This window comes from Argiope bruennichi, chromosome 8, assembly GCF_947563725.1.
Source record: "Argiope bruennichi chromosome 8, qqArgBrue1.1, whole genome shotgun sequence".
NCBI classification, from domain to species: Eukaryota; Metazoa; Arthropoda; class Arachnida; order Araneae; family Araneidae; genus Argiope; species Argiope bruennichi.
This window is the reverse complement of record NC_079158.1, coordinates 53,154,776-53,276,671: the sequence shown is the minus strand read 5'-3', so window position 1 is coordinate 53,276,671 and position 121,896 is coordinate 53,154,776. Positions and strand designations below refer to the sequence as shown.

At 27.9% G+C, this 121,896-nt stretch overlaps 5 protein-coding genes across 6 annotated transcripts in view; 1 reads left to right on the top strand and 4 right to left on the bottom strand.

The window, feature by feature from the left end:
* Window positions 1-201: 201 nt before the first annotated feature.
* On the bottom strand, window positions 202-14,589 carry LOC129981564 (zinc metalloproteinase nas-4-like). The gene is made up of 6 exons (XM_056092458.1): window positions 14,434-14,589; window positions 11,613-11,668; window positions 11,042-11,117; window positions 5,986-6,103; window positions 2,829-3,007; window positions 202-520 (listed from the first exon to the last, which is right to left on the bottom strand). Exons 1-6 carry the CDS (start codon window positions 14,525-14,527, stop codon window positions 285-287), a joined length of 759 nt encoding a protein of 252 aa, XP_055948433.1. The 5' UTR covers window positions 14,528-14,589; the 3' UTR covers window positions 202-284.
* Window positions 14,590-19,842: 5,253 nt separating this feature from the next.
* On the bottom strand, window positions 19,843-31,947 carry LOC129981771 (uncharacterized). 2 transcript variants are annotated; one of them, XM_056092770.1, is made up of 4 exons: window positions 31,844-31,947; window positions 29,490-29,615; window positions 25,073-25,173; window positions 19,843-20,029 (listed from the first exon to the last, which is right to left on the bottom strand). In XM_056092770.1, exons 1-4 carry the CDS (start codon window positions 31,899-31,901, stop codon window positions 19,898-19,900), a joined length of 417 nt encoding a protein of 138 aa, XP_055948745.1. In that variant the 5' UTR covers window positions 31,902-31,947; the 3' UTR covers window positions 19,843-19,897. The 2 variants fall into 2 exon arrangements, with proteins under 2 accessions (XP_055948745.1, XP_055948744.1); XM_056092769.1 differs by having other exon boundaries at window positions 31,829-31,934.
* A 7,577-nt stretch (window positions 31,948-39,524) lies between these two features.
* On the top strand, window positions 39,525-40,736 carry LOC129980634 (testis-specific gene 10 protein-like). The gene has a single exon (XM_056091014.1). It carries the CDS (start codon window positions 39,525-39,527, stop codon window positions 40,734-40,736), a length of 1,212 nt encoding a protein of 403 aa, XP_055946989.1.
* Window positions 40,737-42,167: 1,431 nt separating this feature from the next.
* Window positions 42,168-77,398, bottom strand: LOC129981528 (uncharacterized). Its single transcript, XM_056092390.1, has 4 exons — window positions 76,678-77,398; window positions 54,298-54,371; window positions 47,584-47,935; window positions 42,168-43,836 (listed from the first exon to the last, which is right to left on the bottom strand). Exons 1-4 carry the CDS (start codon window positions 76,871-76,873, stop codon window positions 42,902-42,904), a joined length of 1,557 nt encoding a protein of 518 aa, XP_055948365.1. The 5' UTR covers window positions 76,874-77,398; the 3' UTR covers window positions 42,168-42,901.
* Window positions 77,399-118,569: 41,171 nt separating this feature from the next.
* LOC129981615 (uncharacterized) overlaps window positions 118,570-121,896 on the bottom strand; it is a 3,374-nt gene continuing 47 nt past the window's right edge. Inside the window, exons 1-3 of the mRNA XM_056092527.1 lie at window positions 121,803-121,896; window positions 120,755-120,843; window positions 118,570-120,344 (exon numbers count right to left, since the gene is read on the bottom strand). The exon at window positions 121,803-121,896 is cut by the window's right edge and continues 47 nt beyond it. Of these exons, the coding sequence (XP_055948502.1) occupies window positions 119,529-120,344; window positions 120,755-120,843; window positions 121,803-121,845 (948 nt within the window). The 5' untranslated portion in view covers window positions 121,846-121,896 and the 3' untranslated portion in view covers window positions 118,570-119,528. The remainder of the gene's footprint in view (window positions 120,345-120,754; window positions 120,844-121,802) is intronic.

Sequence of the window (121,896 nt, the reverse complement as noted above, 5' to 3'; positions counted from 1 at the left end):
TACGATAGAAACAATGCAAATAAGAGGAAAAAGATTCCTATCTAAATCTTTTTTAACCATAATCTACTCTGTTCCATGATAAATAATTGAATTTACGAATAAGAACATTGTAATTGAGAATTTGTACATGTCCTCTTTAATCATAAAATTGATACCAAATAATACCATTAACATCAAATATTGCAAATCACAACTCGATCATCCAGAATAATGACTTTTAATTGTACATTTCATTATTTACAACTTTAATGGAAATAAAAAAAAATATTTCGGTCTGTGTCACATTAGCATTCATAGAAGGTTTTTATTTTCTCTATATCCAGATCTGTGAAAACTCCCTCGGCTTGTCCGTGGCCGAGTTGATTCAGAGGCACCTGATGATCCGAAGGCTTCAGTGTCGGATGGTTTCTGTCTGCAGCATACATGTAAGGTTCGTAGTGCATCACGGATCGGTAGTCGTAATCGAGACCCATCGTATCAATCTCTGACGGACGGTATTTTTCGAAGTTCGACTGTCTGCCTTGGGTAAGAAGGAGAAAAAAGATTGACTTTATTATAATATGTAATATTTTTAAGCTTTTACTTTTATTCATATACTAGCCGTCTTTGGTGACCAACTATTCCGTTGGAAAATTGGTTACGTTTAATTTCAATTAAATGTCTTAGGTATAATTTAGATATTCATTATTTCCTACAAAATATTTTTAGGCATCAAATTGTGATATAAATAAGAGTTATGTCATTTTAATAGTTTTACATTTGTTCTATTTATCGTGTAAATGAGCCGTCCCAATGGTGATAAGTTTTATGACGCCAAAATGCCATTAAAAATATAACAGGACATCATATTGACCTTTAAAGAGACACATTTAAAGGTTAAGCGCCTTGAAAAAGCCATATTTAATAAAATTGGCCCTCTTAAAGTTAATATGGCACTCTAACAATGAAAGGTGTATGTTTCTGGTTGCGATAACTTTTAATTCATCTTTTTGGCCTTCGAGTGCTTTATTTCCAAGTAGAGATTTTAGAAATATTTAAAAAAGAAATCTAAGCTAAACCCAAATAAAGCTTTCAGTGCATATTTTTATGTAATCCGTAAGGTCAATGCCTATCCTTCTATTTAAAACAAGCGACAGATAGTGAAATTTTTTAAAGTAAAATTGCGTTAAATTCTTGATCATTTTTCCAAGGATAAAATTAATTAACATTTCATCTACATTATTTCCTAATACTATTTCATTTACAATTCAGTTATCGCTGGGAACAAAATTATTCTCTGCTGCTGGTCTATACAAAAAATAAATAAATAATAATCAATGATACGATAAATTGAATTTATCACAAATTTTGATTAATTTTAACAGCATGATTTAGCTTAAACTCATTTTTTTAAATAATCCTTGATCGCAATGGATGGGATTTTAAGTTTTGGGAGCAAAAAAGGTTCCTTTGAAAAAAATGCACCAGTGGCCTACAAAGTGCAGGTATGGTATGGTTGAGAAAATGGGATCGGAGGGAGAAAGTTAAGGGTTCTATTCTATTTTCACCATTATTCAAAAATTGGTAGATCAATGCGTCCCTTTACAAAACATTGCTGGCTGTTGAGAGACTACCTACATAAATTCGTCGAAATCAGCATTGAGGTAGACTTACAGCCTAAATTACGTCTACTACGGCATGAACTAAATTCAAAATAGATGAATATATGATTAAAATAAGCATACGCATTGATAGGAATTTTTGTGGCATTAGAATCATAAAAAAATTAAAACTTACTTCTGCTCATCAAAAGCCTCAAAAGATCTCATTATTTCACATTAAAAATATCAAAAGAGAATTTTTTTTTTCATTATTATAAATGATTAAAACTTACTTTTTTATTTTATTTTATAACCCACACTGACTCAACCTACCTAAATAAGAGTACAAGGCCTAACATGGAATGATGAAGCGCAATTACAGTTATTGTCCCCAAAAAATAGTAATTAAAATGCAAACAAATCGAAAGACTACATCTGCTCGACTCAAACGAGTGGGGAGTAAAGGTAGTTACACAGATCAATCCACCTAGCATAGGGAGTGTTTATTTAATACTGTTCCACAATAAACTACAGTAAAAGCTATATACAGCAACAATAAAATAATGTAAATTTTTCACAAAAATAGCAATTCAGTAATAAAAACATTAAAATATATAAAACTGATCGTTCTCACGAATAATTGAGACTAAGATTACAACATAAAAAACTCAGGTAATAAAAATAATGCAAATGCATTAAAATCTTTTAAAGCAAAGCTCTCTTTTAGCAGGTCAAGACATTGTAGATAGTTCTACTGATTTTAAAAGCTGTCATTATTTCCTTGATTGTCATTAAATTTTTATTAAATTCCAGAACCACGCTTGCTTTTTATTAATAGCTATTTTTTTAATGTTAAATCATAGTGCACATGCAATCGAATAAATAATGGACCAGTCTTTTACTTTACTTTAATTCACTTTAGCCCTTTCATATTGTCACTGATGTTAGCCGACCAATGCCGAAAATCAAAATGGCTGTCAAGCAAACAATGCAGCCAAGTAGCCAACAAAGAGTTATTAGAAAACTTACTCTACATGATTGTTTGGACTGTCGTATTGGCGATAAACTGAAGGAGTACATCAAATTAAATTTCAACCTTCCAATTTATTGCTAGAATCATATTCTTAATCAGAATAAATTAAAAGTAAATTTGCAAGGTATATTTCAAGACTAAATTATAGAAAATATTATTGCTCAATCGCACATGCTAGCACTTTGATAGAAATAAAATATAAGAGAATTATTCACCATCTACTATATTATCCCAAACAACATCCACGTAATCGTCTCTATCGGCACGAGAATGCTCGTGCAAGAATCCTAAAGCATGCATCAGTTCGTGCATGATTGTGCCTTTTCTCATGCAGATGGGAGACTCCAAAGACAATGATCGTCTGCCGCTAGTTCTTCCAATATCTGAATAGCACCTGGAAGTAAAGTACTTAAATTAAGTTTAACTTTGATTATGTTAATTGTCCTTCAAGAAATGTTATGCAAATAATTTACTCGTGCTACCAAGAAATAACATATATTAAAGATTAATAAAAATTGCATTGAATTCCTCATGCAATTCACAGCTTTTACACTTTTATCTGTGCAACAATATGTTGCTTGCAGAAGTTAAGATTCATGTCAGCTGTTTTGAAATCAATGAGTGTACAGAAATAGATTATCATTCGAAAGATCCATCTGGCAACTATTAAAAAATTCAATGGAGATTCGAATCATTAGTGCCATACATTGTATCATGACAATGATTTGATACATCTGTTCTTCTTTTTCTTTTAATTTACTCTTTATGATAAAAGCGAAAGCGTGCAGACGAAAAAATATTTTTGATGCCACAGTAATTATTATTATAAACATATTTATTAAAATAATAAAAAGTATTTTAAACACAATTATTTAAAAAATAAAGATTTTTTTTTAAAATTTATTCAAATTAGAGAAAAAAATCGTTATGAAGTAAAACTGGTATTAAAATGAAACACAACTCTTTTGAACTTTAGAGAGGTATAAATATGGTTTTAAGCAATATGTTTCGAAACTATAGAGGTAAAATGCTAAAATTTTAATATTTTTAATTAAAAATCTAAAATTTTTGAATCCTCTTTTCTTAATGAATAACTACTATCCAAAAAGTAATTATGGGTTTATCAGTTTGGAACTCTTATGTTTATCGGTTTGCCTTGCACAGCGTTTTAAATAATTTTTTACATCATGTATAGTAAATTATAGATATTAATTACAAATAGTAATATATTAATCGAAAGTTCATAAGTAATAACCTAATAGCAAAAACTATCTTATACTATAATTATGATAACATCGAGATATTGCAGAACATAGGATATCTTTGAAATATCGAGAACAGATTGGTATATCGTACATTATCTTGTGCCAATAGAATATCTTTAGTTCGGAGATGTAAGAAAAAGAACATTTTAACTTCTCCTGGTCTATTTCTTCGTCTTATTTCATAAAAACTGAGGCCGTGAGGATGAAAAAAGGTGAATGAAAAAATGCAAATGCTGAAAATTTTAAAAATGATGTAAAAGATTTCCAACAGAGTGATAAAACATAGATTAAAGAACAATCGAACTCCATGGTAGAAAATCAGTTTTCTCTCTCTCAATTCTACGTATTGCAACTTTCAACCCACTCTCAGCATAAAAGTTGTTTTGAGGGCAATAGTTGGTAGAATTTAAATTATTTTTTAATCTTCTACGAGAGTTATAGAAAGATTAATTTGCCATTTTCTCGCCAATTTCTCCCACTTTGAACTGGATTGTCATACTACGAATTCGGACGATGCTCTCCATCTCTGCACTACATACTCCTCGCCATTTCAAATACAATCACAGTTATTTTGAAACAAAGACAACATTTGAATAACCATTAACAATGGTGGTTGAAAAGAGCAAAATTGTGAAGCCTCCAGTAAGTAATACAGATTATAAAATTATTTCCCATAAGCAATGAATAAGGAACACAAACTAAACATTTTTCAAAAAGTGTAACTTCATAATCCACAATAAATGTCATTCCCTAATCTTTTTGACTTTATAATAAAAAAAATATATATATAACCAAGGTAGTGAGTCATATCATCGATATTCTAATGTGTTTAAATACAATATTAATGTTTAAACAGAAATTTCAAGAACCAGTAATTGCTATTATAAGTAGCAAAAATACAAGTGTGTTCAAAACTAAAGTTATTTAATGTTAAAGAATTCTTTTTATTGCTGAAAGGTTTATAAAAGCCTGTGTATTTTCGCTTAAACGTAGAAAGAGACAATAAAAAGAATGAGATTTAATAAATTATACAAAACAAATAAAATTAGCACACAAAATAATAATTATTATTTAAATTTCCAAAAACAAAGGGAATGCAATAAAATACATTATTATTCGAGTTTAATTTAGTTATATTAAACTCCCGTTTTAATGCAACATCATATTTTTTTGGTACAGACCTCGTACTTTTAAATTGCGGTCAGATGACGAGAATGACACCTGGGCCGGCACCCCCTTTCCAAGTTTGCATATCACACCAGCGAGAGGACATTTGGCTCCGACGGATCTAGAATGCACCAGATACGCTTACACGAAGGTTCTTCGATAGAAGAGGGTTTCGAAGACGATACCTTACCACCAGACCACAGTGCCCCCCTATTATTATTCGAAAACTCGTTATTAATATTAGCCGAAATAAAAAGTGCTATGATAAACGCTCCATATTAAAAATCTTAATTTCTATGAAGAGTAAGTATTTTTTTAGGATGATTGATATACAATATGTCCTTGTATAAATTGCAGTTAAATAGATATATATGACATATTGTTCACGCATATGCCAATACGTCGCCTCTCATGTTGCGTAATATAAATGGGAAATGCAGTCTAGAGATGTATAGTGAAAGACAGAAATCACTTGGAATGGGAAAGATAAATGAGTTTAAAGATAAATGAGCAGATGCTTCTTTCGTCTATGATTCAAGACATCACAGTTTTGGAACTCGCGACCACACAAATGTGAATTTTATGCATTCGATTTTTAAAAATAAGGAAAGCAAGATGTTTTTTGGTGTTAAATTGATAATACTCTGTGACTTTAAGTTTTATAATTGATGTTATCTTGTGCCGTTTTCAAGATAGGAACGTTAACTCCGAATTTTACCGATAGATGGCACTTTACGTGTTTCATTATCAAAACGCGATTTTTAAGACTATATCTGTCACCTTTATAAAGTAATGGAAGATTGAAGTATAGGATTTTAGAGAACACAATGTGTAATGAGAATTTGTAATGATCATTCAAAAATCAATAAATATCAAGAATAATTCATTTATCATAAAATGTATTAAGAAAAAAAGATTAAATAATAAAATAAATAGATACCCCACATCATTGAATATTTCTACGTATGAATCTTCATCGGTTCGTTCGACCCATTTGATGCAAGTTTGTTTTTCGAATTCATCCATTGCGGATCGAATCAATTCTTTCTCGCTGTCAGCTGCAATAAAGTAATTATATCATACAGCTTGTAAAATCTGTAAAAGTGTCAAATAGGATAGTTAGGAATAAGGAATAATCGGGAACTGTAGTTACACATCGATGAAGTCGTCCCTATTAGCAGAAGATATTGTATATTTCTATCTTGTTGAATGTTCTGAATACCGGCCAATATCGGGAAGATATCGTAACAATGTTGTTCGGCATTTTGTGCTAATCGGGTTAGAAAGCTGGGAAATGTGTACTTTAAGATACTCTCAAGAAAGGTAAAAAAAAAAAACTTTCCAGTGTTTTTTTATCTGCGTTATTTTCAAATGTCTACTTACTTTAGTCACAACCGTGAAATCAAAAATTCCTAAGTGTAATTATTCCTTCTCCTACATCGATTATTTGCAATGCAAGATGCAGAGTTATGTACGTTTTGGATCTGCGAAATGTGATGAATACGAGTAAGATTCAGACTTTCCTTTTTGTGCTTTCTCTTGAGAAATAGAATAGCGTTCTCAATTGTATCTGACAATTTTCAACATATGGGCATTAGGAACAGGCTTTTATAGTCATAAAAACTTGTATCTTCTGTGCATTTGAAATAATTTAAATGGTAGGGAGTGATATTAATTCTAGGACTGTGGCCTAGCGATTCGTTCCAACAAAAATATTAAATGTTTTATGTCAAATTAACAATTTTCATTTTTAAAGAATCTACCATGTGATCTATATACAGAATGACAGTATGTTATTTATAACAATCTGATGTTGCTTAACGTTAAATATAGAAAACTAACTTGAGGGCGGTGTAATATGGTAGCGTGGATTATTCCAAAGAAGCAGGCCGATTTTTAAACCGAATTGGTTTATTTCTTTTTTGAAACATAGAGACGATCACTACATTACACAACTTTACAAAGACTAACATTTAAACATGAAACATTTTAAATTGTAATAAGCTATTCCTCCCGGTGTTTCTTTTTCACGCACACCACATCATTCCGCTCCACGCTTCTTTCTCCACGTTGCCACTCAGCACCGACTAAATTTAGTTTCTGTCGCCATCTCACCAAAGTGTCTAGTCCTTCAGTACTTTACAGCGGAATCTGAAGACGAAAATTTTGACTCTTTTCAATAAGAAATGGAAGTTCTGAATATAAAGGAGATAATCTAGGATCATCAATGATTGATTTTTTTTCCTACAAATATGTATATTTTGATCGATTATGTCAAAGGATCAAAATAAATACCCTTTATTCGAACATCCGTGAGACTGATGTCAACTTAATGTGGCAGTTTCAAGAGACCAGTTTGATTAAATTAAAATTTTTGAAAATTAATAATAGTTTTCACATTCTTAGTTAGATAAAGGTCATGCAACCAGATCGCATCATTGTAGTAGATTCTTCTCAGGCAGCGTAAATATCAAAGAAATAGTGAATCGAATCGATCGAACGTTCTATTTACAGTGCAATCCCTATTTTGTACTACTAAATTAAATTACTACCCTATTAGCACAAAATGTCGGACAATGTTGTTATGATATCTTTCTGACATTGGCCGGCATTCAGAACATCCAACAACATCGTGAGGATATTGTGGCGAATTTGCGATGAGCGAGGATAGAACCTGGGACCTTGTGGTTCGCAGCCCAGTAACATTACCATGATACAAAAGCAATTGCTCGTGTAGCGTAGCTGTCAACAAGCTTTCACCACAGACTCTCCCTCCAGTAAGTCGGAGGTGAGACGAACGATATGGCCGTTGAGTGGTGATATAATAGCTGTTGAGTCTAATGTGCCTGAGTAACCCATTTGAGTAGCGGAGAGCGTGTGTGGGTGAGTGGTTGCTGATGCTTTTGCTGCGTCAAGTGAGTTCTGACGACTTTGGGTTGCTGTGGCCTTTTTGTGTTGCTGCGTCAAGTGAGTCTGACGACTTTGGTTTTGCTGTGGATAGATGGCGCCACAATAACTGTACGAAGGTTGAAGGATCATCGTAATATCGTACAATATCTTGTGCTAATAGGGTCATTTTTATTCAATTTAAAGTGCGTTCCGATGTATTAGATATTTCTTTTTCGTGCCTAATAATATTCAGTCATTTCTATTTTTATAAAGATTCATTTTCCCGACAAAATATTAAGTAGAATGATTATAAATTACTCCAGATTGGTTATATTAATTAGTTATTATAGTTTATACGCGATATTCCATAAAACGGTATACATTTTTATCGAAAAGAAGTTTTAAAAAATCATTTAGGGATCATTGAGAACTGGCGATAAAATATATCTTGAGGCAATAAGCAGTTTCTTATCATTTCAAACATAATTCTCTTCAAACCAGTTCATTATTGCAATCAGAATTCAAAACTTATGTTACCATGTGGTGAATAGCATATAAGCCTGTTAACAACTCTTCTACCCGAACGATCGTTTTGGTAAAATGGTTTAGTTACTGGACTGCGAACCACAAGGTCCCAGGTTCTATCCTAGCACATCCCTTATCGCTTCAACCAAATTAATCCATGATCTCTTAGATAATTGGAAACATCTTTATTAGCACTAAATGCCCAGCAATAGTGTACCGATATCCACACGATGTTGGCAGGCATTCAGAATATCGGATAACATCATGGGGATATCGTACAATATCTTGTGCTAATAGGGATGCCTTGGTAAGTTATAAATGCAAAAGCGTAAGAACATGGTCGATTTATAATATAATTTTTCACCCCCATCAACATCAGCGGTTTAATAAAAACAGATGGCATTTTTCGGCAACTTTAAGATCTTATTAGCACAAAATGCCCAACAACCTTGTAACGATATTTTCATGAATATTGACTAGTATTCATTATATCGAATAATATCGCGGTGATATCATACAATATATCGTGCTCATAGGAGACATTTCATTTAAAAAAATGATATGAACGCAGCAATGTTCATTTCAGGTCATCAATAACGTTTTGTCCCTCCCTCGATCTCTACGTCACTGCATAAATATATTTATAACTGAGAATTGGCAATAAATATATTAATTTAGGAAAAAAATATTGTTTAATGATTCATTCGACTCAAATAAATTATAAGTCTAATTTCCATCGCACACAATCATTTTAAATAGAAAGAAAAAAATGTCTGAAAAATGTTTTTCCAATTACCTTAAACAGACCCTATAATAATAGATTCAATTTTAATTTTTTTTAATAAATTCCTTTCTTTGCATAATAAATTCAGATAATTATATAATTACTTATTTAAAAAAATGCATATTCAAAAGTGGCATAAATATTGTATCACAAAAGCCAAATTTTCTCAATGTTTTACTGTCTCAATTACTTCTAAACATGGCATTATTAAGATCACCTAAACAATTTAGGAAAAAAAAATTAATTATTCATGTTCTTTATATCTTTACTTTTAAAATGAGTTTTAAAAGACTTCAGTTTCTCATAACAATTACAATTGCAACATTGATGCAACAATTGCTCACCAGAGGGAGCTACGTCCTAAGACATTTGTGTCAAGTGTTTGCTTTTATCAATAAATACCAAATGTCAAATAAGCACTCAAGGATTCTTTACATTCCGTTTACAAAACAAAAGTCCTGATAATATTGTTTTGTAAATACGCAACTAAAGTGCTGATAACACTTTCCATATCTAATTCTGACAATATATTGAACTTTGAGTGTAAATGTCAGCAATACAACCTCTGCATCATTTAAGATGACTCTGTTGATTAACTATGATATTTTCGAGGATATCAGTTGCAGAAATTAATTCTGAAGTATAATTTAGAAGTTATAAGATTTATAATCTTTTACCAAATAACTCTGAAATGGGAAACAACAGCACCTTTATACAAAAAGAAAGAAAAATGGTTAGAAGCATATGTAGAAAACGATAGCATCGCAAAAAAGTTCTACCACATACTATTAAACATACCAAATAATTTACAAGAAATTCAAATTAGAAATTACCAAATTAACCTAATCATATAATGAATCTCGCATATTTTCCATTTTTCTAAATTATCGAATTTCTTCTATTAATAAAGAAAAATTAGTAAATTAGTTAGTATTCTACAGGACAGACCGTTTGACTTAAAATTACCGACATACATATATATTGGAGAGTAAGAATTTGCACCTTGGAGAGATTTTCTTTGAAATTTAATTAAAATTTAGCAATATATATTTTTTTAAAATTAAAAATATTTCTTAATAATAAATTATAATTAGGTGATATTTTGGCGCTTTTCGGCGATAACTTTCAAAAATTTTATAACACAAAAATTATTTTTACATCATTTTAAAATTCAAAAAATTAAGTTTTCTGTGATACTGATTTTTTGTACTTTTAATTAATTAAAAAAATTATTTCAAGTATAGTTTTTGAGAATATATTTCGTTGTTGAAATGAAACTCAAATCATTTTCATTGTTGCTACTAATATTTCATCCAGGCTTTTTCTTTTTTTTTTTTATTATTCATAATCAAAGATATGAAAATTCAGCTTATTTTTCCATACTGAGTTGGTTTCAGTATAAAACATTCTTTTAATAATTTTTTTTTGTATTTACATTTACAATTTAATTTCGAGAATCAATGAATAATGAAAAAATTTAAAGTGCATCCGTTTTCAAATACTAATTATCTTTCTCTGATATATTTGTACATATAAAGATATAAACAAAAAATTAGGGAAATGTAAAACACAATGAAAGGAACTGTGTAAAATGGTCATCAATTATATGTCTATCAAGATTTGAAATTTAAAGATATTTCTCTGACGAACACATTAAGAGTTACATAAAATATTCAATAAAAACTTTATTAGCGATTTATCATGGAAAACCACCTGGTCATTAAAAGCAGCTAATATATCACAAATAATTTTCGATACTTGATTTTAATACAGAAAAAAGGAAGAAAGCAAAACTTACAATATATATCATCTAGAATATAAGGCACTGTTCCATCCGGCCATCTTAATGCTTTATGCGGGACGGCGAACCTATCCTAAGAAAAACAAATTAAGTCTCTGTAATGAAAACAAAATATATGATTTCCAATAATGATTTAAATTCAAATAAAGACTTTTATTTTGGTTTTCATGTAGCAAAATATTTTAAATAAAAAAATCAGATAAGAAAAATAAAGAAAATTAATATTATATTTATTATCAGGCGAATTGTATATACTTTAGATCTTTTAGTTGTATTATTTCTATTCTTTATATTTGAACCGAGAATGTGAACGTTTATTCTTGTTTTGTCTGCCTATTATCTATCTTTTAAAATAAAACAACTTATATTTTTAAATTATAGTTTTTTCGTACCAATATAAAGACCATGGATCATAAAAAAATATGAACTGAAAAAAAATGCAAAACTGAAGATGTTTGAAAGTAGAGACATGTTCTAATAAAAAATTCATGTGCATTATTAAAACATTCTATAAAGAAACATTTAACATATATTAAAATGAATATAACCTTTTTTCTTGTTTTCTCACCATATCAAAAGTTCCATTTCCGAGCAGAATATCACCTTGGAAAAGATTTAGTTTATCTAAAAAAGAAAAGAAAAGAAATCAAGAGTTTAAAATTAGTAAACAACGTGCAAAAGCTTCAAAATATATAATTTTTACAGTATACAAACTGAATTTTATATCAATTTTATTTTTTTGAGTATTCTTTTCAAATATTTTTTTCTCGAAATGCGCATTACACTTAATTATATTTTAACTACTTAGTAATGAATGCAGAAACCTTATATAATTTTGAACAAAAATAAAAATATTATGGACGCCATGGAACCAGTTCTGTTTAAATGAAAAAATTGGTTTCCGAGATTTTTCAGCTATTTTTCAACTTTTACTGATAAATAAAAATCATCAGATATTTATGAAAAAATTAGACTCTTGCAACATTAATGCAATTACGTGATAAACTCCAGATCAAGAGTTTCCAAATTATGGAACTTGATTGATTGGTAAATCGTAAGTCGATTTTTAATTGGTCACGATATTGAGTTTCTATGAACCTTTCAATAATTTGGAAAAATATGATGAGATCTTAAAATTTTCATTAAGGCACAATATAGCAAGACGACACAAAAAAATAAATAAATAAAAAAGATAAATAAATAAATTTAAAAAAACACAATAAACAAACAAGTGACACCTTGAATTCCACCCATTAATCAGCATTTTTTTTTTTTTTGTTATAAACATTCAATATAATTTGCGCGCACAAAAAAATTTTAAGCAGTTCCTATCAGCTAGGTAAACATTTATTATATTTAACAATAAATGAGTTTTCTCCCATCTTTATGAGAAACCGAAGGCGAGATGTATTGCTATAGATTCGATTTTAAAAAAGTAGATTGCAATGTTTAAACATTTGGGAATTACACTTCTAAATTATTAAAAAGAGGCACTAAGTAAGTCATTTCTTAACAAATATTTGTTGTGTTGGCTTCAGTTATATCCCGCAGATCGCTCCACTGCCAACTGAAAGAATCTTAGAGTCACAACACTTTGCTATGATTGTATTAGATTTTACCGGCCAATTTTTTACTAAAGAAAATAACGACAAGTGTTAAATTATTTTTATTAATCTCTGCTATGATTTTTGTGTTAATTTGGATCTGAACAAATTAATTAAATTAAAAAATCAGTTGAATTCAATTTTCTTTAATTAAAAAAATTATATTAATTACAATTCAATTGCTGAAATTAATCAATTGTAAAACGAATAATTTATGTTAAATACTTTTCCTATTTCTCATACAAACTATCTTGTACAAAGAAACAATCAAATTTTACTTTGACGAGTATTATGTAACTAATTTATTATATTTTTTTTCAGGATATGTGATAAAATAGATATGTCTTGTATTATAATAGATCTGCTGCTATCAAAATTTTATTTGATCTTTCTCTGGATCATTCTAATTCTGAAAATGAGAATTCGCCGTGATCGAAGCGGTGGTCTTCAAGTTGTTTCTTACATGAAATAGTAATAATATCAACAGGGAAAAAAGTACTCAAGTCTTTACTAACAAATCATATGTATATGAGATAACACTTTCTATTATGGTGATAAGATTTACGATCTTAAAGTTATGATGAAATTATTGCTTTATCTTTCGTTTCGAGTTATAAGATAATGGAATAGTAGTAATATAGTTTAAAACACAAATGAAATATTACTGTCTAAACGTCAAATAGTAATTATTATACCCTTTTCTTTAAAATGACTGACTTTTAATGACTGACTGCACACATAAAAAAATATATATTTCATAATTTTATTATTCAACCAAGCCTCCTTTAGCGACCAGCTTGTTTGCCCATAGCACTGATGACATTGGGTGATATCAAAAATAATCTTTTACATTATAATAAAGAGCTAAAAGATGGGTCATTTATGTCGAAATTTTATTGATTTTTTTCTCTACATATTTTCTTTAATTCAAGAAAATGATTTTATTACTTTTTTTTTGCCCCCTGCTGATACTGCTTACCTAAAGGATATAAAGATTGACGATCAGCATTTTATGATTTATGCTATGTTTTTCCGAGTATATAAGGAAATGATAATTTAAAAGAGTAACAAAATTAGATGAATAAGATTTAATATGCGATCCTTGCAGTAAAAATCTAGCTATTCATTGAATTTTGAATTTCATCTGCCAGCGGTAAATATTTTATCCTAAAGCACAAACAATTTTGTCACTATTCTATGAAGCTATACAAATGTTGTCATTCGCTTTGACTAAATTATGTACATTTTTGGGTTTATTGGTATTCGCCCCCTCCCCCCTTTTTTTACTTGTCCACTGCAGATCACAAAAACTGAACGCGCATTTTTAGTAATTGCAATTTGTTTATTTACTTGGATATCGCTATTCCGTTTACTGAAAATAAATAATGTATCTTACAGTAAGCAGGCTATTTTAGGAAGAATAATATATATATTTTTCTACAAATTAATTAAGAAATGAAATAATAATAATAATAATACTCAAAGCGGGAAAAATCAAACTGGCATTTTTTGAAAAGATAATATTTTGAACTGAAAGTAGTTGAATATATTTCACTTCAGATTTAAAAAAATACAATTGACGCTTAAAAATATTAAAACTAAACGAAAAAGTAGAAAACTCGCTTTTTCTAACAAAACCTGCACTTAACATTAAACCAGAATTAGAAATGAAACGTCCCATATCTATTTTCACTAGCATGATGTAATAACGCACAATATATTTGCATTAGATTATTGAACTAAAATATAAATATAATTTTTATGAATATAAAATTTAAAACTTACAGTTTTCAATGGGATAATATTGTTGAGGTTTAACCGAGTCCAAACTACAAGATTGAATAAGTAGAATAGCCACAAACAGACCGAGATGAATCATCTTTCCAAAACAAGGATTTCGCTCCTAAAAAGGTTCAGGATGCAACAACCCTCATTCATCTGCAGATTTTATCTCTTCATACGATAATTCTGTGAGACAGAAAGCATCTGTACCTATCACTATTTACTAATAGCATCGCATAGTAATTCAGAAATTTGATGAACGTAATGCCATTTTTTTTTTAAAAATACGTTTTTGAAATATTTTTATGAAATAGCTAATTTAATGTATTTTCATAAAATTAGAACTTTTTATTAATAAATTAATCAAATATTTTTAAATAACTATAGAGAATTTAATTTAGTTATTATATTAATGCCTCTATCTGGAGCAACACTAGGACTCTTTTGGAATGTAACTCATAATTTTGACCAGTGATTAGACGATGAGAGAGACATCTGAACTGGTATTCCCTTCTTTGAATTTCCACACCACGACAACAGAAGGATGTTTAACCAATCACGTCATATTTAACTTGCACTAGACTCACTATGTGAAGAATTTTTAGTGATATTAAATTTTGAATTCCTCCGACTTCGAAACTATGAGCTTACACTAAGATACCACAATATCTATAGTTATGTAAAAAGATATAAAACTATCCTATCATCCAGGGTTAGGGAATTTTTCATTGACACTTAATTTTCTTAAATAATAAAAATGTAGCAAAAAAAAAAAATTAAAAAAAAATAGACATTTTTTTTTTAAGTAAACAAATTATGAAATTTTTTTTCCAAAATTTTTTATAACTTTAAAAGAAAAGATTTTAATAATTCAAATCCTTTTTATAGAAATTAGATAAGACTAAAACATTAGATTTAGATGCACTTTTCCATTAGCATGGCGACCACTGCTAATACACTAAAGTCTGATATTAATATTCAGCTACTATTTATATTACGTTGTCACCAGTATAGCGTATTACATTTGGCATCAATATTTTAGTTTGAAACTAAACTAACATGCCAAAGTCTGACGCCAATATTTAGCAACTATTTATATTACGATTTTCTATATATTGGCGATTGCGCTTTTCTTTAACGACGGCTGGTGCTATGTTAATGGAAGTATAACGCAGAGGACGCTTTAATGAAACCAATAATTTAAACAGAAATGAATATTCAATACAAGAAGATTTTTAAAATGGAATCATTTACTTCATATGACAAACGTAAATGCTCATGCCATCTATCTACAAACTGTGTTGCGCTTTTACTTTTAATTCAATAACAAGCACAATGGTTAAAAAAAATCAAGTGAAATATGTATTTGCTTGTTTCTAACAAGTACAATTTGAATCCTTTGAAGTGAAAAATATCAAATATATATATATATATATATATATATATATATATATATATATATATATATATATATATATATATATATATATATATATATATATATATATATATATATATATATATATATATATATATATATATATATATATATAGGTGGAGACAGGGTCGAACCTCCAGTCTAAAAATATTCTAGTATGATGATTTTTTTAAAATCATGAAATCAACACTTGCAAAAGCATTCGAATTAAAGATTTAATCAAAGAATAAAACTGGTTTGATTTTCATTACAGCAATAAAAATTTTCAAAATGAGTTTGAAATTAAATTTGTGAACTAATCTAAATTTATTAAAATTAAAGAAAAAAATTACACTAAAATAAAATTAAAATAATTGTAATTTTTTAAAATTCAAAGTGATATAAAAATGGTTTTTGTGTGACAATATATTTTGAAATTTTTGAAAGAAAATGATTAAGGTTCAATTCCTTCGTATTTAAAATTTTGGAGAGGGAAGGGGGGGGGGTCTTAATAAGCACCTACTACTTAAGAAAGGTTTATTTTAATAATTTTAGAATCAATGTTCGAATCGCTACGTTCTGTATGATTCTATGCATCTTACTATTTATATAAAACATAAAAAAATCAAGTCTTAAGTTCTTACATGAATTTATTTTATTATATGTTATCAAACATATTTTACTGCTAAAAATAAGAGCACAAATATCTTATTATTTTGGGTAATATCAATAGAATATACTGGATGAACATCCTGGAAAATTTGGTTCTAACACATAATAAATCTTCGAGTTGTCGCCCATTTAACTTTCAGAAATTAAATTCATTCTTTTTTTTTTCCTTCCTAATCCTGGATTTTTTATCAATAAAGGGACAAATGATACTATGTTTGAAAATAAAATTGGAACTTATATCGCAGTCAAACTGAAATTAATCATCCCTTTTCAAATAAGAAGAGAAAAGTTAATTTCTTCTTTTATTAGAGTGGGAGATTCAGGGTACCTTGGTAATAAACACAGAGAAAAAAGTCGTTTTCACCATAAGTATAACATTTTAATTTATGAATGATATCCAATCATGATTTTCTAAACATAGACCTGCACTGAAGAATGCTGCATAAGTATAACAAGAAATTAACAAATTGAAATAAATCTTTGAATTGAGGGGTAAATTAAATAATGAATATAATTATTCCCTTAAAAGATTCAGTTGACCAAAAGACTTTGTTGGTAGTTGCTTATTCTCTGGCAACTATCAACAAATTAATTAGATTTACACTAAAAAAAAAACTGAAATAAGTGAAAAAAAACTTCATTATATGCATTTTTAAAAATCAATTAAAAATGTTTTTTTAATAGATAAGCCTGAAAATTCATTTCTGAGGCTTTAGCAATAATTTTAATTCATATTAGCAGCATTACAATAATTCATATTAGCAACATTAAAATAATTTATATTAGTAATAATAAGTTACAATTTGGTCTAGTAAGTCTTATACTTTCCAAAAATAAAAACCCTCCAGAAATTGTAATCCCTATGAAAGGTTGCATTTGTTTGGAATGGAGAGTGGCTATTACTGTCATTAAGCAATATCACATCTAGGGATTGCAATACCGGTATACCGGGATACCGAATACCGGTATTTTGAGCCATTTGTACAATTTTGTAATACCGGTATTCACAAGTTTAAATGCCGGTTTTTCGGTATTTACTAGAAATTTTTAAAATTGTCTCCACTATATGTTCAGGTATCGCGGACATAATAAAATAATCTGCGTTTTTGTTTTTATGTCTCCATAACAGGCGAAATTAGCTAATTAACGGCTTAATTAATTGCTTAAATCTAAATTATCAAAACATGGATTATCCCTGAAAGAAAATATTGTATCCTTAACGACTGATGGAGCAACAATTATGAAAAAAGTTGGAAAGTTGACAGGTGCAAATCAGCAGTTGTGCTATGCACATGGAATTCAATTAGGAGTAATAGATGTATTATACCAAAAAAATAAAGAATAGAAGAATCCAAATACTGTGGATATAGAAATTTCAGATTCCAACTTCGAAGAGAGTGAGAGTGATATTGACAATGCAATTCTTGAAGAAGATACTGCTAATGAGGATGAAATATTAACCTATCAAGAATTGCTTCCTATAATTTATAAAGTTCGAAAAATTGTTAAGATATTTAAACGTTCCACTATAAAAAAGATATATTACTAAAATATATACTAACTGAAAATAAAACAGAATATATGTTAATATTAGATTCTAAAACAAGTTGGAACAGTTTACTCATAATGATGGAACGATTTTTGAAACTGAGAAATCCAATCCAAAAAGCAATAATCGACTTAAACCTGTAAATTAATTTTTCAGATAAGGAATTCGACTTAATATCCAGAACTATATCAGCTCTACTTCCAATAAAACTGACTATTAAGGCATTATGTCAGAGAGATTCTAATTTATTAACAGCTAATGCAACAATAAATTTCATGATGCAGTCACTGAAAGAACAGTACACATCATTATCTGAAGAATTATATATTATATTGAAAAATCGCACAGAAGATAGGCATACCGAAATAGAAAATGTCTTATGGTATTTACATAATTATAATGATTTTAAAAATGAAAAAGAAGAAAAGAAAATAACCAATTCAAATCTGATTAAGTTTAGAGAAAATTTTCTTAAAATTTTTTACCTACAAACCTATCCTCATTCAGAAGAATTCGGTACAGTTATCGGAGATTTTGATGGCACTAATGTGAAAGGAATTGTCTCTTGAACAAAAATTAAAATTAGCGATAAAAAAAATCAACAAACCAAAATACAATACAGAAATCAGCTATATCTAAAACCATCCGACGAGAAATCGATTGATTGATTTATTTATCTGAAAATCATTTTACACAAAATTACTTTTCAGGCTTAATGACAGTACAATTGATGCATTGTTTTCTAAGATCACATTTCAAAAAGGTGTAATAGTACCCCAGACTGAATAGTGATATTTACACTTTTTTGTGATTTAAATAAATACTTTTTTGTGATTATATACTGTTATAATTTATAAGTTACAAATTATTTTTTGTGATATTTACACTCTCTAACAAAACTGGCAAATAAAACAAAGAAACACCTGTGTTTTCTTTCTTTTTCTAAAATTTCTAATACCGGTATCCTGGTATTAAGATTTAAAAAATACCGAATACCGGTATTGAACTTTTGGTCCGGTATTGCAATCCCTAATCACATCCCTGTTCCTAAAATATGGGTTGCTCCTCACCAGCTTGAGTATGGAAGTAAATAAGATGATATTCTACAATGGAAAGGATATCACAGAGAGTTGCAACTATAACATGGTATCATAGTATTCTCAACATTTTTTTTTTTTTTTTTTTTTTTGCATGATGAAACTTTGTTAACTGTTGCTTCTGTAAATGTGGGGCCCAATTTGATTCTTAGAATAAAAATGTGATTTTTGACATTAGAACTTTTTAAAAAACCTGGTCAGCCATGACTACACTTTAACTTGTCTTAAAATATGACACTTTGTGTCACATGCACTATGAAGTCCCTGCTTCGAAACTCTAGTTTGTGGTTTTCTGAGGGTAGTTAACTTTGTTCAATAGTGTTGTTGCTCCAATATTACAAATGAATAATGGAGCTAAAGTATTTCTAAATCACACTTTTAAGATATCCAAAATTTCAATTAATAACTATTGTTGCAAACAAATGCAAGTGAAATTTTATTATGTGTATGATATTTAATAAATTAAAAAAATTACTATCTCATATGTACATTTGCTTTCATGAAAATTTTTTTTAATTACTTTGATTACATTAAACTACTGAAATCTTATAATTGCAATTAAAGAAATGTGTTTTTTCTTCTAAACAAAATCACAAAATACAAAACAAGAAGTTCTGTAATTTTGTATTTATGTAAAAGAAAGAATTTGAGAAATGAACATTTTTTTGGAGATATAATAAATGTAAAATAAGTGTTTTATTTACAGATGTTAGACAATAAAAAATTTACATTCTACATTTCTTTCTTTTTCTTCTTTTTTCGTTTTTCATTTTCCTCAGGGAAAAGTATGGATTCAGGTTCTTGAATTTCTACTTCAGGTTCAATAAGCCTTTTCGTTAGTTGCTTCTGATGGAAGTCTAAAATCTGCAAAAAAATTTATTATATAATTACCTCTTTAAAAAAACAAAAACAGAAAATTTTAAAAAATACAAATGCTAAATCATCACGACTATGCCTTATGCATACTAAATATGCCAATAATTTCATGACATTACACAAAGCTTTAAATTTATTAAATATAAAAGTGAGGGAAAATATTTAAACAAAATTTTACGTTTATAAAAGAAACTAAAGATGATATTAGTTTTAACAACTTATTATATAGTTAATATTAAACAACAAAAGAAAAAAATTTAAGAAGAAATTAAAAGAAAAAATTTTAAATGCTATGCAGTGCAATAGGAAATAATGTTCTCCCTTCTTTTTGTCAACACCAGTAATTTTTCATCAAAAATACTTTCTATAAATGTTAAATAAAATATTTGTAGGAAGTTACGTATTTAACATCAAAAGCTTTCATTTTCAAGTAACATACAAATCTGAGTAATTCCCCCATAGTATTCCAATATATCATATCTTTCAGGAAGACAGTTTATCCCTACATTCTGGAGTAATAGTCAAACTTCTATCTGATCCAAGGACATGAGTAGCTATGCTATACCACAAAGAATGGGACATAACACAAGAAGTACTTTCAATAAATGGAATACAAATTATAAGCAAAAGCTTCAAACATGATTGCAAATAAAGAATTATTCTTTTAAAAATTAATGTGCCTTTTTCTTCTTAATAATATAAACTTGGATTATAATAATTTGTATAATACAACTATACTTAACAATAAGTAATCTTTTTCTTTAAAATTATAAGAATTTAATAACTTAGTTTATATTTGCCATCAATTGAATTTTTTAAGAACTCTAACCAGCCTATTTGATTCTACAAAGCATACTAAAAAAAAATAAGTTTTTGGCTTTTAGTTTTAGAAACTGAAGAAGAAAATGCCAAATTTTATATATGTATATTCAAAATAACATGTAAAGGGGAAAATTCAAGTCAAAATATCACAAAAAATGAAAATCACAAATAAACAAACAAGAAAAGTGCCTAAAACATATGAATAAAAAAGGAGAAAACTATATAATACAAACAAAAAAGCTTCATTTCCACTTTTACTATTGATTGATAATAATCAAATATTTAAATTTCTATAATTTTAATATTCTGCTTCTTTTCCACTGGTGCAATAGCCCTGACCTTCCTCAGAATTCTATTCCATGCCATCCTGTAATCATCTTAATAATTTTCATCCCCCCCCCCCAAGAAATTCAATCCATCTAAATTGTGTTCTTTCTTTTGTTTGGATACCAGATCGTTTAGAGAAAAAGATCTCTTTAATGGCTTCAATGACAATCAATCTTATTAAGAGTCCTGCCATTTAATCCTCTGTGTTGCAATAAATAGAGAGTTTTTAAAAAAAAAAATATCTGACTTGATTATTTTTCTCCAATAAATATATTTAATTTTACCAAACATGTTTCTTAACATTCTTCTTCCAAATTTAGCAAGTATCTCTTTACTTCTGAATCATTGCCCATGTTTTAGCAGCATGTTAACAGTTTATTATTAGTATTCTTTGAGTTATCCTTTTTTTTTTTTTTTTGAAAATATATTTTTACTATAACACTATAAAATTGTGAAAATCATACCTATAAACAACAAAAACTGTGATAAAATCTTTAAATTAGATACAAGTTATAAATCTATGTTCTTAAATCTTCAAAGATATGATTTCATTTACATAGTTTCAATATTTAATTGATAATTGAATGTAGATATTTATTAATTCTTTTTAAAATGTAAGTTAATGCTAAGACATCACATGAGACTATTGCATGAGATTATTTTGATAAAATGACAAAAATAAGTTAATTCTAAATGAGTTAAATATGACTCAGCAAACTAAACGTTTATCAAGTAATTGAATTCAGTAACCCTTCTTTTTTAATATTAAATATATCTACAATAAATTTTATTTTCATTCACTCTACAATTTTAGCTCTACACTCCAGTTAGACTGTTCTCATTAACTGCCCAAATCAACCAGAATTCTATTTGAATATAAATAATTAAAATCATAACTTTAAAGCTTTTAGATATTAATGTATGTTTGATTGTAATTTATTGTCATATAAAAAGAAGTAACGGACAGAACCATTAAAAAAAAGAGAAAAGGAAGATTAAAGCATATAAAATTTTAGAATATTACTCCAGAGTTTCATATTTGTGAATAAAATCTTATATATTCAAAGAATATGCATGAGATCTTTCTGAAAAAAATTTATTCAAGATTGTTCAAATAAATTTGAAATGCTCAAATATATGGAGTCTATTACCATATACTAGACATTCTTATAAACAATATAGAGGAGCAAAGAGAGAAAATAATTAGTAGTTTTGTGCATATATCCCAAATGTAAATATGCTAATTTATAAAAACTTTTTAAGGGGAAATAATATAAGAGATTAAGAGAAATGTAATTAGTTATCTGTCTAAAGGTTTCTTTGATTTTATTATTTAACAGTGGGAAGTTGTAATATAGTTGTTAAAAAAGAATGCCAAATAAATGAGGATGACTCTATTAGAAACAGCAAAGAAAAAGGATATGGACCACAAAAAAGGAATACATAAATATATTTATTTTATTTGATGAATTCACCATAGATAAATAGGAGTATAGAAGCAAAAAGTGAAGGTGGGCAAGTAAATAAATATGCTCAATCCAAAAGTTTAATTTGTTTTTCCTCAAGTGTCTACCATACGGAAAGAAAAAAAATATATCGAACATATGGAAAAAAAATCAATCAATTTCGTTAAATTCTATAAATATTACGAAAAAAATAACATAAATATAGGTAACATATAAATTGGTTCGAGGTTTCGATCATTTAGAAAAATTTGTAATCCTTAGATTGAAATTATCTTTTATCCGAATTTCTCGCTTATTTGAATAATGAAATAATAATATTTGATAAATGAATACTTTTTAGGTCTTCGGAAGCTATTGCAGTTAAGTTTAAATTATAGTCATTGTCAAAATCTTGTTGTAATGCAGAGAAAAATCCAAAGCAGAAAGAAGTTGGCAATAGGATCACAGCTTTTATGCTTTCAAAATGGGAAAATCCAACAAAAAATCTTTAGTTCACAAATTTATGAGTACATAAGTATATTTGCTTATATAAAAGTTTTATCTCAGTGAAATTAAAGTGAAAATTATTTTTGGAAGACATAGAAAAAATAAAGATTAATATAACTAATAAGTAAAAATATTCTTTTAATTTTTAAATTAAAATAAAAGTGCATTTATTTTTTTAAATTAAGCTGCTTAAAAAAGAGTGATATCACATATATTTTCAAAAAATGTTACATTTCTTTCTAAAAACTCTTTGAAAGAAGGAAAGGGAAATAAGAAACAAAGTAGAACAAGTAAGAGGGAAAAAAAAAAAAAAAAAAAAGAGCGATAATAAAATAGCAAAGGCAAGCAAATCTGATTTGAGACAAAAAATAATAAACACATTTTCATATTCCATAAAATCATTAAAATCCTTTAAAAAAATATTATGACATTTTTCAAAAGTAGATCTGTGTATGTGTATGTGTAGCTTGAAAGGTTAACAAAATATTTAAAGAACAATTTGGAAATATCTTGAATGTTAATGAGGCCTCATCAAATCAATCTAAGATTTAAAAATATTAAATATAATAATTTTTGGAAAATCAATTATAAGGCATTTTTAATTTTGGATAGAGATAAACAAGAGATTCCATTTTTAAATGAATATATTTTACAGATTATTCAGTATTATTTATTACTTGATAAAGATTGCAAAATGTTTTTATTTTATCATTGGTAATATGCTAAATATAATAAAGCTGTTATTACATTACTTTTTAAGACAATAGCAAAATAAATATATAATATTAGCTAAAACAAATGCAAAACACATTCACATCATGTTATTTTACAAAACATAAATAAATTAGATGTATCATTTAGGCAGTTATTATCATATTACCAATATCTAGGATATGATTGTCACAAATTAACTAACAGAAAATTGTAACAGAGAAGGTCATGCACATTGACAAAGTGATTAAGAAATAAATAAAAAAATTATTATTTGTAGTACACTTTAGATAAAACATATATAGTAACATTAAAAATTTTGTTTCTTGCAGTGAAATCTGCTCTATCCATAATGTTTACAAAAAGAGAAACTAATCACTAAAATCAATTTGATAATAAAATAGTAAAAAAATATTGATAAATCAGTCAATTTAAAAACATTAAAAAAACTATTCCAGTTGCTAGATAGAAATTGGGATCTATCTGATATGATGCAGATCAAAAGGCAGGGATATTTTTTACTCCACCCAGCATTACAAACAGCAGAGGATGATTATATTTACGATTCTATTATTTTTGATAAGTATTACTGATATCCGAAAAACATCATAATCAACTTAAAAATTTTATAATAAAATATTTTGGAAAAAAAAAACTATTTAACTTTAATAATATTAAGTAAAGGAAGTAAATCAACAGAGAGAATTATAAATAATTTTTTTAATGTGCTTATAAGTAGATTAAAAAACTAAGAAGTGATGCATTAATAACATATTCTATTAATAAGACCACATATAATCCAATATCCTTCAACCATTTCATGACAAGATTATTTTCATAAATCTGCAGTATAAATATATTTGTATAAAATAATTACAAACTACAAGCTAAGCATTAAATATTTATTCATATTTGAAACTTACTCAGACAGAACTTATTTATATTACTAAAAATAACAACCATTTCCCGTCTACTTTTACTTTAAAAAACAAATATATAACGACAAAACTTTAAAAAAAAATTGGTAATAAATAAATAAATAAAAATAAAAATACAGAGAGAGAAAGAAAGAAAAAGAAAAAAGAAAGACAAGTTAATGTGGACTTGTTGCTTTAAAATGATGTGATAGAAGAAATCATATATATCAATGGATTATCAATATTTAAACTATATTCAACTTCCAGTTATATACATATACCATTCATCATTTAACTATTACCTTCTGAGCAGTGGAAGGTTTAGGTTTCAAGCTCTTTAACTTCAGAAGTATTTGAAGATTTTCTTCAGTCCTATCTACCATATGTTTCTCCTTATATGTATCTATAATAGAAAAAAATTTTAGCGATACATTTTAAAATCAAATAATTTAATCTTTTCTTAGATTAAAAAAAATCAAAAATTAATATTTAGGGAAGATTTTGAAAGCACTCCATTTCAGAAAAATAATAAATATTTCTTCATTGTGAATTGGAATCAAGAAAAACTTGTTAAATGTGTTATTAAAATACATTTTATTGACAATTAACGTGCAACTTGTACAGCATGCATATAATACATAAAAACTTTCTAATAAAGCAAAACATTATGCATCTACTTGGAATAACATAATTCAGAATAAATTAGAAGGATATAAAAACAAAACAAAAAAAAACCAATATGATAATGCTATATATATATATTTCTAATAAAGATGAATATGTGTGTGTTGATCCTTTACAGGCAAGACCATTTGACCCACAGCTATTAATTTGACGCATGTATACTTCTGAATGTGAAAATGTGCACACTGGAGTATTTTTTGCTTCAAAATTTTAATTAATTTAAAATTAAGCTGGATTTTGGCAAATTTCCACAATAATTTCCAAAAATATTATTACAAAAAATAAAATGCATGCATTTTATAATTTGAAAAATTATCTTTTTCATGGTATCTATTTAATAGTTGCATAAATTTTTGCTGAATTTACTCCAATAGATTATATTGTAACCCTGAAGTTCAAATTGTTTTCACTGTTTCATTAACAATCTAACCTTGTGATTTTTTTATCTTGTTGAAAGGTAAAGAATACGGTTTCTGTTTTATATGTGTGTAGTTTATGAGATGGAAAATAATTAAATAAATTTATAATATTGTAAAATTTAGGACACAAATGAACAAGATATTTACGCTTTTAAAAATGGCATGATGTCATGGTACTGATTTTAATTAGAAAGGTTCATTACACAATAAACAGAGAATATGTAAGAGACGATCAAAATAAAAAGATTTTAATGTCTGATAACTTGGTAGAATCATGGGCATGAAGTTGTATCTATAAGATTTAAAGAAAATTAAATATAACCAATATTCCCAGTGAACCAGCTGGCCAACAAAGACAAATAGTTTTAAATAAAAAAAAAATGCTCACTGTATTGTGACTAAAACTGAATTGAGTTCTGAAAATTTGAGTATTACTTTCTTATAAAATCCATCAATTGTCTCAAAGGAAATACACCAATTAGGACTCAGAGTTGACTGATCTAAGATTATGAAAACTGATTGTTCTAAAACTGTAATATTCAAAACTTCATAATTCAGTTAGATTTGATCACAGAAGATAGAAATCATTTAAAAGTTGGAGTGTCAAGAATATTTTACTGAATATGATTCATAAGACCAAAGGACTGTATAAAATTTAGACTTCATAATTTCTTCATATACATTTATTGATCAAAACAAAATAAAATATAATTTAAATCAGTCAAATCTTTTAGAAAGCAAAATTAAAAATTTGATTTTATGATGAATCAGATAAATTTGTGTTGAATAATTCTCTGAAATCTTGCATAAAGTACAAAAATCATTCTGTAGTGCACATAAGACTTCAATGTCAAACATTTTTATTTACTGTACTCATATTTTTTTTAAATGCTTGGTTTCAATAAAAAGGGGTTTTTTTTTGTATTAATTGTTTAATCATTTCTATTTTGAGAAAAAGTTCAAACTTTACAGGTCCTGACAGAAATTATACAAAATTATTTATACAATGAATAGAACAGCTCAAAGCTTCAATAATAATTATTATTATACAAAATTTGTAGCTCAAAAATATTTTGCTGTAGAATCTATTAAGAAACCAAGTTACATAAAATATTTAATTGAAAATGCTAGTGAGCATTAATTTGCCAAACAGCTAGTTGCCAAAGGTAGCTAGTTATATATATATAATTCATTAATAAAACTATATAGCAATTCTTAATAGAAAGTTAGAAATGGTTTTACAACAGTTACAAATGGAATATCATTAAAACAAAGAAATGAACAAATAAATACGAAAAATCAGTCATCAGTTAAACAATAATATATGTAATGATGTTAATAATCAATCAATATATAATTCCTCATTAGTGTATTTTTAAAAATAGATCAAAGTAAACTGCATATTAATAACAAAACACTTTTAGTTATTGAACAGAAACACAGAATAATTCATGAATTATCTTTCTTAAAAAATATGTGTTAATTAGCTTATTTATATTTCAGAAATATTCTACATTTATATATTAATGCATACATAAAAATAAATAAAATTTCAATATTGCTAAAATAAAATTATAGTATTTCAACTTAATCAAAATAAGTTAAAACTTATCATTTCATAAAAATTTGAATATTATATAGATAAATGTAATTCAGATAAAAGCATCAGCAAAATGATTAACATTTTATTGATCTTCTACTTAAAAAGAAAAAAAAAATCTAGACAGTCATTTACTAGATGCAAAGCTGTCAGTTTAATTTCATATAAAATTATTCAATGAATTCCTTTATGAGAACTATGAAATCTAGCTATTTTAATAAACTTATAAACATCAAGACATTATGCATACTCTTCATTTTTTTTCACTTATCACATAAGTATATGAAAGTTCACAATTTTCTATAATGTATATGTGCTACTTGGAGACAAAAAATGGTAAATTATGTAGAGAAAAAAAGAGAGAGAGAGAGAGAGAAAAGGGGGTGAAACACAATTTTTCACATTAAAGTATCAAATGAGCAATGATTTATAATTAAAAAGTGCCTAGTAGTCTTATAAATAGTTAAAAAGAATATGTAAAAAAATTCATTAGAGTGAACATTTTGGCAGGTAATATGAGTAATTTTTTTATATTTTTCTCTTTTACTATTTATAACATGTATCCCTTTTAGTCATCATTTCTTTATATACCACATTAACTAGAAATATACAGATATATCCAAACCATTCTAATCATAAAACTAATGAACCTCCAGCAATTTTATAAGCATTACATTTTTTTTTTTTTTTTACATATGATCAATATAATTAGTGTAAAATCTATGGATGCAATTCAGTAATCAAAATTAAATATAATTCTAAATTATATTTAGTGTATAATTCTAAGTAAATTTTGCCTGCTAATTTAATATAATTCTAATGCAAATTATCCTTAAAAACATTTTAAAGCAAGCAACAAAAGGTTAAAAGATCTTTCAAGAAATAAAAGAAGAAGAATATTGCAGAATATATATTCTCAGCAATGATTACAGTATAACTTCAAATGTTTGCATAAAATAAAAAAGCTAAGAAAATGTTATTTTTAACAGTTTGTACTGAAACTTTGTCTAATCTCTTGTTAATATTGCAAATAAAATGCAAATTCTGAAATTTATCAAAATGTTACCCAATTATATATCATACATGCAATAGGATAAATACCTTAATTATCAATAAACAAACCAATATTTTGAATAGATGAATTTTTAATCATTTCTATTCTGAGAAGCAGCATGTCTCTTACAGGTCATTCTATTGTGACTAACATGATTTTAACAAGCTAAATTATGACAAAATACTCTCAAATAATTTTGTGGAAAACTTTTATTTTATGTAACATTAATAAGTATAGCATATCTATGCATAAATTATTTTAAAAATAATAATTTAAACAAATAAATTTAAATTTTTAGCTTCATGACTAATGGATTTGTATAAAAATATGTATTTATTAATTTTATTGCAGGTACTTTAAATACAATGTTATGAATTCTTTAAACTGTAAGATTATACAGAAAATTATTAACATCTTATATCTCTCCAGTCTTTTCATTTCAAATCTTTTGAAATATGTTAGCAAAAATAGTTTAAATAATTAAATAAAATGATTTCAACAAAATTTTAATTAAAGATTCTTCAAATTATAATGAATTTGTACATTATTTCCCATTTTTTTCCCTCCGAGAATACAGTCCTAACAAAGATTTTAAGTTCATAATAGGCTCCCAACAAAAATATTTGATGGTTTTAGAAATCCAGTTAACACAGATGCAGTAGTTAAGAATATTGCATACATGAAAGATATAAATAACTTTGTTCTTTATTTTGTTCTATAGCCTTAGCAAAAAGTAGCTACTTTTTTCTTCTATTAGTTTTGGATATTAATTAACCTGAAAGGTAGATTTTTAATTGAATAAGGATTTAGAAAGCAATTATATATACTAATAAAACACATATTAAATATAAAGAAATTAAGGCTAATCAAAGGAAAAATATATAAAAATTAGCAAGGTGCTCATTTGATTAAGCTTTTAAAAAAATACCAGAATGAAGAAAGTAGTATAAAAAATGTTTTACCAATAGGTGATTTCATTTTTTTGAATTTTTTATTCTTTTTTTCTTTAGAGTTCAACATCTTTTGTTTTTTAATACTATTTTCGCTGACAGTACTACTTTTTTTCTTTGACTTGGAATTTGCATTTCCTAAAAACAAGGAGAAGAAAAATTTATATATAATTTTAGAAGTCATAATAAGTCTTTCATGTATAAAATGTACAATTAGTAGCTGACTAATGAAATAAGATGTTTTAATACTATTTTTTAAATTATATATAGTAATTAATGTCTCTTAAGATGAAGATTGAAAAACTAATTTATTAATGGGATATTCATCATCACAAATAAAACAGTAATATTGTAATCATGTATGACCTTCACAACAAGAATTGTTGTGGAAGTTACAGGCACATTATGTTTGCACTACAAACTAATTCTATGAAAAGTAAAACCAGTTTACACAAAAATAAAATAATAATAACTTGCATGCAATTATCATTATGTTATATTCAAAAATTAAAAAAAAAGATTTTAATATTAATTCAAAAGAAATAAAACAATATTTTAAAATACTTGAAATCAAGTAAATTTTCTATTCACAAGTTACATAAATCAGTGTTTTATGTCTTTCAAAATTAAAACTTTACTTTACAGATAGAAAAGTTATAACAAATTATTTTAAAAATGATAATGGCTTTGGGTTAGTCTACTTTTTGCAAATGGAGAGTTGTATTTCTGCAATTACACATAAAAATCAACAGTTTGCAAGACAAACCATTGAATCTACAATTATCCAAATTGGCACGCAATTACTTAGATAGTAAGAGTTCATGAAGAAAAGTTTATTAGATTTGTTATTTAATAACAAAATTAATCATAATTGTAATATTTCTTTCAGTTACTTCCAAGCATATTAAGCATTAAAAATATTTATACAGCAATTGAAAAATTAGAAATTTAGCAATATCAATATTATTTTCTAAATTTTATTAACCTTAATAAATTAATAATAAACAATATTTTTTATAGCTCTTCAATGACATTAAAATTGTTTTTATGCCTTCATTTTATCATTACATCAAATCTTTCAATTGTATTTTTATTAATGTTGAAGTTACGATCGTATTAAAAGATAGCTTTCTTTGGTAGTTAATTTAAAAACAGAATTTTTACTTTTGCTTTTATTGACAAGATGCATTTTTATAGAGTGACTTTCTTTCTGAATTAGGTGAAGTAAAAATCCTAATATATTAAATACAATGGATGATGTAACTATTTGACAATATTATAATACAAAGATGTTTGGATCTCTTTCTTTCCTTCAATATATGATTAACAAAATAACTGTATGAATAAATTGTATAAATTCACAGTAAAAATGAAACTAAAATTTATCTAATGATATCATTGCAAAAATGGTGATTATTGTTACTTAAAAAAGGCAAGAATCAAAGAATCTCAGAAACAATGAAATTTTATTTTCATGTAATTTGAAAAAATAGTCAATCAATTTTCTATTTCATCATCTTACATTGTTTCAATAGAATGCTAGAAATTTTCCTAAATCTATATTCTCATAATTAGGTGCGATTTTAAAATGAAATTTATTTTCATCTATTATTTATTATATATATATAATAATTTTGAAAGTATTGATTGAAATTCGCTTTAATATGCCTCTTCCCATCACTAAGAATGCCAAATACTAGGTGCACAACTTAATAAAGCAAAACATTAATAAACAAATTAACAGTGGAGTTGCTAGAACTACTCCACTTATTTGTTGGATTATTATATTGGGAATGAATTCAAGAGGCATAATAAGACAGATTTCAACCATATTCCCTACACCATCTACCAATTTATAACTTTCCAGTCCTATGAAACTGCTTTCAGACAATATCTGAAATAATTTTTGAATTTTATAAAAACATTATAATGAAATATCTTAAAAGTAAAACATTTTAATCTAACTATTTTGTCCTTACATCAGTTTATTAAAGTATTTTTTTATTTATAACCTTCAACTTCTTTCAAGGAAAATATTTTCAAATTCTTCAATTTGCAAAGAGCATATTTAATGCACTGCCTAGAACATTTGGATTCGCTCTTAATATTATAAGAATATGTACACTATAGGTATTAGATTATACCTGAATAATTTGGAATACTATAAATAACTATATATTTTCTTAAAGACTCAGAGAAACTTTTATGGTAAATCGTTCACTTCAGAAAGGAAATAAAATTTAAAAAGTAGCAAGATACTACAGCAGCACATGAATTAACTTCACAATGACGTAACACAAATTCCATAAAAAGAATAGTTCATAAATAAAAGCATGATAATATTTATTTACTGTTATCATGATTACCAGATTTAATTTCATCTTCTAACAGATCAAAAGCTTTTCGAACGAGTTGCCGAGACATGTTGTTTAATGTTATGTTTATAAATTACGTTATTATGCGGTCTACAGTTATCTGCAATGGTAAAAACTAATTTTGGTTTATGAAGGCTTTGGTTATTGTTTTATTGATGTCTATAAATTTCTACTTAAAAAAAAACATGCTTTTCTTTTTTATATGATCTTTTTAACTACAATAATAATCTCAATAAATCAATGATAATATTACATGAGATTAAATAAACTTTCATAAGCTATGGATACATACCCTCTTTTGCAAAATAATTTTTAACATTTTATTTAATTAAAATAATATTAACAGTCATTCACAAATAACACACACTAAAAAATTAAACAAAATACACCGAAAGTATTTTTTTTTTTAATTACCGTATTATAGTGCATATGGAATGGCATTTCTATAAACAAGGTTTCATAACTGCTCCATAGGAAAGATTCCAAGATAGGGATGACGAATATTTTACGAGCGGTTATTACGTAACCAATATCAAAAAGTCACAAATACAAGTGATCAATACTTTTCAAAGAGGGGTGTGATTCAAATCCTTGATACGATCTTACTGGTGATATTTCGATTATAGGTTTTGGATCACGATAGAAAGTAACAATCGATACGATATCACTGAAATTTACCGGAGCGGTGACTTCGCTGGAAAGTAACAATCGATACGATCTGTCCAATGGAAGCTCTCGAACATAACAGGAAAGGAGAAATCTGTGAACGGATTGAAAAAATCTGTCGACGAACCACCAGCTAATTCGTGTTACAGAATTGATTCACAGTGGCTTTGAGAAGTCCCAAACCACAGGTGCACTTTTTCTGGACGTAGCCAAAGCCTTTGACAAAATTTGGCACGAAGGGCTTCTATTCAAGTGCATGCGACTTGGATTTTCGGCGCAATTTGTCAAAATTTTACGCTCGTACCTACTTTCTCGTAATTTTCGGGTACGAGTTAACGATGTAATTTCTTCCCCCAGACCAATCCGAAGCGGTTGTGCGCAAGGAAGTTTACTCTCTCCAACTCTTTTTAACATTTATGTTAACGATCTACCTAGAGCTAGCAATTGTCACTTAGCAATTTTTGCAGACGATACCGCCATTCTTACACAGCATAGGGACCCAAACATAGTCATATCAAACATTCAACAGTACATGACCATTTTGCAGTGCTGGCTCATCGGCTGGAAAATAAAAGTCAACCCAAGTAAATGCGCGTGCCTCCTGTTTACTAAAAAAGTGAATATGCCTGACCTAGCCCCTATCCAAATTTTTGGCCAACCCGTCGCCTTTGTAAATGAATACAAATACTTAGGGTTAATTTTAGACGCAAAATTAAGCTTTAATAGTCATATTAAAGCAGCCCTCACCAAAGCTACTAGAACGAGTGTTAAACTCAACAGCTTAATTTCTCCTAGGAGTGAGCTATCGATTAGGCCCAAGCTTCTGCTCTACAAAGCTATTTTAAGACCAATACTGATGTACGGCTCCCAAATATGGGGGGCGACATCAGCCACAAACATTAAGAGGTTGCAAGTTTTTCAAAATAGGCACCTGATGAAGATTGTTAACGCCCCCTGGTATACCAGGAGAAAGATCTTACATGACGATCTCAAAATTGAACCTGTTTCGGAATTTATTAGAAGAACATCAATAAATTTCTTCGAAAAACTGCCCCAGATTCGTAACAAGTTACTTAATCTACCTGCTTATGATCCTGCAGTACCCAGCTCTAGGAAAAGACCTAGAGCTGCAATAGACAACGTCTATGTAAATTTCCCCTCAGTTAAAAAACTGAGAATTAATTAACTCTGTTACCAATCTGGTGGATTAAATTTATCAAAATTATTTGTTTTGGCCTCAGATAGCTACGATGAGCTACACGCGTGAAATTCCTTGAAATTTTTCCTTCAGAAAGTTTAGTTCCAAAAAAGCCCCAATAGTTAAGGCACGTGCAACGTAATTCCACTAAAGTTCTATTTTACCCCATAAATAATATAAATATTATTTTTAAATTAATTAATTGTATCAAAAATAATAATAATATGAATTAAATACCAAATTTCATGACGTTAGAGCTTTATTGCGCTCGTCCAAACTAGTTCAATTAAATTTAACTTTTCCCTAAACTAACAAATTAAAGTATCTATTCCAAATTATGATGTGGAGGTGCTCGTGACCACTTTGTCACATCGCGGAACTCCGAAACATCACGACGTTGCCGTTGCCGTGAACGGATTGAAAAGTGAATCGTATATGAAAGTGAATCATCGTATCACTGAATTGCATATCACTGAAATTTATCGGAGCGGTGACTTCACTGGAAAGTGTGAATTCCACAATTTCGTTCTTAAGTGCTTGTGATTTGACTTTGCATATATTCCATTTACTGCTGGCGCCATCTATTGGTAGAATATAGAACTAAAGTAAACAATTTAAAGAAATGACATTTATATTTAATTCCAATTTTTCAGAAAATGGTTTACTCCAATACAAAAATTAAATAAATAGTTTTGAAAAAAATCAAATTTAAGAAGTAAGCTGAAATAGATAAATTAATTCAATCACACGTTACTTAAATTAGTGAATTAAGTATTAATTACAATTAATAAATTTTATATTTAATTTTAAATTAATAATATGATTGAAATAACAGATATTTGGAACAAATATTTAAAAATAACAATAGCAAAATTATTTGTTATTCAAAAAATCGTGGATTATGCATCTCTATTCCAAGAATCATAAAATGGAAACCGAGGATAACACCTACGTCAGTTCGGAGAGTGAATAATAATGATTTACATCCGATTGGCTGAAATATTCACACTGTCACTATCTGAAATATTTGACTTTCTATGATGATGTTAGAAAAAACTGTGATGACTGCCTTAATCATAGAGATGCACAATCTACGATTTTTTGAATAACAAATAATTTTGTTATTGTTATTTTTAAATATTTGCTCCAAATATCTTTTATTTCAATTATATTATTAATTAAAAATTATTACTTAGTATTAAATATATTAATTGTAATTAATACTTAATTTACTAATTTAAGTAACGTGTGATTGAATTAATTTATCTATTTCAGCTTACTTCTTAAATTTGATTTTTTTCAAAATTATATATTTAATTTCTTTATTGGAGTAAACCATTTTCTGAAAAATTTGAATTAAATATATATGTCATTTTTTTTAATGTTTACTTTAGTTCTATATTCTGCCAATAAATGGCGACAGCAGTAAATAGAATATATGCAAAGTCATGTCACAAGCAATTAAAAATTATTTGCATGGAATAATGCATCATCAAATGTGAATATCAGAAAGTCAAGGTCACTCTCATGAAGTGGAACGGCGACTTCTCACTTTCCAGTGCTTTACAAGTGAAGGAAGGCATTGAATGCATTCTCGCTTTTGCACAAAATGCTCTATAATATTCTAACGACATCTTCCCACTGATGTAAGACGTTCAATACATCAGACAACATCGTGGAGATATCAATAAATGATATCTGGTACAACGATTACATGCCCTCTTTTGTTTAATCATATGAACGGCAATTCTTAGGATCAGGTGGATTTCTTCCATGCACCGGAATTAACACAAAATGTTTAACAATATTGTTAAGATATCTTCACGATATGGTATGATATATCGTGATGATATCTTAAGAATATTGAATAGCATCGTGGATATATTATAAAATATCTCTTACTAATAAACCCATTCGGTTAAGCGTTACGGTAGTCAAATTTTTATTTTCTCATACTAGAAGTTATAAATAATTGTAATCATCCAAAAGTTCACAGTCGAGATTTTGACGAATTTTCTCGTTTTAGATCTCTTCGAATTTAAAAAAAAACATATTTTTGGAATTATATCAGATATCTGTCTGTGGTCTTGATAAATTTAGTATATGTATCTCTACCCGAAGTTTCTAGATATCTTCACGATATTGAGAAATTCATCCAAATAAACTTTGTCTGTTTGTCAAAATGCACGCCAATCAAAAAACTTAAAGAACTACACCGGTAAAATTTGCTGCACCGTTTTGACAATCAAAAAGATCCGAAGCAAATTTTGAATTAAACATATAAATAGTTGTCCGTCTGTCAGTTTATACGTTTACATGCATGTAAACATGAGAAATTAAAAACATAATAATGAATAAATTAAATTTGCGATCTTGTGATTAAATTACAACTTTATGTCAAATTTTACTTTCATTCGATCGGAAAAAAATGTGTGCAAAATGCTTAAATTTTCTTCATCATTTTATGAGGCACAAACTTTTACGTGCCAGATTCTGGAAATAAAATTCCGAGCATTCGTAGCATTCATTGTCTTGCTTAAAGCCTTATTAACTTATTCAACACCTTATTTATGTGGGAGAGGAGAAATAACGCGTTTATTAGACAATTTACAAAAAATTTCCAACGAACGCACTCCTTGTAATTTGTTTATACAATTCCATTTTAATTTTCTTTATTAGAAAGGAAATGTGCTTATGCTACTTAGGTTCCAATTATTTTGTTTCTGAAAATCATGTTTTGCTTTAACATTCGACGATCTTTTGCTTTAGCAACATTTGACTTTCGTTTACAATTATTCTTGGCAAAAAAATTTTCCCCATGAAGTTATAATTTTTAATATTAGAGCTGAAAGAGATTTCACAATGATAGCAAGTGTGACTACTTTTATTCTAACTAGACAGGTGCAAACAATTTGCCTTATTTCAAAATCTTTTATTGTTTTTTATTTCTATTCAGCGTTATTACGCATTGCCTTAATACACTTTACATCCCTTAGAAATTTATAAATTTGGTACTGAAACACCTTGCATATACAGAATAAAATAAATTAAACAAAAATATTTCTCCATTTACTCCAAATTACTCCATTTTGAGATAACGCAGTCATGGAGAACAAGAAAAAAACTCAAAATTGGGTCTTAAAATTTTTATGCATAACAGGCGGCGAGCTGCTGCTTCGTTCCAAGATAGCAATATAACACGTTCAAATCAAATTGATAATTGTTTATAAAAGCATTGGAGTTTTTTCCGTGTTGTATTTTACATTTAGATAGATCAGTAAATATTTATCTTATGTAAATGAAAAAAAAAATATTTTTATGTAATTTTAAATTTTTGCTTTAATCAGTTAAATTTTATTTTAATTTATTTTTGCAGTTGCATAATGCACATATATACATATAAATTAGTTTTAAAATAAAGCTTTTTAATATTCGAATAATATTAATAATATTTTCACAAATGCCCAAATTTGGTGTTATTATAAGTCAGTTTTTGAAAATGGCATTGCATATTTGTATAATTTTCATCATTCTCTGAACTACGCAGAACCTCTGTACCCCAGCATTGAAATATTTCTTCTATATGCTTGTCAACATGATTTATACTGGGCCGAAAGGTACTCGTCAATGGAGGTGAGTGAATAGAAAAAAATGCATTAAGTGAAAATAGATTAGATATTTCAGTTTATGACTAATTAAAGACTTAACATATTTTATAATATTGATTGCTTTTTTAAAGTGATTATATTTTAAGCTGTCATTCTTTCTTCAAATTGCTTTTTGTAAAAATTAATGCAACGACTGATCTAAATAAGGCAGACAAAACTAAGACATACAAATTAAGCCTACAATATTTTTGTCGTGTACACGCCTTTGTACACGAAAGAAAATAGTTCACAGTCTTTTCAGCTGCTGTCCACAACGTTTTTTTTCCCCTCAGTCTTTTTTAAAATTCCAATGCCGAGTTGAGTTATCACTGGTTTCTTCAAAGATCGCGGATTCACGTAATAATTATTATTCTACAATGTTTCTGACTATAGTAATATTGACAAACGCTTAGGGTATTTTAATTAAATTTTTGATGCATTTGATTTCCTGTTGACTTTTTTTTGAGATTCATTATTTTCAATTTAGAAATGTTTGTCGGATTTACAAAGAAAAAAAAAAAAAAAAAAAGAATGTTTTAGATTTTAGATTATCGACTAATCGAGATGAATAAGAATTCATTTTTGATTCATATTTTTTTGTATTATATTTGAATATGAGATTATTTTAAAATTACTTTCTCGTGCACGAAGCATTCAAAGCGAAAAAAACATTATAATCACCATTACGAATTGACGACTTTCCACATTTTATATCCCCCTGAACATGATAATCCCTCCCCCCCACATTTTACATCTGAAAAATATATTTTGGGGATTATACCTGTCTGTCTGATACCCTACCTATCTGATTTTGAATACGATAACTCAAAAAAGTTTTGAGCTAGATGCTTAAAATTCTGTATGTAGACTTAACATCACATTGCGTATTTTTATCAAAATTTGAACGAATATCCTTTTGTAAAGATTCACGATAGTTGCAAAACACAGAGACAGGTGAATAAAATTTGGTAGATAAGTATTTAATATTGAATGAAATCCATTAGTGGGTTAATTGTCTATTTTTTGTGCTTATTTTTTCTTTTCGCTTGCACGAAAATGCAATTACTTTAATAAATGAAATTTGATACGTATTTTTATTACTAACCTTATAGTTCTATATCAAATTTTGGTTTTAATTGACTGAACAAAAGTATGCTTGGTTTTTCTTCACTATAAAAAAAGTTTACTAAAGTAAAAAAAAAAAGCATAAAAAGGGACACTGAAAATAATTTTTAATTCCAAATTTTTATAAGGGGGGGGGGAAGAGTTATTAGGAGTATGCAAGAAAGTTTCAGTGAGACCACTCTCGCTGGTTAAATTCATTCATGCATAAAGAGTGAAAAACAGTTCTTTTCTGACATTAGTTTTTGATGCAAATATTATCGTGTTTGAGTTTGTGGTGGTTGTGATGAGCGAGGATAGAACCTGGGACCTTGTGGTTCGCAGACGAAGAACATGACCACAATATAAAAGCAATCGCTCGGGTAGCGTAGCTGTTAACTGGCTTTTAAGCTTTCACCACAAGTTAAACATTTTGCTTGGTTTTTTTTAGTTACTTTTTTCTAAAAACAAAGAACAAAAAGTTATTTTTCTCCTAAAAAAAAGAAAGAAGTTTAATTTTAAATTAATAATTAGATTAAGATTAGATTAGAAAACTAATTTTAGAAGACAGAAACATTGTAAATTATATAAGTAAAATAATAGTGAATTGGATTAGGAGATTTTTATACTGGAAAAAATTTCCTTCCCAAGTGATAAAGCCTGCTCCTGTGAGCTACAATCCTTGCGATTTAATTAAATTAAATTTTTGCAATCACGAGTTTTATTGAAGATGATTTAACTGAGCGCGTTTCGCGCGTTTAGAGCTTATATTCATAATAGAGCTTATTTTCAACTTATATTCATAATTTCACTGCATTTAACTTCAATAAACACTTTTCCTATCAGTTTGAACTTTTCAATAGTTAAAGTGTTTCTGAAATAGCAATGAAAACCTCCCAAACCAATAAAATAACTTTCAAATAATAAACTTATTTAACTCTAAATAATTCTTAAAGATTAATTTAGAGTATAAACCAAGGTTTCATAGCTTTTATTAAACTACCTTTGATATTGATCTTTCTCATTCAATAAGTTTGCATCAAAATACATTGCAGAAACTATGCCCCCGAAGAAAAAACCCGTCAGTGGACCAGTTGGTGTATATGATGTTGAAATAATGAACGAAGACGAACTTAAGCAGTACATAGAAGCCCTAAAAGAAGAATCAGAAAGAATGAAAGCAGCTTTCACCGACCATCAAAGAGATAAAAGAGAGCTTGAAGATTTACTGAGTGATGCACAGGAAGATATTTTAAGCCGATATAGAACACTCATGCAAAAAGAAATAGAGTTACAAGAACTACTTAGCGAATCTCATGACATTCTCAAAGACGAAGACAAGAAGCACCTGATCGAAGAACTCGAAACTAATAAGAAATTGGCTCAAAATACGATAGACAATTTCATAGAAGTGCAAGAAATTGATATGTTTCGGCAAGATGAATTGAAAAAATTACAAAAAAACTTAAATGACAGAAACAGAGAAGTAGAAAATATTAATCTAACTCACAGGCTCATCTCAACCGATCTGAAAGAACAGACTGAAGAAGAATGGGTTAATATGATGGAAAAAAGGAAGCATTCGTTAGAGGAGATTTCTGAAGAATTTAATGAAAAATATCTAGAGGAAAGGCGAAAACTTGTTGAGGAGGAAGAGAACATAATGAACACCATTATAGATAGCTTATTTGGAAAAGATTCAGATAAATATCCATCAACAAACGAGGTTGAGAAGATGTCATGGTACTTCAAAGATCTTTTCTGGAAGAATTTAAAAGCTTCAGCCAACCTCAAAGTAAGAGTGGAAAGCTTGGAAACAGAACTTAATAAGCTGAAGATGTTGTTGAGGGATGCTGAGAATGAGAATAAAGAGCTTTTACAAAGTATTGAGGCCAGCAATTACAGCTCAAAAAATAATAATGATCAAGCAGTACCTGAAAAAGATGATTTTGACGACAAACAACTCGATTACCTCACTTACGAAAACTATACTCTAAATGAAAAACTTCGCCAAGTCACAGAAGAAAGAAATGTTTTAAGGAATAAGTTCATTTCTGCGATGAGGAGCATTTACAAAAAAGCTGACTTTGCAAGTTTTCTTGCAGAGCAGATGATAGCATCCCTGTTGAAAGATGGACAGAATCTTAACGAAAAATCGTTGAATGCCTATTTGCAAGATAAAGACCAAAAAGCAACAACTGAAGCATCTAGAGTCAATCAAGAATACGATATGGCGGAAATACATAATGAGTCCTCATCCAGTATTTGCTAGTATGCCGAGCCTAAACATCATCTCAGATTCCGGGAGAAATTACTCTTAATAACTTCACTTAGAAGATTTGAAATTGATAAGTCATAAAAATAAAATCAATTCATTGAATGAATTAATCAGTAGAGGAAAGGAATTGAATATGAAATGAATTGAATCAAAAATAAAATGTATAGCATCTGTATTAATCTACGAACAAATACTAATGACTTCATTTACAATATTTACTTTGCATTTTCCTTTAAATATTCTTACTGTTTAACACTATTTCAAAAATATTGTATATTTTTCACCTTTAAAGAATAGTTACCAAGAAAATATTTTTTAAAAAAATGTATCATAACAAACTTTTAATAATAAAAGCTCTTTCCTCAATTCACAAACTAAAGATCTTTTTTTTTTTTTAACAATTTTCTTTATTTCTTGTTTGTAACAGTGTTTGAAATCGGAGTCCTGAACACCAGCTTTGCCAAGATGCTTCATTATCAAAATGATTACATTAGCGAACATCTTGTTTCTTGGATTTATTGGCGATGGATCACAAAAGTACAAATTACATTTCTAAAAAAGATGCTAAAAAAGCATCATTATTTTTTTGGTTGACATTTATTTTTAAGTGCCTCTTGAATTTGTCGCCGATATGGTAACAAAAATAATCCAACTTCGTAGTTCCTCTTAACTTTATTCAAAGTATTGTTTACCTTGTCAGTCATCTAGATTTTTAAACTTGGCGACTTGGCATTTTTGACATCTTGGGAGATACAAAGGGTAGCTTTAAAATAGATGCCAATCTCGCGATCTATCTCTTTTTATGCTCAGTTATCTTTATTTGTTGTTTAATGATTAAGTTCCTTTCTTTTTTAATATGGATGTTATACCAACAGGTTTTTATATTTTTTCGTATGGTAGACTGATACATACACTATGATCTTACTGTGTGAAATTTTGGATTCATCACATTGTTAATCTGTTAAGATTTTAATCATATGACAGATAATATCCCTCACTTGTGATGCTGTATCATGCCATGTGTGATGATTAAATTTGGTGTTAATGAGAAAAGACAAGAATTATTAAGTTAAATAGATATTTGAAAAGTACAAAAGTAGTATCGCTATCATTCTTATTTAAAAACTGCACTTTAGATTTCATTTAGCAATAATCTAAATGTTAATGGAATCTCCTATAAAGATTATAATTTTTAGAGATAAGATCGATTGTAATAAAAGACTAAAAGACTTGATTCCAAAATCTACATGATACATTTCAGTGTAAACTGTAATCTTAATGAAAATTAGTATGACAGTTAAATTTATTTATAAGATCAACTAAAATCTGTGGACATATATCAGTTTAATATAAATAAATAAATATTCTTTATTAAATAAATACTTAAACAAAAATACAAAATGATAATTTATTATCTTTCACTGAATATACAAACATAAATTTCCCATACATTAAATACCCAGTAAACAAAATTCACCACTAAATTTAAAGTTGTTACTAAGAAGTAGCTGACATAAGGCAGGGAGAAAAGCAAGCAGACCTTGAAGAGAACACAAAAAACACCAGTAGCATACCAAACTTTGCTAATATGACAAAAACAGAGCATTTTAAACATATTCATAATGTTTAAATTTATGCTTTCTACAAAATACAAATCCAATTTTTACATAAAAGCAAATGCATCAACTAAATGTATTTATTTTGATAGTACTATTTAGAATATTGAAAATATTTATTGTTTAGTGGAAAATATAAAAATATCAAAGCACAGAATAAGAAATTAACCAACTTTTTGTCACAAGGTTGATGTAAATTGCACAAATTCAGAAGTTCCACAAAAAATTTCTGCGTAGCATAGAGGTTTTTTGAAATAAATTGCAATTATTAGGAAACACTCCATTGCAATAAAGTTCCTTAAAAACGCAAAAAATCGTTTTCCTATAAAGAATCAGGCAAAAATTCTATTCCCTTCGATCTTCTTTTGTTTAAGATATATAATGTCCTGACAAAAATGTTAATATTTGTTCACATTTGATAAATAAGCCATTGATTTCAAGTGAATTATTTACTGTATTTTTCCCCTCTCTTGTAAGGAGTGCATCAAAAACACTTAAATAAATCACATCGTACACAATAAATATTTCTAAACCTACAGAAAATTACTTTTTTCCATATCCATGATGATGAGTTTTATCATCGCCAAATTTCACACCGTTTTCCAACATGACACCAAACATGAGTTTGCCATTCAGATTTACTCGAGGTTTCTTTATTACTGGAGATAAAATGGAAGAAATTATACCGAGAGGGCTATAACCACCACCTAACAGTCCCTTAGCCCCATGACCATGGCCGTGACCACCTCCTAGACTAAGACTAATACCAAGAGGCTCATATTGTCCAGATCGATCAACTGCAGTTGGTTGTTGTTGTCCTTGGTAGGCATTCTGAGCTTGATAGTCTGAGACTTGCTGTTGAGGTTGCTGGTAGTTGGATTGCATTTGGTTGTAATTCTGTGTGAACTGGTTGAAGCTGCTCTCAAGAGGGGTTTGGCTGTTATCTGCCTGATTGTAGCTTTGGCGAGGTTGTTGCTGATTATAGCTTTGCTGTGGATAATTATCTGCCTGGTTGTAATTCTGATTTGACTGTTGTGGATAATTACTTTGTGTTGCCTCTGGATAAACTGGCTGAGGACTCTGTGAGTAAGACTGAGGAACTTTTTGGGGTTGGGATTGCCGCTGTATTGGTTGATGACTAAATTCATTCAGGTGTAAGCCAATGTTGGAACCTGCAGATCTTGGCTTCTGAGGTTGCTGGGCATTTTGGAACACGTTTCCAGAGGAATAATTTTTGGTTACAACCTGGAATGATTCTTTGTGGATTTTGTTTTGATATTTGGTATCTTCTGTCGTTGTTCCGAGTCTAGAACTATCTTTCTGATTGACATCATCTTTGGAGTTTAGGAGTTCCTCGTATTTTCGAAGTTCTTCTTCATAATCATAATCCAATTCAGCGTTGGCTGTTGGAGGTCTAGACAAGAAATTCAATCCTGACGCTCCTAATCCAGTCAAGTCATTTCCATCTCCTTTATTTTCTGTTAAGAAAAGAAATGATATAAATGGAATGTAAAACATATAAGTTTTTAAAAGTTTTATGTTAAAATTCATTTTTTTCTAAGTGAAAGAAGCTCATTGAAAATACATAGAAAATCATATTGAATTGTATTTTTAACTGATATGCTTTAATAAAATAAATGAAAAAGTTTTCATTACAGAGTAAGATGAATTGCCTTATCAATTTAAAATGCATTGCTATTCATATACGACAAAATTTTAAATTCTGATTCTATTTACTACAATAACAAGTCAGCTCTATTTAGTATTATAAATGAAGAAAATTTTAAATGAAATAAGACATTTGGAAATAATGAATAATAGATTGTAAACAAAGACTATGTTTTTTTAGATCTTTTCCTCCTAAATTCGAATTTTAATTAAAGCCTTGTAAACGTTTAGAAAATATACTATGATCCACGGTTGCCATACTCATATTCTTCTGCTTGAAAATCGACGAGGCGATACCTTTTAATTGGTATTGTGACCGTAAAAAATTGTACAACGTGAATTTTTCATATTTCAAACGTCACTGTCAATAAATCTGTAAACGAAATCAACCATAGGAAGTGGACTACGACATTTTATTGCATACTCTTTAGTAAACGTACTTGTGTATTATTAAAAGCATGCCACTGGCGAACAACAATTATGAGAGTGTCTATTAAGCGAATATCGCTTTAGGAGATATTTGGCGATTTCCTTGGCTAATATTCGTTGAGATGCGATTAATACATACGCCCTAGAAAACTGAAAGTGTCATTCGGGCATTTTTCCCCAATCTATAGAAATATAAAATTTGACAGAGAATTAAAATTGCAATCACAAAATCAAACTTCATATATTTAAGTCATTGCATTTTTGAGTTATCGCGTTTGCATGCTAGTGAAAGCACAAATCGATAGACGATCAACCCCTTGTTGGATTTTATTCCAAATTTGACGCATATCTATACTTTAGATATTATCTCTGTATCAAATTGCATTCATCTTGCTCTCTTTCTTTTGTAGTTACCGTGTAAACTTATATTCGGACAATCAGACAGATAGATGTCTTCGGAATGTATTTGGTTTAAAATATAATAGAAATGTGTAAATTTCGTCTTAAGTCCACGACCAAAATTTCAATTATTTAGCTAAATTTAAAGCAACTTTGAATTATGTTCACAGGTAGAGTGATATAAAACCAAAAAAGTGTTTTTGGGATGATGACGTCGTGTCCGCGTTACCACAGAAAGGGGGGTACAGTAGATTCTGAGGGTAAAGACCCCTGAGCACCCGAGAACAGAGGTCTGACTTCTAGCTCATATGAAGATGACACTCACACATACGCTTGCAAAACCCCTTTTTCCAGGAAGGCACATTCACAGATAGAACACAGACGAAGAACAACTACGCCCGAACCGGGACTCGAACCCGGGACGCCCAGAATACGGGAAGAGGCGCTATCCCTATGCAAGGGCGCCGGCGTTAGGTTTTTCGGATTAAAGGTGGTTTGAAACACGGAGATTTGTCAAAATCTCGAGTCGATTTTTTTGACGATTATAATATATTTTTTGTATAAGTAAAAATTAAACGAATTAAAGGTAAAAAAAAATTATACTTTGAGGCATTAACCCTAAAATTGCAGATTTATATCAAATTTTGGACGAAATTCTTCATTGGTGATTCATATCCATGTGAACAACATAACGTAAAAAGGAGGAAATTTAGCATGCGCAAAAAATGCAGAACATACAAATTTTAGTAGATCTTGAGGTGCGATAGAACAACATCAGTCTTCTTTAAAGCTAAAGAACACTAAGAACGTTTTCCAGAGAGCCTGAAAATGTTATTTTTGTTTTTAGTAGAATTAATTTTTTAAATTTTGTGTTATAGTCTTGTTTAGAATTTAACATTTTTTTTTCTCTTTTAAAATTCTTAATTAACAGTAATACATTGTGAGGTTATTATTAAGTACAGCTGTACTGTGGGTTGCTTTTATTCGCCATTGGGAATTTTTTTTTCGTACCATCCTGGTTTTGCTAGGGTTAACAATGTTTTTATAGCCGGGATTTTTACTTTCTCATATTTGCAGTATAGAGAAAATGTAGTAATCGTCAAAAAATTCGAACTCGAGATTTTGACGAATCTCCCCATTTTAGACCCCCTTGAGTTTGAAAAACACATTTTTGGAAAAGGTCCGTCTGTCCATCTGTGACAAAGATAAATCTAAAACGCTTTGAGCTAGAATTGAAATTTGGCATACGGTCTTTACACTAAATTTGCAGATTTCTATAAAATTTTGAGTCTGTTCTGGGAAATCTGTTCTGGGGAAATACGCCTATTAGGCTGTTAGAATATAAGTTAACACGATACTTATAAAACGAAGAGAAAAAAAATAAATAAAATTCGGCACACTGATTTTACATCTATAGTGCAGACACTGTCACATTTTGAGCCAAATCCAAACACTGGTTGACTGTCTGCAGGTCTGTACTTTCAGAAACTTAATTAAATGTATCAAATTTGGCGCGGGATTTTATGACTACAAGTGCAGTTTTATGTCAAATGTTTGTTTCAATCGGTTGAGAAAGATTGTCTAAAAACAAATTCGATTTGTGGATATTATTAACCGCATTCCAGGGATTAATCTCCAAATAAATCGCCACGGATGGCACTATAGGTTATAAAAAATGCTAAATTTACGCCAAAAGTTTCGCAAATGTTGCACGCCAATGCCATGTAAAGCGTTCTTTGGCATGATAAATTTATGAGAGAGTATGCGAGAAAGTTTGGTGGGGACCACTTCCACTGGTTAAGGAACAGTAATGTACAGGTTTTTTTTAATCGTCAACTAAGTTATGAACGTATTAGCTTATGAATGTATTAGTATTATAGTGTATTAATATGAATGTATTAGTGTAGATTTTTTTTTGTATTTGCTGATTCGCTGAGTTTTTTACTAGCAATTACTACTGTTTTTAATTAACAGTAACGCATTGTGAAATATTTTGTACTAGCTGTACTGAGGGATTCTTTTTATGTGTGCAATGTGGTTGTTTTTGGACAAGCTGATTTGCAGGAATTTAGTAAAATTAATAAATTATAATGTTTAATTTCTTACAAGGATTTTTGTTTTTTAATCTTGTATCAGATCGTAAGTTAAATAAAGTTCGACTCATATACAGTATTATTAAAACTAAAATCAAGCTTAAGAGAAAATGTATATACTTATGGAAAAAAAAAACACCCTCCGAAATTTGTAGTTTTATCATCGGAAGTTTGTATTACGAAAATTCCATTCAATCCAGACTTCAGTGATCTAGGCAGCGTCTGGATTTATCCAGTCTAGATTAGCAGGCTTTGTATATGAACGTATTTAACTCGAAAACGTAACCATTTAGATAAATAAAATTTGGCATGCAATATTGACATCTGGAACACAAACAAAATTTGACATGCAATATTAACACTTGTTACACAAATACAATTTGGCATGCAATATTGACATTTGGCACGCAAATAAAATTTGGCATGTAATACTGGCATTTGGTATGCAATATTAACATTTGGTACACAATTACAAATCAGCATCAAATTTTAATCCCAATCGATGGAAAGGAAGACGTCCCAAATCCCTACTCTGTTTTTTTTTTTTTTTTTTAAAAATTTCTGGCATCTAAAATACGCCAGGTTGTGTCAAAACACAAAAAGTCGAGAAGAGAACATTTTGATTTATTTTCTCACCTTCTTCTCCGGGGACGGGGGCGAAGACGACAAACTGGGGGGTTCCAGGCTTCGCACCTTTGCTCGCTGAGAGTATCTTCTGTAGAACTTCACTCGATACCGTGGAAGCAGTATCAGGTCCTGGAGTGCTAACTTCTACTTTGGGTTTCGGTGAGGGAACGAAATGCACTATATACAGAGGATCCTTCTCTGGATTGTCATCGAAATTATTCTGATGAACGTTCTGTCTGCGATCCGCCCTGGCAAAGTCCCGGTCATCTTCCGTGTAGGACCCCGGATGGCGTGTGTAGGACAAGTCATGTCGGTCTTCCAATATTTGAAAAATGTCTTCTTCGTGTGGTTCTACATTGACCTGCAATGGGAAAATTTTATAATCACATTATATGAAAAGAAGTATTGATAATATTTATTTGATGCTAATTTAGCATTTGATATTTTGCATTGTAAGAAGTTGTGTATTGTGCAGTTGTGGCATTTAGTATTGTCAAGAATGCGACATTTTGCATTGGTAAAAAATTTAATTTAGCACTCTTGTTGGTAAAAAAGATTTATCTGAAAGTCGTTCGCATATTTAAGAATCAACCAGATTTTATGGTGTAATTCTGATGTCAGAGAAATTGAAGCAGAATAAATTTAAGCATTTGATTTTGGCGTCGGTAGATGGCAGCAGGAGTCACTATGATGCACTGCTCCGTTAAGTTTTACCAGTTTCATTGATGTAAAGCTGCGAAAACATTCGATTATTTATGTTGTACTAATTAACTAATGATAGCAGTGAGATGTTAAAGCTTTGTTACAATTTGGACAAGGCTTCAATCATTTCAATGGCTGAAGTTTCAATAATTTATTTTTTTCTCCCCAGCTATTCTTTACGGAACAGGATTTTCGAGACTATGTCTAAAAAAGGCGGTTGTGCTACAAAACAAGAAATTAAAAATGAGTCAATGACAAACAAAAAATGATTTTGATAAAATGATGTAAAGTAAGATAATTTTCTATCAGTTTTTGTCTATAAATATTAAAGAATATAAAGAGAAGATGGTCTCTTAAAAGTATTCGTTGCCCAGCCTGAGATCGAGACCTAAGATTCAAAAATCTTATTCCAATTTATATGCTGTTTTTCCCCCTTGTAAAACTCATATATTATAGTTGACATTTAAGTTTTGCAACATATGATAAGTGAACAGTATAGGAAGCAAATTCTTCATAAATTGTTTTGCGAACTCTATTCTGCACAAAAATTCAGAAAATGATTAAAATGTTTCAAAATTATCAATGGATTTTTTAAAAAAAATTATGTTAAAAAGGTAATGCGAACAAAAGTCTTTAATCAACAATAATATTTTGTTAGTTTAAAAATGTATCTTAAAATTCTCGAATTTAGTCTTAGAAGATTTCTTTTTGCTAAAAATAAGAATGGTTTTTTTTAAAATTATTTTAATAACTGTTACAGGCAACAAATAAAAAAAAATGTTACAAATTGATACATTTTAGAATTGGATCATAATTTATTTAAGGTATCCGACTAGTTTTGCAAACGAATATTTAAAAAATAACGCATAAAAATTCTTGTTAGAGCCTCATAAATGAAATATACTTCAAAATGCGCAATTAAAAAAATTATATATATTATCATTAGGTTTTGAAAAAAAATCTGATTAATTAATAACATTTTAGCAAAATTTTCAGAGTCATGAAAAATAGCATAGGTTTAAAAAAATGGAAATGTTTAGTTTTTATTTCACATAAATAATTCTATTTCACTCTAGTTACTTAAAATAATAGACTTCAAGATAAAAATTATTTTAATAAATATTTCATGAGCATTTAAAATTGTTGTTAATGAATTTGTTGAATTTTCTCTTTGTTTTGAACTTAAAATGTCTGTTAAAAACAAACTAAATAAAAGAAGTCTTAAAATCCGCTGTCTATTATACCCTCGTAAGTGTCTGACACATGCATATAAAAAAACTTTATTTAATTATTTTTGGGGGTAAATATTTACAATTGGGTGCCCCTTGATTTTTTGGCAATTTTTTTAGACGCCAAGATCGGCACTAAAAATTTTCGGTAGATAACCCAACAGTAACGTCAATGAAAACAAAACATTATGGAAACCAGAAGAAGTGCTTCATCACTGAAATTTGTCGCCAATCGAAGGGGCACCCACATCTACATTAGAATCTTTTTGAGATATTAAGTTTTCCGAGAAAGTTTTCCGCAAGAAACTAATGTCGTTTTTCAGACTTTTTTAAACAGAATTTCTTGAAATGAACAAACTGCGGCTGGATAGGTAGATAGTTAATATAAACATATTATTTTTGGAGACTTTTATGGGAAAAATAAGAAGAAAAAAAAAAAACTTCCGGTTGAAAATATCACTATTTTTGGTTTAATTTTTACTTATTTTGTAATACTGAAACAGCTGTATTTGCATTTCCATCTAACTTACATTAAAAACAAAGATTGTTTTAGAATTTACAGTTCCGACTTTATTTTTAAATCATTAAAATTATATCATTTTTCAGAAAAAAAGCACTTTTACAACCTATTAGGATAGCTTAAATAAATGAATCAGATTTCTGATTCACCAAATTCAAATTGTAAATCGTTTAAAAAAATCTTGTAACAGAATCAGGGGAAAATTTTAGAATATTCTTTCAAAGTAAAATTTCATTAATAAAACTGAAACAAAATGCACAATTTCTATTACACACTTTTTTCTTATGATAAAATATACAATAGTATTAAAAAAAATTATAATTTTGAAAAAAAATATCACTTTTACTTATATTTAAAAGTAAAATATTGAAGATATTTCCCATGAAACATATTTCCGGAACTTTTACTAAATTATAGGTTTTATTGCGTCACGCTTAGTTTATAGAATATTTTATGTTGAATATAATATCTAATTGATTATATCAAAGAAAACAATACATTTTTTTTCATTCTTTATTCTTTTAACTTTAAGGAAGTAAGCAGTACCAAGTTTATAACCTTTTTACGTAATCAGGTGCACACTAGAAAGTTTTTTTAAATTTCAGGAATTAATTGAATTTTTGCACGGCAACTTAGTTCCAGAAATTAGTCTAATACGTGCACTTATTTCTACTTGGTTTAAATGACACGGAAGAAACCGCTACAAAATAGCCTTTTTCAAATACAATTTTTTTTCCTTTTACTTATTAAAATGAAAATGATATTTTTTTTTACTGTCCCATTATTCTAAAACGGAGTTTTTAGCATCAGTTTACGAGAGTTCATTGTTTTCCTGTTGACGTTTAAGAAAGAATTAGAAAGCGAAATTTCGAAAATAAGTTTGTAGCATGTTTATCTGTTATTTTTTTTTATTTTTTATCGATTTCGTTCTCAGCATGAAACCGAACGTATCTTCTCGAGGTCATTATGACAGTTACTAGAGCGGCAAATACAACTGCGACAGAGCAGAGTAGGTGATTCCAACATGGCGTTTTCGGTTGATGGATTTGCCAGCTCCAGGGCATATTTACATTTAAAGAATATTAAAACCGTTATTTTACTTTTCGAATAAAATAATCCAGGGAAGAAAGCGTGTTCGACAACTGCTCTCGCATTTTCACTGCATCGTTTTGGTAAATAGACGAAGAATATGAAATTGCCATTCATTCAGATTTAAACTACGAAATTATGCGTAGTTTGAAGAAGAATTTGAAAGGGAAAATGTTACAGTCTTCAAGGGCAATAACTATTCAAGGTGACCTATATTTTGCTCTGTGCTTATCCAAAAGCTATAGTTATATTTCCGCGTTACAGGTCATGATTTATTCTGAGACCTTTTAGAGGGCAAACGACCCTCTCGTTTAATTTTATTTTTTATATCAAGAGTTTGATTCCAAATGGTCTCGAAAGTGAAAGTGGGACTATTTTAGGTCACAAAGACGCCGGGGGGTTTAGATTGTAGTAAAATGTGTAATGATATGATTATATCAAGAATTCTGAAATTGAGGAACACTCTTGTCTCAATAAAGAAGTGCATTGAAAAGAGAATTAGAAAACATATATTCTTTCTATCCAAAAATATAGCATTTTATGGCTGTTATATATATATATATATATATATATATATATATATATATATATATATATATATATATATATATATATATATATATATATATATATATATATATATATATATATATATATATATATATATATATATATATATATATATATATATATATATATATATACAGGGTGTCCCAAAAAATGTATACACACTTTAAATAATTGTAAATTTGGGGTTTATTATAATTCAATTAATTTTCAACATGTAAAATATTCTACAAATATCATTCTATTGTCTTGCTATCGCATGTTCTCAAACTGATGTCCGTTCTGCTCCAGACACTGCTGACAACGCGAAGCGATGGAATAGCACACATGATGGAACAATTCCCTTGGGATATTCGTACATTCATGTTCAATGGTGCCCTCAATTGAGCAACTGTTGCAGGTTTATGGACGTCTTGAACAGTTCCATCAGCTTCAAACTTATCTCTAATTCGAGTGATGGTAACTCGTGTAGGTGGTTCTTTGTTAAACTCCCTCTTAAATTGTCTTTGCACTTCTACTGCATTTTCATACTTCCAGTAGCATTTTAGAATAAATTTCCTTTCTTCAAATTCAAGTCTGTCTGCCATCACTCGGTTCAATGGGTTCAGTCCGTAAAGAAAGAAGAAATAACTTAGTTATCAGCTGCTAAAATGTGTATACATTTTTTTGGGACACCCTGTATATATATACACACATAAAGATGAAATGAAGAACAGAAATGAATACAAATATACAAATCTCAAATTTATATCACTGAGAATTTCAGAACTAAAATAAATAATTCATTTAGGGTTTAAAAGCCTTGATCTAGACTTACAAATGCAGGTGAAGCATGAAAAGATGCATAGATTCCCCAAGTATCTGGTACAATAAATGCAATTGTTCGATGTGTGCTTCGCTTGTTGCACCCTCCACATCCGAATGATATTGTAATTCATTCCATAGGTTCAAAAGCATCGTTTATCGATGTTCTCTATATATCAGCAATTATATACCCCTTCAATTCTATTGAGTAGTGTCACCAAAACTTGATGACGGCTTGAATTTCTTTATTTGTGTCTATGCATACTTTTAGGACGGTTTTATGCAAATATTTTGTGTATGTGTGTTTGTGCATAAACGGTTTTTTGAACGAAAAATGTTATTAAAACTTATGAATCATTTATATTAGCCTTTTTTTTTTTATTTAGCCATCACTATGGATGTGGGTTTTTTTTTCTACAAATGGTTTAAAAAAATCAAAGCTTTTCTTCCCCAAGTTAAATCTAAGATTTTTTTTTTTTTTTAAATATCGCAGCGTTTATTTATTTTGTATTTTGACCCGAGTTTTAATTTTGCACTTTCTTGCAAATGTTTGACATAACTCGCCAAACTTGGCCTCAATATCCTTTTAAACTAACTGGCAATTCACGCAGATTTCAAATTATTTCAAGCTTTTTTTATTTTTTATATTTTTACCGCTCTTGAGATTTGACATTTTTCAAATATTCCAGCTTTATTTTCACGTCAATATACTAAATTATTTTACTTAAAAATTTTTAATAAAAATGAAGAATGTTTTTTCCATTTACGCTGTACATGAGAGACTATAGTTGCCGAATTTGCCTCTTAGTTTGAATGATGGAAATGTGAATCCCAGAAAATATTAAGCACGAAAATAATTTTTAGTTTTCAGTTACTTTCAATAATTCATAATTCAATAGTATGTAATTACTTTCAAAATATTAAGCACGAAAATAATTTTTAGCGCGTAATTTTTTTTAATTTTTAGTGGGTAATATTTTTTTAAATTCAAAACATTATTATTTTTTTAATAATTCCAGTTTTGTCTGAATAATTTTTATCTAAATTTAAATAATTTTTAAAGATAATTTTAAGTATCTTTTACAATAATATTTTCATTGTCGCTACTAATATTTTATCGTAGTAACCTTTTACTTCCATTGTTTTGCACCAATTTTGAATGTTTTTAACAAATTTTTTGAAAACTATGGGTACAACTAAAACTTTTCTTAAAAAGTAAAAAAGGTTTATAGTCCAATGAATATAACTATAAAAGATTTCAAAAATCATGCGAGTTACATGCTCATCAAAATTTGAAATGTAAAAATATTTTGCTGAAACTAAAAGATTCATTTAAAACCTTATGTAATCAATAATATCGGTGAAGCAGCTGGTCACCAAAGTTAAATAATTTAATAATATTTATGTTAATGTAAACAATTTAGAGCATCTAAATTTAATATTGTATAAAACAATTTTGTATAAAGTTATATAGTAATATATGGATCCTCATTTTTATTTATTTGAATTTAACTTTAAAATTTTTGCCCAAATTTTAATTTGTTGTACTTTTTTTAGCGTTTTTAAACTATCAGTACAGACGAACAAAGTATTTTGAACGTAAATAATTTCTAAATACAATTTTGTAATCGATCGGAGTTTTATTGGCGTAGTGTACAGAGAAAACTATTTATTTATTTATTTCCAAACAGTGCATTTAAAACACATTTATAAACCTTTGAGAAAACCAAATTGCTTCGAAAAATCAGTTTTTACAGAAATTGCAGTTGCAAGCTCCCCCCCCCCCCAAAAAAAAATAATAATCTTACTTACATCTGATCTACGGAGGCTATTGGCCACGGGACTACGGAAAGCGCTGTCCGCACTTACTGCCCAAGCAACGACACCTGCGAAAAGGAAGCACGATGAATTAAAATTAATGCAACTTATATTAAAAGATATTAGCTTTTCTGGATGAGCATTTAATAAATTGAAAGGAATTCTTACAGGAGAAGTTGAAATAAAACATATGATCATGTTTAAATATTAAACAAATATTGAAATTCGCTATGAATATTTTATTATTAAAATTCACAGCTTCACTTATCTAAATTCACATTGCAGCTTCAATTTCATGAAAAGCAATTATGACAAGGCAATACGATATAACAAGACATTTGATCTATTTAAAACAGATTTTTGATTTGCAATGAAAGAAGAAAGCGATCACGTGAAGAATATTGGTTTCAATATGAGCCATTTCTTTATAAAAGTAAGTGTATACAATTAATTTCACATATTCAGTTTCCTATATTAAAAAAATACAATGTTTTTTATAAGAAAATAAAAACTATTAAAAAAATCACCCATCGAAATTGGAAAATCAAGATGAAAATAATTTTCATGATGTAATATAAATTATAACATTGAAAAAATCATTAGTTACATTTAAAAATCCAAAAATACTGTCTCTAGGCTGCTTAAAGAAAAATGAAATACTAACTGACAATTTATTGTAAATATATTTTGCTTTTGTATAATACAAGTAATTCTAGCCAACTTTAATCTATTAATTTCACATATTCAATTAATTTTTAAAGAAAAAAAAGAGTTTTTTTTGAGAGGACAGTGGATAGTATAAAGCTAATTTACAAATTATTAATGCAAAATTATAAAATTTCTTTTGTATAGATTTAGTAAATCAATTCATAAAATATTTTTAAAAGCTCTTTTTTTATATACAAAAATACTTTTCCAAAATTTAAAAAAAATTGGTCTTAAAAAAATTTACGGGTTCTAATTTGAACCGCTTTCAATTTTTAAAATCTGTTTTTATTTTTATTAGTATCATTGAAAAATATATTTGAAATTATATCGTGTACTTTTTGCAATTTCAATCAAAAAGAAATTTTTTCAGAAATACTTTTTTTGCATAAGTATCAAATTTTTATAAAATTTTTTTGCTTTTTTGAATTTGAATTGATTTTTAACAAATTTAAAAAATGCGAAATATGAAATATATATTCAGATTTTTTATAAATTTTACATAATTTTTTCAAGATGCACGCACAATTTCAAATACATTTCAATTTGAAAAAAAAAATACCATTTTAAGAAAAAGTCATTAAAATATATTTACTCATCAGAATCCATCAATTATTCCTTTTATTTATAAATACATGCTTTAACATTCTTATATTCTTTTACTTTATTTTGTAAATAAACTTTTATGAAAGGAAAATTGATATTTCAATGGCTTTTTTTGTTAATTTTCAAATTCACCAACTTTCAAAACAATGTTTCATTACTTAGTAAAATGTCACTATGATTGTTTTTCCCAAAATTTGAAAATGCTATGTTAATCTGCATAGTAAAGCTGAATTTACATTCAAGCGATTACTTGAAGCATATTGATGTCAGCCGCTGAAGTCATATGACTGTTAATCCTATTAATTCTCTAATATGTTTATACTATAATTTACTGATCGGATTGGAAATGGCAATAAATAATTTTCTGTCAACAACTGTCCTAACGTCAACGTAACTTGAAGCAGATGAAGCTCTTTTGATAATTTGAAATGAAGCATTAGTTAATCATAGTAAAACTGTAAAGTAAGACGTGTAAAGGAATGTTCCGGTTCTGGAACTTTCAAAGAATTGCAACATTTACCACAGATAATTGTTTTTCAAAATATTTCACTTTAGAATAATTTTGACGTATTCCTTTTACAAAGCTTACAGTTTGGAAAAATATTACAAAATTTATAAGAAAAACTTAAGATATCATAGAATGATCAATTCATTTTACTATAACTTTCCTCGAATTGATGTTCATCAATATGATTCAAAACTCAACTACGTATTCAGGTTAAAGCCAATTTGTTAACATTTCCTAATAATTAAAAAGTAATTTTTAATCATAATTAATACGCCTTATTAGCAGTTTATCATTAACTGTACCAAAATCATAAATTATTTCAATAAATTTACAAATTTATGAAGTAATTCACAATATGTATAGTAACACAAGAGTTTTCGAAAACCAATGAAAATGTTTTTCATCTTGTTTGTGGAATAAGAATATTTAATTCTAGATAAATATATTAAACTGGGTAATTTCCTATCTACATAATTAAGTAACACGTGTCTAAATTTCGAATCGTTTGCAAGTAACAGTAAGAATAATTTTTTATTGACTGAAATAATTCTTTATTTTTTACCTCACATTTCCTTTGGTGAAATGACTATAGCTCTTAGATTAAAATTTTAATCAATTTTTTGGCTTTCATAATAAATTATTAAGCTTTGTTTTATTTATTTAATATCGTTTCCTAAATCTGAATTCGCTTTTCTCGTTAATATTATTAGAACATGTCTAATTTAATTTGTCTTTACAAATTTTTGAATTTATAAATATCATGTTCTTTTTATTTGAATTATTCATCAGATTATTGATTTTTTTCTTGTTAATTAATGAATTAATTTACACAAATATATGCTGTAAATACTGTTTGTCATAAAAACATAATGCAATATTGATGATGCTTCAAAATTTTATCGATCAGTTTTTTATAAATTTTAAATCATTATGTGAAAAATCTTTTCGCATGCCTGACCACTTTCTATTTTTACATTATAGCACCCAATAAAGGAACAATAGAGCATTTTCATTCTTATAATACTATCTCAATATATAAGCAAATGTGAATACAGTGTTAAAGGAAAGAGCAAAAAGTCAATGAAGACATATGCGTATGGCAGCAAGCAATATTACTTTTACTTACGCATTTAAATGTATAATATATGCGCATTCATAAAACTAAAATACTTCACAAATGATCCAATAGAAACAGAACATTAACAGAAGCATTTTTTTAAAGGGTCGTAACAATTATCTAATTTAAATTTCTAAAATAAAACTTTACCGTTTATATTTAAAAAATAAATGTAATCTTTTAAATTTAAACCATTCCAATCATTTCTTAGGAACAAATTAGTGACCAAATAAAGACACGAATTTTATCCAGGAAAATAATTATCAATGACTCATTTGAAGATAATTTGTAGAAATAAAAAAAAATAACTTACTGAAGTCAATTTTTATGAAGTTTCAAAAAAATTCCTTTTGTTATAAATCGTCTGCATTATTACCTAAATAAAGAGTGTTCAAGCTAAAAAGACAACGGAATAGGAAAACGGTTTTATGCAGTTCCTTCCTAACGCAGTGAACCGTTTTAAATACTCTTTAATCTGCTAACCTGCGATGTTTTTAAAAGGTAAAGGAAGTGTTGATGAAACCAATGTGTACTTGAGTCTAGAATAATGAAATGGTATCATTAAAAGTAGAATTTCTTAAAAGAAAAAAGAATTTCAGCGCAAAAAGTTCAATAGGTCACGGTTTAACTTGCCATTTGTTAAGAAAGAAAACCAAAATGTATATAATTTTTACGCTGAGATAGCCTTAAAAAAATTATATACTGGTCTTTAGTAAAAGTAACATTATGATGTAGAAGCTCACTTATTTATATTTCGTTGTATCAGAAAACAAGTAAAAGAAACATAAATATGATTTAAAAAAAGTGGCACAGTTTATAAATTTCTCTTTTATTACATTTACAGAAGACTTTTATCTTAACCGGTCACCAATTACAAAGAAAGCCTTTTCTGTTTTTTTTTTGTTGTTGTTTTGTTTTGTTATCTCTCTTCTATTAGAAATTCGTTACGATATCCAAGAAATATGTATATATTTGAGCTAAAGCTAGGAATACATTTCCCCATAATTTCTTAGAATCCTAATAATTATTTTTATTTAATATCTCTTAGAATTAATAAACAAATAATGTTAAATTAAAAACGAATTTCTTTTTTACTAATATTCAGAGAAATCTAGAAAACGAAAGAGTTGTTTCAGAGGAAATATAAGTAAAATTAATCCCCATTTTGTTCTAAAAGAATCTAAAAAAAAACTGTTCTTACACTGGTTCGTAAAATCATATTGCTCACTTAGGCGCGAGACCGAAAATGTTTTCATTTTCAGATTTGTTCCAAAATTTGAAGCAGATTTACAATTTTAGATATAAAGATGCAAACTACCTTTCATTCGATCAGTTTCAGATTAAACGTGTTCGCTATGTTATTGGATAGCTGGATTTAAGGATTTTTAAATGTTATAATTCATTGAAAACTCTATATCAATATTTTTTTACTACTTCAGTGATTTCTCTAAATATATTTTTTGAGGAAAGAGGGGAAATTTCGCGCACCTAATGGAGTTTTATAAAGTTAAATTTAATATTAATTTTTCACTAATCAATATTCAACATTCATTATTTGTATTCAGTTCTTCTTTAGCAACCAATTACATTTTACAGTAATAATTTTTTTAAATATTCATTTACCCGCTATTACCACCCTATGGCGAGTAATTCCACGCAGTAAGAGAGGAAGTTGCGAATTAGGAGTAAAAGCATTGTATTAGAAACTCTATAAATATAAATGTAAATATTAATTCAATTTGGTCTAAAATTTGGTTATTTTACTAAAATAAAGAACAAATTATTGAAATAACGAACATTGTTAAATAAATTGAAGATAATAAATTTAAAGTTCACATAGTGCGATTTTTCCCCACTTTCCTCTAAACAAGGGGGGGGGGAAAGTGGAGAGCAACAAACCAAATATCTGCTATTTAATAATTTATAACCAATTTTTTAGAAGTCAAAAACAAACTATTTCGTTCTAGGAATTTTTACTTAAAAATTTAAATCATGTTCCTTTTAGACTGAAATATTTTTAGTTGTATTTAATTCTGATGAGCAGATGCAGGAAATGGAAAATATAAAATTTCAAAAATTACATTTCCACAATATTTAGACCAACTATGATCTAAAAATAGCAGCATAGAAATTAAGAATTAATTGCTTGTTGCACTATATTCTCAAATTGATAAGTGTCTAGCTTTTCGATATTATCACCTAAAAATGGATATTTATTTTTCTTTTACTGATCTGCAAAGAAAAAAAAATTAATACCCATAACTTTCATATATTTAAGCTTTACAATAAATTGATTAATTTTATGTGTTGCTTCTAAAAATAATATTGGATTAAAAATCGTAATGTAAGAAGTAATGTAAGAAGAATAGTAATGTAAGAATAGTAAAATTAAAATGGTGCGGCTCAAGTGATGTTCACCAGCAATAGAGCATGAATGGGCCATTATATTTATTACAGCTTTTTAAAAAGCATTTTCTTCTTTGCTGTTCATGTACATTTTGGATCATTCTCTGATACGAGACTTAAAAGATATACTTGCTGAGAATCAAATGCACTTTCTTCCATACAAGAAAAACATAAAAGGAACAAGCAATTACAAACGGATGTTAAACGCTATTTAGCAGTAAATGTGAAAGCACGAAAGGAAGAGCCATTGTTAAAGATAATAAGCGACTGAAACAGCTAAATTGCTGACAAAGCAAATTTACCGTGAAAAGCAATTATGGCAGTCAGACAAAACAGAAGCTTGTTTGAAGAATCGATCAATTACTATTCTTTCAAAGCTTCTAATTTATTCGTAATATTTTGCTGACTCTAAAAGCGATCATGCGCTAAAAGTATTTATTCTAGTATTTCAATTAGTAAAAAAAAAAAATTGTAATTCCAGATTGTAACGATTTTCGAATGAGGAAATCTGTAGCATATTTCGATTTAAAATTTTTAAGTAGGGATTTATGAAATACATGTCGAAATAGGTTTTAATTGTTTGCTTTTTATGGCTAATAAGAGTTTTCAGAGTATATTATTATTTAGAATTAGAAAAAGAACACGAACAAGTATAATTCTTTTTTGGGATTATGTCCTATTATGAAAGAATCACTTCAACCGTTCTTCATTTTAATGCACACCAGCTATTTTTAAAAGAACTCTTATTATTATTACAAACATATCAGCCTTTGATGATTAAATCTTTGCCTACATGCTTTTTAGGATTCTTACGATCTGATTAATCTAGTAGTAATTGGAATAAAAATATTTTCTTGTTTAGTGAGAATAACATTTTAAATATGATGAAATAATTTTTCGTCCCTGCGTTTTTTAATAATTTTCCTTTTAATTTCTCCAGTATCATTTGATTCTTCGGTTAACAGCAACACGGATCAAATCTCCTTTTTTGAACTTGTATCAGCAAAAATTTGGTACGAGTCCCGCAATCCTTGGGATTCCATTTTTCTCCCAATTATTATTAACCTTTTCTAGAGCCATGGAGAGCAATATTCCCAACAAATTCATCAATCTTTGGTGAAGTTATGTAGGTCATAAGTTCAGACAAATTTTACAAAAAGACGGCTTCTTTTCCTTATCTCATATAAAATGATGTGTCTTGATTTCTTACCTAGTTATTGATTAAACAAATTAATTAATTAATCAAATAAAATTTATCCAATAAGCTAAATGAATCACTTTTCTTAAGCCAATCTCAATCCTAAAAATTTTTTAATATACCGTGACTAGAAAAAAAATCGTCCTTTAAGGGGTTAATATGTCAAATGATCTTTTGATTTAATTCCTTTATATTTTGGTAATTATTGCCATGATCTGAACTACCATACTTTTCATTTTGGAGCTTGTTTACCTAACTGAAAAAAAAAGAACTGAATGTGTCTTCTTTAGTCTCCTGGGTTTACCCCAATCGATTGGATTTTTATTTAAAAAAACATAAAAATTAATCGCAGTGAATTTAATGCTTTTTTGCAAAGGAAACTTTAAATTTGTAAATGTGAATAATTAAAATTACTTAAGAAAAATAATAAGGTTTATACCATAAACGATGCTTGTTGGAAATGAATAAATGTTTAAAACATAAAGAATGAATAAATAAAGGAAATTAGTTCTATAATGCTGTCATTCCGATATAAAAAGTTGGAATGCAACAATCATAAATATTTTCATCAGTTAGTAACTCAACTTTTGAAATGATAAGATTTTATTATGAGTCAATAAAAATAAATCTAATAACCTTGTGGTTTTATAGAAGTTCCATTAAGGGCAAACGCATATTCTTTTATCTCTTTTTGTTAAATCATCGATTTGCAAGCCTAGGCCTAGTCACCAATAAGGATAAAGTTTTTTATTTACATCAGAACATTTCATCAAAATGAACAGTTTTTTTATCCTACAATTTTAAGCTTTCAAAGCAAACTAACCATTTATAATCAATTATAGCAATGATAATTTATAAGCTAGGCACTACTGCAAGGCAAAATTTAGAATTACATCATGTAGAAGCATAAAAAAATGTTAGCTTTTCGTTAATTTAAAAAAATAAGCATGCTAGAAATCTTGCAAACGCAGTAAGTGATTTAATTTTAGCATGGACTTCTTTAGCTCAAACGATAAGAAAATCATCTGAATTTTCAGTGGACATTTCCAATCCTCAATGGAGTGACAATATAATATTTATAAAATCAGATTTTCTTCTCATTTTCGACAAAATTTATTCTGGTCAATTGCAATAGAATAACGTATCTAGGAGAGGTCCCACGCAACATTGTGATTTAAACGCAACAGACTGTGACATTGAAAATGGCCATTAAATAGACTAATTCGAATTTTTGAAATATATAGATTTTTGTGGAATGTAAGTTAGAAGATATTGCCTATAGCCATAAAAAAGAAAATGGGACAAGCTTTATTTAAATGTAATTTTCGGCAATAATATTTATTTTTACTTTCCAGGCCATCACTCGTGATTCAAATTGACACATAGTTCAAATTGTGGTAAATTTGTATGATTCGACATACGCTTTTTATCAAATTTATGTTCTTACTAAAAAAAAGAAATGAATAAGGTTAACAATAATTTCTTACCATACTCAGATAATATTAGTCATATATTTCGAAAAGCTACAAATATTACATTTTGTGCACAGTAATACGAGATATAAATGAAAATATTGCAATTTTTTTGCGAAATGCTTAATATTTATAATTATTGTCATGAAAATTGTAAACGCATTTTATATATTTTTACTTTATGCATGCAAAAGACAATAGCAAACTCAATTTGGTATATATTCTGCCAAACTGTCTAATAATTGTTGATAAATATCAGATTTTGAATTAAATTTATCAAAAGGAAATTCATCAATGTATGCATCAATCACTACGCATATGAACAAGATAAATAAAAAGTGCGACAAGTCAGATGAAGTTAATTTGAATGCAACTTAATTTTCATAATTGCTGATCTTTACTAAATTTTAAATCAATTTTTTCACTGGTTGACTTCTATCTGTTCGAATACATATTAATACTATAAATCAAAAAGGACAGAAATGGGACAAACAAAATTTAGAATGTAGATATGATATTAGAATTACAGATATGTCCCAATTTTGGACCAATCTACCTAAGGAAAGTGGTAAAATAGATAAAGCTTAATAATCATATTCCAAAATGTAAAATTATATTCCAAATGCACTATATTGTGAAGCAGAATCTAAAACTTCTACTGGTTGCGTTACACTTTAGCGCCATTATTTAATGGCATTTATAACATTTAATTTAAAGCAGTTCGAATATTACGTACATTTCAGTTATGTAACCAACATATTTACTACTAATAAAACGAGGAAGATAATCCCATCTTATGGAACTTCTAAAATGAATTGGTCCACATTCGCATTAAAAGATGATAGAAAATGAGAGAATCTTTGTTCATTCAGTTCATTAAGAATGTATTATTTAAACCAGTTTTTTTTTAAGAAAAAAGATGCTTATTTAGAGTATAGTAAGAATTAACATCACTATCTTCACCAAAATTACCATAGCTCTCTCTTTCTTGCTTTTATCATTATTCAGTCAAGAATAATTAATTCCAATCTAAATTTATTATTTTCATTTGAACTTTTAGATTTTTATCTGTTTCTTGTTTTATTCATAATTTTTGATTTATTTTTTTCATTTTCTCGACTGCTTTCGTAATACAGAGTATTTTTCTTAATTGATTGAAAGCTGATTACAAGGATTAACTAACTTTACACAATTGATTTTTAAAAGCTAAGATAAATAAGTTGGGAAAATGTAACATAGTTCACAGGATTAATTCTTTTTCATTTAAATATGCCATTTGGAAAAAAAATTAATTAAAATAAGGTCAATACTTTCGTATGTTTAGAGTTTTAAATTCAAGCCAGAGCAACTTGCGAATTTAGTTGTAACAATTTAAATTTGTAGAGAAGTTCACTATGAAAATGAGTGTGTATGTGGGGGGGGGGAGTAAAATTAGTAAAATGTAGTAAGGCATTTTAGTTTTCACTTCTAATAGAACATGGGCAAATTCATTTTCTTAATAATTCGGAGAATTTTTCATGCTTTAAATTAAAACAAATTTTGCTCTACGATTCAATTGATACATTCTACTATATAATTTTTTAAAATTCAAATTTTTACGAATTTTTTAATTTGATATATAGGGCGATTCATAAAGCAGTATACAGTTTCAATATACTATAACGCAAGAATAATACAAAATATTATATGTCACTTATAGCAGAATTATATGGGGTTATTTGTTTTATTAGAGACAGTCGCAAAGGTTTTATGTGTGACCCCCTAGAAGGGACCGTGCAATTTTTTCTGGACACTGCACATAGCAAATTTACTTTAAGGGAATCTCACATGTATTGCACTGTGAATTTGTGATTCTTTCTTCCCCAAAAGAAACATTCTGCTTGTGCAGCTTCCCATTGATATGAAATGTTGCTTCATCTAAAGAAAACTAATTGACCGGCAGAATCATTATTTACAAAATGAAGCTGCATATCGGCACAAAATTCAAAGCGCTTTCGTTTGTCAAAGTCATTGAGATTTTGCAACACTTGCACTTCGTATGGAATCATTTTTAGCTTCTTTTTCAACATTCTATAGACGGTGGGCTGAGAAATCTGCACTTCACGACTCACCCTCTGCATTGAATTTTCGGATTTCGTTGGATGACGACTTCTTGCGATATAGTCAGTCGTCCAGGACTTATACCTTTGCACAAACAGCTCTTAGTTTTGAAATTGATGATTTTGCCATTGATAGACAGATTTTCTAATTGGAATTTCTTTTCCAAATTGTGATCGAACATGCCATTGCACAACAGTTGTGAATTCCGTTTTGCTAAATTGAAGAACACAAAATGTCTTCTACACTGCAGATGCCGCCATTTCGACTGATTAGTCAAATGACACACGTTACTGCCCCATGTGACTTCGGTCGAGGACGAGACACTAACTGTTAGAGCACATCTATCTTACGATTCGCTGAGTATAGTTCGTGTCTTTGACTGTTACTGTTATACTGCATCTGGAAAGTGCATACTTCTTTATGAATCATTATGTATTTCTATTATGAATCACTATGTATTTCTATTCTTTCTGCATTAATTAATAAAAATGCACAAAAAAATTAGATTTTTATATATCTGTAATTCTTGAGCCTGATGATTAATAACTGGGCAAATCACTTTCTAATAAAAAAAAATCTGGAAAATTGATAAGATTATTGAAAGATTTGGCATCATTTCCTTATTCGCAACAGGATTAATAAGCGAAAAAAGGAGCAGATCATAAAAAAATATGACCTAAAATAAAAAGTATTAGAATACCAAAGATATCATCTGCCTGAGAGATTTTGGTACACCTGCTTTCATTTTCAATACATTAAATTTCTTATTTTTAATTGCTTCGATGGGTTCGAAAGGGAAAAGATTAGCTATATGATTTATAGCATTGGGATGCTTTATAAAGCTTTTTATGAGTTGATTGACCCTAAGTAATAAATAAAACTTTGTTGAACTTATTCTCCTGATAAATTAAAATAAATTCTTCAGTTGTTAAAGTTGGAATAATGTTTTCTATTCGAAACTAAAAAAAAATTGCATTTTGAAGAGAGGAATAAATTTTCAGAAAATATTTTAAAATAAATGCTAATATGATTATACTAATGACTTAGTAATATTGCACTATGTACTCGAGTATTGTTAAAGATAATATGAATTTTTAAAAGATCTTTTTAAAATTATTTTTGCTAAAGAAAACTGGCCAATAAGTTTTATTATATTATTTACATTCTTCTTTAAAATCTTTTTCCCGATTTAGGGATTTATGCAATAACTTCAGTTTTTGATTCGGAAAAAAAGTTTGGAAAATAAAGAATAAAATTAAATTGTATTGAAAGACTTAAGAAATAAAAAAGAATAAAAAATAGAATATAAGAATAAAGAAAAATAAGTTTAAAATCAAAAGAAAAAAAGAAAAATATAGATATACTAATTTATACTTTATACTGATAAACAAAACTTAAAATAGAAACATTTCTAAACTGATCCTTTAATAATTTTTGAAGTTCTATTTAATAAGAAAAAAATTCGATGCAGTCATTTCTATTAAATTTTATGGTATATTTACTGGCTAATAAATAAATTAAACCAAAGTTTAAATCAAAATGTTTTTAAAATCCGCATTTTAATTCAATCTTTAAAATCGTTACACATTGTGAAGAATAATTTTTTTTTTAATTTTAAAATATTGGTATTATGTTTTCACGGTAGAGTAATTGAAAAGTATAGAAATTAAGATGAAGAAGTAAATTTTGCTTTGTAAAAATATACAGATTATATTTTAAATCAATTCTTTAGCTGTGCTTTCTTTAATGATTTTGAAGCTATATATTTATTATTATTATTGCTGCATTTGAAAAGCTATTTACTACTACATTGTGAATGCATTCCGCAGAAAGACATTACAGACAAATTCAAGTATTTAAACAGAAATATCGTTTCATAACTTTTTAAATTTGTATATAATCTTGGCAATAAAGTTATAGATTGCTATCAAATTTTAGAACAATTTTGATCAAAAGGAAGAAGAATGTAATATATAATTTAATTCTTATCATGATAATATGCAATTTAATAAAAGAATGCCGTATTGTGTAAGAAACTGAAAGAACATTCTGATTATTTTTGCATAAATGTCCATTTCGGAATTTTAATCGCAATGACTTCGTCAAGAATTCTTTCACAGATTAGTTAATAATTTTGCTCAACTACAACACTGAGTACAAATCAAATGCAGTGACTAAGAATGCATTGTTAGTCGATTATGCATTGTTAGTCGATTATGACTGTTAGTCGATTATGCATTGTTAGTCGATTATGACATTGTTAGTCGATTATGTTTATGTATGATGCATAACATAAACAGAGCATTCTATTTGTAATTTATCTGCGCTGAATAACATAAATATTGAAAAAATTTTCGCTTAGACAAAAGATTTCTTCACAAAAACAAAAATCTCACCAATACTCTTATTCTTTTTTAGATATTTAATATTTTATTTTTTTATTACTTTTTTTTTACTCTAATTTTTGAAATGCTTATTTCAACGAGCTATTTTTTTCAATATTAGCATATTAAAATATTTTTAGAATTGAAACTGATGAGAGAAAAAAACTTATGAGGCTTATAAAATAAAATTAATTGAATTATTAATTCCTTTGACTAATTGATATTTTTTAATTAATTAATAATTAGTTAATGAATAATGATATTTAGACATAATTTAAGATAAGATATTGCAAATCTGAACTTTTATTTCATTAAAAAAAGCAGGTGATTTTGAGACAGAAATTATTACAGCGTTAAATATATGCAAATTAATGTTTCAATATGACAATAATGACAATTAATTTGATTTTCAAATTTCATTTTACTATCGAAGTATTTATTAAGAACTGTTGTAGTTTCCGAAACTATTAAAGGATAGCAGCTGTAATAAGAGATTGCAATATAGGTTATCAATGACCTTTCAAAATTGACGAATTTGGAGATAAATATAGTTCCCACGGCCACAGAAAGTAAAAACGAAAACTGAAGCATTTATAGACGAATATAAAAGCTTCCTTTAACCTTGTGGGAAGTTTGGAAGGAAAATTATGCCGAATCGTTCGTCTTCGAGTTGAAACGTCTGGGAATTAAATGACCTACTAAATTTGTGTTTGAAAGAATGCATAACAATTTGGAAAAATCTATTTTGCTACATAAAACAGAATATTTCTTTATATAATTTAAAAAGAAGAAATAGAATCAGAAATTTAAGAATATTTAAATATATGAGCAGTTTGCTGCAGTGAGATTTTCATAAGATAACTTTTATCTAAGATTCTTCAAAGAGGAAACAAAAACTTATATACTTACTTATATTTAAAGGATATTTAAAAGAATATCTACTAAACATTTTCTAAAATTGAATTCAAAGCCGAGAGTGAGGATTGTGATAGCGAAGTGATAAGATGGTGATCAAGTGACCACTTGTAAAATTGTTACAAGATCGTGACCGTATTCTGTTTAAAGATAAGTCCTATGTACAAATCTGGTGCCTGTTAAATTCGACGCTGTGAGCCGTCTATCTTCTAGTTGGGATGGTGGGAGAATTTGAAGGAGGATTCACTACTGTTCATCAGTTCAGATTTCACTTCTGATTTTTATTATATATTTAACTGCATCCGCATTTGTGTTTAGCTTCATCGAAAAATGAAAATAATATGATACAAATTTTACTTCGCTATCTTTTAACCGACTAGATCCAAAATTTGTAAAATAAAGACTTGTGATTCTAGCTTCTATTCTTAATATAAATATAAAATTTCGTTTATCCGATTTATTAAGTCCTTGGATAATCATATTTACATGCATGTGGAAGAATAGGGGAGTTCTGGACAAATTTGAAATAGATACGTAATTCTAGTGAAAAATCTAAACACACCCCTCTTTAAAGATACTGTCATATTTAGATGTTTTTTTTTTTAATTAAAACTATTCTATTTAAATTCAGAAAAATAAATGGAATGTCTCTATTGTTGCCATCATAAAATAAAAATAATATAATTAAATAAAAAAAAAATTGCAGCGTATTATCGTTCAAAAATTAATTCTGAAAGGTTAAAGAGTGCCTGCAAAATTTTTATTTTACAGATCGTTGCATTTTTGAGTCATCGTTATTCATAGAGAGATCGAAATAAAAATCCAAATAATAATTACAAAAATATTTTATTTCGGACTCAGGTCGAAAATTCATTAAAATCTCGAAATCGAATTTTTGCCGATAGCGATATTTTGCTACTTCATATTAGAGAAAGTCAAAATTAAGGAAGAGTTTAAGTTGAATTAATTTACTAATTCATAAGAAATGGATTGTAATCATATAAATAATAAAATAAAATTGAAGCAAAAAATTACATTAAATTTTCATGCTTGAAAAACAAAGGTACAATTTCACTCTCGTTAAAATTAAGAAAATTATTTAACTCTGTAGAATAAAAATGATTATTACACAATTATATTAGTGTATTAAAAATTTTGAATAAAATTTATTATGTATATTTTTGGAATAACTGTTTTGAAGGAAAAAAATATAATATTTAAAATTCTCCAACATTTTATATATATATAAAAAAACTGATATATTCAAAAAACATTTCTCGCATCAAAAGAATGAAATTTAAGAAAATATTCGAATAATCAAGTAAAAAAAGTCTATTATAATTAAAAGCCCTTTAATTTTTTTTTAATTTTTAACCAAGTAATATTAATTGGAAGTTTTATAGACTTTCAAAATGCTTTTTGATTGAGAATTTGAACAATTATTATTAAAAAACAAAGCAGTTTTAAACTAAATTAGAACTTTGAATGAAACGTTCTATTTTTTATAATGAAAAAGTTTTGAATAATATATAGTAATAAATGCAATTGCTGAACAAAAATAATAAATTTTTTATTCCTTAAATGGATTTTGAATATATAGATATGAGATAAGATAATTACATACATTTAATGGTGATTCATTTGTAAAGACCTTAAAATAGTTACTTGGAAATCGAAATTAAATATTCGAAGCAACTTTCTTCTGAAGAATAAAGAATGCTCTATTTAACATTATTAAAACTGAGTGCAATATTGATTTGAATATTGCAGATTATGGCTGTAGCAATAATGCATTTCAAATTTACTTATTAACGGTATCAAATTGGAATCTATTTTTTACTTCACCTTGATTTCCTTTGCCATTTTTTCAAATAACGCTGAGTTTTTCCGTCATTTTTCCCATGTACGAAGCATGCACAAAAAAATTAGTATATGGATAAAACATAGTTCAAAATCGGAAATCGGAATTTTGACGAATTTCTGCATCTTAGACGTCTCTGATTTTAAAAGTCCACTTATTGACTAACGTTAAATGAAATAAACGAATTTAGCAAAATATACTGTCACCAAAACTGCAAATATGATATCAAATTTTAGAGCAAATCCAATAGGGAAGATCCTTTTGTCATTTTTCCATGTAAGGTTGAACTCCATTTGTCATTTTTACATGTAACGTTGAAATCCTTTTATCATTTTTTTCTATGTACTAAATAAACATAAAGAAAAAAAATGCATAGATAAAATATAGTTCTACGTCGTGATTTTAATGAATATCAATATCTTAGACTTCCCTGATTTTAAAAGTCCCTATATGGACTAATGTCTGTCTGTTCTCGTCAGAACATATGTGAAAAAATTAACTCTAAAATATTAGACTTTTGTGATGAATTAGATGCAAGCAATTTAGAAAAATATATTTTCATCAAAAGTGCAAATATGATGACAAATTTTGGAGAAACTCCAATAATGGCAGAGGAACTTTTCTCTAGACGCATATTCAATTTTATTCAATTTACACATAATTTCACAAAAAAAGCCATATTTTAAAAAGCATTTATGATGAATTCATATATCATATATACTATCAAACTTCGTATAAAGAGAGATTCTTATAAAGCAAAATTAATATGTAAAAAAGTGACTAGCTTAACAACTGATGTTTCGCAGAAAGAACAGCTAGGAGAACAAGTCACATGCAGGATTGGCCTGTATCAATCTTCGCACTTGTTTGAAGAGGACCTGTATATCTACAAAGAAGACGTTTTAGACGAGTAACCTTATCGAATGCGACTTAGTGGGTTGGAGACTTAATTGACCAGATTTGATTTCTGATTAAGATTTTAGACTAACGGTGGATAGCAATAACATAGATGAGATGATAGAAGAACATAGTCAGAATTATTGAAAAAATTGTGGAAATGCATTTTGTGTCACAACAAAAAGCTGCGGAGGAGATTTGGTCTGGAGAAGAAGAAATGGTAAATGCAGCAGAGCAACAACCATCCAGTGAAATAAAGGGAAAGCACAGGAAATTATTCCATCGTATATTGAGAAACATCACCTTGATAAGGTAGTAGCTATACGAGCTACAAAATGATTTAATAATAATATCTATTAGCGTAGCTAAATATAAATGGTTTTAGAAACTTATTTAACGCATGCATTATAAACAATAAATTATTATAAATTTGTTTAGGTATTTTTTTTTTTTCGTAATTGATCTATTTTCCTGTTTCACATGGATTCCTAAAAAAAAATTGTTTTGTTTAACGAGTGTCTCACACTACGAGTAAGATTTGGGAACGAATTATGCTTGCTAAGCGAGGTATCACTATATTTTTATTTTCCCGGATATAAGGCAGGAATACTGAAATTAGCAATAAAAATTAATCTCGAAATTTTGACGAATCTCCATGCTTTAGATTTTTCTGAACTCGAAAAAAAAAACATTTTTGGAATTATGTTCGTCTCTCTTTGATGCGTTTAAAACTAAAACGGTAGATGTATAAGGAATTTTTGATGAAATCAATCTGGGAAGTCTATCTGCGCGTCCATCCATATCTTTGCGAACACGATAAAATAAGAGCGAAAATAATTAAACAAATATATCGAAAGTGTAATTTATCACTAGAATAGCAAATATGTATCAAATTTTGGAAAGTTTCAGATAAATAATTCTTTAATTCAAATATGAACAAAGAGTATTTAGTAAGTTTCTACCGCCTTTTGGTATTTGTTTCAAATACCAAATACCATACATAATTATTTAGCAATAAAATTAAGAATTTTAACACTTTACATAATAGATGATTTAACAAGTTTCCCCATTTTCATAATATTTTGAAGAAAAAATAAATATTCTATTAAGCACCCGTATTACCTAAGCTATAATTATGAAATTAAATTTAAATAAATACTGGGCAGATACTGATAATCCTAATTTTCAAAACTGAATGTTAGTTAATTGATGATTTTTAGTTAAGGTCAAACTCCTTCTCATACATAAGAAAAATTAAACAAGCTGCTCTTTTTATTAAAAGAAATATTTGTGACAATTTTAAGTATTGTTTTTCATTGCATTAGATATAACTACAAAAATATGGGCTGACAAATTTTCAAAAAATATTGTATTATTTTGATAACAAAAGGTTCTTTAAAAAATTCTGTGATAGAAAGTGCGAAATTTCTTAAAAAATTTCTTGTTTTACAGACTAAATCAATTTACAGCGAATGAATACATTAAATATTCTCAAAAATTTAAAATATATATGGGAAAATATGTGAATGTCAAATTTGAATATATACGTGAAACATTAAAAGGTAAAAATAATTTAGTAGCTACGAAAGAGTCATAATTTATCGATGTTAATTTCAGGGAATCATTTTTTAACAGGACGATATTATTTTAAGCTAGTATGCCACTTTTGCATACTGTGCAATGCGAAAGTCAATGATCTAAGAATGCCACATACCATTGGATTAAGAGCTATCAAATTTGATACCTTATTACTTCTTAGATATTAGATACTCGTTCAGACATGTTATTAAAAATTGGGGTTATTTTTTATTAATTAAAAATTAGTCAAAAATGAAAAATCTTTCATTAATAACTTTGTAGGATATCATTGCAGACAGACCCTTTTTGAAACACTATAAAATCTAAATAATTAGTTTTTTAGTGCTAACCAATTTTATTTACGTACGACATTTTCATTAATTTTAAGAATTTTTCAAAATTAATTCCAACATACATTTTAATCAATCTTTTATTAGAATTATATTAAAATATAAAAGTTATAATAAAAAAATAATTGTTTTCTTCGAACATTTATTTTAAACCAAACTTTTCGACTTCATTTTTATTAACATAGTAATGTTTCTAGGCTGGAATTCTTTCAGTAAATTACATGATATAAAATTTTTTATGAATGTTATAGTTAATAAAATAAAATAAAATGAATCAAATCTAAATTATTATCATACTAAGAAATTCGAATTTCCTATTTTTCTTTCCTATTTGAATACACTAAACAATTTTTGTGAAACTAATTTTAAAAATCAGCATATATTTTCGTAGGATTGAATGAGCTGCACCAATCGTAAGCTGTTCCAGATGGCTTAGATCGGTTTCAAAATTGTTCTCTAATAAAATGAAATTAAGCGTTTCCGGAAGTACTTCTTTTATCGCTCAAAATCTCATCTTGAACACTTGATCATTTCACACGAAATATTTCATGTGATATACAAACTTTAATAAACCAATTTCATTTCAGTAAAATATGCTGCGCAAACATGTATTGGAATGATAATCTACGAAAATCGAAAAATAAAACGGAAAAAGCGAGTCAGGAGTTTTTTCCTCTAAGAGAACTTGCAGCTTTGGGAAATATTTCGCATCCATTAATAAATGCAAAACACTTGTCAAAGTTTGAAATGTTGAATGTTTTGTAAATCATTGTTTACGTTTGTAGTTTTATTTAGAAAAAGAAAGACAATAATAAAAAAAGAAAAATGATAAACTATGCTTTCTAGGGTGAAAGTACTCAGTTTAATTTATCGAAAATCATTGACACGCATCGGATTGACTGCAATTCGTTATCGTTGATAAATTCTAGAGTTGCAAGATTTAATGACAAATTTGGATTAAACGCGTAATGTATCACCTTGTGATTGCTCCCACTATGTCAGAAATATATGTAACAAAATTCAACAATATGACAGGAATTTCTCACAGGATTTGAATTTCTTTGCAATTTTGAAGAGAAGAATGTTATTTACATGAATATTGAAATTAAAAAAAAAACCAAAGAAAAAGTTAATACTTTCTTTACAAATATTTAGAATTAAAAAAATAACTCTTTTTATTTTTGATAATTTCTAAAGATCGCCATTAGATTTTTTTATGATTAATTTATTCTTCCATTCTTGGTTATAGGATATTCCGATTAAAATTCGTAAGAAACATTTTTTTCTACCAATTGTGTTCTGTTTATTTATTCACCACTTTTGAAATGGCAAATAAACCAGCTGTTTGAAAAAAAAAGTTTAGAATTAGAAAAAATTCAGAAAAATTCACATCGTAATAACTTTATTTGCTCCATCTTTTTTTCCCCACCTCTCTAAAGCAAGTCTCCAAACCACAAATAGAATATAATGCAAGATAACAATATATTAGTGTCTGTATATTAATGTTATGTCCTTTATTGATAAGGAGATTATAAAACCATAAATTCAACGATATCTTCATCATTTTTTGTTAGTAAATTCAATAAAGAGGTATTAAGCTACAAAATTTATTCAAACTATAATATGCCTATTATTTTTTCAAATGACAATTTATTTTAATAATCTTTAAGCGCTAGAATGGTAAAATCTTTATTTCTTTAATCGCATTGAGTTTTCACTTATATGTATGATGCTGCGATTTAAAATGCTAGCATCCAAATTCTTGATAATATAAATCTCTCAATCAAAAATTATATTAATTTCATTAAAACATTCAATTTCTTTTGTTTTTGTTTAAAAGCAATTATATTTGTTGATCTAGTAGGACATATGTAGCATTTAATTTCATTTCATGGTAATAAACATCCATTTTTATATTATTAATTTAACTCATTTAATCGATTATTATTTTGAGGTTAATTTAATCTCTAGTTTTCACATATAAATTAAAACGATTTGTTATTGAAAAAGATAATCAAACCAATCTACGAATCTTCAATACGAAAATTACGCAGCGTTTTATTCCAAATAGTACAAAAAAGGTAAAATTTAATAATATAGATTCAAATTTATTTTTAATATTATATTATATAATGCACGTGATGTTTAGTTAATTCAACAAAATATAGGGTAGCACGACATTTTTATTATGTGATAAGCTTTATTTATTTGTTTATTTCAAATTTGTTTACAAGGAAATGAAGGAAGTGTGAACATGTTCAATGTTTTATTTCGTTTTTTTTTCAGCCTGCAAATGAGTTTAACAAACTATAATTTTAATAACTTTAATGCACTTTTCTATACAATATGATAAGCAAATAAAGTTAAAAATTAAAACCTTAAAGAGTATATGTTTCTTAAAAACAAATATTTGCATAAATTGTATGTTTATTTGATCATCTTTAAAATTTGTTGCGCGAAAGAAATATAAAATGAAACATTAACTTAATTCTAGTGATATGGAAACTGGCTTATTTTCTTTTGAGAAAAATCAATCTTAATCAAAATTAAAACTTTCAGATAAATCCTTGTTAAATAATTACGAAATATACTAATATAAAGAATATATAAAATTTAAGCACATTCAGTGAGTTCAAAATTTTCCGAAAGTGTCTTTTTATAAATAGCTGTTTCAAAAATGTTTAAAAAGATTTCAAGATGTGAAAGTAATTTTTTGCGAGGGTTTTTCAAAAGTTATTAAAGAATTTTTTCTCCGTGCCATTCCATAAAATTTTGCTAGAATATAAATAAAAAAAATTAAATAAGCAATTAAAAAAATTGTTTTTAGAAATCATTTAAACAAATTTGGTGATATAAATTAGATAGATTTAAACCCAGTGAAATCAGTTAATAATGATATTTTAAATATTAAGTAATCTGTATCTTCTGAAATTAAAAATTGTGCAGCTGTTTTTCGCAACGCTAAGAACAATTATTATGCACTTTGAAATTGCTGTAAACTTTTATTTTTTACTTTCTTCGATAGTAAATTCTAAGTTTTACATAAAAACTTAATTTAAGTTGCTTGCGCTCTAATGTATTTGTTTTATTAATTCTTACATTTTATCTAATACAGTAACATTATTGTTCTAACATTATTAAAGTAAGATTTGTCTAAATTGTAAGGAGATTATTTGAATTTATACATTGTGTTTACTTATTAGATAATTATTTATTTACTAGATAATTGAAATAGATCTATTTTGCTTTAATTATTCATAGTTAGATTTTATATCCTAATTAATTTATATATAACTGTATTCAGGCATAAGAGAACTCAATATGCAATATGCTGTAACCATCTCACACTCTTGCTTTTAATAACTCAGGACCCTTACATGAAGAATTGAAAAAGATTTACATCATTTCCATATTCGACATTTTTCTTTTTTGCATTATATTAGATAAACGTTAAATAATGCTAATCAAAACGTTTGAGCAAATTATAAGCAATTTGAAATGAGCATTAGATGTTAGATTTTGAATCCATACTATCTCATATGCATTTAATTACTTATTAATAGGACAATTGTCATGGGTTCTTAATAACGCATGAAATGATTTTTTTTATTTTTGCATTTGTAATTGAACATTTTGAACTTTTTTACGTGTATTTCATTTCAAATTAAAATTTTGCACATATAATGTATCGATCTATGCTCTAAGAATAATACAAAGCAACTGTTATTTTTGAAATTAGATTTATATTATTTGTACATCTAATCTTTAAAAAAAAGTTTAATGATTAGATAAATAAATAAATATAAATGTTAGATAACTAAATAAATATATAGTTTATATTTCAATGAATCGTTATTATTATATATTTTTGCTATTAGAGCCATAAAGTAGCCAAATTATTCTAAAAATGTGAAATAAAATAAATAAGAATTAGCAACATAATTTTTGTTTTACAATTTTAATTTTTGAGATTAAAAGTTATTTTGTGGAAACAATAAATAACTAATGCCAAGTATTTGTGCTCTGAAGTTTAATTAGAAATTTTTTTAAAAGAATAAAATATGCCGTAATAATTTTTAAGATTTCATTTTCTTAAGAATGATTGATTGAAAGGTACATCCAGTAAAATTATCTAGAGTGCTATTTTATGAACAAGTTACTTTCATTTGCTAAAGTTGAATATCTGAAAACGATAATTAGACTTTTATTCCATTAATATAAAATATCAATAAATAAGTTAATGACAGACGATAAAATTCGAAATTCGAGAAACTTACCGATGATCGCAGCGACGATGGGTAAAGCGATACCAATTGCAATGATGAATTTCATCTTCCGGTTGGACTTTCCTGATGGTACATCCGAATCTACAGAATGGCGAGAAGAATGGCTCTTGTGTCTGCTCCTGTCAGACATATAGGTGCGAGATGTTATTGATGATAGCGATGAAGAAGGGGTCCTAGTGGTTCTCATGATGAATAATAAGTTTTTTAAAAAGTTTGAAAATAAATCTTGATGAAATTTATTCCACAACACTTGATTCTTCCTGAAAGTCTAGTTTTCTGTTACAAATCAAAGTTGGAACAAAATATATTCTAACTTCTGACTAACATTAAACTATTCTCAATCTATTTTATTTAGAAATAAAATATTTGTCAGCTAAATCCAAAGTGTAGAATTGATGAAGAGACTTTTTTTCCGAAAATGAAATAACATATGTATGAGAACTGAATTCGAAACTTTTTAAAATGTAAAGTTATTCGAGTTCTAATTCACTATCCTGCACTATTGGTAGCTGCTGAGGCTATAAGCGGATACACCAGACTGCATGCCGTATAAAAGTTACTCTTTCTAGAAAAAATGCAAACCGTGCGCACATATTTTTTTCATTCATAACAATGGGCTAAAAATTAAAATACCGGCATTTAATATTATTTGTTTCACTAGACAAAGCGCGTGGCTCTTGTTCTCATCGCTTTATAGCTATTGTGCCGGTTTCGATTTCATTGAGAATTATACATTCCTTTCCCCGTTATTGCGAAGGGTGGCCTGTGACGTCATGTGTAACGGACTGCGTAATGAGCCAATGAACAATCCGATGTGAAAGTGAAGTAGGGTTACCAAGATTTGGCTTGATATCGCTCCTCTATAGAATGTATGTTACTGTGTCAGGAATAGGGCTTGGTAAAGGCTGATCCCGCTTAATAAAGGGAGAGGATTTTGTAAGTTTTTTTTTTGTAAAAACTCACAAAAAAGAATAATAGGAGGAAAAATTTGGATTTCTTTTAATGATTATATATAACACTCATTTCCGTTTTATGTAAGTTGCTTCACTATTGTAGAAATCCTATTGTCTGTGATATAATTTTTATGACATTGACTAAGCAAAATTATTTAAAACAAGTAAAAATATATGCATGTCTTATGCATATTTTTTATAGTCAGATAATAAAGTTATGAAACGTATAAAAGAAGATATGGAGTAATTTCTGCACTCTTTCTCAAGCTGGGGAATGTAGAAGTCCGATGTTAGATTGCAACAGGTTAATTCAATCTTGAGGGGGAAAAAATGTATGGCACGAATACAGAATTTTGGAAAAAGTATACATTCTATCTTTTAAATGAACATTTATTAGTTTTGAAAATGTAGTATATTCGAAGATTTTTTATTGACTTTAGCTTTGAATTTAATTTAAAACATTCCATCTAAATTTGTAAATATAAAGAAGTTTTGATAATATTAGTTTTACTTAACAAAAAATGATCCGTTAATTATTAAACTTCTTTATGAATAAATGTTAGATGAATACAGAAAAAGATGAGATTAAAAACAATGCATTGCTGTTAAAATATTATAAATTCATATATTTTAAAGATAATTGATATCGTATAAATAATACCCTTTCTATCCCATAATAATATTAGCAGTGGTAATTAAATTTGTACCATAATAGATCCGTAGGATTATTATGAGACATTTGATAGTCCGTAGGACTCAAACGTAGATAACGCTAATACTGTCGCCGCGTTCGGTCATTTGGATTTTTTCTTATGTGTTCGAGTGGGTTGGTTGTATTTAGTTTGTGATTACCTAATTTGTGCATTATTTTTGTTATAATTGCATTATTTGACAAAATTGAAGGCAATTTCATTACTTCTTACCTGCCATTTGAATAAATGCATTTTTTAGCGTATTTTTAATTAAAAACATAGAATTTTGTAACAGTATTATTCTTTATTTAAAAAAACTTTTACCACAGGATTATTTTTAAATTTTGTGATAACAATTGAATTATTCGAAAACTTAAATTGCTCATTGAGCGTTATTATTTCCTGTTCTAAGATGTTACGGTTTTCGAAAACTTCAAAACATTATAATAAAGAGCCAATATCTTTGAATTATAATCTTTGTGATAAAAGCATTTTCTTTTTTTAAGAATTAAAATTTCAAGACAAAGAAGAAATATTGCATCTTCAGCTAGTTAAAATATCCTTGGACCAATTACATTGTATCAAAGAAGGAAGTCTGACTTAACATAAAAAAAAATACTAGAGTAGATTTACATTTAGCCAGATTTGCAGTGGAAGCTGGTCACATTGTATGGAAAAATGATATTACCATGGCACCAAAAGAGCTTGATAGACAAGAACTACACGCTATGGAGATAAAAGAAATAGGCAAACGATTACAAGTTCCGACAACTATAATTTAGAAAAGGCGATATTTGATTTATGAGTTTTTGAAGTGAGAAGAAATTCTCAGATCAATTTACTTTTCAAATGCTTAAACAGCAGCTGAATTTCTGTAGACCATTTTCATTTTTCCCATCATGGTTTAATGAGCTTTTTTGTTTAGAAAATGAAATTTTTAAGCTACAAATTAAGATAAAATTTAAAAATTATTCCAAATTAGCAACTTTATTAACGAATAATTAATCTAAACCACAAGATTCATATCTTTGAATAAACTGCATTGAAACAAAGCTCAATAATTCCAATATAAAATTTAACGTATTATGGAATTAGATTTTCAAAATCAATTTATTAAAAGAATTCTATAAATAAAAAATAAATTGAAAAAAAGAATGAAATTTCCATGTTGTCTATTAAAGAATGATATGAAAATTAAAGTTCTATTTACTCACCGTAAAAAGAAAAGAACTCGAATTTATATAATTATATGATTATTTTTCAATCTCTCGCAAACGGAGATTCCAATTTTTCTTAATCAATTTGAAATATGAACAACTGTCGAATTTTCAGTTCTAATTAATTAGAAATTCGTAGAACAGGAAAAACATTTACTCTCACGATGTTTTTTCAGGAAGAAACAATTTTCCGATTTCTATTTTCTATTAATTAATTTCAAGGCGATTCCAAAATCTGAAAATACACAACTCAAGAAAATTAATCATTTTGAAAGATTTGGAATAGTCGTTTGCGAGTTGAATGAACTGTTGTACATTACAGCGACTTTCTTGAATACTTTTTGCTGTTAAATGTTGAAAAGATAGAAAAGAATTACATCGAAATTATTTTCGTCTCAAGAGTGTTCAGCTTGTCCCTTGATGTGGGAACTTTAATTCTAGAAGGCATTTCGTATATTAAAATGTGTGTTAATTTTCTATTTAAAATGACACTGTATTTTCAGAGCGGAAAATGTTGAAAAAACTGAATTAATATGCATTTCATTTCATATTCAAAAGTGTCCGATAACATTAACAAATGTATGCTTACATTCCTAATTTCGCTGAAGATTTATGGACTGCAAGAAAACAAATAAAATGACTTTGTCAAAAATGTCCAAATGGGAAACTCATAGTATGTGACTACGTTCGAGATAAATTTTTCAAAAAATGCTTGAAAATAGTTATATTTTTTAATATTTGCATAAAAATATTAAGAAAAAAAACCAATTGTGAAAATATAAAGAGGCAATTTAAAAAAAAAATTGGAAGAATTCTTTTTTTAGGCTAAAAAGAGGTATAAACCAAAATCTTCTAGTTTAGAATTCAACAAATGGTTTTTTTAAAATTTTACAGATAGCTTAAGAAGAATATTATCTAATTTCTAAATTAAAAAAATATGCCTATTTTTATCCATTCTTTCATTATCTTTCCTCTAAATAACAAGAAATTTTCAATTTTTTCCCCATTGTGAAACACTAAAAAAAATAGCCCTAAAATATTTCTAAATGAATAGATTACTTATTATCTTGTTCAAGAATTGCAGAACATGTTGAGAAATTAATATACCAAATTTGAATAAAATATATGGATTTGATTTTAATTTATGAGGTTTTTTCATAAGAAAATTTTATCAACAATTAAAATTTGAAATAAAAGCATCTAAAGATGTAAAAGAACATTAAAACATATGAAAATACAAATAAAATGACCGTGAAATTCCCAGAAATCAGAAACAAAATTCTAATTTTGGATAGAAATCTGTTCAAACATTAAGAATATTAAATTGAAAAATTCTTAATTTGCAAAAGAAATAAAAAAAAAATCGATGTTTTTAATGTAGTCGTCTACCTTAAAAGAAACAAAGAGATATTTTAAAAAATTGGTAATTGCACATATTATATTCTGGGAGTTTATTTATTTTATTTGTTTCTTTTTTTATTAAATTGAAAATCATCTTTGATGTTTCAAATCAAATAGAAAACGCCTACAAAATTAATTAGCGATTAAAGTTTAAAAAAATCGATAAGAAGAAGGGATATGATGATAATATGGAACTGTGCAAATTATTCAAGGATGAGAAAATCAAATTCATTGATGCTGTAAAAACTTTTAAAGACATATTTGTACATTTAAAATTTGTAGAAATCTAAATGATTTTACCTTTAATGGTATATTAATCAAGATATGGCCATTGAATTTTCATAGGTTCACATAACTAATATCTAAGAACTTTTATTACTTTCTAAGTATAGAGTATTGTATATTGTACTCATCGAAAAATTCGAACTCGAGATTGTGACAACCCCGCCATCGCTTGTCCATGCTTTATTACTTTTATTAATTTGACAGATAAATCATTAATTACGAGAGTAAGGATTAAACAGATTGCGCTATTTTAAAGAGGAATATTATATGTACGCTCATTCATTATTGTAAAGTTATTATTATTTGATTAATCTACTATTATTTTCTTTTAAAAAGAGTGTCATAACTAAGGCCAGACACCACTAAGCCAGATTAGAGCTAAAAGCATTCGCATCGTAATTATGAAGTAAATTGGTCATTCAAAATAAGATTTGTCATTTTCAACACCGTTTCAATAAAATTAATGATTCTAATTATATTACAGAAGACATTTATCTTTAACGATTTAATGTAAACTATGTGCAGTGAAAAGCACTAAACTATTTTGATTTGAAGAAATTGTTTTAAAAAGAAATAACGAATCCTATTATTCTAAAAAGAACAACGAATAAGATTATTATAAACAGATGGGACAAGAACAGGTAGGAGAAACAAGAAAAATCATTTTGATAATTGTTTCAGATCATATAATTTCAAATTTTTATTCTTTGTATGAGACCTTAGATCATGCCAAAACGTTCCTAAGCAGAACATTAATGAAGTCAGGAAAACGGATATTAATGGACCATCATCTCCCAGATCTTTTATAACTTTAAATGAGCAATTCTTGTATATTTATTTATTTCGTGTATCTAGGAAACCGTTCTAACGATTTGGATTAAATATTATATTTATATAAAGTTTTGCTTTTTAAGTTTATCTAGATAGGTGTCTTACCTGCAAAAAAAAAAACGATTTTAGATACACAAAACATTTTTTATAATTAAATATTGACATGTGGCAATATATGACCACATAAGCGTATCAGATATGGAGTAGTGGTTAGGGCTTCCGTGCAGTGTTCTCATGTGCAATTCTGCGTTTGTAATTCAATTAAATAGCGTTTATAACTTTAAACGAACCATAGGGCAGGATTTTATTTATGATTAAAAAAAACTGATGAGCAACGCTTGGTCTCTTAGGTACTTATAATTTATACGAAAGCAAAAATATTTGTTTAAAACCCTTTTATTAAAAAAATCGCAATATAATTATTTTAAAATCGATCTCTCTTACTTAATATTTAATAAATATTTGACGTTATTATTTACTTTAAGGCGTTAAGATCCATAAAAGTTTTCAAAATGTAAAATCGCAAATTCCTCCCTTCTCTTTCTAAAAAAAGGAGCCACGAAAAGAAACTAGCCAGGTGTGCTTTTCGGTACATTTTTGGCATTATGTCTGACATTTATTTTCACTCCAAAGATTCCAAATAGACCAAAAGATTCGCCAAAATCTCGAGTTTGAATTTTTGGACGATTACAATTTTTCCTCTGCACTTTGTATACGAGGAAGTAAAAATCTAAAACGCTCTGTACTAAAGTGAAATACTTTCTCTGGATTGCAGAGCTCTCCACAGGCAGTCTTCCAATGGCCACTTCTATACCACACCCGTTGGACAAGCAATATAAAAAATGATTTCATTGAAGGAATTCTAAAAGACTAGCCAATCGGATAAAAAAAATTTTTTTTTAATTCACTTGTTACTTCGACCCGATTTAAAACACGTATTGCAATAAAAAAGAAAGGGGGGAGGAAGAAAGAGATGAAATTAAAAAAAAGCAGACAAAATAAAAAAAAAAAGTATGGGCGGAAGATGAACCCCTGAAAAAAATCAGAAATCGAAGAACAAAAGAATCAAATTCTGGTTATGACAACTGAGCTGCAAATAAAAAGAAGGATTTTTTTAGAACACTAGAAATGCTGAGGGCACTTGACATGCTGCTGAAAAAAAATGTTTTTTAAGCTGTGATATTTTTTTTTGTAAAATATCATTTTAATGAACAGTATATCAAAATCAAACGATTCTTTTTAAGATGTGATAATCTTTTAATGAAACAGCATTTAAGTATTCTTTCAATATTAAACATTCTTAATTCTTATAATTGTGCAAATGATAAAAAAAAAAGAAAAGCATAATTTTTAGAATCATGTGCAAAAAATATGTATTATTTCCCGGTATAATGAAGGAAATAATTTAGTCCTTAAATGCCTACATGTTTAAAATTAAGCTTAAGTAAAATTAAGTTTTAATATATTTTTGTCTTTTATTTCTCAAATACATTATGAGAAAATGGCTTTAAAAATTATATTTTATTTTGAGACTGGCTTTCGTCTAAGAAACAGCTTATTAGCAGACAACAACATTAGACTTTAGTTATTAAAATAGATTGTGAACTGTAATAAGTATGTTATAAAATATCATATGTTTTAAGCAGTAGCTTTTTCAACGTTATAGAATTAATTTTTTTTTTTTGTTTCCCAATCGTAGAAACAAAAAAAAAAAAAAACAAAAAAAAAAAAAAAAGAAGAAGATATATGGTCACTAGCGAAGTATTACTTGCAAGTTGTAACTTATTTTAAAAATGCTTTTAGATGAATCTCATCGGCATTAACATGCGTAACAACCTCAATCCTATTTTCAACATATATGTAAAGTCGAATTTAAGTATTTGAAGTCATATATGTGAAGTCAAACTTAACGGTAATATTCGGTGTTTAAAAAATAAAAAATAGTTTTTTATATAAAAAAATTATTTTTAATATAAAAATTCCAAAAAACTTCATTAAAACACAATGAATTAATTACATTAATTTTATTTATTCCATATATTTAAAAAATACTGTAAGTAAAAATATTAAAATGTTTTACAAATGATGACAATCGATAAAATCATTATTGCAATCGGAAGTCTTAATGACTTTTTTACGGAAGCTATTTCATAAAGATTAACATATACGAAAAATTTAATTTTAATTCATTGAAATTTTTCTAAATTATAGTGCTAATGCAGTTATGAAAATAAAGATAGATATCTTTAAATATAAAATCTATATTTAAAAAAATTATACCTTTTTTGAAAACGTTATAAAATAATAAGCTATTTTTTTTTCTTCTAATTTTGCCTCGAAAACCGAAGAAAGCACTATATATAATATAACGATAAATCAGTGGCCAATAATAGATAAAAATCTTTAAACTTCATTAACAAATAAATTTTCTTCTTTCATTTTACTGTCTCATAAAAAGCAGTAACATCTATAACTTTCCTATTTCTATCCCCTTACTACGGATAATGGCACATTCTTTTGAGTATCATGGTCTTCAGATCTTTGCCTTAATAAAAAATCTCAGTGAAACGGCAGTCTTGAAAAAGGAAGAAAAGAAGAGGGGAAAAAAGGGGGTCCAAAAATATCGTCGCTGAACAAGGGGAGTTTAAACCATTCCTTTTCCTCAAAGTGAGGCAGTGAGAGAGGGGATGGCATTTAGGGGGTCTGTCAGCAATCCATCAGAAATAAGAATTCTGGTTCTGGGGAGTATCCCCTACCTGAAATTTAGGTCACAAAGCCCTTAAATTTTTTGACGGCCCTCAAACAAATATGACGGAAAAACTGGTATTTCTTAAGTTCCCCCTTATTCTTGAGGATCACTTGATCTAAATTTTATCGAGATAATTGTACGTTGTTTCTATTGCAAATATAAGTGAGAAGACTGGATTTTTTTTTTTTTTTTGTACTCAAAAACTATGTGATATATCGAAGTCTGCTTGGAAGTGTCCTTCTTTTTAGTGAATGATAGAGAAGAAATTAAATCAAGTTACTTCCTGACAAAGCAGGGCAAATTTTGAATATTGTCTTCCTACAAAAATTTTAAGAAACTTTTTTCTTTTTATTGATTTAAATTTAATATCCACATAAACATTTTTAAATTAATAAACATTAGTTAGACTGAAGTAACAAAACATTTAATTGTGAAGCACCATCAAAAATATTGGTTCCAACATCTCATGTATAAAAAAATTCAAAATTGAATTTTAAAATTAATTTCTATACACGATATATATATTAAATCCCACAGAAATATCTTATCTCGAATTCACTACTTCTGATATATTTTGCCTATTTGATAATCCTACCTTGAGCGGAGATAATTCAAATTCAGCAGTTTCTTATCCATGTTATGGGAGGCCATGTTATAAAATATGACTTCTCTATAAAATAGGCCGAGATTTAGGAAAGTCCCCGAATAAAACTTAAAATATTTAAAACTTTCAAAAATCATTTTTTTTTTTTTTCTGAAATTGAAGGAGTCCGGTTTTAAGAACTAAATGAAGCAAGATAGCGTTTGATATATGCTAGCTCAAGTAAAACACTAAATTCTTTCTTTAAACAGCGTAGGAAAGGTCAAAACATTTGTAGACATATGATTTTAAATAAGAATATTCCACTTAAAAATAAGGAAAAGTTTACTGTAAAATAAGAAAAAAATTGAGAAAATTTTAGAGAAAAATAGGGGAGATTTTAAGGAAAAATAGGAGAAATGCTGGAGAAAATGGGAAGAAATATTAAGAAACATAGAGGAAATTTTAGGGAGAAATAGGGAAACTTTTACTTTAAAATAGGAAAAAATTGTGAACATTTTAGGAAAAAATAGGTGAAATTTTTGGGGAAAAATAGGAGAAATGCTGGGGAAAATAGGGAGAAATGTCAAGATACATAGAGGAAATTTTAGAAAGAAATAGGGAAAATTTTACAGTAAATTAGGAAAAAATTGTGAAAATTTTAGATCAAAATAGGCGGAAATTTTAGGGAAAAATAGGAGAAATGCTGGGGAAAATGGGGAGAAATGTTCAGAAACATGGAGGAAATTTTAGAGAATCAAAGGTCTTAAGAACAGTATAGTGGAATTTGAAAAGATAGATTCTCATAATAAAAACTATTGTATGGAAGTCTATCTGATTAAATTTGGGGAATGATGGTATTTAATTTGATATATATCATACATATCAGTATAATAAAAGTTTGCTCAATATAGTTTAAAAAAATTTTTTATATTTATTTTTCTGAAATCTCTATTGCATGATTTTCTTATGCCTTGTAACACAAATTCACAGAAATCGCATTTTTTTAGAAATTTAACAATTGTGTTGCTCGTCAGGTAGCTATATATTCATGGAATACTATATGTTAAAGTAATTTTAATCTCAGAATTTTAAATATTAGATTAATTGATATTTGGAATTTCTTAAGATTTTCACTCATAATAAAAAAGAAATTCACTTTACATATGAATTGTAAAGCTATTTATTTATATTATGTAATAGATTTACAAGATCAGAAAAATGTTTAATAAATTGAAGACAGAAATTTAGGAATTAAAAAAATCGAGTATTTTATCTCATAAAATGGTTATCTTTCCTGTTCGTTTCTAATTAAAGGATAAATTTAAAATTTAAAAATAAATTTCTACCATTTTGTAACTTTATCTTTAAATCCGGTATAGTAAAATAATTCAGAATATTAAATAGAAGAAAATAACCAGAATTTCTCCCAAATGTTACCTTTAAAAGCATTTACTAAAATGTAAGCTTGTAAGAGGAAATTTAAAAAAAAGTTAAAATTTATGCAATGCAATAAGCTTTTAGAAAATGAAATAATTGTTTAACAGGCATTATATATTTCTCAAATGCTTCCTTTTTGTGTTATTGTGTGACTATATTTAAAAAGACTGAAATGAGCAAATTTTATAATTCAGAATAATTAAAACTGGAATATACTAATAAAGGTTCCTGCATGAATCATTCAACTCCATTTTTTTTAAAAATATATGCAATAAATTTTGTCTGCAACCCTTTAGTAATAAATTCAATTTTTATGTGTTTGTGTTATAAAATTGAAGAAACGAAAAAAAGATATTAAATTAGTAATTTTTTAATGTATTAAGTTCTAATCACCTCAGCAATCAGCTGGTTCACCCGGAATATTGATTATATTTGACTTCAAATAAATGATTTAGACTAGAATAAATGATACGACTTCATGTCTATGATTTCTCCAAACTGTCTGACATTAACGCCATGTTATTTTAGTTATATTACTCAAATTTTATTTATTGTATATAGGAATCTTTCTAATGGAGAGAGTCTCATAGCATCAAACTTATTAAAAACGAAAATGGTTAATCTAATTTCTAATTTTCGAGATATTGTAAGTTCATTGTTTTATTTGTCTTGTAAACTAAGTACATATTAAACAGAATTCCCCTTCTTTAGCTTTCAACAACGGAAAAAAAAATAACGCGATTAAATATTTGGTAAAACAATGAAAACAGTTTGAATTTCAGAGCAACAATGTAATCTATTGAAATTAGGGAAAGGATATTTTTAAAAACTTGTTAAAATTTAGGAAAAATTTGCACAACTATTTAATTGGTATCAACGAAGGATAGTGATTTGAATTTTAAAACGTTGTGAAATTTATTTTTGTGCAATAATATTTTCGGAAGTTATTGCAGGGAAATTCCAAAAGTTCGTTTATTTTTTAGCTCATTAAAACTCTTGTTAAGATTTTTTAAAAATCACTCCAAGATGCGCCCTAGAAAATATAAGATAAATTTGGTAGCTCAAAGTCAAACGGTCTTACTTGTAGAGAGCCAACACAGAACACACACACACACACACACACACACACACACACACACACACACACACACACACACACACACACACACACACACACACACACACACACACACACACACATCCATCTTTATTATTAATATAGATTTAAAATAAAAAAGTTATTATTCTCAAAGATCGAATTTCTTTGTTTAAATCTCATTCTTTTACAATAATAAAAATTAAATTAATTCTACATGTGATGTTTTTATGAAATAAGAATATTTAATCAAGTCATTAGAATTTTTTTTCAGCCAGGAATATTTTATTAAGTTAATTTATTCATTATTTTTCTGAAATAAAAATAATACAACCTGTTTACTAACTACTGTTTTTCCACACATGTGAATTATTCTTTAATTTAGAATATTATTTAAATTTTGTGCAAGAATTGCTTCAGGGATAAAAGTATAATTCTTTGATTGCGCCAACAAAGGAAAAATAAAATAATAGTTACAAAACACATAAAGCTATATGATCCTTTAGTCCATTTTTTTCAAGCAGAAGCCAGCCATGCATATTTAAAAGAACATTAAGAACGTTTTGCATTTATTTTAAAAAGCAATTATGCTGTTTAGATGAAAGTAGTTATACTCCGTAACTTCAAGTTTGTACCCAAAAACCGAGCTTTTCAGAGTAATAAACTGAGTGATAAAAAGGCTTTCTGTAGGAGGCTAACAACAAAGGATAAAACGTGACTTGTTGACACTTTGTTCTTTTAATATCGGTTGCTATTACCCACATAAGATAGGATTTCTGTCGTTTTGGAGACATTCTGTTTTATATTTAAGTAACTTTTTTGAGATATGATAATTGTGCTCTTGTTGTAGCAATAATAGTTTCCTTTTTCTTCTCGGTGTAGGGAGAAGCAAATTTGATATATTTTAATAATTTATACTACTATTATAAATGTGAAAGTTTGGATGGATGGATGGATGTTTGTTAGTCAATCACGTCAGAACGGCTGAACGGAATTAAAGGAAATTTAGCACAGAGGTAGATTATAGTCTGGAATAGGATATAGGCTACTATTTATTCCGGTTAATTGAATGTTTAATTTTTTTTTATTAATTAAAAACTAACTTTCTCGCCAAAAATCTAAGGATAAATCCCGCCAAAAATGAATAAGGCTTCAGTTTTTCCCCCCACGCTAATTAGGTTAGGCTTAATGTGTTTTCGACCGAATGTTTCTTTCAAACGATTCGATTTATTTTCTTAGTGTTTGATGCATTTAAAATTAAACATTGTTAATCAATCGATCTTTCGGATTCATTATGAAGTACTTTTAAATTAAAATAAAACATGAATTCAGCAAATTGAAAATTTCTAATTTGTATTGCGTTACCCCAACTGGCGTAGAAAATTCACGCATTTGCGTTACGCCAAATGGCGTTGAAAATTCACGCATGCGCAGTGTGTTCTGATTGTTGACAACTGTGTTTTCGTTTTAATTGAAAGTTTAAAAACTATGTTATATTATACTGTTGTAGCTATCTCAATCTCGATCGATAAATAAAATAGACTTGACTTGATTTTAAATAGACACGGACTTGATTTGCTGATTTGTTTTATTTCAGGTATACTATGTAAATAAATTGTCTTTAGGTTAATTGAATGCTTTTGTCATTAAATTGTATTTATATCTATACTACTATTATAAATGTGAAAGTTTGGATGGATGTTTGTTAGTCAATCACGGCAGCACGGCTGAACAGAATTGGATGAAATTTAGCTGAGAGATAGATTATAGTCTAGAATAGGATATAGGCTACTATTTACTCCGTTTAAGTGAATGGTTAATTTTTTATTAGTTAAAAACTAACTTCCTGCCAAATGAGTAAAGCTTCAGGGTTTTTTTCCCCCACGCCAATGAGATTAGGTTTAACATGATTTTGACTATTATTTCAAACGATTCTGTTTATTTTCTTAGTGTTCGATACATTTAAAATTAAACATTGTGAATTAATCGATCTTTCAGATTCATTCTGAAGTACTTTTAAATTAAAATAAAACAGAATAAAGGAAATTAAAAATTTATAATCTATATTGCGTTACCCCAACTGGCGTAGAAAATTCATACGCCAGTTGAATGAATTGTGAATTTGTGTTGCCCAATTGGCGTTGAAAATTCACGCATGCGCAGGAGTAACAAAAGATAAAGCCATTGATGCTGTAAATTCCAATCTATTTCCATGCGCACGAAGTCGCGGGTAAAAGCTAGTTATTCCATAGAACATAATTTATTAATCAGTCAGTAAAACATTTATCAGGAGTTGAGCCAAACTGTAGAATTTATGTAACAGTAATCACTATCACATATGAAACCTTTTAAATGGGTTGAGGCAACAAATGACTTAGCAGAACCATATAGAAACAAAAGTTGGGAAAAGTATCTTCAATCATTAAGTGACGCCTGCCATTTCCTTTATTCCCACCATGCAGAATGACTTACAGTAAATGTTTAGTCCAACTTGCATATTTCACAAGTGCACATTTGTTTTGCAATCATGGGCGATGCTCTTAATTTCAATCAATCACATTTTAGATAGTATTTAAAGGGCGGAGCCCTTAAAATCGAAAGAGCAAATGCAACGAAATACTACCAGGTTATTGCTGTTAGCAGTTCAGTTATTTTTATGGATATATTTTTGATAGCAATATAAAATTTCAATCTTAACACAATAAAGAGTTTCTATGAGTGATAAAGTTTCATTTCGGGCATCATATTTTATCGTATCGTTGATTCAAATAGCGTAGTATTAACGTATTTTATGTTGGCTTAAATCGTACCTATTTTTTAATATACAAGATCTTAGCGGAACAATCAAATTTGTTAAATTATGATAAACTATTTTTACACTTTTAGGGCTTTCTTATAAGACCTTAAGCAAGTTCTAACTATGCAAAGTATTAGTAGCCTGCTTGTAGTTAATACTAAAGCTATTATTATTAACTACAAGCATTATATACAAGAGGTAATCAAATGAAAAGGTACGAAACGACACTATGGGTATAAATGAAAACTTTATTCAAAGTATACATCATAGGCCTGAGCACAACGATCCCATTGATTAACGAGCCAAAGGATTCCTTGTACCCATAATTCCTGTGGCCATGAAGAGACCCAGTCCTTCACAACGCTATCTGAGTTGAAGCGCTTTCCTTAAAAAAGTTTCTTTTAGGGGACCAAAAGCATGAAAATCGCAGGACGACATGTCCGGGCTGTGGGGCGGATGGTCGAGCTGCTCCCACTTGAACTTGGCCAGTTCAGTGCGTGTGACCCTGGAGACGGTTGGACGTGCGTTATCATGGAGCAGAACCACACCCTCCGTGAGTAGCCCCGGTCTTTTGTTTTTGATGTATCTGCGTAGTCCTCGGAGTGTCTCAAAATACACATCGGAGTTAATGGTTCTTCTGTGTTCGAGGAATTCAAGAAATAGTGGACCTTGGACGGCGAAGGACGCGGTGAAGGACTGGATCTTGTCACGGCCACAGGAATTCTGGGAACAAGGAATCCCTCGGCTCGTTAGTCAGTGGGATCGTTGTGCTCAGACCTATGGTGTATACTTTGAATAAAATCTTCATTCGTACCCGCAGTGTACCTTTTGATTTGAACCTTTGATTTGAACACTCCTTGTATTTAATATGGGATAGATTCTCCAAATGGAATAGGTAAATTGTGTAATAAATATATGCCAACTACAACAAGACTTTGATTTAAACTTTAAGGTCCTAACTAATAAATTGATGCGAGAAATTTCTATCTTTTATGACAGTTAAAGAAAATAGAAAAGGCAAATGAACAGTGATTAAAGCTCCATACTTTATTGATAACTTATTTCTTTTAAAATGTCTTATCAACAAAAATATTGTCTTTTGTTTTTATATATTTCGATAAAGTCAAAAATTTGAATTCATTATTGGAAATACTTTAATCAAGTTTCAAAACTTTTGCTCTTATTAATACTCGCTCTAATTACACATTTGAAATTAAAAATCGATGTGAACTCATTTTTTATAAACAAAATCAGACGACAATAATTCTTGAATAGACTTCGCAAAGATATTGGAATGCAGGATCTGTTTGCATTTTTCTTTTGAGTCATATAAAATTAGAACTGTGGTTGGTTGAAATTTAGGCAATCGCCCCAGGTTGCAATATAAATATGCTTATGCGAATTATGCATCTGGCTTTGATAGAGCAGAAGCATAAGAACTGTAATTGGCGCTCAGGGTATAGTATAAATATTCCATCTCCATTGTCATCAGTAATTTACAAGAGGTAATTAACATCCTGAACATAATATTAATATTTTTTAATCTCTCTTCATAAAACCTAAATCTTTATTCAAAATCAGATATTCTACTATATTTGGGCCGCGGTGGCCTGGCAGTAAGGTCTCGGCTTCAGAACCGAAGAGTTTCAGGTTTGAGATCCGATTCCACAAGAAACGTCGGGTAAATGCGTCTGGTGCGCGTTTAATCCGTCGGGGCCAAACGTCCACCCTTTAGTGTGGTGTAAAAGTTTGGAGATGGGAGTGTCAGCTCAGGTGTCGTCTTTGTCATCTGACCGAGGTTCAAAATTACGAGGGTCGTCTCAAAATAGCCTTAGTGTTGTTTTGAAATAGGACGTTAATGTAACTAAACTAACCTACTAAATTTAATATGAAATAGTGTTATTGAGTTGGTAATAAATATACTTTATATATTTGTTAATCTTAATTTTTATAATTTGCCATAGATATAAAATTTCCATGATATAATTGTTAAGAAAGCAATTAATCATCTAGGCAGACATTTTGTTTCCTTTGCTTTTTTTTCCTTCAAAAAGAAAAATATGGATAGTTCTTTACTACATTCAGTATTCTGTACATGGTAATTCGTATAAGAATCAGAAACAAAACAACTATCCAATATCAATCATTTATATAATTACTGTGCCATTTAGAACAGTTCGTTAACATCAAAAATTCTTCTTGCGAAAAAGTCCATTTATTCGGAAGTCAGAAAGCTGTATCAAGCTGTTTCTACTATGTCATTATTAAAGAATCAACTTCAACTTAAAATGCTCTGCAGGGGGTTAAGGAAATGACAATTTAGAAACACGACGTTTGTGCCAAATCGGAAACAAATGAGAGAAAATCTTTCAACCCAAGTCTTTGGAATTCTGTTGAGTCATTATTATCAAATTATGTGTTTTGAGTTGCCAGTTACGGAACTATGAAATAAACAAACTACAAAAAAGATCTCACTGAATTTAAAAATATTTTTTTCTAACTCTTTGTCAATCATGTTGAGTGAAAATATCAAAAAACATTTTTTATAACCAAGCAACTGAAATTAGCTACAATTGCCAGCTGATTATCGGCCTGTTACCATTCACAATTAAGAAAAATATCATCTGTGGAAACTCTTTAGTGAAATATTAAATGCATTTACATATTTGTGAGTATCTTTATATAGGGATGATAAAAAATTAATTCACAAAACAGAATCTGTTGTTCTTAAATCAAATGGAATCTGTGAAACAATTACTTAAAAAACAAACTTTTACGGAAAAAAATAATATCGCATTTTTAAAATAACCTTTTATTGTATTTTATTTTTATTAAAGAAATATTAAAATATCTTTCACTTTTCCCACTTAAATAAACATATATAAGTAAACAAAGATCTTTTCTACTGTTTCTTTTTTTTTCTTTCTTTTTTTGAATACCTGTTTTTTAAAAAAGGTTTTTAAAAAATTTAATAGTTCATTCTCAGCAGAATTTGCTTGATTAAACGATTTAAAAGTGAAAAAGTTTGAAAACAGATTTAATCTGTGATTGAAGCTACGCGATTTCTTTCTCAAAATACACATAGCCGTAGGCGACAGCATTCCAGTTTCGATTTTTCTTTACTTTTTGTTTTGTTTCTTTTTAAAAACAAATTCGTAAATCAAACAAAGTCAATTTTTTTATTATTCGACCTGATTTAACCATGACGTGATATTATTTTTACATACTATAAAATTTAGACTGGTTAAATTCCTCGAGAAAGTTATTAAAGTTTAACGAAGAAAGTGTCTAAAAAGAACAGTGTAGATGTATTTAATTTCTCACAGTTATTAAATACTACTTTTTACTTTCTCCTTTACAGGATATATGAGAAAATAAATATTTGCATATGATTTTGGCATCATTTTTTGAAATTACTGTGTCTTTTAGAAAATCAAATTTTACTTATCTTCTTAAAATTTATACATCGTAAAATATTATACTTATTGTTTTTTCATAGAATCTTTAATTCTTGAAATATTTATTTATATAAAACTAAATATTAAAATGCATGTAAAAACCAAATAATTAAGTATTAAATATTAATTAAATATTTAAATAATATTGAATACTGAGTACTAGATATTAATAATATTAAGTAAGTAATGCCAGCAGATCCTAAAGATTAAAAAAAAAAAAATAATCGCCTTTGGTGGCGGACTGTAAATCATTCATATCAACAACATTAATTTAATTATGATTAACATCCTTCATAAATTATTGAACAATTTACCAATTCAAACGATAGTTCTTTCTTTTTATTATACTTACCGAATAAATTCAGATTGCTTTGCTATGTTTGGAAATTGGCAAAAATAATTGGCGAAAGCGCACTAATTGTTGAGGCCGAGGGCCCTGCAACTTTTTAAATTTCAGGAGGGTGGAAGGGGATAGACGACTTTTAATGGCACATTTAGGGGTTATGAGCTCTCGTAGAACTACAAGTTGGCGAAATCTGAACAATGATTGTTACTAGAAGATTTTATCGTGGTTTTTCCGCATAGAAAACGTATAGTTAAATAATGCTTTTAAGATTTAACTCGAATATGGAGGGCGGTTTGAGGACAATAGTCCTTGGATTAGTTCTAGGGCAACTAGTTCTTGGGTTTGCCTAAGTATTTTAAGCATATATATATATATATATATATATATATATGATAAGGAAACGTCTAGTGAGCAAGAAGAGAAAAAAATCTCACTTTTTTTTCACAAAATTATTTTTTATAAATATCTAAAATGTCAAAAAACATTTGATTTTACTCAATTAAAAAAATATATATATATTTATGTAAATAGATTATGATTATATTGAGATATTAATAGATTATTAATGCCATTATATTATTATTATTATAATTATATTGTATAATTATATTATTATTATAATTATTATAATTATATTGAGTTATTATTATATTATTATAATTATATTGAGATTATATAAATTATTATAATTATATATTGTTATTATTATTATTATTATTATTATTTATTATTATTATAATTATATTATTTATTATTATTATTATTTATATTATTATAATTATATTGGGATTATATTATTATATATTACTATTGATTTTATATTATTAGTATAATTATATTGAATTATTAATTATATTATTATAATTATATTGAGATAGAAATAGATTATCATTATATTGAGAAAGTATAATATCATCAAAACAAATTCAACTGAATAATTTTGATAAATTTCTATTGTTCAAATTCTTCTAAGTTTAAAACTTTTTTTCATTTTAAAATACACTTCTGTAACTGCCCTTATATACAAGAAGACAATAAATCAAAAACGTTAAGAGTAGGTGAAATGAAATTGCTGGTCGCACTTAACACATTAATTATATATTGATCTGAATTGATGAATAAGCATTTACTCCATTTTATTAATTATGTTATGATCTTAAGCAATCTAGACGATATTTATAAATATTTTTACTTGTCTTATGCATTCTCGTTGAATTGAAACATTGTAACAGGCATTTCTCACTTGGCGCAATTGGTTACCAACTGGGTCGCCAACTAGTAGCCAATAGCGCCAAGAATGTTATTGGAATAATTTATTATGTATATTTTGATGTTCATGATGCCTCCGAATAAAATATTTGTAAACGTAAAATTGTTATAAACATTAAATTCGTTTAATTTTTAATAGCTTTCTGTTTAATGTGTATTTGCTTTTAATAACGTCAAGACCCAGAACTTCACACATTTCAGTAATTTATTTTCTATTATTATTTCACATTAACTTGAGCAGTAATGAAATTTTGTTTTCTTATTTCTAACACAAATTCAAATAAAATCTTTCTTCTTAGCGCCTCTAAGATAACCACTATTCCAGAGTTACCTCTCCCCTGCCTAGGTAACCTGAAAATCTGAATGATCGTTGTTGCGATTGCACGAATCGACTGATTTGAGTCTCAATAGCCATCACTTCTCATTGAGACAGTGTAATCCTTTTTTTAAAAGTTCCTTCGCTATTGTGGAATTAATTCGAACCCGACAGCCATAATGCACCCGCCGAAAAAAGAGAACCATCCACCATATTGGAAACTTATAATGCCATAATTGAAATACCTCTCCCCCTGGTGGGAAGGAATTTAAATGAAATTAATAGTAGTACTTCCTGGATGTAATACCAACAAAAAGTAAACCTCAAAAGAGCTACTCCCCACCTTGTAACTTCCAGGGGAAAACGAGTGAACTGGATAGCTACACTAGCATTCTGTCGAGGTTGAGTCCTAATAGCCCTCAACAGTCCACGGTCCAACCTCTCCAGTAGGAGGCATGTCCCGTCATCGGACATGGCCAACCCCACAGTATTACTTTACCCTCTAAGAAAGTTGTAAACAACCTCCATACCGGAAACTTCTGGAAGATAAATGAAATTAATACTGGATTCATAATAACAACGAAACAATTTTATTATACCATGGGCTATATACACTTCTTTCTCAAAATACTAGAACAATATCTGTGGGAACGAAAGACGTTGTTGAAAGTGCATCTGCGCCATAATAACTTGCTGCAATTATTTAAATGATGTATCAAACATTCTATGAAACAGACATGTATCAACCAGATAAGATAACAGAGGCATTTCAGAAATTGTCGCAAATCTTCGATCTCAGATCTCACGCAAAAACTCGCTACTTTCTACATAGATTCGTAGGCACGGGTCCGTTGACTCTGCGACTCACCCATCCATGCAACAGGCAATAATACTTCAAAAATGGAAGCACCTCTGGGTATACTTTTTTAATTTTTTCCAAGAACGCTTCAGTGACTCTGCAGCCTCCTACAGTTGTCTCTCTGTGAACGATATTAAAAATGACCCTTGTACAATTTGTTGATGTATATGCGAACATATTATCGTTTTCTCCTACCCAATTATGCATTCCAGGAGGGAAAAGTGCTGCTTGTAATCCCTATAATGAGTTTTTTATCAGATGGGTAGTTTTTCGGAGTCGGCCATTTACTTGTTCGATTTTACTTCTCAATACTTTCGCACGAAGAAAATTAGAAGATGTTTTACTCGGCAGTTTACGCAATGATCGCATTGCCCATCTACTACACTACTTCTCGTTTGAAATCAAATTTAGAGCGTTTAAACGTTGAATGAACAGAAGATTGGTTTGAGTCCGTCTGCCTTTTGGAATCGTTTCGAAGATTCTATTCGTTTTACCTAAATGATCTCATTGACCATAATTACTGATGTTCTAGTTTGAGAATGTTTTTGCTTTTTGATAGTTAATGCATAACGTGTGATATCACCGTTGGTATATGCAACATTAGAACTGCTAGTTCCCATGATTTAACTTGAATAATTGTAATAATGTATGAATTTGTGGTTTTCATTCAGTTTTGACAAACCAACAAGGAAGACACCGGGTTTATTGTTTTGCTATTTCTGAAAAATTATGCGCTTTTATTCTAAACATGTTAATGCAGATACACTTATATATGTTTTTGCTGCTATAATACTAGTTTAGAGAGAAGATGTCGATTTCTCAAAAAAATTTGGGCAATCTGAAAAGTTTACTGGAGAAAATATTTAACTACAACTATTCGTATTGATGATGATGTTGTGTCCGCGTTACCACGGAAAGGGGTTGCAGTAGCTTCTGAGGGTAAAGAACCCTGAGCACCCGAGGTCAGAAGTCTGACTTCTAGCTCAATGAAGACAAAACACACACACTCGCTTGCACAACCCCTTTTTACAGGGAGGGGGGGGGGCTCCTTCACGCACCTCACAGAGAGAACACAAGGAAGAGAACAGCCATGCCCGCACTAGGACTCGATCGCGGAATGCCTAGATCACGGAGAAGATGTGCTACCCCTAGGCCAGAACGTCGGCAACTATTCGTGATAACATGTACATTAACTATGTACGTATATTATATCACTCTGACAAACAATCTGATTACTTATTATAAACTAAATTAATTTGATTATTTATTAAAAGTATTGTACTTAGTTTATTAGTATCGTTATAGCACAAAACTGATGATATTTATAACGTTCTATACATATAACTTTCCTGGTACCCCTCTTTTTTAAATTTTTTTTTTACTGGTTTAATTTGATTACTTGTACAAGTATTGTACTTAGCCTATTAGTACCATTACATGTATAATATAAAATTGATGACCGACTTTATAACGTTCTGTATATATATATATATACAAAAGTATTAGAATCAAGTTAATAGGAAAAACAAAAAATCAAATAAAAATTAAACCAAAAAAAATATAAAAAAATATAAAAAAAAGAATCAATAGATGGCGCTGGGAGCCTATCTCTGTTTACATAATTTACCGTTAATTTTTTTAAAAACAGGGAATCACAATCGATAGTTTAAAGTTTCCTTGACTGTTGGATGGTATGTTCTGGACTTTTCGTTTTTAATTTTAATTTTAGTGCTAGTTTTTGTTTTTATTGTTATTTTTGTTATTGTATTTTTACTTAGTTGTGGTTTTTTTCTTCTAATTTGTTATTTTGTATTTCCTTTCTGTTAAAATGGTATATCTCTTGAGCATAATTTCAGGGGATTTTCGGGTCACGAGGAATCATTATTAGACAATGTCTGTATGTTCTCACAGAAAAAATCCCTTTCTTTGAATCCCTGCCTGAGGGTGACCCTTGAAAAAGTCTTCAGGCCGGATTCTTTTTTTTATATTTTTTTAATAATTTTTTTTGGTTTAATTTTTATTTGATTTTTTGTTTTTCCTATTAACTTGATTCTAATACTTTTGTATCAATTCATCTGTGTTTTAGAAGTAGCTGCAATGGCGCTCTCTAAATACTATGAAGTTCTTTTTTGGTTTTAGTTTAAATAGGTAATAAATTTTAGCTGCGATTTCGAAACTGTTTCGTTTCGTTTTCATTTTAGTTTCGTTTTCAAACTTTTTCTTACTTTAGATTGGTTATATATATATATATATATATATATATATATATATATATATATATATGAATGTCCTAGTATTCCTCTTCTTTAAAGTCATGTTTTCCCGATTTATGGATATTGAATGCATGATAACAATATTATTTTGGCGTTAACCGTAAGTTAAAAAGTTTTATCACTTTCCTTAAAGATTTAATAAGCATTAATATTATCCTCAACACCCGAAGTTTTTATATAAAATGATAACAGAACTTTAAAAATGATAATAATAACTGATTAATGAATGATAATAATTATTAAAATGATAAGGAACTAAATTTCTATGGTTATTCTTGAGCTGGCAAACTTATTGAGTCTACCCCGCCCTGCCTAAGCATCCAGTTGATAACTGTCTTCAGACAGCGCGAAGATGGGAACTAAAGTTGAGTTCTTATGGCCATCACCGGCCACTTTACTGGCCATCTTCCGTGAGAAATACGTCTCTTCAATGGAATGGAGATAACTTGACCCCGCAATATTTTTATACCCAGTACTTAATTGAGAATCTAGCACAGAAGCAATAGATTCTCATCACCATTTCAGGGATGACACTCTATACCACCTAATTGGGGGGGGGATGAGGCTGATAATCTTCTCCTTTGTTAATGGGATGCACAACCATAACAATTTAATAATTCTCAAATAAGGCATCAACTTTTCACGCTTAACAGAACTATAAAAGAATCTTATCTCTAACAATGATCTTCCTGCAATAAAGCGATGCAATTCGAAAATGACGTTAGAAATTGTAATTCAGCATAAAATAGGTAAAACAAAAGATGAAAATTGATACTTCAGAATCAAGAATAAAAAGCAAATTGCTCTATATATCAATTATTTTATTGTAAAGGCTTATATTACTTTTACCCATTTCCTATATTTAATTCCCTTTTTACTTTTTGTTTAATTAATTCTTGCATTAAACTACAAAATACATCCAATATTTGAAAATGCTTTAAAATGCCAATAATTACATTTCATCTTCATTTTACATCTGGTATTGGAGAAGGAAATTTTTTTTTTAATTTTCTTTTGAGGAATAATTTATGATTATGTATACCTCTATATGCCTTATGTATGTCTCTGATCATATAGGCTTGATATTAATAAACGTGTACAACGCACTCAAAGTTTCAACGATTGCTAGATTCATAGCAGTTCCTGGATTGTAATAATCAAGTTAGAGTAACCTTTATCCCTATAATTCTCAATAATGAATGCTAGCTCCCTTGTCCTTTGAAAATTAATTTATTATAAGAATAAACATAAAGTAAATATTGATAACATAAAGTAAATTTCAGATTTAATTAAAAGCTGATTTTGAAATTATTTATAATGATTTATACATCAATAAGTAAATAAAAATGGTTTCTTTTGGCAAGCCTAAGGTCTTAAGTTGATTGATACTTTTACTTCATAGTATTTCTTCAAGCCACAAAAAAAAATCCTTTCCATTATTTTTTTTTTCTAATTTCACGAATGTTTTACTATAATAATGAATGACAATTGAAGAGAGCTCCCCAATAAGGTGTTGCAAAGTTAGACTAAAAAGTAATCTAAGTAAAGTGATGGAAATCAATTTTCTGCTTCGTACTTTTAAGCAATTTTAGCTAATGAAAAACTTTCGATACAAAATTAAGTATCGAAGTTATTATCTTAAGTAAGGCTATAATTAAGAGGTATCTAATGATCAGAGTAAGAGCATCTTCACCTATTGGAGAAGAACGTAAGAATCATTTTTGGTTTAAATAACATTTTATGAATTAAAAATCAAGACTGAATACCAGCGGGTGTGGTTTCGTCAAAACTTTCTCGCAATAAAAATGTTACCCCTAGAACGTCTTGCTTAGCATTGGCGTAGAATAGTTTCGGAATATTAACCGTTGGCGCGAATTTAGCATTTGTGCTGAAACTAACGTGTCGAGTTGGCGAGTTTTTTGGCGATAAATGTCTGACACGCGGTTAATAGCATCAAAAAATCAAATTTGTATCTTTAGATGAGTTTTTACCACTCGATTGAAACAGAAACTTGACCCAAAACTACTCTTTTAGTCTCAAAATCCCATATCAAAGTCGATGTATTTAAATAACGCCGTTTTTGAGTTATCGCGTTTATATGTTTCTGAAAATATAGACCGACAGAAAATTAACCTCTTGTTAGATTTGGCTCAAAATTCAATAAGTGTCTAGAATGAAGATGTTAATTTTGTGTACCGAATTTTATCCATCTAGAATCCCTTCTCCCTTCGTTTTGTAGTTTTCGTGTTAACTTATATTCAAAGAGCTGGACAGACAGACTTTCTCTGAGCAGAATTTATTCAAAATTTGATAGAAATCTGAAAATTTGGTCGAAAGACCGTATACCAAATTTTAACCATCTAGCTCAAAGCATTTTTGAATTATTTTTGTCACAGACAGATAGATGGGCGTTTTTCAAAAATATATTTTTCGTACTAAGAGAGGCCTAAAATGTGGAAATACGTCAAAAACTCCAGTTCGAATTTTTTGACGGTTACTATACTTTCTCTATAGTAGGCACACGAGAAAGTAAAAAGAGAAGTGAATTAAAATGACCTTTTTTAACTTTTTAGGGTGCTAATTAAAATGTTATTCTTAAAACTATTCTCCTTAATTTTGTATCTGTGTACATATTCTATGATGTGTTTAAACTGACATTCTTTCAAGAATTGTTTTTTGAAACATGGAGATACAGAAACATTTGGATCACATGGAATGTTTTTATTCTTTCGATTTAAAAAATCGATCTTATTTAACTAATAAGCGGCTATTTTCAGTTTTTATTTGTATATCATTAATTAATCCTTCATATGGTTTTTTTAGTTGTTTGTGCAACATTTTTTCAGTTGCAAAGATGTCGTGAGTTCAAACCCCGTGCTCTAATAGGATAGCTGAACTTACTGAAGAGAAACGGTTGGACGAACATTGCTACTCCTCTATTAAAAAAGAAAATGCACATACTTTTTATTGTGAATAACATTCATATGAGACTTCATTTATTATTAATATAAATTCGTGGGAATTTTTCATTATACAGATATGTTCTAAATTATTTTAATATATGTTGACAAACTATTAAATGAAATAACAATGATTAACGTTGAACCATGATACAATGCAATAAGTCTTCTACTAATTTTAACAGAATGCAGGAAAACATATAGTATCTTGCCAACCACAAAACCAGATAAACAATATTTATCTATAAAACTATGTATAGAAAAATATGTGCGAAATAAAAAATACAGTTTTTTTAAAATAAAAATTAATTTTCCTGCAAAATATAATTTTGTGGCAACAGTTACCAGATCATTCTCTTTGACAATGGAAGCCAATTCTTCACCAACCAGTCTGCGTTTCTCGAGGTTGGTCTTGATCCCACAAAGGTCGACATATTTCAATGACCATATTATGCATCGCAATTCCAAGAGATTGACATTATGAAAAATAGAATTGCTCTAAAGATCTTTCTCTCTCTAAAAAGTGCCATAAGAACTTATTTTAAAAGTTCCAATTTCGTGTTTGAAATAAAAATCCTACTGCATAGTTGATGATAGAATTAAATTTACATTCAAAATAAGATAATTGGATTTGAAATACCTCCTCACTGGTAGCAATAAGGCTTAGCCCATAAGGGAAATTTTTTTCCAAATAATTGAATACTTGTTTCTAGAACTTCTGTATTTGTTTTTTTCCATGTCATTTTTAGTAATTGCCACTTCAGCTCATATCTTTCAATGTATCAACCACAATTTAACAAGCATAATTCAAAATATTTCATCTTATTTAAAATTAAAACACATGAAAGTGATTCTGTATAAAGTAAATCAAATTTTAGCTCACACTACATCTTAAAATTGTCATGCATATTATATTGCCATATGGAAGTTAAGCTTTTCTTAGGGCGATTATAAACAACTTTAAATGTCTGCCTATTCCAAAACTATCACCAGAGTCTTTAAGAATTCGTTGTGCTCAAATATCAAAATAATAATAATAATAATAATAATTGAATCGTCCTAAAGACTTATGCTAATAAGAGCTCAACATCGACTGTGAAATTTCATAAAATTGCCTAGGAGATATCAATTTTCTTCCATATAACGTTCTTTGGCTCGTCTTCATTCTCTCCTTTGTTTCTACATCCTTCTCCTACCCCAGCAAATCTTCAATTATTTCGTTATCATCAGAGAAGAATGTAAAGAAAATGGAATGCCTGTTTTTACGTCTCTTCTTCATTAACCTAGTACATATTTTGATTATTTTAGAAGCATACATTTCAAGAGTAGGTTATACTTTAAAAACTGCCATTATTTTTTATTTTGCTGATCGCGAAAACTTTATTATAATTACACTTATTCTCGGAAACCATTTTGGAATTCTGCAATTAACAATAATTAATACGCAAATCATAAATATGAATGTAGTAATTCTTAAATTTAAGCCTTTGGATTATAACACAATCAAAGTATTATTTTATTATTTTTTCTTAAGGATTTAATTAAAGCTATATGTACAACAAATTTAAAAATTCGAGATCTGTAAACTGTTAATCAGCAATCCAATTTTTTTAAAAAAATTATATTTTTTCTTGGAAAAACTCATTGTCATTTTTTGTACATGATTTTTTATAACTTTTTAAAAGTCTTTACTAAAACTTATTTAAATAATAATGTTTAAAAATTATTTAAACCTTCTCTTAATAAAATTTCCTTAATAAAATTGCTTTCTTTAATTAATGCCCATTTATAGTGATGAAATTTTTTGGATCAGCATCCTTCACCGACGAAACAATTGAGATAATAATCTTTCAAATATTTTTTTCAGAAATCCTGCTGCAAATGCCTCATTATTAAGTAGAATTGATTTTTCTTAAAAAACGAGAGCAAAAAAATCTCTTCTGTTATTTATTTTAATATGTTTCCGGAATTGTTAGCAACTACTTATTTCACGTGCTTACTGTTAGTAAAGGAAGTTTTAAATATCGTTTTCAAAAAATTTTGTTTCATATAATGATTCTAAATGACAAATTCTAAATTTTCTTTACAATTTATGAAGTTTATTTGTAAAATTTGAAATAAATTAAATCTGACTGAAGACATTTATGCAATACAAATACAATTTAAAATGTAACACGTCTTTTCTTTAATATTCTATCAATGTTGAATGAACTTGAAAATTTGTTTTGCACTGAAAATATACCAATATGAATATGAATAGATACCTGTTGCCAAAGGAAAAAAAAAATTATAAATATTTTCATAAAAGTTTATAAAACTCATCTATTTAAGAGAATGATAAAACAAAAGGGATAATATTTCCTCAAAGATTTCACAAATGAAAAGAAATAATGCAAGCACCACGAATTACAAACTTCCTCATTTCTAATGAAGCTCACGGCATTTCCGTATCGATACCACAATCGTTTGCGTAATTGATTATATAAATTTAAGTGAATTTTATTGATTATTTTGGCAACATTCACGCACAAAAAAATGATCTTATCTGCGTGTCAAAAACCACTTTCCGAGAGACGAACTATTAAGTGTTGTAAAAAGTTGGAGTTTTAAAAAGCATACTAAATAAAAATAAAAATAAGAGAAACATTTTCGTTTAGACTTTTTATTGATTTAGATTATAAAATTTAATTTATGCACCCAAAGTAATTTAATCTGAATGAGGAAACACAGACATCAGATGACCAGTAGAAAAAAATAATATCTAATTATTCAAATAATATCTCTTCAAATCCATTAATTTAAAAAAAGGGGAAATTTACAAATGAGCCAAAATTATGTAATCATCGTGCATTGAAGAACTTCCTTGCTACTAATGAAGAAGTCCCCATTTCCGTATCAACACCACAAACGTGTGTAATTGATATATACGAATCCATCCGACTTTCACTCTTTTTCCTGATTCGAAACGCAGCATTCATGCACCAAAAATCACACCCATGTGCGTGTCGAGGGGCTGTTTTCCTAAGACAGAGATCTCTAAATGAATGATATATGTTTGCTAACTATTTCTAAAAATACGGAATTTTTAAAACCACTCTGAAGCAGATGATTCAAACGAGGGTGATTGCCCGTTCCACTTAGGGCGGATATTTCTTTTGGAATATGTCCTCGAAGACTCAGGATTTTTTTTGTTGCTTTGTTTCGTTTTTCTTCACTTTCCCACTGCCGTAGGGAGATTGTCGCCAAGGGACCTTCATTCTGAACTTGGCGAGAGGATGCGTCGCAGATATGTAGGTCATTGCCTGTACTGTTTTTGTTAATGGATTAATTGTTGTGGGTTCGTTTTGGAGTAACTGGGGTTATAGGTGAAATGGAAATGATTCGTTATGGCGGAAACCAGAATGGTTGACATTTTTTGATTACTATCTTATTTTGGTTTGAAAATGTTCTTTATTGAGTATCATTTCATATAAAAGGTTTGGTATAAAAAATTGAACAGGATACATTTTTTTGTTTTAATTTTAAATATTTATTTAAAAATCCGAAGGAACATGGAACATCATTATAAATACACTTATTAATTTATTTAACTGTACAGACAAAGCCAGCTGAGAAGACCGATAAATACTGTTTGCGGACAGATTGAAATTTATCAATACAATTAAAAATATAAAATAATCACTATTTTTCATTTCATAATATCATATAGAATGCAAAAAAAAAAAACAGTATCAAAAATAATAAAAGTCGAAACAATTACAAATGAAATTAATTCTTGTTAATAATAAAAAAAATATAAGCTACATTGGGGATATTATATCATTCAGTACGTAGCATTGATTGATACTTGAATAAAATTTCAAAGTTCATATAGAAATAACCATTCTCCCAACTGTTAAAAAGAAACATAGTAGATATATTCTTTCTAAAGGACCAATTTAATAACAGTCAATGCAGTTGCATATAGAAGTTTTTAATATTGCTTTCGATTTCACCACCACTCAATGCAGTATTATTGTTATCAAATAGTTTTAAAAAAATATTGGCTTTTTTTTTTCGTTAGTAGGCTTATTTAAGAAAACCCTTTGTAAAAAATGCAGATAATAAACTTCAATAAGATGCTGTTAATAAAATAAATTTATTTTTAAAAATCGTTTTTATAGCGCAGTAAACAATAGTTTTTTTTTAAAAAAAATCATTTAAATACCTTCTTTTTTGATACTTATTTTTTCTGAAATTTATTATAAAGTGACATCGCTTATAAATAACATATAAGCTGATACACAACAAAAATTTAATTTAATTAATGATTATTTGATATATAATGAACATTATAATATTATTATATAATTATAAAGATATGCACATATTTTTTTAAATATATTGTCATCAAGAATATACAAATGTATAAATTTTCAATTATCTAACACATCAAGAAGAGTGAAGGAAAAATCAATTACAAAATTTAATGCTTATAAATCTGAAATTTTTCTACGTCGGCAAAAAAAAAAAAAAAAACTAGTAATGTAAAAAAACTAGTAACTAGTTTTCTTGATGAAAACTTTTAAAACTGAGTGTTGATTATTTTCAAACGAAATAGATAATTGATAAAAAAAACAAATTTAATATTTGTCAGTATTGGTATTCTAGACTAAATTATTGTCTTACCAATAAGTTAAAAATATTTGAGAGGAAAAATTAAATCGAAAAAATATAAATATAGCTCATGAACGAAGTGCCTTTAGAGAAAGATTTTATCATGCACGTAGTTTAACGATACATTATTTTAATCGAGTTTTAATCATTTAACGCATCGATAATCTCCGCTTGAGGCACGTGCCATTAAGAGGACAAATTCGAGATAATAAATCAATAGTAGTAAAAAACATGAAAACAAAGACAAAAAAAGTTGAAAAAACTAATTATTAAAACCAAGATAAAGAAAATTGTTTTTTTTAGCAAGATAAATTCGTAAGAATAAACAATAATGATAAAAAAAAAAATATTCTAATATTTTTTTTTATTATTATTGAAAGATGATAAGAATTTTAGCTTGAAAAATTGCTAAATGCACATAATTAGAAATTCATTGAACGAACGACAAAATTTAATAAAAATAATAATAGAAAACGATTTCTAAATATAAAAATGTGGAGTAAAGCAAACGATTTTTTTTTTACTCATTTCATTTCCGGTAATTTGCAGCTGTATTTTAAGAGATGAATTCGGCGTGTAATTTTAAACAAGATTGGTTGCACTAAAAATAGGTAAGCAGAATGATTTTTTATTTCTTTCTAAACAACATCTGGTCTTTATTTTCTATTATAGTAAATGAAAAAATCATTGTAATAATAAGAAAATTTGACGACCTTTCTTCTTCCGAAAACTCCGTTTTAGGAATTCTTTCTGTCTGCTTGTGGATATAATAACTCATAAAAATAACGAACTAAATGAATTAAATTTGGTGTCTGGTTTTAACAGATTTAGTTAGCTGCTATATCTTTTGTAGGCAATCCGTCAAGTGGTATCGCTCGACAAACAAACATGATTTTAGTTTTGTCTGTGCAAATGTAAATTCGACAGTTTGAAAGCAAATTAAGCTATATCATTGTGATTTAATAAAAAGTTTGTTCACCACCAAAGTTGTAGCTATAGACTGAATTAATTTTATAAAATCCATCCAATGTTTCAGTCTGAGCTGCTTTCGTATAAAATTCTATAGAAATTTTAAAATTCGGTCGCTCATCTATATGCAAAAATTTAACCGTCAAGTTCAAAATACTTTTGAGGTTTCATGTTTACATATAGACAGAACTAACTGACAAAGAGAGAGATATAATACCAGAAATGTGCTTTTCGAACTCACGGAGTCAAAAGTTGGGTTCCAAATTTTGATGATTGCAATATTTTATTTATATTTCTTATATTAAACAGTAAAAATTATCTGAACAGAATTCTGCTCAGATTTGTGAGAGATTTGATTTTCTGTTCAAAAATTTATATATTTATTACTATATTCAAGTATCTTTAAATTAATCTAACTTGTTTGAATAATTTGTTGAGAAAAATGTGGTAAGAGGTATAACTGTTGTACAATGTACGGTCATGCTTATAATATTTTGTGTGTATTTACAAGCTTGCTATTTATAATTCATTTAATTCTTAACAACTTCATGAATGCTATAGCATTCATTTCCGTCATTATAGAAGATGACATGAATGCTATGGCATTCAATCTTCCAATTCATTTTAATATGAAAATTTATCATTACTGCGTGCACAAACACAAAATAAAGTAGTTCAAAAGCTAAATGCTAATAACAAATATTAAACAAGGAAGACAGTTTAGTTCAAATTATTTATTATCAAGCAAAAAAAGAAAAAAATGAACACATTTATTTAAATTAAAGATAAAATAAATTAGTTTTCAAAGTATATAAATTTTGATACCACGACTTTATTAACGAATATTGACATCAAAGATATTTCGAAATATGAAAACCTCACTGTTATTTCATTACTTTGCAAGCATCATTTACCACCATAATGAGCCTAGGCAGAGAATTCTTCAGTACTTCCTCCTAAAAATGCGCAACTTTTGTCTTCATTTCAAAGCATAATTGAAAGAAAAGAACCAAATAATAATCCTACCGGAAGCAACAAAGCATCTCCACTCCACCTGCGCGTGTCCAAGCAATATTACAAACATGGCGTCAAGTTCTTGTTTCCGATTCCATTGTTTTGGAATTGTGGCGCGCGCTGGTGACAATAAATAATAGAACAATTATTACACTAATACGATCCTTCGTATGGTTTTTTGGAGAAAAAGAAGGTTGGCTAAAGCTGATTGCATTGTTTTGGTTTTCCAAGAGAAAGGTGTGGTTTTAGGGTCTTCAGATGGTGAGAGAGATGCAATGCGTATGACATAACTTTCGATTTCAGAATTCAAAGGTTATATTATGTCTATTGTGTGAAAATGGGAGATATATGTCAGGAGGCTTCCAAACCCAAAGGGTTACCTCATTTTACAAAATAATGAATCATAAAATTTATTATCATTTTTCGGCGAAATAATGGAGCTACATTGCTTCCTGTTTTAAACAAAGAATGGATTTTAAGTAATTCATTTGAAAAATATTATTGATTTGCGAAGTTAAATGTATAATAATACACACATGCAAAAAATCTATCTGAAATGCGGGCCGGTTAATGAATATAATCTATTGAAAGGTAATTGTAGCAATTCAAATTGTCCAATCATGATGGATTTTGATGGGGATTGATTAATTCAGCCTGGAAGGTCATAAAATAAATCATCACACTCCGCATTAAAATGAAAAGATATTTCTTTTTATTTAACGCAAAGAATAGATTTTAAGTAAATTTATTAAAAAATTGTTGGATTTTTAAAAAATAGCTTGATAATTAGAAAAAAAAATTATCTGCAGTAGTTGACCTATTAACGAATATTATCTGTTCCAAAATGGTGTTTGCAATCTAACTGTTTCGCTTATCGATCAGTATTCTGTGAATTTTGTTATTAATTCTCGAGAAATAAAAAAAAAAGACAAAAAGAATTTTACTTAATTTTTTATTCTTTGTATCTATTTTCAATCATGATAATACAATAGCGGGAAAATTCTTCATAAAATCGCAATATAAATAATATATTTTGCATTTTGCTCTGAAGACACGCACAAAAATGCAATAAGAATTTTTGTTGTCTTTCTGTTGACTCATTTGTTACTAAATATGCTTCAGATCTTTCATTTGGTGTCAAAACCGCAAACAAAATTTCATTTATCAAACTCGTTGGATTTCTTTTCTTTATTAACATGTAGACAAACAGCCTATCTATCTACTTGATCAAGGATACACTCAAAATTTGACATAGATCTGTAGTTTTGATGTAAGGTTCGTAGATTTACAATTTTAGTCATAAAGACATCCAATATTTGATAGAGATTTATAATTCAAGTAGTAAAGTCACCCAAAATTTTACAAGGATCTGCAATTTCAGTGGTAAATAATATAATAATAAACACCTATCTTGTTATATTTTTGAGTAGCCGTACTGAAAGTTTATTTTTCCAGAAACATATATATATATTTTAATCTCTAGGGGAGGGTGAGGTGTCTAAATGGTGGAGATTCATCAAAATGTTATAGTTCGTTTTCTCCTTACCATACTTTTTTTTTTTTTTTGCCTCAAGGAGATAAACAGTCCTAAATTATCACAAGTTTGCATTCCTTTTGCATTTGATAGGTATTAAGGCATCTGTTTATTATAACTTTATTATATATTATTATTATTTACCTTATAACTAATGGAACGCCCGTTATCCAATCATAATGATAATTGTCCTAAAAATCTTTCATGAAAATGTGTGTTGACCGTCTATTAGCAATCCAAATCTTTCGTTAATCGATTTACCATAGAGGTTCGAAAGGAGTCCTTAAATGTTATCAAGGTGGTTCCTTCCTCATCGAATAATGAATATATATCTTTATGTTGATAATGGTAACATATTCAAAAGGAAAATAAAAAACAAATCAATGGGTTTTTTTTTTTTTTTGCCTAAAAAATTCCATTTCATGACAAAAAAAATGTGAGTGCCAATATATGTATGTGCAATATGTATTACATATCGACGATACATTGATATGTGTGATTATTTTTTGTAATTGATGTTTTGTTACAGAGATGTCAATTCAAAATAATGTCAGCAGTACATAGACATGTTTTTCTTTACCTTTTCACTGTATTCATTTTAGGAGTATACATTTGCGTGATTTCCATTTTAATTATAGTGATCAAAAGGCTCAAAAGGATATATAAGAGTATATTTAAGGTATCAAATCAGAATTCGCTTTCTTGATCACTTACAATTTTTAATTTCGATACCCTTATATTTTTAATTATCATACTATTTTTTTTTCATGAAATATGATTTTTTTTCGTGAAATTAACCTGGTTTGTAGGGAATTGGACTCGCATCCCTCAGGTGGTGAGTTCGAACTCCGCCAACCGACGACTCTCCGTGTGTGTGGCGCACATACAAATCTATCGTGGTCACAAAGGCCTCCATGTCGATAATAATGCCGTTGGGGGTACTGGTTACGAAGCGGTCGGTCTCTGATTCAGGCCTAAATTGCTATTTGGGGATGAGTGAATGAAATGCATGAATGAAGTCTGCCCAGTAAAAAGGGTTGTGTAGCGTGAGTAGCAAAGCGTAGTTGGCGCTACTGAAAAAACAAGAGACGCTCACTCGGCTTAAATCTTTTACAGATAAGTGACAGACAGTCACAACAACATATACATTATTATACATGTCTTTTTTCATTATTATTTTTTAAATTTCAAAGGTGGGCCACATGTTTTATTAACAGAAATTTTTGCATTCATTTTTGGTGTTTTCATTATTTTGATAGGATAAAATAGGAAAATAGGATAGAATAAAATAGGATAGGAAAAACTAACTTTCAGTTCATTCAAATTGTTCGTTGACAAAAGAAAATTGATTGTAACATAAATTTGTATTAAAGAATTAGTCGAAAGAAAGAAAGTCGAATTTCATTCTATTCATTTCTGTTATCATTTTAATTCCAGTAATGGCTTGCAAGTTCATTAATTTCAAAGTTCCATCACATTCGAAATCGCAGGAAATATTATGGATCTATTTACATAGTTTGATCCATCTAATTTAGGTAAGTAAATTTGTTAATTAAATCATATATCCTAAACAAATTTTTCGATTTTTGTTTAATTAGGTTTAAAAGCCAAAAATGGCAAAACATTTTGAAGTTGCTTTTCAATGAAGCAAAATATTAAAAAAAAACATCCAGTTGATTGTCTTTTCCCAAATAAATCTTTTGTTAACGATCAGAATAAAATAATACTGACAGTTATAAAGCATTAATCGAACTATTGATAGGTGTTTATATCGTTTTAACGATAGAAATTTGATAAGATATTTATCACTGACAGTGATATGGAAAATAACTTAAAGGAAAAGCATCATCGATTTCTTTAATCACTAAATATTCTTGTTTATTTATTATCAAAGCCAAAAATTATTATATGAAAAGTATCTATCAAATTATTTAAATACCATCTATTTTATAATAAAATTGAAGTAGGATTTTAAAGAATATATACACTATTAATACTATTTTTCCTTAATAGAGAATTAAAATCTTTAATATATAAAATCTTTAAAAATTTTATATATTAATTTGACAGAAAATAAATTTGATATAGCTTTGCATCAGAAATCAAAATTCAGAAAAAATAAATTTTTAGGCATTTTTGTTTTGTTGTATTTGAATAAATTGCTTTATATTGTTTGAAAAGTTGACATAATTGAATAATTTTTAGAGCTCTTAAAAAAATCTCATCTTATTCTGATTTTAGTTATCGACTAACTTCAATTATGTATTCATATTCTAAAAATGTATTTTCATAACTTTATTTTTTAAACAAATAAAAGAAAAATTAATCAAAAATAATTATTACAAGAAAATTTTATAAAAGAACACTGAGGGAAAATGTTTAACACTGTCATTAATATTCAATTTGCCGAAGATTTTGTACGATATTTTTACGAAGATGCCCGAATGTCGCATAAGAGCAAGAAAATATTGTGAACATTTTGTAGAATCGTCATGAAAATATGTAGAATGTTTTCACTATAGGTTGCTAAATAAGTTGCGCTGATTCAATAAAGAGAAATGTAATAGAATTATTTTTATCATGCTGCCATCTATATTTTAAATTAATAAATAAAGGCTAAAAGCAAGTTACTCGTGCTGCCATCTTCCGACAGAAGCTAATGTTTAAAACGTTTAGTATTATTCAATGACTGTAATAAAATCAATAATCAAACAGGATTTAAACAAATATATATTTCATGTGTTACTTATGTGCTATTTCTAAATTTTAAAAATGTTGCAGAGATAAATAAAGTGCTGAGATTTTTTTTAGCTGAGTGAAGAATAAGTCTTACCTTTTCGTCAAAAGATTATTCATATCATGTTTTGATAATTTATTACAATGTGGTAATTTATCTTTATATGTGACAGTAATTCATATTATGTATAAAAGCCTATATTTATTTTACATGATAACTCGAATATCTGATAACAATTATACAAAATCTTTTCTTTATCTTAATGCTGCTGGTTCCATTATTATTATTTGATCTATTACTATGATGCCGCTGGTCCATTGCTTGTTGATTATTATTATTTATGAATTATTCCGAGTTTTGTTTTCATATGGAGTTATAAAATCCATATTAAATATAGATTATTTCCAATGAATTAATAAATACTAGCCACCTTTGGAGGCAAGCTGGTTCGTTAGGTTAAATGCTCACTAAGCTTTTCCAATGAAATATTTTTTGTAGTTTGATCTCTTCAACAAAATGTTTTCGCTTCAAACTTTGATAGAAATCATGATGTGGTTTGTTCATTTTACCATTTATCTTTCTAATTTTATTTCAGCTCTTGTGAAATTTGAACTTGAAATTAAACTAAATAAAATTTCAATAAACATAAAATTTCTTTTACTGAAGATAAACATGTTTTTTTAAATATAACTTCAGAAAATCAAATCCTTTATCATTAAAGTTTTCTGTATAGTAAAAAGATTTTTTATAATTTTCGTAAATATCACAAAGATTTTTTTTTAATTATATAATTCTTCATAAAATTAATTTTTTTACTTTCAAAAAAGATTTAAATACAGTAACAATATTTTGTTTTATTCTATTCAATAATTGTACTTCTGAAAACAATTATGAATTTTATACAGACCTTCGATTCTATTAATCATAATCAGTAAAATAATCTTTACAATATTTACCGTTTCAATTTTCTGCAATCTAATCTGACCGAGATATAAAGCTTTGAATATCACAACCTCAGAACAATCAACAATTTCATTATTTTAAACGAATCAGAATTCGGAAATCTCCAAGAGCTGATTAATGTAGTTTTTTCAAAACAGTTGCTGAAGAAGTCTAAAATCAAACTTCTTTTTATAGAATAGAGATATTTACATTTTCATAACTCAATCAGTTTTAAAAGCAAAGGATTGGGTCTTTTTTTTTAAAAAATATGAATATCTCAAGAATATTTAATAAAATATAACTCGCAGGACGGAGTATCTGAATAAAAATTTAAACTTGTATTTCTTCACAATATTTATTGGTTCAAATTACATAAAATGTAATCATTTACTTCATTTAGATAATTTTTTATAAGATGTGTATGTCTATTACTAAAATTTTTGAAATGAGTTGAATAAAGTGGATATCCTTTATATATTAAACTATGTTTGCCTTAAATAAAATAAAATTATTGATTCAATAATAGAGTTATCTAAAAGAAGTCTCAGAATCCTTTTTATTGACTTTATTTTTCTAACTTTCACAAAATATTTCATTTCGTATTTATTTCATTTTATACAAACGCGTGATGAAATACAATTTCATCTTTATTTTGAGTGAAGATGTTTTAGTCATTTACATAATATATTTTTACATACTAATGCATTACGAATTGTAAATTTGTTTGTGTATTTAAATTGAAGTTACTGTACTTTTTTTAGAACAATATTTTTTAAAAACTTTTTTACTAAATTACCGCCCTAACTCAATTTAGTAAAAATAAAAGCAGATATGGATTTAAAACTCTGAATAAGATAATATTTGCATTGGATTCTAAATCAATTTCTAATTTTCCAAATTAAACTATTTTTAAAAAATAATAAATTATAGAATAAATTAAATATTAATTATAAAATAATATAAATATATATAAAATTAGAATATATATATATATTTTTTTTTAGAAAATAGAAATGTGGGACAAATTTTCTTTCATTTTTCAGCAGCAAAGATGGCTAAGTATGAAGCATTGACTGATATTATTTTTATCTTCTGAGTTTGTTATCTTTGCTGTAATTATAAGCATTTTTTAAACTAAGATACATTCAAACGAAGCAAACAAACAACTTTATATTGTTTTATTTTAGGGAGTTCTGTCAACACGATGTTTTCAATGATTAAGTACCTGAAATATAGAAATGCGGTGTTTCCATATCCTTGAAAACAACCAATCGTATGCAACGAATTTGATCGCGACTTTTAGATATTTTTTGAAATCATAAAGATATCTTATGGGGATCTCACATAACATAGATATTATACGAATAAAATTATATTTAATTATTAATTATTTCCGTTCACTGAGTCTTTTTCTCAATCTAGAACATAATATAGTTTACTGATTACTGAATATCATTTTTTTTATCTTAAAGGAAAAATTCTTCCTTTTTACAGTATTCAGATATTATCTTTGTTTTCATTTTTCTCTTTTCAAAGCATATTAAAAAATAAAACTCGTGTAAGTAATTTTATATGAAACCCCTACTTAAAACAAAAACCGACCACCCTATCACGTAATTTGGCTATTATTCAAGCTAGCGTAATTTGATGCAGTATACCGTTACTCTGAAACTATGTCAGAAGCTTGCTGTTTTCCTAAACTTCTTGTTTTCCACACTTTACCCGAAACTATCTAAACTGATGAAAACATTTTTCCCTATTTGAGGAATAGTTTTAAAAATATTTTCATTCAAAAATTTTTTTTTCATCAATTCTAAATTTAATTCTCACATCCGAAATATCTTGATTAACACAAATATATTGCTTTTATAATTTTATTTTTCACTTTTATCACAGTGCCATATTATTTATTTCTTCAATAGGATAAAATAAACATCTACTTCAATATTTTATGATCTCCATTTACTACTTAATTTTTTTTTTTTTTTGGAATTTTGGCATTTGTGGTATGTAGATTTAAATCCGTTCTAAATTTTTTAAAGAAGATGCATTAATAAGAATTCACTCACGTAGTGATATTAACGCAGAATATAGATAATCCCTGAATAGTGACAATCAAAATGATGTGCCGACTGTAAAATATTTATTCTTATTTTAAGAATACATGCATGTATGTTGAATTTATAATCCTTAGATGAAAAAAAAATTAATCTCTTAATTTTTTTGGATAATAAGATTTTTCACGTAATATTTAAAAAAATTTCTAACATGACGGTGCTACCATGTTAGAAAATATCATTTAATTCTATCTTCTATGTATTTAGAATGCAAAATAATTTCTGAAAAAGCTCATAAACTTTTATGAAAAGTGCGAGATACCTCCATTAAATTTAAATGACAAGTACTCAAACAAATCATCAATATATATATATATATATATATATATATATATTTGAAATGTATTAATAGTTGGATAATTAAAGACTGTACTGTGAAAGTGGATTCCGCAAACAAATAAACTACTGAGTTTTCAAAGTACGAATACTGGATAAAATTATATTACATAAAATATACGTATAAAAATTATGGAAAAAATTACACCTATCGTATCACTGTTGAAACTTGAATAATGTACTATGAATATATTCTTGAATATGTTGTGTGTAAGAAGGGATTATATGCAATTCATTCCAATTATTGAGAAAAAGCATTTAAATTTGGATTAATTTTAGTGAATTAAACACTTAATGAAATTAATGACATTTTTTTAAATGAATTCTGATTATTTAACCTTTCTAGCGAGCTCTTCTCATTAAAAACTTTCTAAAGAGCTCTTTCTATTCAGTATTAACTAGGGTCAGATTTGGATTTTTTATCAATTTAATGACCTTTCAGAGATGTATTTTAAAGAATTTTTGTCTTTAAAATCGAAAATTTACAGATGATATACCAGTTTCAAAACATTATTGTGTTATTAAAAATTGATTAAATAGTTTTAGAGAAGATCCTGGATTCTTTAATATTCAGTGGGCTTTTCTCTTCTTGTTAATAATTTCTTAAATATCATTCTTGTTCATATGCATACTTCAGGTTCTAATTTAACTTGAGGTATTAAAGTAAAACCAATATCTGCATTGAAACAGATTAGTTAGTTAGTTAATAATCTATTTCAATGTCTGCATTGAAATAGATTCCATATCTTTATTATAATGAGATTTTATTCATTATCTAAAAAAACATGTATGGTATGCAACAATTTTCATTACATAAACTCTTCCTTAACACCACCTCACTCAAAAAAGCTAGTAAAAACTATCCATATTTTAAAAAAAAAATGATGGAAAACCGAATAGATCCGAGATGAAGTTATGCATTCAATATATGAAATGTAATAGTAGAATTTAATTTTATTTAATTTCTAATAAATTTAAAGAATTACACCATACTCTTAAATTCTCAATTCCAAATACTTTTTTCAAAATATCTAAAATTCTGTTGTTAAGCCTATCGTATTAACATGCTGAATTATTTGAAAATGTATCGGATATTTATATCAAAATATATTTCTGAATTTTTAAAATCATATTATAGTAATCTTTGATAATATAGTTTTCATTCCAAAATTTGTGGTAGAAAAATATTTACTGTGGTTTATCTTGTAACAATAAAATGAAAATGTGTTTCTTCATGCGTGTGTATTGGAACCATACAGAAGAGATTATTGGAATGGTGTTGTGAAAATAATGAGAACGGAGCTATTTTTTTTCAAGTTTTGATTAATTAAAAATTATACGTGATTTTGGAGTTATTCTATGATATTTTTCGAAATATTATTCCATAATAATATAATTAATAATAACAATATTATAAAATTCAATATATTTGATAATATTAATATTATAAAATTAATATTATTTGATAATATTAATATTATTAATGAACCATTTGTAGCTCATGCAAATTTCTTTAAAGATTTTTAAAATGCATGTTTTACATATTTTTAACGCAATATATTTCACTTTTGCAATCATATTCAAATATTTTTTTACAGTTTCATTAAATATTTGATCACGTGGTTTCTGCCATCGTTAAAAGCTAAGGATGGAGGATTGTGCCCATTTTCTGCGCAATTTACATTATCGCAGCAGACAAAATGCAGCTAGGCCATAAATTATTAGAACAGCTGCGTTTTTAATGATACTATGATGTCATAAAATCTGATTCCATTAGAAATGCTCATTACATAATAAGCAGAACAATTGTAAGGCTATTAAATTTACATGACTTTATATCTATATATGTCTACTGATGATTAAAAATACATTGTTATGGAAATGATGGAAAATTTAAACATAAAAGGTAATTGAAATTAAATATTAAAAATATTCCAATTCAATTATGCGAACTAGCTGGTCGCCAAAAACGGCTAATATAGAATAAAAGCAAATTTACTAATGAAAATAAAAAAGTATGATGTAACAATAGAAAAACGACACACAAACACGATCATATGTTTAATATCTTTATTTAGAAGATATTTACAATGTATCCATACCCGAAACACCATGCACCATATTGTATTTATACAATGCGTTTTTATGTACAAAGTTATTTATAGACCCGCTATTTTTCACTTAATTAAATAAAGGATGAAAGCAATTTACAGCCTTCGTGAAAACAGACGAGGTATACTGGCACTTAATTCACATTTCTTTTTTTGTGTAGTATTTTCCTATTTAAGTTTGTTTGATATTCAGGGAATAATAATGAATGAAAAGACTGATTATTTTTTATTATCATTTGCTATCTAGGCCCTAATGGCCTTTGAAATATTTAAATAGATAACCTTTGAAATATTATAAAAACTACATTGATAATTTATTTTTCCTAAGTAAATAGCATGAGTGCTTTTGGAATTTTAGACCATTAGAGATAAATAAATTTGAAAGAGAAAAGAGATTTTTTTTCATTTGCATTCTGGGGATTAATTGCTGTAGTTCGGGTTTTAAATTTTAAAAATATTTTGCAATTGAAAAAGTTTACTATTAAAGATGATTATTCAGGATATAGACAGAAATAAATAGCTGTAATTATTGAAGTCATATCGAAATAAATAATAGAAATGAAAGGATAGGAAATTTGCTTGGTTCAAAATTTCTTGATATTTTAGTTTTAGTTGCAAACCAGAATAAGTAAAATTTGTAACAATATAAATAAGTATTTTCAATTTTATATTTTTTAAAAGGATCAGAGTGGGAAATAGGAAAAAAGGAAAAAAGAAGAACTTCTTAATTTTTCTGTTAGATACAGATTTTAAATAAATAATTGCATTTTTTTAGTATTTTACCCCAATTGTTAATGTTAGGAAAGGATTTGTGTTATTTAATAGTTTACTCAAAAATAAATAAGTGTTCTTATTCGGGAGGACTCTTACTTGACCATTTTCCTTAAAATTCGTTTAAAATCCTTTAACCGATAGTGATTACTTTTCCTCCTCCTGAGTGTCCTCCATAGCTTCCACCTTTACCCAAACCGATTCCCTTTCCCAATTCTAGACCCAAGAATATCCTGCCATTAAGATTGAAAAGAGGTCTTGGGATTGCCTTGAGCAACAATTTCAACAAACCCAGGGGGTCAAATTTGATGGAAAGTTGAGGAATTGGCAGTTTGATACCGATACCTCCCCTTGGTTGGTGGCCATAGGATTCTGCTTCATAACCACTTGGATTCCTAGAGTGAAGAATATTACCATCATAACCTGCGTCATAGGTATCATAGGCGTAATGTCCTTGACGGTCATCTTTCATGGCTCCTTTGTCGTTGTCAGAGCTAGATGCTTGTTGGTTTAAAGCATAAAGCAGGCTGTTGGTGGCTTCAGGAACTGACTGACTTGGTGCTGCAGATCTTGGCTGAGACAGAACCGAAGAATCACTGGATAGAGGGGAGTAAGATTGTTGTTGGTTCAGTGACTGGAGAGCTGCGTAATTTGGTTGCTGGGACTGCTGAACAGAACTGGAATCTTTGGCCAGAGATTTCTGGTAGTTCTGGTAGAGGCGAGTGGAGCTGGTTTCTCTGGGTTTTTTCACTTCAGTTGTGACCAAAGTTTCAGGTTTGGCATTATCTGTGGGATATACTGGGATGCTGCGTTGTCTTTGGAGGGCATGCAAAGCAGCTAGAAGTTCTTGGTTGTATCTAGAATTTTGGATGTTTGAGTCTTCTAAAAGACCAGATCTCTTCATAAACTGGACGATTTCTTTGTCGTTTGGTTTGGGAGGTTCTTCAGCCTGAAGTGAAACAAAAACCAGTTGTACATTATTTATAAACAAATTGTTAAACAAACTGTTCTGGACTTTCAATCGGAATTATTAGTGTAATAAAGAATAAGGGCATCTTTACATTCTAAAATAACTGATTTTTCAAGAGTTGTTAAACACTGCAAAGAGTCTTATATCATTTACAATTAAAACAGCAATTATTAATGGATTTAACTAAATCGACAATGAATATAAAATTAATTTTAAAATGTATTTCTTTTGCTAAATTATTTTCATTCTAATTTTAGTATTAAATGAAACTTAAAAACGATTTTTAGATAGATAGATATTAGATTTTTAATTAGACATAACTTTTAGATTTTAAAAGTCGATTTTTGATCAATTTTTTTAACAAACAGGGAGTTTTAGAATGTTCTTACTTTGTCATCGCCGTTATCACTTCTGGCTAGTGAAGACATAAATTGTTCGAATTCCATGGCGTTAGCGTTGCCGGAAGTGGCAACCAGCACTGAAACAACAAATAAAAATGAATAAACATTTTTTGTTAAGCAGTGTACTGATAATTACTTTTAATTATAAATAATGAATAAATCCATAACTGCTAAACTATTCAAAATTTTATATTAATTAAAAAACGGAATATCTTATACAAAAAAAACCCTGAAGGGAATGCTTTTTTAATAATCATTTAATCTAAATTGACAAAAAAAAACACTAGTTGATATGGAAATTGTTTAGAAATAAGTTTTCATTGAAAATATATGTATCTCATGAATTATAAGACGAATGGTAAAAATGGGTAAAAGTAAACATAGATATGTTTGAAAAAATGAAGTTATATTTATATATGCATTATTAGTAATTATATTTACAAGAGATTAATAAATTAATTATTATCAAGAATTCCTCGTTTTGTTTATGGAAAATTAGAAAAAAGAGATTAAAATGCATCAAAATTACTATATTATCTGTGAAATGACAAAAAAAAAAAGAGTGTACATAACTTCATAGAGAGAGGGTACTTAGCAACTTTCGATTTTAAAAGAAAGAATCTTTGAAATGAATGGTAGGATTAAACTTGTAACATTTATTTTTTGAATTTGTTTGAATTGTTATCTTTATCAATAACTGATTAAATATAACTATAAAAACTTGTTATAAGCAGTTAAATTCATCTAAATCCAAACTAATATTATAATTATAAATAAATAAATGTTTTTAATATTATGTAGCATTACCAACAATCAGAAAAAAATCGATCTGTTCTTTAGATTTAAAAAAAAAAATTTTAAGACTGATCATAAAATTTCTGAATATAAATTTAACACATTTCAAGTACCAGAACTTCAGGATTAACTAAAAAACATTCTCAAACTTCAATATTAAAAAAATAAAATAAAATAAAAAAAAAACGCTTTACCAACTATAAAACAAACGTATCAATATTTGTTAAAATTCTTTAGTTACCTGCTACTACCACAACCCCGCATATCCACATAATGTTACACATTTCAAGGAAAAGATACAAAAGGGCTTCAAAAGTTGGCGGAAAATCTCAGCA

Excerpts from the sequence above, each read along its gene's own strand:
- LOC129980634 (XM_056091014.1), top strand. The coding sequence starts at position 39,525 with ATGCCCCCGAAGAAAAAACCCGTCAGTGGACCAGTTGGTGTATATGAT.
- LOC129981771 (XM_056092769.1), bottom strand. The coding sequence starts at position 31,901 with ATGTCTCGGCAACTCGTTCGAAAAGCTTTTGATCTGTTAGAAGATGAA. Across the intron at positions 29,616-31,828 it reads ATCTGGTAATCATGATAACA|GAAATGCAAATTCCAAGTCA; the intron begins GTAAATAAATAT and ends CCTTGTTTTTAG. Across the intron at positions 20,030-25,072 it reads AACCTTCCACTGCTCAGAAG|ATTTTAGACTTCCATCAGAA; the intron begins GTAATAGTTAAA and ends ATTTTTTTGCAG.
- LOC129981564 (XM_056092458.1), bottom strand. The coding sequence starts at position 14,527 with ATGATTCATCTCGGTCTGTTTGTGGCTATTCTACTTATTCAATCTTGT. Across the intron at positions 3,008-5,985 it reads GAAATATTCAATGATGTGGG|GTGCTATTCAGATATTGGAA; the intron begins GTATCTATTTAT and ends CTTTACTTCCAG. Across the intron at positions 521-2,828 it reads TTGGGATAATATAGTAGATG|GCAGACAGTCGAACTTCGAA; the intron begins GTGAATAATTCT and ends TTCTTACCCAAG.
- LOC129981528 (XM_056092390.1), bottom strand. The coding sequence starts at position 76,873 with ATGAGAACCACTAGGACCCCTTCTTCATCGCTATCATCAATAACATCT. Across the intron at positions 54,372-76,677 it reads CATCGTCGCTGCGATCATCG|GTGTCGTTGCTTGGGCAGTA; the intron begins GTAAGTTTCTCG and ends TCCTTTTCGCAG. Across the intron at positions 43,837-47,583 it reads CCCCGTCCCCGGAGAAGAAG|AAAATAAAGGAGATGGAAAT; the intron begins GTGAGAAAATAA and ends TTTTCTTAACAG.